The sequence below is a fragment of the Manduca sexta genome, chromosome 15 (genome assembly GCF_014839805.1).
Source record: "Manduca sexta isolate Smith_Timp_Sample1 chromosome 15, JHU_Msex_v1.0, whole genome shotgun sequence".
Taxonomy (NCBI): Eukaryota; Metazoa; Arthropoda; class Insecta; order Lepidoptera; family Sphingidae; genus Manduca; species Manduca sexta.
The window spans coordinates 12,186,517-12,330,695 of NC_051129.1; the positions used below are offsets into that span (position 1 = coordinate 12,186,517).

The 144,179-nt window shown below is 35.0% G+C and overlaps 1 protein-coding gene across 1 annotated transcript; it reads right to left on the minus strand.

Annotated features, from left to right (window-relative positions):
* Positions 1–13,122: 13,122 nt before the first annotated feature.
* LOC115448188 (knirps-related protein) lies at positions 13,123–79,377 on the minus strand. The gene is made up of 3 exons (XM_037438952.1): positions 78,928–79,377; positions 26,178–26,255; positions 13,123–14,517 (listed from the first exon to the last, which is right to left on the minus strand). The coding sequence occupies exons 2-3, from the start codon at positions 26,253–26,255 to the stop codon at positions 13,483–13,485; spliced, it is 1,113 nt and encodes a 370-aa protein (XP_037294849.1). The 5' UTR covers positions 78,928–79,377; the 3' UTR covers positions 13,123–13,482.
* Between the last annotated feature and the right edge of the window lie 64,802 nt (positions 79,378–144,179).

Consider the following 144,179-nt stretch of genomic DNA (forward strand, 5'->3'; position numbering starts at 1 on the left):
TTTTTATTAATCATAACAGCCAAGACTGCCTCTTTCTCTCCCAGTTTCTTCATTACAAACTTATTTTAAAAACGTGCAGAAATAACCTCGATTCCACGCAACAACTGGTCTACAAGTCGTAAATCACACAACACTCCAATAAGTCACAGCTGAACGGGTAATCTGGCGTTATCCCGCGCGGGCACAAGACGTGGTGCCACTAAATCAGTATTTCGAGCGATTATCACCTCCCAACATCGCCAACAGCTCGCCAACCTGTCGACATTCAATGCAGGACACAGGAAGGGACTTAGGGGTATTGAGGTAGGACAAAATCGAAGTTTGAGATAAATCGCTTTTCTTGCTCATGTATACATATATTTTTGAATAGAATGGTCATATTGCTGGTTCTAAATTTAAAGTATATTTTATTACTAGTTACAAGAATATTACACTAGAATAAGCTGAAAAGAAATTAAATGAAATATACTTGACAAAATTATATTAATTATGATAAATTCATGTAGTGGAACAGATTATTAAAAGTGTAACTTAATGTTATTTTTCACGCCAACACAATAAAGCAATTATTTAAAAGAGGACTAATACTGCTGGTATCTCTCATAGGGTCAGACCCAACTAAAATCACCTCGCTCCGTCCCAGTGCGTAACTAAATAATGATTATTTGAAGTCTGTGTGTAAGCCGGGTTCCATGGAATTCCCAGCGTTTAGCAAGCATTTAATCGATTGTAATCTAACTAAAACTTTCTAAGGCGCGAAATTTTCGTGCACGCTATATGTTTCTCGCGTTTTTCATGTATTGAGATCGTGGGCGTAACATTTGGACGTATCATTGGAACTGGTATATACTAACAAGAATATGTATATATGAACTAGCGGTCATTACACCTTGGACATCCTTTTCTGTGTAAATTAGAATTATATATAACTGTGACTAAATATACAATGAGCGTGTGATATGCGTATCTTCAAACCGTAATGTATATTTGCTTTAATATTATATAGTTGGTGGAATTTAGATGAGAAAGCGTGTTAAAATGTTAATGTAGAGAAAAAGCACTGTTATGTTCTGATTTGGATATCGACTTTGAAGCGAATATTCTCATACATATGATTACGCATTTATCCCTGAAGGGGTATGCAGAGGCGTCACCAGGTCACCCAGTTTTCGCCAAGTTTATTCCGTCCCATGATGTGATACGGGGCGAGCCTATCGCCATATCGGGCATAAATTTATAGGCACATAATTCTCATTACGGGTGATTTTCACTCTAGCCTGCTTCTGAATCGTAGATATCAGTTTTAACTATACACATGTATTTTGATATATCCTAAATAACAAAATATGATTCTAAAGTATATGTGTGTGTTATATTATGTTTGTATAATATTATGAAATTATTAAACTAGTCATGTATTTTCAAGAATCCTATTCATCATCATCATTATTATCAGCCTATATCTTTGTCCACTGCTGGACATAGGCCTCCTCTAATATGTGCCATTTTACCCTGTCTTCGGCTTGTCGCATCCAGTTCTTACCAGCGACCTTTCGCAGATCGTCACTATCCTATTCATAGTTAAGATTTATATGTAGACTTGTAATTTTGTTCTTTCGCTTCGGTGCATTATGTTTTGTCAAATCTTATAAACTGTTCAAGATGCTATGTGGATTGTACAAGAGGCGCTTATCACAGTGCTGACTCGTACATTTGCATTCACAAAATATATAAAATATTAATGCAGCTATTTTTATCTCTTCGTTCATAACACACTTAACACTCATTAATAAGTTTAAATTATGCGACGCGACTGAATATTAAATGCCATTTTGTATGAATGGAGTTCTGTGGATATTAAAGTGACACAAATTTATCATAATATTATGCTTGATTTAATTATAAAATTTGCAAGTGGACAAGATTTGACGACATTTTGACTTATTCGTGAAACATTAACAGATTGATTTGTTACCAAAGCGAAACATGGAGATGGGTTGAAGTTCTCTCTCTCTCCAGACCTCCATTCGGAGTTTCAGAATGAGTGTGTGTGTGCGATATCAGCCACCTTAACATTTAAAAAAAGAACAGGTGTATTATACTAATTGTTTTTTAATATTACTTACCGTCATTTTTAATAATCGATCCCAAAGGGTATTTGCAAGGACCAATTAGAGAAGAGTTTTTTTGACATGCTTATTCTAATTGGTTTTCGGGATCTGATCGAAATTTTAAATTGGAATAGTTTATTGAAAATGGTGGTAATGATTTATCACCCTAAGATATGATATAAATAACCTTATTATGTAGTATATAAGGTTATATTCCCGTGACACACGTAAATGTCATGTAGCTGTCATGTTTGCCGGCAAACATTCCGATGTTTTAATGGTTAATTATTATAAAGCCCAATAATTATGCTGGTTACACTGTCCTCGAAACAAGAGCGCCATGTTGCTAGATGGCAGAAATAGATGTTGCGATGGTACCTACAAAACCGGACTCTTGCCTACAAGACATCTAACACCAAGAAAATATTCACAAGATTGATAGTAGGTAAAAATTTAATATATTTTCGGTTCAAACGCGTCAGTTTCAATATAAAATATAAGAACCCGTTAACAAAACACAAAAATGTTATGATTGCAGCAATCAAATCGTTTAAAAATTTTATGTTATAAATGTTTCCAACCAGAAACAACTATTATGTTTATTGCGACACCTGTCCATAGACTAATGTATCGAAAGATCGCTCGCGTGATTTATAATCTATGCTCTTTGTATGAATAAAACATGAAGAGGTTAAATGTTGCTGTAGTTCGCTGCTTCGTTTGGATGAACCTTGTTAAAGTGACCTACACGTGATGGCAAGTGGAGTACGGTTCGGATAGTGTCGACTGACGGAAGAACACTCCTTACCAGTCGATATAATTATGCCGGCTTTTTTGTCTAATTAATTAGAGTCCTTATGGTACCTTTTATAGATAATGGTACGACCAGGGTTTTACCATGTACCATCTTCAAAAGCAGCTGGACTAAATTAAACCATTTAATTTTAGTTTTATTGAATACAAGACGATTATTGATGGAGACAAAAAAGTTTCAAGGCGATTTTCAATTTTGAATTTATTCACTTACCTTTTTGGCTGACTGTACTACTGTCTGGTAGAAGAACGTAAATAACAGTCTTTTATCTTGCATATCTTCATGTCTTTTGGACCGTGGTAGTAAACTACCAACAGGTAAGCAAGATATGTGTTTGCACGTTATTGTGTTTTTGGATGAGAAATGGAGGAAGTGAAGGTTCTATTGCGTCTTCTGGGATCATTCGAACAAAGCATCATCATCGCGTCATCACTTACTATCAAGTGACTGAATCGTCGCTTGTCAAAAACAGATTTTCACTGTGATTTTATGTACCACGATAATGGCGTCTGGCGCAACTAAAACTCCTTACAGCGGATTACCACCACGAAATATAAAAAGCAAATATTTACTTTGCATCCTCCTAATTAAAGTACATTTTCAACGTTCAGATGAGTTTGATGTATACGGATTAGACGAACAGGTTGTATGATGTCAGAGTTGAGGCGGTCAATGCGGACGCGTGACCTTGCTTCCTCGGAAGTGATTGTCCAAAAGTAACGGGCGACCATTGTGAACAGTATGCGCACGCTTCTATCTTCGCGATCTTTGCGGATCCACTCTGATGCATGTTTTAGCTTGTAGTTTTAATAGTAGATGTGTTTGGTTACGTATTGCAGTTATTTGGTATTTTTTTAATTCACAAGCGTGTAGGAATTTTGAATAACTTTATTACTGTTTCTTTTATTTTTAAGGTTTATTTAATATATTTTTCGTTTTTGTTTATCTCGACATTCTAAATGATATTAGCGACTTTCTTTCCTTACTTTACATTAGAGTATCTTTTTTATTTATTTGAGATAAAAATGAACAATATATTCTACAAAAGTAGGATTCCATAACTATCGGAGATAATTGTACAACTAAGTATATTGTTTAGTTTATACATTCGTATATATGAATATTGGGAGCACTTGTACCCAGTGACATAAGACTAGAGGTAAAGTCTAAAACAGTAGTACAGTAGTACTATAATTCCAAGTAAAGTCTAAAGCAGTAGTACAGTAATAACTATAATTTCAATTCGAAATTATATTAAGCTTAAATGGTCATGAGACGGATTGGGATGTGGGTCGTTCGAAAAGTGAACGTTACAATATCTACCGTATTTAACAATTTAATAATTCAAAAAAAGTGTTATACTTTAAAAATAGATTATGAAGGCTGCAAAGGCCTCGAAAGTCGGGATAAAATTATAATATAAAAAACCTATTCTAACAGAAAACGATTTTATTTCGATGTCTAACATTCGCGTGAACACAAGTAATCATTGAGCATTAGTAATGTCATAAAATAACTGTATTAAAACCCACCGTATTATCTCACGTAAGTGCATCTTATTCCAGGATCAACTCGTGTATATCCGGTGCAAACAGCCCGGCATAATTGTTGTGACTGATGAGAGATAATCGATCCCCGGCAGTCGTAAACCTATCTGAATCCCAGCCCACTGCACTTAGCATCAGATGCAGTAAGTTTACTTGGCCTAAATCGTATAAAAATATCATCTCAACTTTTACTTTTCCTTGCATCAGAATGTTCTCTCGATGTTTACGATTTTCCCTGTCCGCTCTATAACGGCGAAGGCGTGATGCACAAAATATATTGAATACACATAGTAGTAAATAATATTAGCTGACCTTACATTTTATAGGAAGGCGCGCTTCCCAGATGCGCCGTTTCGCTCACGAACAAAACTCAAAGGGACGTATTTGTGCATTTGTTATGGGGGTTAATTCAAGCCTTAAATTTACTATGCGAAATCAGTATTTACATCAAATAAGCCTTAATTAGATTATTAAAGGATTTATTAATATAAATTATTTTAATACTGTCGTAAATTTTTATATCAATTGTGAATTAAAAACAGTAATGTAGAGAGATCTAAGAACAGCGCTGGCTAGCAGGTACAGAGGAAACTGACAAGGGAGTCGTGGTTGGGTCAGGGAAGAAATGTGATTAACCAGGAACAACATAATAAATGCTTCACGGCTTTTCTTAGCCCTGATATAGATTAAATAACCTTTACCAGCTTATCACTAGCTCTTTAACCGATGATGACTCAGAATGAAGGTAGAATGAAACTGCGACAATTTTATGTCACCGTTTTTTAATATAAATTCAAATTTCATTATAGTATTGTACGTATATATTAATTTCGAGTGTTAGATTAATTCATCCAAACCGGTCATTAAAAATTGTTGCTCTATGTGAATATTATCACTCTATTTTTTTTTTATATATGGGAATTCTAATAACCAATATATTTTATGATATTGGCGATAAGTACTAGAAAATGTTAAAATCTTTATAATATATCGTTTTATTGCCCTCTATAGTGCAGAGATGGTCAATTATCGATAATAAATAACATTTTATACTGTTCATATTACCGAAATTCTATAAACTACATTGTAAAATAATACATATTTTATATTAGTTACGTTGCAATGTTCATTATGCTAATTTTAAAATTTACAATATTATAGAATAGCGATTTTACGACAAAGCTCCCAGATTACGCAAATTCTTATATATTAAATTTGTTTTATTTAAAATATATTATAATAAAAAAAATATGGTTTCTGTACTAAAATCTATGTTGAGGTTACGTGTAGACAGCAGTTGCATATTATAAAATACACTTGAGATAATAAATGTACGGCATAGTACATACAATATTTGGTTACTATGGTTGACGTCTATTTGGTTACTATGGTTTCTACTTCGAATATAAATAACGAGGGTGTCGGAGCCCCTCATGCCTCCTCTTACTCCGTCCCCTCATGCAGCAAGGTAAAGTCATGAATAAGTCATTAAAACTTATCGGAGTATGATGAACCGATGACCTATGTCTCCATTGAATACAATCAAACGTAAGCTAATCATTCTTGTACATGGACGTTTTATAGCATTTTTACCTTGTTTTTGCTTGTGTGTACTATTTTTGAGAACGAAATATGACAAAGTAGGTCTTCATTTTTCTTAGGTATGAATCTAGTGTCTAATAGTTCGTCGAAGTAGGTGGAATTTTATATCTTTAATTTGATTTAAGAATTTATCTGTAATTTGATAACTGCACTTAGATGGTTTTTTGGATGGATGGTTGATGGATGATTTAATCAAAATGTGTCGGTAATTTTATATATTTTTATACAACTGAATGAAGAAATTAGCAATCCACTTGAAAGCTTTACTTGTCACTGAATCGCACTCGCACGTTATCACCCGTCACCAGAAAAAATAATTCTATATTGACTATTATATACGAAAAAAACTATTTGTTCCACTTTGCCATAAACCTATTTTAGTCTTTTTAGTTCAACGTTTTTCATCTTTCCCATATGGAATCTGATCGGAAATGCATTTTTATTATAAATCTATTAAAATATTCAGTATTCATAACGACCTTGTTCTAAAACACGAAACATTACAAACACATAAAACTGCATGAATATCTTTTTGATGTAATTCGATATTAATCTCCCTAGTTTAACAACTTTGTCCAATATAATTTGGAATTATAATCTGGCAACTAGATTAAGCCGGAATTTGATCTGATTTACTAATATATAAAGTTTAAAATTAGTATAACCGTTATGTTTAAGTTAATGTATTGATTTCGATATAGTTTACTCATGGTAGGTCTTTCATATGTGAGAGTCTACCCGGGTAGGTATCACCGTAATGTTATTTCTGCCGCCAAGCAGCAGTGTGTAGTCACTGTTGTGTTCCGGTTTGAAGGACATTGTAGTGTGTATAATAATAATGTAATAATATCAGCTCTGTATTATATACTGTCCCACTATTGGGCACGGGCCTCCTCAACTACTGAGAGGGATTAGGCCTTAGTCCACCACGCTGGCCTAGTGCGGATTGGTAGACTTCACACACCCTCGAAATTCCTATCGAGAACTTATCAGGTATGCAGGTTTCCTCACGATGTTTTCCTTCACCGTTAAAGCAAGCGATAATTCACAAAGAATACACATATAATTTTTTAGAAAAATCAGAGGTGTGTGCCCTTGGGATTTGAACCTGCGGATATTCGTCTCGGCAGTCCGTTCCAGAACCAACTAGGCTATCGCCGCTACACCTACATTACTGGATACAATATGATTTAATTTCTCATGTCTCAGGATGGCGAGCGCAGAGGAATACCAAACAATACCTTGTAATTCAAGGTGTTGGATGGTGTTTCTACTGTTTATGGGCGGTCGTATCACTTATCATCAGGTAAATGGCAAGCTAATCTCGTCATTCAAAGGAATTAATAATTTATATATCATCAATTAATTTTATTAATCAGCGCTTTAACTGATAACTATTTTGTACCTTTTGGATTGAAATATTTACTAGATTTAAAATTGCTTAAGTTTCATATCAGAGCTTTGACAGGAACCAACTCCAATGCCAGGGGCAACTACCTCTCTTAACGTCTTTAATCTTAACTAGCCCCACAATTTCCACAATCGTATTTTCTATTTCATGTTTTTTATACGTCCATGGCAACATCACTGCACTGTAACTGATGCTAAGCGGAGCAGTTTTCAGATAGTAAGTGGCTGATAATCAATAGTCATCCTTCGATAGTCGAAACCATTATGCCGGCCCGTTTGAATCCGGATTTCCTCATTCCACAACGTGGTAGAGAGCGCTGCCGGTACGTGCGACACGAATTCAAATTTCAAGTAACGTGTATTTTTAAATAAAAACCTTCATACACATTTAAATTCAGGTATACAATTGCACAATAAGATAAATCGGAGGTGTTAACTCGAGTGGACACTGGCCGTGTGTGCTCGCTCGTAATCTATGATATTTATTGCACCGCGTGCCACATCCAGCGGTCCGCTGTTGCATAACTTCGTGTTACTGTTTAGCGGTTGGGAAACGTCTTTGTCCTAGAAGGGGTAGGCAGTACTTCACAGTTTGCTGAGATTATGTTACGTGATTTTATGAGCCTTGGTGAAGTTAATTCGAAACTCGTGCTTTTTTCGATTAAATATGGAACCCTGAAAAGTATAAGGTCAAGTATCTTCAGGTAGGACATACTCTCGGTAATTTATGTGTTATTTAGAATAAGAATTTTAAGAATGTTATACTATGTTAATTTTAAGAATGTACACTTAAAATCTTGAGCAGTTTCAATAAGGTTAGACAATCTAAATTTATCATTGATTCACAAAATAAATGAGAAAATCGCTAAAACCGGTGATATTGGCGCAGTGTTCCTGCTTGCTCCACCGAGCTGTAGCGTGAATGTCTATATAATTACAGTCTTGTATTGAAACATGTAATCGGAGAGGTGTAAATTTGAAGTCAGTATATGTTTTCCAAGGTTTACAGATGTTTTATTGCTCTGTTCAAACCGTCGAAATTATTTAGTTGGAATTATTGTTAATTAAATATTTGTACGTAACTTGGTATACTTTATTTATAGATTGTTGTAATGTTGTAAAATTAGATGTTTTGTAGTATCATCTCCTTGGTCTCTTTATTTATAAGCAATTCATCATTCAATGGATTTACGTAAAGGCGGTAGAAAATTATAATATAAAAAAAGCGATAAAATTTGCAAAATTATTTCAATATTCAATGTAAAAATGCGCTGACTTCATTTAAGTCTTCATGCATCGGTGGGTATGCCTCGTTGTTCTGACAATATTATAGTCGGAGTAATTATATTTAAAATTAGGTTCGATTGTTATAAAGACGAGGGACTGCGCTTGTTTTACTTATCTAATTAATGTCACAGAGGGTATGAATGCTAACCCATCTTGGCTTTCTTTGTAACAATTTTTTTCGGACTTGCTCTTTACGGACAGCGGACATTCTAGCTTTTTTTTATAAGTAATTATTCCACGTCCATTAAAAATGTGATTTATAACTATAAAACATTTCCAGAACATATTTTTGCAAAATATGATGTTAAAAAGTGAATTAAAGCAGACGTCGCGGCGGGCGTTTATTTATCGCACGCGCATAGATAACGCGGTGGGCAGTGAGATATTGGGCTTTTATGTGTTTTTGTTCGGTGGTTGGATGAGAGGGGTTGGAAATGAGATGGTTGAGGTTTGATGTTACATTAGCTGTTTATTACTAATGTTTTGTCATTTAAAGTTCGGTTTGTTGAGCTTATTTTGTTATGTTATATTATGTATTAATTAAAGGGTTTGCTACGACAATCTTTTAACCTCGGGCCAGTTAGTTGTATAATGAACATAAAAAATTACCAAAAAAAAATTCTGTTTTGAATTGAACTCAGGAACTACGGAATATGGGTGTCATTGTAAGCTACTGTGAGATCAAAGCGGCAATAGGTAAATAATCGTCTATTTTACGACTTATTTAGAAAATTCAATCTCTGCGCTTTTTTTCTAAATAAAATATACATATCTAAATGTTCAACTGTTAAATGTAGAAAAAACTTAATAATCGTTAGTAGTCGTTTAAATACGTAATCGGCGGTTAAGTTTTTCGGAACGTCTTAATAAAATAATTCTACACAGCTGTGAGCCATAAAGTCTTAACATTTAACCTTCGATCGGCGAATTTAATAAATATTGAAAGTGATATTTGTAAAAAATAAAGCCTTTTATTATGAAAACACAGACAATCTCTATACACTTTAAAGTGTTATTGTCTATAGTTTACACCGAAAGACGACTTCGAAATTCAAACGTTAAATATTTTGAAAATCGAATAAATTATGCAAAATATTTTGAAAATCGAATACATTTAGCCGTTTCGTATGAATAAATAAAGAAACTTGCATACGAGCCAGAGGATTCGAGCGTCTGCAGTGGGGTCACTCAGTCTTCTAATTACGTATTCAACTATACAAAATGACCTATAACACGACGATTATTGTGAGTCTTTACTACTGTTACACAAGTGGATACCACTTACGGAGGTATACTTCGGTATGTCGATGTACAGCCGCTGGATGTGCGGTGTAACTGCATTGAGAGTCTTTAGAAGAACGATATTTTGAAGTGCATGATAACTTTGTTGGGAGTGGAACGATCAGCTGAGACTGATATCCCCAGATTGAAAACCCAATACATATATTTCCAACTTTTCGAAGTTATTCATGAATTGTTAATTAATTATTGTTCACTTTAATGGTGACGGAAAACATTATAAGAAAACTTTTTCAAAAACAAAAATTAATGGTCCATTAAGTTTGCTAACTCACACTAGGCCAGTGTGGTGTGTATCTGCGTAGGCTTTCTCAATATCTTTTGTGTAATTAGATAAACTAATAGATTTTCAGACCTATTCTATATTGTTGCATCATTCTAAAATCGACGGGACAGAACTTATATTCTTATGTATTAATTAAAGTAAATCGGAGTTAGTATTGCCTTTTTAAGCCATATCTAGCGATCCTACATACGTGTTTGCGGAGATGTGCCTGTGCTCATGTCTCCGGGTCAAGGATCGGCCGCTCACACACGACTATATTAACTATTAAACATAACTACGCCATAACTCCGCTTCCAACGCAACATCAAAATCCATATTGTTTTATATTGAGAACGGACAGGTGCGAGTTTTTGCATCGCGCGTTTTGATAGCCAGTGACATCTCTCCATTATAATTAGTGTGCTATGATCTTTTATTGTTTATTTTGTCAAAATTAAAGTGTTTTTATTTGTGACCTAAGATCTACAATTGAATGTTTTTCATATATCGTAGCTATTTTCGATATTTATTTTGCTGTGTACTGTAAATTGTAGTGTTGGTTATTCAGTTAATTAAGTATTTTTATGGAAATATGAACAAAATAACAAACTAGATATACTTTACTGTTCCATCTTGTAAATTACTTTCTATATCCACATTGTTTTACAGATTGTAAATATGAACACTGTACCGGTCAATAACAAGCAATTATACGAGATAAAAAACAACGAATTACAGATCTTCGTTAGCGTCATTTATCTTTTAAATTCGGGTCAAATTTTGTATAATTTATTTGCGTGACCTTATGAAGACATAAAGAACCGCAATTATTTGTTTTCATTATAAATCGCAAAATGGTTTGATTTTTAATGTTTTGTATTGTTCTAACTCTAATAAGTAGTAGTTTGTATTCTTCTGCTTCTATACTATGTCTTATAAGCTTAAAAAAGGTTAATTTTATGGATAGTTTAAGTTTTTTATTTTTCTGAATCACGCCTATGTCTCGAATAGGGTAGGCACAAAGTGGTCAGCTCAGGTGGAGTGATGTCATTAAAAATAAGCGTTCCGTTAGATCTGACAGAATTAACCATTCACTGATGAATCATATCAAGATATTAATACGTTAAATGTTATTATGACTCGCTAATTATAGTTATTTAAACTTTATGATCCAACTGTAACGTTTTCTTATTTTCCTTAATACGAGGAAATGAAAAGGGACGTTCGCCGACGACATGCTTAGAACTAAACTTAGAAGTTTTTAGAACTAAGAATTTTTATTAAGTTAATGGTTTCGAAATATTATTATTAAAGATAGAAATTAATTATTACAACTTTATTCCGCCATATTAGAAGTATAATTATTTGTTTATACCTATTCCAGGTAAACAAATTATGTTCTATATGGCCATACTTAGCGGGAGCCGATGCTTTTAACTCACTTTACCTTTTTTACTTCTTTTGTAACTATTTGCGACACATTTTCTCGTTTCCACTTCGTTAAGTTAGGAGTGAGTGCCTAAGATTACACACCGCTTTCAAATTAATATATTGGATCATTTAGTAAGGCATTTTATACGGGTAGATAGATAAAAAAGGGTAAAAGTTATAACTACCCTCCTTTGACCGGGGAGTTTTCAAATAAAAGAAACATAATTCGAGTGCATGAATATTTTATTTTGTACGCTTCCGTGGAATGTATATTACATACATTTGTTTAATTAAAAATCTCTACTTATATTTACAAACGATAAAACATCACATCGCAAAATATCCACATGAGTATAAAATCGTGACTAATTTGATATTGAGTAATTGTAGGCCATAGGAAACAATCTGGGCTTATTATGTTATACATTCACTGGACAACATTGTCGCGCAACATGATCAGCAACATTGACGTGATCACAAATTGATGCACGAACAACACGCGTAACCGTAGTCTAGTGAATACGGAGCTTAAGAAAAAATTTCAATATATAAATTAGCTATGGTTTTTCGAAAAATTTTGGCCGCAGATTAATCTTCTATTCCTTAGAGGTATAGATATATTATTGAGCAATATAGGAATGTTTGACGGTATGAGTATATACGATATGGTTGTGTACCATTTTTGTATTAATTTCACCAAAGAAATAGCACCAAAGGAGATCCTCATTTTTATCTACATTAAATATACAAAATCTGATTTTAAATTTAACAACAATGTTATACAGGTGTTATTTCTTGAGCGAATATAATAATTAGACTACAGCAAAGTCGGCAAAGTAATTTGCGTTTTAAATTTCAAAGTCGTTAACGTCTTGTCCGCTTTGATTTTAATTACAGTCGTTTCTCTATTCGGCTTTGACGTAGTCGACATTTATTTCTGAATTATTGTGCAGTCTTTCAGTTACTTTACGAATATAATGTGATTGAAATGAAAAATGGACAAAGGGGTGTGATGAGTGTAAAAAATATACTATAATGTGATAAAATGTTTTAAAAATACTGGCACAGTTTCTAAATTTTGTTTTTCTTTCTATTTTGAAGGCAAGATGATATGCATTTTTTATATAACTTGAAATTATTCGGTGCCTTAAAACTAATGAGACGTATTCCAATCATTAAATCATTATTGTAGAACCGAGAATAGATCCAGTAAATAATAGATGCGTAGTACGATATAAAGTAGCACACAATGTTACAATGCACCCGAACTTCACGTTTTATCCGCATAACAACACTTCAAATTCTACTAAATTGAATAAATTATATTGGAAATATACAAAAATAATAATAAAAATATATATTTTTATTTATTTATTTAACTGATTTTCAGCAAACGGAATGTCACAACACCCGGCATCTACTCAAACAAAAATTGCTAACTAAACCTAACCTAACTTAATCTATACACGGAAAAAATTAAAAAAAAGAATAATTTATTATTTACAAATTCGTTTTTGTACAAAACCATCAACCGGGCACAATACCAATTAAAATTTTCAATCTTAAACTACTTATTACATAATATTTTTTGGATATAATCTTTCATGACGTCACACGAGCTTGATTGTCTTTGCCTACTTAATTTAAATCACAATCCCACGTTACTGGCCACGTTACACGTACACTGATATACTGTCTGGTCAACTGACGCTGGTGTCACACCTTGGTCGTGAGGTCCAGTGGGTGGAGTTTGATCCTCTTGATCTGCGAGTAGGACACGTCCTCCTCCTCGCTGGCGGAGGCGCCTGCGCTCGCCGATTCCGCGTCCTCATTATCCGGGATTATCACTTCGCTGTCATCGGACCTCCGCCGCGCTGAGCTCGACCTGCCATCCGACTTCACTGACAGATCCATGGGATTCTCCTGCAGGGGAGATTCTGACGTCCTCCGCTCAGCTGGCGGCGTAGGAACGAATTCTGCCTCGGGTATTACCTCCTCCTGAGTGATAGGCTGCGTAGCCCTCTGTTGTTGTTTTAAGATTTCGTCCAAGAAGAATCGCTTTGATGAATCAGCGTTGTGGTCGTCAATTCTCACATCATTATTATTTTCGGCAGCATGTCGCAGCGCCGGGTGGTCTAGCAAATGTCTAGAGTATATAGGATGGAGACTAGGGGGGAATAGCAAGTGATGGCTTCCAGGGAACGGACTAAACGGCGGGGGCGGTAAGAACGGGGAGTGTGGAAAGTGAGGCAAAGAAGCTATATTAGCTAAGGGCAGTGGGAACAGGGCGTCTCGTGGCGGCGTCAGCGGTCTATCCGGCGGCCGAGAGAGTCTGGTCTTCTCATCTAATTTAGGAGACGACCCGCTTCGGTGCGAGTCAGGGGATCCTGAACACGGCGGCTTGTACTCATCTAAGCCCAGCAGGGCTAGTTCTTCTTTCGTTCTCGGTCTCGCGAGACCAGGGAACAAATGTGGAGGGAAAGGCGGTGCTAAGTGATGTGGAGAGGAAGGTACTCGTGGCGGAGACTGGGACTGGACGGCTTGCTGTTGCTCCTGGAGCAGGCAGTGGATCTTGAACCAATTGGAGCGGCGGCCGTATCGGGAGCCGGACTTGGACATGCCCACCATGAGGCACTTGCGCAGTCGACACGCTTTGCAGGCAGTCCGGTTCTTCTTGTTGATGACGCATTCGCCGTTGTTCTTGCATTCCGTGATGGAGTTCAGGTTGTTGTAGGACCGGCCGAAGAATGACTGTAAAGAAAGAGAAAATTACATTAATCTTTGTACGTAGGTATTAAAGTTATTTTGGCACGATAGTAAACGAAGTATATCTTTTTACAAAAATAAAACTCGTTCGTTGGCTTTTAATTTTTATATTTTTCGATTCCGAAATTGTTAACAATAGCTGTATTTTATATTAATACAATGGGACTAATAAAACTAATAAACTAAAGGTAACCGTATAATGATAACAACATTTTTAAATAGACCAATATCAAGAACACTATAACGTAGTACTTCAAGCTATGCTAGCTCTAATTAAACATAAATAGTATTCACTTAAATACTTAAATCCATTATATAAACCACTCTATTCCCTGCTTGTAACCATATTAATTATGATAATTGCATTTGTTTATATTAAACACAAGAATACAATTATCGTTGTGTAATTTGCGACCAGTGTTTAACAGTAGGGCGTCTGCGACCGGTTGGGTCGCGAGTTCAGTCCAGGTTTTACAGTAAGGTGTCTGTAAGGGTAATTGTTATTAGTAATTTATAGGCTGTATGGACTTGCTCTTACGGGTAATTTTTCCGTGCAGTTATGCGATTAATGGGTGTTAATATTTATTATTATAATTTGATATTTTAAAAAATATGAGAATCACTAGATGTAAGGGTCATTTCACACATCTTACGTATCGGGAAGTATGACTACGAAATTCAACTCTACTACAATTGCATTTTGGTACAATTTTGTATCTTTTATCAAAGAAGCTAATCGAGCAATTCATTTATTTGGTAGTGTGAGCCAGCAGTATTTGTTATTACCACATCAGAGGATTTGACTGAGTTATTAACCTTTGACGAATTAGGCTCTTTATCCTCTGATTTTCAATTTATCGCCCCAAATGGCCCAACAATGGTTACGAGACAATTGTAAAGAGTCGTTTACACGGGCCGCTGGCGCCCGCTCGACCGCGTGAAGCCGATAGTGAAACGGCGTGACTTTTCACAGCGTCACATCCGCGCGGTCGCGGCTTCGGTTCCGGTCTGCTACACACGATTTTGGTTTCATTGGACCTTGATTTTTTCGCGTTGCGTAATGCATTGTCTTAAATTTTTTTGGCTAATCGTGTCTAGATTGTAATGATGGATTTGTTTGGGCTTTGTATGCAAAGCAAGGTCATAGATTATTCCGAAGTCGAAAGAAAAACATAAGAGATTTGCATGCTTGACAGTCTTAAAGATTTCGGATGTATGCGAAATATAGCTATCTTCGTTGGGTTCGCACGTTATATAGTCCAAAGGTGGGACACTATAATGAGCTGATAATATTAGTATTTATGTTGTAAAACACAGAGCTTTCCAAAAATCAAATAAACGCCAATCTAACCTTGTAAACTTAACACGCCAAAACGTCCTTTACTCGTCCTAATTTAAGGTCACATTTCGCGTGTGCCTTTAGTACCCTACTTAATTCCTATCACGCGTGCCTATCGCCTAAAAATGTCATTGTTACAGTGTTGAATTCTTCATCTATGACGTGATGTTCGTTGGTGATTCTGCGCGTGCGCATGTCACAAGCTGGCGCAACGTCGGACACGCGTACGGGCTTGTTTAAATTAAGTCAACGTATAATGGTGATAAGTGTTGGGTTATAAAGTGACTTTGTGTTCGCAGTTGATACCATGCGTATGAAGTTTTTTGTTAAATTTTCGTTATAGAACTGGCAGTCAGATGTAGTCAAAATGTAACATATATTTATAAAATAATATTTGATTGATGTAAGACTCCAACTACAAATACCCTTCATAAGGTAAAAGGTCCTAGGTAATACAACATCTAAATACATAGTGCAGTTAAAATTTATAGTCGGCCATCGAGAGAAATTTGCATCGCTTTTATAACATCCTTAAGTTACATGATTTTCTTGTTCTATTAACATTCTAAGGAAATAAGACATACGTTACACGTTAATTGAATTTTAAAGCAAATGTTTTGATGCCCCATTAATAAATGCAACCTGTTAATGTTACAAAATCAAGGGAATTCATCCTTAAATGAATCGGGTATCCATTAAAGATAAGCGCAATTAATATATGCAATTATTTTGTACTAGCTCATGTTAGCAACTTCTCTGCCTGTATATATATTTATTAATTGGTAACAAACAATTCGAATGTATAATATTTATTGACATACATAAACTTGATTATTAATGATTTCTTATGTTTACGCGAATGTTAGACATCGAAATGTAAATATTCTTCGGATTTTTTCGTTTTTTTATGTTTTAATTTTCTCTCGACGTTTCGAAGACTTTGCAGACTTCATAGTCATGTAGTGGACTGAGGTGTTGGTCATTGGAAAAGGTAAAGTTACAATAGCGTCCTATATTTCACAATGACACATTTTTTAAAGTTTAGTTGTTGACGGTCCGTCCTACTAGAGTACTACTATCTTAGTTATATACCGACTGATTGCCAAAAGCCAGGAACCAATCAGGGGCATTAGAAAAACCCACTTAAAGTTAAAGACCACTCCGTCTATGGCCAGTATAGCACTACCAAGGAGTCCATAATCATTTTATTAATATGGAAGATGATATTATAATTAATGGTGCAGATAAACGGCGGCGACCGCTGCTCTATCCAAGGTAATTGCGTCGCTTCTTCGCATAAGTACTGTAGTGTAGACAAGTGATATTGTTAATTCCTTTAACTTAGGCTGTAGTTAATTGATCGGATTTTCCAAGGTTGAAAATTAAACGTTTGAAAAGTGCTAAGTGACCTATTGGATATTATGTTGCTCATGTGTCTGTTTCTGTTGTGTGTTTTCACTCGATAAAGAATGTTGAAGCCAGTCTATCACTGGGAGCTTTAATAACTAACTACATGTATTGTGGTAATTTGGATTTTCGACCAAACTTTTTCGTGTTTAGAGTCGCGGCACCTATCATCAGGCGTTTGACTCACGCGTCCCATCATTCAGCGGACATAACTGTAATGCAAGGCATTCTGCCACAATCAGCGTCCAATCCCAACACATTCGAGTCAAATGGTGCAGGTATTTACTCGCCGATTGTATTGAACGTGTGGCAAGAGGTGTTGCGACCACGCGACCTCTCACCTCATACCTCTCACACCATTTCTCATTGTCACGTGACATCTCAAAGTGTTTTTATCGCCTCATTAGCCGGTGGCACTTGAGGATTGAATTTTCGGTCCCACAATACAAACGAAAATTTGTTTTCGACCGTTCGGCAGTCTCTTAGTAGGTCATGATTGGACTACACTACATGGAAGTATTTTCTCAAAGTTGTGTAATCTCCAAATATTGTAGTTTTGAATCAAACAAAGACTTTTCTTTGTTAGCTTGTTTATTTTATTACAGAGGTACGACTACTTGTTAAACAGCTAAAGATGTTTTGAGACGGTTTTATATGAGTATAGCTCTACATTTTGCAGTCTTTTTCTTGTATATCGATTTTAAGCGCAGCAGAAATTCTATAAAACTTTATTTTTATATCAAAACCTATAATCCACCATAAAATATCCTTATAAACAAACTAGCGGTCGTAAAAGCGAAGGATGCGCCTGCGCCGGTGCCGGTGAGAGGTTGCTATTAAAAAATACATAAATCAGCTGCGGAGGACGTACGTGACGCTTACTATAGCCTTGTGCGGATAGATGGCGTTGCTTGTCGTATTTATTTACTAAAATAAAGATTTTGTTAGATATTGTGAAATATTAGCGAAAAATCTGATACATTATATTGGTTTTATTAGAAAATAGTATCTTGAGCTGCACATTTGACAACAAAACACTATTTTTTATCCAGACCTGCTAAGTCTCTTGTACGTAAAAGATTGTTTGGTACCAACTATTTGTTTATTACTCCTAAGCTATATAAACTGCTTTGAAGTTTACCACTGTAGTCAATAGCCAGGGTAAATATTTTAAATAAATCAGAATAATAAACTCAAAGCGCTCTCTTTCAGTATGTAATTTAAAGTTCTGACCGGTGTTACTATTTATGGTTAGGTTTGACGATAAGAGGTTAAAAAAGTTTAAAAGACGCGACGGCTTCATAGAATCTTCAATGATTCATGAATAAACTCTCCTATGGTCTATGATTAACGAAAACGCACGTACATTATACCTACTTTATTTTACTATAGTTTTACCTAAGAGTATACGACTCGTAGTTAGATTTACGAGCCTAGGCCATTATGAGTGTACACTGTTGTTACTAGATGGCACTGCTTTGTGTTTAATGGATAAATAAACCACGATTTTATTACCATATATTATCGCTGTCTTACGTCCGCGGTTGTGCTCGCTGAAACGTCTTTAATTTTACTCCACGTTATGTTTTACAATTTATCATGTTATGGTCCTTTAATTCAGGTATTAATGAATTATTTAAATCGAACAGTACGTAAATTATGTTTTAATTACAAACACTGATAATTAAATAGTCATGGGTTCATAGTAGATCATGGTAGGATATATTTTGTATCCGCCCGGATAGCGACCACCACAAGGTGTTAAAACACGCCATAGTGGCCTACGTAAGTGTGTCGCGTTCCGGGATCAGCCTGTGTATATCCAGTTCCAACAGGCCGGCATAATTGTGTCTACTGTCAAGGGGTAATCATCTCATCAGTCGACATTCTATTTACCATGTACTATCTACTTACCATCAGGTGCCGTGGAGTTACTCTGCCGTATCAGTATCAAAAAAGATAAACAAAATGTTTGCACTTGCAGACTTATTGTACTAGTACATTCGAATTAGTGTACCAGTTTGAACGTTCCTAATGAGTAATATATAACGAATGTACATAACGTATGTCCGTTTGTAAAATATTGTGATTTACCTTGTAATTACAATCAACATTACGAACTTACAAATTACAGATACTCCGTAATAAATTACAAACACAATTACATTATGAATTGTTGCATATATTTCTGTATTATTTTTATGACTCAACTATTATTAATAGACAATAAACAGCGCAAGGATTTAATGTTTCAGTAAATATGTTCTATTACAAATATAGTGTATTATTTGATTTAACATTGTTTTCATAATGGCGAAGTGGGTCATGTGATGGTATAATTGAACATTGGTTCGATTGTTTCAAACCTATATATGGTAAAGTTGTAGGAAGTATTGATACAAGAAATTATGGTGTCGCGCAAACTTGCTGCAGAGAAACACTTTACTACTATGAAACGGAGCTGCTTCAATAACTTTAAAATATGTATCTGTCACTATTTTTCAGGACCTGAGCACTAAAGTATACCTTCATGTTCTGTGAAGTAATTTTTCAGTCCCAATACAAAAACTAATTAAACTCTAATTCTTTATACATAAGAGTCAATCGAAGAGTTGGCGTAATTATTATCGTTATTATAATCAAAATAATGTATCATCAAGACATTTTGCTACACCAAGATACATCTTTGGGTCCTCTTTTTTGTCCAAGATTAAAAAAAATAACCCAATGCCCTTCATAAATAGTTAACGTAGAATTTACTCGTTTGCACACATCTCCTCCGACGTTTACAGTGTAAACACATTCAGTTTTATCTTTATTAGAAGGACCTGCAACATTGTACCGAACGTAAACTAGGTCCAGGCGTTCGCTGTCCCACAATTAAGACTCTATAAAACTCCGTATAAAATGTTATGGTGAACATATTTATGGTGATTTGCCTTGGTTTCCACCTACCGCAGTTTTTGTTTGGATTCTTTATGGCTTTGTTGTTTGGTTGATTTAAATCTTGTTAGGATGATTCTAAGACTGTTTTGCGTTGCGGAAATTACGATATTGAATTTTTATATCCATAGATATATAGATCTAAGGTGTTTATTCTGAGACTAGATGTTAATCTCTATTTTTTTAAACCTGAATCATAATAGTGGTTGTGCTGGTTGTATTTATGAGGCAACAGTAAAAGTAAATATATGTAATTATAATTTTATCATCATATCTTGTTTAACTGACACGTGGTAATGATCTATTCCTAGCAATGTTAAGTTGTATATAAAATGCCCTGGACCAAGGAATCGTTTGGTTACAGCCAGGTGCCACTGTTTAATTCCGTGATCGCCCACCATTTTATTCCGTCAACGCTATCTCATAACTGTTGATTGTAAACACGTAAACGGGAGGGAAAGTGAGGGGCGTGGCCGTGCTTTCCCTCTTCTCTTTCAGAAAAACAGAAGGATGATAAACAATTTTCATTAAATACGTTCTGAATTTCTCCTCATGAATAAATCATTCAATATTTTGACAAGAGCGTTTAACAATCGATTCTCACGAATCACACGCCGTAACGATATTAATGCTATTTTTATATCGATAAGTGTGACAAATCGAGTTTATCTCGCGTGTGGACTTTCCCAATCGAACCGACGGACGATCACGCACGCGAAACGGGCGTGAGAACTGGCCAGATAATGCGATCTTTAATTTTTGACCTCTCTCCTAGGTAGTTCAACAAACTTGTATTTACCGCTCTGTTGCAACTAAACGAGAACGATTTATGCGTAAGGTTTATTTTTAGAACGGCATAAGTTCGTTTCGGAAAGGCGAGCGCGTGTCGTCCCAAGTTTGCGTTCGGAAGCACTGACCTGGACGCGGCGAGTCGATGTTTTGATTAACTCTGACATTCGAACAATCGATTATTCATTTAATGTGAATCGATGCGGACTGCGATAACAAATCGATTGCCGTGTGGTATTTGAAATTGGAACTTCATTTTTAATTTTCCGTGCTGTATGGGAAGATGATGTCATTTCGTTATTCATTACGGTCAGATTTATTTGCAAATCATGATATAATAAGTTGTGGTAAAAACTAAACGTTAATGATGATTAGTGCTACTCGGTTACCTCAAGGAATAGGTCTGGCGAAGCGTTCAGAGAAATTGAACAATTAAATGGTACCTAATTGACAGTAGATATAAAGTTTAACCTCTCTTGCACCTGCACGCGAATGCTTATTAGCGAAGCAAGCGTCGATAATGGCAATAAAGTATACAGCGTTAACTCAGTAATGATTAAGGAATGGCATTTTTGTAAGACTAGGTTGTGAAATTGTGATTCGTCACTAAGATTTGAGAGACGAGGCGTCTGATGTTTCTTCGCACTTACACTAATATGCAGCTGTTAACCTTCTACGATTCTTATTACTCACTACAATAAGATTACACAGTTGTTAACCACAATTCGCATCCTATTACTGACCTAACACCGAATTTCGGACAACATTGACTTGCTGATCCTTGAACCCGACACAAATCTTATAAATTATGCAATAAACTAATAGTACAACATGTCGGTCGGACGCCACCGCCGCCGCCGTGACACGAATAAAAATCATTTCTATGCTCCAATAAGTACGAGTGTTTGCCAACAGTTGCGTCCGATGACAATTTCAACAACGTCCTTTGTAAACAATGACATTAATCGATCGATTGTCGACTTATAATTAAAGAATTAAAATTCAAAATCGAAAGAATCGATAGTGCGGAATCGGTTTGTTATTGAGACGGGACTAATCGATTGCGACCCGTGAATTATATTGCAAACGATACGCGAGTGAACGCAGCGCCGTTGCGACAAATTGTTTTGTTTTTGATCTAATTTTTTAATTGTTACTTGGCGCAAGGCCGTTTAGAGAAAAGAGTTAGCTCTCGTGGGCTGTTGGTAAATGTCGTAGGTGTTGAAAATAAAACAAGGATATGAATACCTTTGTTGTGACCACATGAACTATAAATGTCGTGCATCAGGTTTGTGTGTCATTAGCTAGATGAGTCTAAATATGGGAATAACAAACTTTACTAATCAGTTTATGATAATATTAAATGAATTAATTAGTGCTCATCGCATATTCATAATTCAGAGCGAGCATTAGCATATGTCCGCGCGGACATTTTGTCTCAACTCTACCGCCGCTCATTCATACAAATTGTGCAAATTCGTTCATTAATTTGACGAATGGAACGTATACATCGAATGCTCGCTATTAATAGAGTAATTTTGAATTTAATTAGCTTGGAATGAATAAACGGAGCCGCGACCCGTCCTTGCTAATTGCAAAACGATCAGTCCGCTAAACGGCGACACTTGCCTCGCCAATTACGTTTAAAATAAAATTCCAATTAATTCAAGTAACCATTAATGGTCTCTTTTGTATTTCTTAAAGAGCGGGTTGACAAATTACGAACGCGGGCGGTTCCTTTCATGCGAGTTTCCGCAGGCGGCCGTACAATGGCGGCGCGGCGCCACCGTTGCCAATTGTCCCTCACAATGCCCGATTACACATACAGATAATTCCGGTAAACCTTTAAAAGCAAATTAGTAGCGATGATTTATTACCCGCCACTTACGAAACAAAACGTCTCGGTGATGTTTTTAAGTTTCTTCGCGTGCGTTACCGCAATTTAAATGTGCTCCAAATTTGAAAATAATTTGTGTGGAGACGATCGGTCGTGCGAACGCTCGCTTATCTCGCTGCGATTGTGTAAATTAGAACTTTAGAACAAATCGATCGGAATCAAAAAATGTATGCAGTACATTCACCGTTTAGCACAAATAAAAAATTAAGAGATATTAATAATGAAAAGTAAGAGTGTAATTATTTAGAAATAGAAAACTAACAGGAGGTCATCTGATGGTAAATCATCATACCCATTTATAGACACTGCAATAGGCATTATAGAAGACAGTTTTTGACAGTGAGGTTTTACCAAAGGAGAGTTTTCTCAATAAAAAGATAAAAATTGCTGGCTGAATGGAATTTGCCATCATTTTAAAATCTAACCTCAAAATACAATCGCGTGACCAAAACAGTTAATGTTAATGCCACGTCATAAAGATTTAACATACGTAACAATATTTAAAATAGACATATCAATGTTTAAAAAGATAATATCTTAATCACTGCAGTGAGCAAGATTGATGTGTTCGAGGCAAAAACGTGTGAATGGAAGGAAATACGCTCCGTTTACTGTGATAAGAGATGCTAGACCTCGAGTTAGGTCGTTATAAGACTTATTCTAGATGTATAAGAATCGACAGGAGATATGAAGTAACGTATTGGCTCTGTTACAAATTAATAACAGTAGATATCGAACTTTATGTAAAGTAAATTATAAAATCTATAGCATTATATCAAAATTAATATTTACATAACATAACATCACGCATTTATCCCCGAAGGGGTATGCAGAGGCGCAACTAGGGCACCCACTTTTCGCCAAGTATGTTCCGTCCCATGATGTGATAGGGGGCGAGCCTATCGCCATGAAAGTGTTGAATTTTTAATTCAACACTTTCATTGTTTTTTTTTATTTTAATACCTATTTAGATCACAGTGCACAAGTAGGTACCATCAAAGTAACGTAATCGCAATTCATCCGATATAGTATTTCGATAGGACGGTGATTTTCCGGCGCGTGCGCAGCTTGCCTCACAACTCAAACACCATGACGCGCCATCGGTTATCTCGTCTAGTTAACTCCACTCCCAAATTGGATTAGAATACAGATTGTTTTATATGAACTTAGTCTTAACTAAGTTTTGAATTTGCCGACAAATCTAAGGTAAATTCGTTCATTGGGGTCTACTAATTGTCTTCTATTTTTATTAATAAGCAATAGTATTTCAGCTCTGTGTTACTGTTTGAGGGACAGTTCAAATAAGAATATGAGGGTAAGTTTAAATTTAAGGATGAATGTTGTAATAAGGTCTAGATGATTATGCTAAAGTAAGTTTACTATCCGGTGAAGTGCCAGCTCATCACATTTAGTTAGCCAAAACATAACTTAAGTACATATTATTAAAACGCAATTTGAAATAATTCAGCGTATCTCCAGTGTACCAGGCACTCATACAAAATGACATATCGCAAGCGGGTCAATGTCGCAGCGCGTTGTGGCAAATCGGCCGAATCACCAAACGACCGGACAAGACATCCTGCGAACATTTACAATAAAAACCCTTGCGCAAGGCATTGTCGTCGTGTTCCAATTGCATTGATAAACGTGGCTTTACGTAACGCGCGGACGTTTTGTGAAAACTTTATTTGTATTTGTCAAGCGTCACATGAACTTGGTATTTTTGACATACATAGTATATGATTGACTGTAATATGACAGTGTATTTGTTTGGCAAGAGTTTCTCTATTTTTGTTTAAATAGTTAGTATTCTGAGGCTGTATCGGAAAGGAAACGAACAGGATGAAACACAATAGAAATCGAACTGAATTCCGGACATAATTAGTTCGTATTTTATGCAAATATTTTAATTACATCATAAACAACTCATTTTCTAAATTGTTATTCGCACATAATAAATTATTCGTATACTTTAGATATCTATAAAAAAATTGCAATCGAATTCCGGCGGCAAACAGTTGCATTGTAAATAAACACGCAACGGATATCTTACGTTCGCTCCAATTCCTTGTAATCGATAAAAAAATCGAAACGTAATATCGCTAATTGCTGATCGAATTATTGACGCGGGCATCCCGGACACTCGTGCCTATTCATCAAACAAACATAAGCTTTAATTTATTATTAGTAAGGTTCAATTTATTTATATCAATCTGTATGTAGTGCTCGGGATGTCTTTATCGGAATTACGTATAATTATCGATATTATTAAGTCAATCATGATATCGCTCGGCGCGTTCGACCACTGGCGTTAAAAAACCCTTATTAATTATGTAACTTATTTTAATTTTGCGTGATCAATGGATATAATTTTATTTTAAATTCCGAAGCGTGCGCTTGTCACGAGATTGTGACGTAAATAAATGGTTTAGTTTATGCAGTAATTATCAAGTTTGGGCTTCCAATTAGGTCAATACTGATTGCATGAACTGTTGATATTATAGTAAATAGTAATATAGAGTCTTTCGAGGGATCTTTCGCTTAAATGTCTTACTTCTTTTATCGTCACCATCAACCATGACTGTTGACACTTACTTTTGTTTATAAATTTTTAGATGCAATTTCGAGCGTTTTTATTAACGTTCAATTACATAACAGCGTTTAAAACCCGCCAATGCACATTAAGCAATAATCCTTGATACGATTGTTGAAATTTACAATTCCGGTTTTCTGTTTTCATTTCCTAATATTAATTTAAATAACACATCATTATGCTGCGTTTAGTTAGATTATTGTAATTTATTTACGAAGGGCTATTAATTGGGCAGTTATTGGAAAATTGATGGATTAGCGTGACCACACGTCAGGCTTGATGGTACTAAATCAGCCAGATATTAAATAATATTTATATTCGTAAAATATTATTTATAGTCAAAATAATAAATATAGTTTTGATCAGTTTATTTATTGATCAAACTATACTACTTTAAAGGCTGTAGGTATAAAAAAGAGAAGTCGTTTAGTTATTTGACCCTGCCTTTAGTCGCCTTTTTATTTCTGTTAATTTTGTGGATTAGCTTCAGAAGCTTCTAGACTAGTTTAAAAATATTTAGGAAAATCATAGTGACACCTATTTTAGACGAGTGTCCTTATTGAAGATATTAATGGATTATTTTTCCAGCACATCCGCAGGTCAGCACTTAGAAAAATTGAGAATTAATTTGACATTATAAATATATAAATAATTTTAATATGATAACATTGTCTTACCTTGCATCCCTCGCATGTGAAAGCACCGAAGTGAAACCCGGCCGCCGGCTCTCCGCACACTTTGCACTTTTGGTTCATCTGAAACAAACAAATAGTATATTAATATGTTTACTAAATGATGACACAAATAGTTATTTTTGCAGATGGTAAGCCTGCCATGAAAAATAGCATCACCAAACCTTGACTTACACCATGTGTTTGTTACCTGACATGATGTTAATTCTCACAATTTATTTAGCTATAATAAGGATAAATAATGCCTAGTAATCATATTGGTTGTGACTATAGTTCAATCACTTAAAATTATTCAGTCGCAGATTGGAGTCAGAAAGTTGGTGGTGTGATACCCCCGTGCCTTGGGAAGCACGTTACGCCGTTGTCCTGCGCTTGATCTCTCTCCGGTCATGTCGGATTGCCGTCTCACCTAATTATGAGAGTTAAGGAACAGAGTGCACTTGTGTATTGCACACACACTTGTGAACTATATTATCTCCTGTGTTCTTGGCTGATCTCCATTGAGATTTGCCATTCTGGTCGAAACACGGTAACGAAGGAATCAATCAAATCAAGTTCAACCACAACAGGGCGTATTACTGTCTAGTCGTGGAAGTAGTTAATGCAGAAAGTTTACTAAAGTTAATGGCTATTTTAAACAGAAATTTTCTTACAGTAGGATTATTGTAACTAGTAAGCCCATGAAGGTTCTTGTGTGACGTACCTTCTATGAATGTTACAATGTTTTTAATAGGTTAGACGATACGGGAACGTAATGCGAGTTATGTAAGAGTAGAAGTCTGCATTAATATAATATATAATATAACAGAATTGGTCCCTATGGCGCTAAATGGGGGAGGCCTATGTCCAGCAGTGGACGATTCCCGGCTGAAATGATGATGATGATATAATATAACAGCCTTTATATACTATTTTTACTGTTGGGCACTGGCCCTCTCTATACAAAGTGGTTTTAAGCCTTAGTCTACACTTCACACACCTTCGAAATTACGAAAATTCTCAGGTAGGTTTCCTCACTTCCTTGACCGATCAAATGCCTATTGACAGTTAAAATACTCACATTATTCCAAATAAATGTTTTCTAAAACAACACCACTATAATGTCGCTTATCGCGCAGCTGAAAATTCGCTTCAGAAACCCAATTCGTTGTTAATACGCCGTGACCGCGTTCGGACTGTGCAATACCTCATTTAGTTGTTAATTTTCGCTGGCACAGTGCATGTTATTGGTTGCACACTACCGATAAATCGGATTGCTCTTTCTGTAACAATTAAACGATATTTAATCGATTCGAGATGTTATTGTTTGTCGTTGATTATTGATTTTTGTTTTGGTTGTGGGTATAATTATTTTGTTGTTAGCTAGGTTTAGGCGTAGGCTTTTTAGTTTAGTATTACGTAGTGTAAAACGGAAAATATTGTTTAAGTCAATCATAATATTACGCTTTATTTAATATTTATAATGATGAATATACCGTTAGAGGATGAACCTTGTTCGCAATTTGTGATCCATGGGTGTAATAACATAGGAAAAATAAATGCAATAATTTTAACTTTATCAAGTAGAAAGTAACACACACTTAATTTTATCTCCGAAGGAGTAGGCAGAGGCGAAACTGGTGCACACACTTTCCGTCGTGTGTATTCCGTTCCATGGTGTGATAGGGGGCGAGCCTATCGCCATTTCGGGGCTGATACTTAAAAAAAATACCGGATATCACTGCTCCACCCGGGGATCGTACCCGAGACCTCAGCTCTGCAGTCGTACCGTAAAACAACTACGCCACCGAGGTAGTCGAGGCTGAAGAAAGCAACTTTGCATCCAAATACCGAAAGCCATACGCCACATTCATTCGCCACGTTTGTAAATAACACACGGACAGATTTGTAGTCTCGTTATAAATATAAACAGAACATTAATTTTAATGTCCGCTCAACCTTTAAACACATTAAAATCATAATGTTATTTTTAATACATTGTCATGAATAAGAAAAATCGTCTGATTTACATGAATGAGCGGATCGTGTAGGGTTGCCAGTTCATTTATTAAAAATGCTGGATGTGTTATTATTTAGTAAAATCAAAGGCATGCTATAACACGCGTGATAAGTGTATTTATGTATGACAGGTCATTAAGAGGAATCTATGATATATGTACTTCATTGGTAAAGTATTTAAGTCTGATATTAAAACAACACACATCTATTTTCGGCAGGGGGCGAAGGAAACTAAGTTCGAACCGCGGAACTTAAAAACGTAAATGTATATTTGAATTGTGTTCAAAAAAGAGTTAATAATCATTTTGAAGATCATGAAGGATTAAATTAATATGCGTTGACAGCCCTATTAAACGCGCCTTTAACGGGGCTCGACTTTTGTCATTAAGAAATGAATTAAAAAATTTAAATAATGGCGAAGTGTCGTACCGATTGTGATCTCCGTTAGTAATGTAAAACAAATTATGAAGAAAGTACTGTCGGTTAACAAGACAGCGATTATCGTTTGTTGTAAAGGATTTTGTAATTATGCGGTTAATTTTTTATCAAAACGGCTGGGAGATAATGAATCTCATGGCCTATTTGTTAGTGACTGTTTTCGACTGCCTGATGATGATGGCTACTATGTTATTAATGAAAAGGTTACGTTTCTCAATTATTGCCAGAATTCCGGTCTGTAACAAATACTGCGCCGAATAAATATAGGGTAGTTCAGAATTACTGATAACGCCATCTAGCGACATATTTCTCTAACAACGCAGCCTGTTTTAGTCTTATCAAGCGTTATTAGATTATTTATAATCATTCAAATCAATCAATAATGCATTTGTGTCGGAATCGGACCCACGGCTGTCTTACGGTTTATCACCCACAAGGCATCAAGTCTGAATGTTTCTCTTCTAAATTACATATAAAGCATACACGTATATTGTCAATACATATATAATTGGTTATATATTAGTTTTATGAGCTAGATATCAAATTCATTGATTTATGTCCACGAAAACATAACTGCTTTCCAATATTAATATGCATGTCTGTCTGTTTCAACGGAATGTATGATTAGTGTTATATTTATCATCTGATTATGAATCGATGAGATAGGTGGGAACGTAGACGATGTAATATGTAGCGCGAATATGCTTCTCTTACTTGGAAATAATGGCTCATTTTTTCTCTTATAGTAAGAAGAGTTTACGTCGCTTATGACGGTCAATAGATGTTCTTTCAATGATTGCCTTAATTATGCCCGCTTTACAGTGACAAAGGATAACATTTTCCGAAACCCTACACAACTTATAGGTACTAATAATATACCTAGATGGAAACCGATCTAATTATAATTAGATGTTACATAACAGTAGCGAAGAGTGAATTTTTTCAAAAGGTAACCCGAGGCAGAAAATAAATTGCCTTAGTTAACATATATCGGCCAATTTAACCGAAAATAAAAACTTAGACAAACGTAAATAAACCTAAAAGGGAAGCCGGTAGGAATCGGGTTGTGTGGACGCTTCGACACTGCTGCCCTAGTACTGATCATGTAATTTTTAAGTATTTGAGATCATATATCTTTGAGTCTTGTAGCGCCATCTCAAACAATATCATGGATTAAGAAGGCTACTTTAAATTATCCATCCAATCCTTACTGCCTGATCCTTTTAATGAAGTCCCACACGTTCGTTTATTTGTATTATCATTTTTATACGGTAATTATGTAACTTCAAACACCTTGGTCACACGTTGTAGAAACAAATATTTATACATATTTTAATAATTTACGCATGATAGTAATGAATGAGTGACGCAACGCATTCCGTAGAGATAACTGTCAGTGACTTAAAATAATACGGGGTTTATGAAGATATATTAGCAAGGTTGATAATATACTTCCAAATGTGTTTACACTAGCAGCAATATTTTAATAATTCTATACACATACGATTAGTCTTAAATCATCCAAGTTTCAAGATTTCAAAGCTTGTAATTGTTAACTCGGTAAAAATTGCTTGTGGAAGTTAAGTTTTGTTAGTTTTCTTGTTAATCTAAGTCTTGCTTAAAGGTTTAGTAAAATATAATGCGCTTTTAATTATAGATTTTATAGCTTGAGTCTAAGTACGTCTTATGCTTGAATGATATAATTCATTGAAATATGAAAGGATATCTGCAGACGTTCCTAGTGCATCTAACATTTGCAGAAGCTACTGTCGTCTTCTGATTTGACGGCTTCAACATCAGTACAGATATCATACTAGCATTTTTAATCCGAAAACACATATAAAGAATATTTCCAAAAACAAAAAAACTGCTACATTTTCTTTTCCAGACATGATAAATGCAAAATAATTCTAGGCTAGGTCAAGGTAATCAGCATGTGTGACCGCGCGTTAAGACTATTTCCTAATGCATGACAATACATATTCAAACACATAAATAATAAACAAAAATTTGTCCAATCTGAACATACACGATGTATCATCATAAATTAATGGAACATAAATAACCCACAATTAATTTTAATTTGAAAATGAATAAATTTTACATAACGGTGTTGGATTGTGTTATAATCAGATTGTTAATTATGGAATAAACTTAAGTGATGTGATAGAAGTGTTTTTAACATCATTTTTAGATATATATATCATGTGTTTTCTAATTAAGGGTTATTTCAAATTTTAATTGTATATTTGTTTTGAAATATTTTTTTAATTTGGATATGTGTTGTATCTATGTTTATTGCAGGTTTGTTTGGTGGGTTTATTATTCCATGCCTATTTTTCGCGGGGAAAATACACATTTTCGCTACCATTTGGTGAGTCGAACGGTTATGTCGGTTTGCGTAGATCTACCGTCATTTTTTGCAGTTAATTTTCTGTAGTTTTTTACACGTAATCAATTTCACAATTATAATAATTAAAATCTATGGAGGACGAGCGCTCTGATTTGCAACTCTTTATCATGCGAGCGACTTTGTGTGCCATCATTAAAAAAAGCTATTATTACCCGTCATATCACTTTAAACTTTACTGTTATAACTATAAAATAAAATATCACCCATAAGAAGTAAATCACGCAGCATGAGTCCTGTGCTTATCGCTCCGCTCATCGCGGCCGCTTTTAAATTGAAACAGGTTGAGATTCGATGTCGGCTGATGATTTGTTTCACTTACATTGTAATGACATTTCGCTTTTCGATATTTACAATTTTTGAGGAGAGAATTCGGTAAGTGGGTTATGGGTAAATTAATATTCTCTTCTCATGACTTCTGAAAGTTTTTAATATGACCAAATATAGCTTGATCAGGGAAACAAATTTCGCCATGTGTAAGGTGTATAACATATGGAACTAATTTCATGTGCTGACAAAGTTAACTTTAAAACGAAATAACTAAATCGGCGTCCTTAAAGTAGGTTTTTTATTTTGACTAAAAAAAGAAAAAACAAAATCGGCGGTCAAAAAGGTCAGATTTTTTTTATTTTCCTGTCAGGCTAAAAAAATCACATTATCTGTGCCCCAAATTTATAGTAACTAAGATTACACTCATAAGTTGTCCAATATGTTTCCTGGGGCACAATTACTTGAACAATGTGAAATAGGTAACAAGGTAAAGAAATATCCATGTTTATAGGAAAGGTATGACAACCGATATCCGGCGAGCGTGATGGACTAAGGCCTCAATCCTCTCAGTCAGAGAGGAGGACTGTGCTCAGCAGTGGGCAGTACTATACAGGGCTTGGAAATGATTGAGTATTATATGAATATTGCTGCGGATGTTATGCTAAAAAAATTTTCTACAACGAGGCTCTTCTATTTGGTACGGTTATAAAATATTCAGGTAAGATCGGTTGTCACTTTATTATAGTTGAAATAACTTGTAGTCGGCAGTAGCTTTATAAAACCAAAGGTTATAAGATCAATTTAAAAAGTTTTGTACGATAAATGTAGGTATATATGTCAGTTTATTTTAATTTATAGTTTACTTAACAATTATATTTATTGAATTAGGTTTCAAGATATAATATTAGAATACAATAAAAATATATTAAAATTAAACCATCATTTATAGGTATTTTAAATGTAACCAGTGTCATCCTTAATGTATGAATGTATTTCTCAGCCGTCGCGCCGATGTCACTGAACTTTTTCGTACAATCAGTCGGTCCGTCGGTCAGCATATGCATTTACGTTTATTCGGCCGCATAATGCATTACAACAGACCGATTACCTTAGCTCATGATTCAATTAAATCTCACATTCTTTTTGTGCCTGTCTGTCATTGCAACCTTTGAGATTTTTGTGTATTCTTTGGCTGTACGTTCTTGTGCTTTGTGCATAACGTGGACTGGAAGTATTTGTCAGGTAACTAATTAGTAAACATATTTCTTTCATTACAGAAGGTAGGTAAGGGTAGGAAGAATTAACAAGTTGGTCGGTACGGTATTATGCCTACAAATATCTTAAACGATATTTAACTAATCTAAAAAGTTTTAAATAAATTATTAAATGACAATCTTTTTCACCGTTTTGATACCTAGGTATTCTAATACAACTAAGATTAGCAACAAAAAATCGGTATCATAAAAATTCATAAATTCGAATATTGATTATCATCTTTAAGCAGTCACAGAAATAACGATAAGTTGTACATATTTAGTATTTAGCCGAGCGCATATATTCTTGCCAAACGTATCGGCGAATGAATTACATGGAGATCTCGATTGTCGCTTTAATTTTAAGATGTTATCGCTGATGTGATCTGAACTGCGATTATCACGTCACTGGCCGTACAGTTCGCTAATGTTATTAAAAATATTCGGAGGGTATCTCTTTCGCAAACGTCAACCAGGTCGGCATAACATAATTCCTTTGCCAAAAAAAAAAATATCACAGCTTCCTAATATTATACAGTTCTAGATGGTGTTTATATATTGGGCGATGATGTCGCATACTTCCAGATAAGACGATGAACAGACTGGTATAAAATAACGCGCTGAACATTAGTTTGACGTGTCAAAATAAAAGAGCAATAAGGTCACAGCCAGGCACGTATAAGTGTCGGATTCAATAAGTTTTATTACAAATAGGCGTTATAGTTATGAGACGCGGCGTGTGAAAGTGGCCGCTCTGTCATTTCCCCGACATTACCGCGCGTGGGAACCGAACCGTAATCAATGGCAGGGTTACGCGGCAGGGTTCATGTCTAGATGGGTTTAGACTGAGCTGTAGACGAACTGTGCTCATGTGGGTTTCGTGATTTAGTCATGGAAACTGTGTTATAGGATGGGCTTTATATCTTGAAAAAGATATAGGCATGACTCCTCTTCCTAAACTAAATTATATTGTTGTAATACTTTTTTATAATTGACCATAAAATGTTATGCGAGTTAACATGACATGTTTCAGGCTGACAAGCGGGTCTATAAGCAATTCTTTAGCTTATCATCATTTGTATTAAACAAAGAAAAATCGTTAAAAAGCAATTGAAAAAAGTGTCAATAAGAGCGTAGATCCTCGGTGTCAATCAGAGCAATTCAAAGCGCATATATCGCGGCTGATCCGGTAATAGCAACGTCATGGCGTCAGGGGAATTCTCACCGCCATCGTGTGGTTGTAAGTGAGCGAGGCGAATGCGTAATGGGCCGGGAATCGAACCGCCACGCCGCGGTGGGATACTGGCGGCAGAATCACCCGTTATAGTATATTAGAGCTGGTGCAAATTAATTAGATCGGTTGGGAATTTGCTCATTATGTAACAGGGTTAAAATTTGTACTAATTCCACATTGGAGTGGGATAGAAAAAGGAAAGGTCATATAACATCGGGCTCACTTGCTCAAGTAAAAGATCTGGTCCGCCTAGAAATAATTAAAATATAAAAGGATGCCTTGTCTTTGAAGGAAATTAATGGAGATTTAGAATGTTTGGGGGATTATTAGGCTTACATATACCTCACTGTACGAAACCCAACTGCAAGCTATGGCTTCAACTCGGTTTTCTTTAAGACATGGCCATCCCAGACGATTCCATTTAGACATATTTGCAGTGTGCCTCTACCATTATAAAGTGGTGAACGCCATCAGTTTGACAGAATTACAATTTTTCTTTGTTATATAATTCGCAAAACTCATGTTCAATCATGCATACAATTAAAAGGCATGAAACAGTGCAATCAGTTTGTTTACATCTACTAGATATGAATCCGACAAGCACTAGGTATCCGTGAGATACTTAAATAATATAAAATTATTAAAATAAAACTTGTTTTTTGTATTATAATTTACTCCCGTTTCGATGATTGTATCTTTCGAAGTCATAGGGCGGACTCACCGCTGAGTCCACAAAATAGTTTTAATGTCTAACATTCGCGTAAACATAAGAAATTATAATATTAAATATTTATTATAAAAGTTGATTATTACTAGTTACCGTGCTATATTCGCCTGCTGTCCGTACATTGAAGCTTGATTTAGTTTTGATCGGTGTTAATTTGTTATGCTCTCGCGGTTTACGCGTGTTATCCGTACCGAATGTAATAAATCGCAATATATTACGTACAAACAGGACGGTTTTATGTAAATATGTCAAAATACCAACCAGTGGATGGTAGACGAAATAATCTTCCTATTAGGCTTGTGTTGTATCTAGCAGTAAGATAGTATGTAAGGTTGATATTAGGTTGGATTTTTAAAATAGCTTAGTAGATAGAGATAAATATTAAACATATATATATATTTTTGAGGTTATGTAGAAGTATATTCTTAAGAGTTTATAAGACTGACACTATTTGGAACAATATCCAATAATGAAGATTTCTTAGTTTTTGCTTCAACCTACAATAAACAAGTCATTAAGACTTTACAATATGGAGTTGTGTATTACTATAAAATTATAATTAGGTTATGTTTTTTTAACTACAAGCTAGCTAGTACAAATAATGCATCTGATTGCCTCGAATTCCGCAAGATTAGTTCTTAATGAGAGCTAATTTTACGCTTACTAGATGTCGCTACGAGCGAAATGGGATGATCATAAGCTAACGTTATATGTTTTCATGAATGCCAGTAACATTATTCAAATAAGGAACATTACTCGTTAAAAGAGTATCAAAATATAAAAATTATATCTTCCAGTATTAAAAGGTGCAAAGAATTTTTTTATGGCCCTTATTGATATAATTTAAAAATTAATTTCGATTTCTACCCTCTTCTTATTTTATCTTTAAGGCAATACATCCAAGATTATTCAGCCATGATTTACTACCTGGAAACCCGCATATGTTATAAAACAAAAGAATGAACGAGCAAATCCATACGTAAAGCTTGTATTATATTTGAACAAGTGCGATTGGTTGCGGTGCGTTTTTCGTGCTCTGGCATCGCTTTTAGCGTTAACAAGGTAATCACGTCGTTTGTGCACTATGCGTATGCGCATTCGATGACACTTTTTATTCCATCTTGCGCTTGTTTTAATGTATTTTTTAGTTGAGAAATGATTGTAAGTTATGGCCTGGTTACACATAATGGTTAGGAAATGTTAAAATTACTTTCCGCTGGAATAATGCAAAGTTAAACGCATAGGACAACAGGTAGAGTCAAATGTATTTAAATTTATTTATTTAAAAAATATTTTTCAATAATTTAATTGAAATATAATAGCAAATCTGAAGAATAGAATATGTGACTAAATTAACAGCTACCCTAAACCGATCTGAATGGCACGTTACATCTCTACCCATCCCTCGCGTGAAGGCAGGTGAGGTCGCAGGGTCACGGCGGTTCTCACAGTAATGACTGCTGATGATGCTTCGGCGGCCGCGCGAGGTCACGGGCCTTGGAACACACATGCTCTGTCCTAGTTTTTGCGAGCATTTCTATGTTTAAGATTTTGCTTTTATGAAAATTGATTGACGCGGTTTATTGAAATAAAATTACTTAACTAATATTTTCGCGATAATATTATTTTTTGATTCCCTTTTAGAAGGATTTGCAGCCCTCATGGTTATGAGGCTGACTGAGGTCTAAGTAAGAATTAAACAACGTGAAAGCAACCGTTAAGTAGTTTTATAAATATGCCGAATATTAGCGTAAACATAAGGAATCATCACATGGTTTATTTAAGATGTATTAAAGTAAAGAGACCGCAATGCAATCGTGATCCTAAATATAGTCTCCTTGCTACAGTTAGTAACGTTTGCGAACAAGAGGACTTACTAGTCTCATTTCGTCATGCAGATGTTTAAAAATTCAATAGTGATACGCTGGCATTTACTTATATACAATTATCCGTTTTTAATTGTATAGTTCGCATTAACGGTATCGCGCCCGCACCTGACAGGTTATTGGATGAAAGGCTTATCACAGAAGGTCGAACACATAAATAAACCAAATGACAATACAAATCGAACTAATTTAAAAACAGTAACCAACTGTGGCCATTACAAGTACCATCAGTTTATTTGCTATGAGTTAACTAGAAATTCTTCCCCAACGTATATTAATGTTCAATTATAATAATGAATTCAAGCACGGGCTAAGTTAAAAGCGTTCGGCGTTTATGTCCTGTAATTAACTAGTAATTACGTTTAACTGGATTGATTACATGCAATTTTTTAATTACAACCCGTTTGTCGTTGAAATGTGCGTTTGTGATGTTTTGGTAGACTATTTTAGTTTACTTTTATTTAAAATAGGTTTTTAGTGAATTATGAGTTGTTATTGGTGTAGTTTCGATGTTTGCGACATTTAATTATTCCGGACCTCGTGTGGATCTAATCAGATCTATTATCGTTAATGATAAACAACATCAATAATATTTCTTTCATCAATTCCTGACACTGATTTCTAACACAGAGAGGAGGTTGGGTTACGTCTATTCCCCAAGATATCCTTATATGGGCTGGTTTAATGTACATACCATCGGAATTCCTAAGAAAACTGAAGTAAACAGGTTTACTCACGACTTAAGTGATTACTATATACACATAAATTTGAAAAATCTAAGCTGCATTTCCAGTAGATATCAAACCCGCGACGTCCGTCCGCCAGTCCGCCGTCCGTTTCATTTCCACAAAATACTTATTCAAAATTAATTATATGAATTCCGTCGCGTGAATCATTTAACATGGAGACTTTGTAACATGCAAATGTATAAATTATAGAAGATTGTTATGAATGAACTAAGGTTTCGTTTATTCAAATTGCAAAAAGTTGCGGGAGTAGTGGTTTGACCTGATCGAAGTCCAGACTTCATAACAGGGTATGTGCAGTTTAATGTCTAGATTGCTATATTACTTATTGTGGGAAGATTTGAAAGTATTTTCTATAAAAAAGGCGCAATCGTTACGTTATAAGACAGTAATTTTATTTGCCCTAACAAAGTATCGACTATTAAAATTTATGTTATATTCACCCTAGTTTTTACCAATGCATCGATTAATCGGCACCTTAATCGATACAATACTATCTTTCAAACCAATAATCGTTTTTGGATTAACATATATATTTTTCATTTACAATTACAATCCCCTGTCTCCCCTAGCAGGTGTTGATGCGTTTAAATGAAATAACGCCACACTAATGAGCAGCGTAGCGCGGTAGCCGCCGGCGGCGCACGTTTCTTGCTCAATTTAACACCGGTCCTACTTGCCCGCACTCACTCTCGGCCGCGACGTCGTGGGTAATAAACCTTATTGTTTGATTAAACTTTTTTGAATTAAGATTTACGGATAGTATTTGTAATTGTTTATGTTTTTATTGTTATGGTATGGGCATTAGGTAAATTAAGATAAATAGATTAAAAAAGGGTTTTAGTGAAGTAAAGCTGTTAACATTAAAAATATACACACTCACGCTTTATCCCTCAGGGGTAGGTAGACAACTGGTACACTTATTTTCCGGCGTATGTATTTCGTCCCATGATGTGATAGGGGGCGAACATTAAAATATATCTGATAAGTATATTATATTTATGATCCGTTTTTAATAGCATTATGGCGTGGGGAAGTATGTAATAGCTATAATAATAATTGACTTGAACTAAACCTTTCCGCATTTACATCAAAGTTACAAATCAGCCCATTAAAGATGTCTACATATTCAGTAAATGTAGATAGACTATTAACTTGTAATGTAACTTATAATCGATTCAGAATAATAAATTTCATATTGTAGTTACATTTTACGACAACAATTAAATAACTGTGACTATAAATACATCCCAATCCATACACAATAAAAAACGCCATGCGCCTTTTTACATTTCATTCGATTTGTCACAAGAAAGGGCTCGACACTAAAGATTCCGTTACTTGATCGATTATCGATAACAAATGATTTATTGTGCCTAATTGATATAATTCATACGGGCCGGCCCGCGGGACGTCCCGAAATTAAGGCACACGTCATCCTGACTCGCGGCTTTTTGACAGCCCGTGACAAATTGTTGTGACAAAACATTTCAACAGTTGCATCAATTCCATAAACCCCCAGAATCATTTAGAATCACGTATTTATGGCAACACTGTAACGTCTTTATGGTGTTACGACAGAGTATAAAATTGCACAGATTACAAACGTCATAACGTAAGGAACGAATGACTGTGCTTTTTATTTTTGAATTTGGAATTTGCGTTCGAATGAAGAAATTGTTAGAAACACGATATGTTAGGTGACTGGCTGATTCCACGCAGATGCTTTTAGCGACAATAAATTATAAAAGTTTGTGAATTAATTTTGCTTATCAGATTTGCATGCATCTGCCCGTGTAAATCTAGCCGGGGTCGTATCGTTCAGTTTAATTGCGCCAGAGTTAATCAATGTCAGTTGTAATCTAATGCGACTATTTCTCACTTTGTCTGTTCATTCTGATTATATATTGCAGTCTTCACACACTCTTGTATTGATTTATGTATAAAGATCTGTTAATATTTCACCACAATAGATTAATAAACAAAATTGTTTAAATTTAAATAAAACTTATTTTAACAACAATACATTATAGTTGGCTATGGCGTAAAGATTCCTTTAAAGGCATTCGAGCTCGGATCCATTTTATCTTATAAGGTATTAAATATAGGGCGTAACAGTATTGTTCCATACATTAAGCACAAAATTCCAATCATTGACAACGAATCAATTTTGTAACAAAACGTTGAATACCCCTTGATTACAATTATATTATTTAATTCATTAAATGTTCTTTATAGTGTCTTTAAAAGACAAGCGAAATCCTCTGGACATTAGCCACGGGTAAAGAATAGCTTTCTCGTCCATTGTGGATCGTAGCGACCTCTGAACTAAAATCAAACTGTCGATGACTGGACGATAGTTTCTATAATAGTATTATGATATATAAAGTGGTAACGCGAGTCGTTTTTTTGTGTATAATACGCCTATTGTTTGTTGTTAACCATACTTTGCACTCAATTCGGTTAAGGTTGAGTTCTATGCCGGCGATTGCGTTTTGAAAATTCATATTTGAATTAAGAATGTTTCATCATTAATCATATGAATTATAATGTAGAAATTGGTGTTGTATTGTTGTCAATTGTGTAATTAACCAGCTTTCTAAAATATCTTATTATAATCGGTATAATCGAATTTATTATTAAAACTTACTTATTTAGTATTTGCAGCAAATCTTTACTTTTGTGTAAGAGTTTGTAATTATAGTAATAGAAAGTTAAGTCCATAAACGCTCACTTTGGCAAATGAACGATGTCTTCGATGTCAAACAGTTTCCCTGTAAATCATAAAACCATATTATGGAGGCCATAAAATATCTGCATGGAATTGTGATTGCACAAACCAAAGTTAATTGCACTCATCTGTTACTTGAAAATACCGTTTAAGTTTAACACGAATAGTTCTAAATTGAAATTGTTATGTCAAAGGAATACGCGTCTTCCGTCCTAAGAATAAAGGAGTCTTTATTTCATATTGTCTATGTCACTCCAAATTGATGTAAATCAAATGTTCATTCAGTATTTAAATTAATCGAGCTCGCAGTTAGCGGCTTTGAAGAGTTGACAGTTTATCTTTGCTTTAATGAAAATAAACTATAAATCTGTTAGTAAATCAATTGTTTTAATTATAAGCGATTGATATAGACAGAAGTATTAATTTTGATTTAATTTATTATGAATGTGTAGTTAGAAAACTTCACTGAATATTAAATGGTTAAGGAATATTATTTTGCCATATTGTACTTTGTGAATTTATCGTTCGCTTTAACGGAGAAGGAAAACATCGAGAGGAAATCTGCACATCGGAGAAGTTCTCTATAAGAATTTCGAAGGTGTGTGAAGTCTACCAATCCGCACTAGGCCGGCGTGGTGGACTAAGGCCTAAACCCTCTCAGTAGTAAAGGAGGCCCGTGTTCAGCAGTGCGCAAGTATATAATACAGGGCTGATATTATTATTATTATTATATTGTACAAATGTGTTAAACATGTACCATAGCAAATAAACCTCATGTACCAGAGGCATACCCACTAGTCTCGTGAAAAAACAGATTGCAGTCGTATAATCAAAACCGCACCTTAACCGCCCGAGTAATGCTCAGTCATCTCACCCATTTCCCATGACAATTGCTGACCTGTGTCGCTCTGGCTGATCTTTGTGTAACATCGAGCCGGACATTAACACCGATTCGATTGCTCGTAATGGAGTCCACACCGCGCGTGTAGTGTCAAGTTGGTGTAATTTGATGGGTTTATGTTGAACTAGCTTTTGTTCGCGGCTCCACATGGTTTGACAAATATAAGTAGCCCGTATCCTTTCTTTCAGTTTGGGTGTACTTTGTACCAAATTTTATCAAAATTATTTCAGAACTTTAAGCGTGAATGCGTTACGACATAAAGAGTCAAGTACTTTAGAATTTGAAATATTTAATAAGATTCCAATATCATTTTGCTCGACTCAGGGATCGAACCCGAGACCTCTGCACTGTAGTCGCCACCAAGGCAGTCAGTAGGTACCTGCCCGGAGTTTGGAATTAGTGCTCGATATGGCGAATGTTCGCCCTCTATCACGTCAAGGGACGGAATACACAAGGCAGAAAGTGGGTGCAGCTGTTGCGCCTCTGCTTACTCTTTCAGGAATTAAAGGCGTCAGTGTGTTACTACAATTCCGAGAGATACACATGGAAGGAATAATACACGCGTGCAAAATTAGTCATTCAAGCACCTGAGTTTATTTATGCAATGTATTGAAGCAAATCTTTCCTTATAATACCGGGACTTTTAGAAGTAATAATTGTACTGCCTTTTTCCTGCACAGTCATATTAAAATATAGAGGAAGAGTGCGTACCTTCTTTGTTTGAACGAGCTCTGGAACTAATGAATCGATTTTTAAAAATTGTTTCTAATCTAACTAAACCAATTCTCTCGCAGTTGAATCATGGATATTTCGGCCTTTAAAATTTAATATGACGAAATTTTAAAGGCAGAAATATCCATGATTATTAATTATTTTACATTTTTTCTTTCAACTGCGAGAACTAATCACTAACTAGACGTGAATTTAAATTCTTTACTTGCCAATACTTGTTTAGTTATTAAAGCCGACCAGGGAACCCAAATGAGTTTTGAGTGTTACAGGCTTTTTATCCCGGGAAAATATTAAACGGGACTTTTATCCTAAAAAAAATTATCACGCGACTGGAGCTGCGGGCAAAACTTAGTAACAAACATATCAATAGCTTGGTGCATGTTGAGTTAACAGACAAATTTGATTCTATTTTAGGTAAAAATTTTGGCTTTTATTGTTACAAATTCAAGTCAAGTAAAAATTCTGTTAGTTCTAATCATAGACATATGAATTATATTCCTGTTTCGAGTTTATAGTCTACTAGCTTTTGCTCGCAGCTTCGTCCGCGTGAAGGTATTTTCCGGGATAATTTTTTTCCAACTTACTTGATATGTGTCGTTATAGTATGATTTATAAATTGTAGCCTATATGTTTTTCCGATATTACTGTAAAGTTTCATCCAAATCCGTTCAGTAGTTTTTTCGTGAAGGAGGAACAAACATACATATGAATGTACATTGTACATACATCCACCCTCACAAACTTTCGCATTTATAATATTAGTAGGATTATAATTTCTGTCGTAGGTAACGCGAGCAACATTGCATATTCCATGTCATGTAGCACACAATGACTCCTGTTGCATCCATTTATCGATAACAATAGCGATTTAAAACGTTATTGAGTTCAACAATATGTAGATTTTCTTTTCGGGTGTGACTAATTATAGCTTTGTCTTTCGGCCCTGTATAAAGAAAAAGGCGAAAGGAAACATTTATGCTCTAACATTTGCGACGTCATTTGATTTTTACAAATAAAATATAGAGAAATAACAAATTACAATTTTGTGTAGTGTGGTGATATGGTATACTTTTATATTTCATTGGATTATTATATATTTGTTTGGATATTTATCTGATAATTGATATTGTTCGTGGCTACAAAGGCTATATGTACAGCATTGTGATATTGCACTTTGTGATAAAGCTGTTACAATTCATAATTTGTTATATTTTTACTAATAGTACAATATCGGTTATAACACTAAGTTAAAAAGTTCTTTTTTATATCTGTCGGATTAGCGTCTATACACAATTGCAAACATATTAAGAGTTTGCATTTTCAACTCATTGTCCCAATTATACAACCTTTTTAAGTTTTGTTACATTTTTGCATACGTAACTGTTATCTGCTGTCGGTACCTTCTAAGTCCCCAATAAAACCCTAGCATAGGTTTACAGCTCCCAACGCGCAATAAAAAATTGCGAATAGTTAAACAATTTGCACTAAAAAAGGCCAACGACTGTAAAAAGAGGAGATCGTTCGGTCGGCGGATGAAAGGGGCATAAAGCGCGCCGACCTGGCCCCCTCCGCCCCTGTCCGCTCGCCCCGCGCACCCCGCCCTCCCCGCCGCGCCCAACAAAAGCGATCGTAAAGCGGAATCTATTCTAAGAAAAGAAATTTTGCGCAAGTTACGCTCCGAGCGCGTATTGTTGTGTGGACGCACGTTTATGTCAAAACATTTAACTTATTAGCGATATTTTTTTAATTACGGTTTTTTTAGATCATGAGTTTAGTTTTATTATTGTTTATGAGGATGTACGTGTATCTATCACTAAGAATAGTGGGTAAATACAACAAATTGTTTCTTATTATTTATAGTTTTTGAGTATTGGTGACTTAGCATTTGGTTCTAGAATAATATATGGGGATGGTACCATCTGTATTGTATCACTAAGACAAGGTGTTTAACATAGCTCGTCTCAAAATTTCCTCAATAACATCTACGTGGCCAGTGTGACAATTCCGAATTGAGTGAGCGCAAAAAACGTTGTGTAAAAAATCCGCTGCGATCGATAGGTTGCGTGCGGCGCGCGCGCAGCGCTGGATTGGCCGCGCACGCCCCGCCTTGCGTTACGTAAGCTAACACCTTGTTGATGCATTTGGGCTTGATTGATGCTTGGACCCTGAATATTTGGGGGTTTTGCAATTCAATTAGACCCTGAGTTTCAACAGATATTTTAAATGAATTGTTCGATTTTGACTGTTTGATTTTGGGGTAATTTAATAATAATCACACAAGTGTGTTTAGGGCCGGGGCCCGGCTGAAAATGTTGGTTTGGCGGAATGTTAATTTTCTATTATCAAATTTATACCTAAGTATACCTACAACTTACATTTACATTAGATTGCGTAGGCACATTAGATTCGTCTTGAAATAAACTAAAAAACCGATCATATTATCTTCAAACAGTATACAATCTGTTTAATGTAACATCAATACAATTCATATAATTTTCCCACAGCAAATCTAAAATACAATTTCAGAGCTTCCGTTCGAAAATTTTAAAATTCATAAGACATTGTGAAGCGCAATCTGGATCAAGTGGGTGTCGATTCAATACCCGGTCCGGATCAGGGGATCAGCGGGTGGATCGTTGTATCGGTGGATCAATATGGATGAGAGGCGCCGGCGCATTCACCTGTCAGCGCCGTGTGCGCATGCGCAGATTTGAATCCCTTATTGCTTCATATTGATGCCTTCGCGTCGGTTTATTTCCGGTGAGATCACGTTTATTTTTTAATTTATGTGACGTGTGGGTTATTTTAGGCTACTGTATTTAAAAAATAGGTGTAAAACTGAAAAACATTTCAATCTACATTAATAATCTTAATATTCCATCATATAATCCGATTCTTGCTGTCTAACCTTTCGTAATTCATGTGAAATCTAACTATCATTAGAATGATTTGCATATCAGTACCTGTATGTTGTGGCGGGTTGCCTTTCGGAAAATTGTATCCTTCGCCATTGATATTCCATTGACCTATAACTATCTATAAGAAGTATACTTGCAGACGTAAGTTTTGTCCCCCAAAATTAAGCGATGTTTAAATTAGTGTCGTAATACGAGTTTGATGAGATATGCTGTGAAGGTCGCCTTTACAAGTGGTTGTTAAGTTTTTGTCGTGACCTCACGAGACACTGTGGATTACCTGTGTAATTGAATTGTAAATGACGAAAATTCAAATCGTAAGTTTGAAAATCAATCTTAAATATTATTACATAGATACGTAATTGCATTGGTCGTTAGTTCTTTTATTATTCAACTATTGCTTACTTGTATTTACATTTATAAAGAACTGTCCAATTAAATTATATCAAAATTAAGGTTTATCAGACAAAGCCAATACTAAACTTGTTATATTGCAAAGCGTCAAACAGCCTGGGATTAACCGTCTCAACTGACAGAGATCTAAGTAATTAAATAAATTTTATGACATTATGTAATATAATACTAAAAACTTATTCAGGTATTTTATTTAAAAACGAATAATTAATTTCATTTGTTGTTTGAAAACTACTGCACCAAGTATGAAAATTTTATATTAGGGACATATATATATACTTGACGATCAACCGCTCGCGGCTTTGTTGGCGTTCGTTGCTCCCATCAGAATAAAATATACCCTATATGTTAATCCAGGATAAGGTCTACTCGTGTGCCAAATTTCATTCAAATCTGTTCAGCTGTTATCGCGTTTACTACTAACAAACATCCAAACATTTTCATAAACTTTCGCATTTTAAATATTTTTAAGATGACATAACATTAATTAGGATTAACATAAACTCTTTCATTTTGATTTGCCTACTTTTATTCTAAACACGGCAAGCAGAGTCGCGAGCCAAACTAATCTAGTCATAACGAAAACATGAATATTGTTTCCATTGCGAAATATTCGACAGCATGTCATCGGAAGCTGGTGGAAGCATCCTCGTCCGGGATGTGATGATGGCAGCCTTTGATTGTCGTTTACTATTCGCAAACAGGCTGATCAAACTGTTCTACATATTAGAAACAACATTATGTTGCTATAAATAGAGACTATTTTCTGTAAAGTTACGAGGTCGTCTGTTTTACCCATATCTTATATATCTTTATCTTTATCAATAATGTTATAGGTAGACGGATTATGTTGTAATCCGTCTACATATAACATTAATTAATTATGTATTACAATTATCAATGTTTCAACCACCTACGTAAACCTTCCCCAAACATTTTCAGAGCGACCTGATGAAATGTTATTTTATACGATGTAGAAAACTCACAGCTAATAAAGATTTGTTTAAAATTATAAAAGTGCCAGCAATTAAACGTGTTTTCTAATAGTTTATACTTAATGGCTTAGTATTTTAAATATCGGCTCATAGAACATAACGCTCCAGATTTCATATTAAATTAGCTATTTTTCAAATACAGTACACCCTGTATAATGTCACGGCGGCTGGTCGCGGAAGTGTGGCAAGCGGTCGCGACCACCGCTGGGGACGGCGCATCTGGGCCAATGACGAGCGTTACGCTGATTGCTGTCACATCCTCACCTTGGCGCCGTCATTAGACTAATACCGGGCTGGCCTGGGAGATCAACTTATACAGGTTATTTGAGCTGATGTGGCTATTTTGATATAGGGTTATTAGGTAGAATAGTTTCTGGTAGCTAAGTCGATGAGGAATGAAACATATAGGGCCATATTTATAAATCAATCTCATCTTCGAGTAGGATCAGGATCTCAAGTAGACATTTCATGTATTGAATTATTTAAAAAAGCTTACGTTATTTAAGAGGTTATCGATAGCTGAGTTATCGTTGTTTAATAAACAAAACTCTGTTCTCAAAATTCGTTAAATCCCGACTTAAGATAACACTTGAGATGTTGTTATATGTTTCATAAATAGAAATGTGTCAGTTGATATCGTGCTTTCGGAGTTGCACTTATTATACAACCCTTACATACAAAGGTTGACTTGAAATTTATTAAAAAGAAGCAATCATGGGCACCTTATCTAAATAAAGTAGATTTATTCAAATTATAGTCGAGTCCAAGTTGATTAGGATGTTATAACCCTGGCAATTCTAAAAGCCAACAGGGCTCCTTATGACTCGATATTCATGAAGTTTAAATTATGATCCACAAGTGTAGGCTTCGAGACCGAAGTGTCTTAAAGAGTTTTGAGCTCTTGTTATGTGTCAAATCCAGGTATTTCAGAGAACTTTGTACTTGATCTCTTTTAAAAGACTCAGCTTTAGGAGTTTGTTTCACAAAAAACCAAGAATTAGCATGAATTCAGGACCACGTGATGAATCGTATACTTACAGTTATGTATTTCCTTCAATAATGAATTATTCCAACAATTAAGCCGGTGAAAGGACGCTGCACCTTTTAATTCCAAATCAAAATTACTATTACTTATTCAACTAGATCCAGAGGTTAGGTGTCGCACTTTCTAACATAACCTTGCAAGACCGACCGGTCCTTATTGCTAGTGTAATAAAATTTAAATTTCTCCGACACTATGATGCTCTTTTAACCTCATTAATTGATATTAAACTTTATCCTCTCAACATTAAGGTGTACTTTCGATCGGTGTGGCGTTTTCAAGGGCCTAACTTGGTAAATGATAGCGAGGCGCACTTTCTGCAGGGGTCACGGGATGCGCTAGACCTTTTGCTAGGGACGTTCCACAGTGGGCGAGGTATAACGTATGGTCGACCTATAACGTTAATGTCGGTATTTCTACACGTTAGTGCTTAGTGGAATTTGGAACGGCTAAATAATTGTTTCAGAATTGTTAACATGGGATAATCTATGGTTTTCTTGATTATACTAATTTGATGTTGATGAGATCGACTTATAAATTTCTCTAAAGCTGTAGAAGTTATCTAACATTCCAAAAACTTAAAAACATTTGCTCGGTATTTGCTTATACATGACTTCATATAAAATCATTCTTCAAAATATAAAAAAATATGTTTGAATGTGAGTGTGTCTATATTTGCATAAAGAACCTGTTTTTTGTTATGTACTGTCGGTGTAGGATATAATTATTATTGAAGCATTAATTCTGCGAACAGTGTGGACGGTCCACGTCGGTTGGCATTCACATTTCCCCGCTTCGTACTTGTGTTTATTGATACGATGCTACACCTACCGAGCTGGCTGTGCCCGATCGAGCCTTCACGGCGTGCCCTTCGCGGAGTCGGCTGCGACGTAGCGACATTTCTTCACATGCGTTTGTATTCATTTAAATTACGATTCTTAAATACTTTAGTTCTTAATCGAGTCTTGGTGTAGATTTTCAGTCTGTTATGAATATGAAATCGTTTTTTATTGAATCTACGTTTCGCTGGCTCACTATTATAATGTGTTATATTTTTTGCATAAATTCAATTATATATATCAAATGATTCTATGTCTATTTCAACAAAAAAAAAAATCTTAAAGATAATGGGCAACCATGAATTATTCTCTAATTGTTATCAACATGAAAATATGAATAAAATTTTTGCAAAATTAAAAATTAACATAAGACCTGATAATGTAAGCCAGCAATTTATCGTCGTTTTTCAGGTCATTTCAAAATAGAGATAGTTGCATTAAAATTTGAGAAAAGCAACGTTGATATTAAATTTATCTATAGCACTAATGATTATTATTGCCGATCGATACAATCATCTTTAAATTGATTAACTCAATTATCACAACACTTTTACCATACATAGAACTACTGAACCCTCAACTAAAACGCCGTGGTATACCACCGTGCAGTAATGTATGCAAATTAACCGGCCGAGTTGAGAACCCCGCGATATGTTCCCTCGCATTTACATGTGCGAGTAATTTCATCTTGGTTGCTTTATGATCGGGATATATGACCGGGTCGCGGGCAGTTAATATAAATCTTTGGGCCAATTATAAAACGAATTATGGCGTGTATGATATATCAGAGGAACAGGTGTACGCATTCTTTGTTAGACAATGAGGGCAAATTGTATCTTACCGTGTCGCTAGGAGCATGGCCATTGATTGGTATGAAAGATTTTGTCGGTTTTTGTGTTCTTATCCCCTTGAAATAGATTCTATTATTGGACGTTATGCTATCACTGTTGGTAAATGTCAATCTGGATACGTACCATAGTTCAGTTTATTTCTATGACCAAGCATAAGCAAGCATTGATTTCTTGCAGTTTAAAGTATAAACAGTCTATTTAACATATTCTATAACTAACGATCAGGTTCAACAAAGGATAAGCACATTAACTGTGCTACTACGTAAAAAACAATTTGGAAAGGTAATTAATGAGTTGGACCGTTAGAAGTTACTTAGAGTGACCGTTTAGGCGGTGCTTTGTGACACCAGTGTAGTATGCAAGTTAGGGCGTATAAGATGGCGTGTTTTATACGCGCAGACTACGCGCGTTATCAATGCGCGTTTCTGGGCATTCTCGGTGCGCCCATATAAAAAAAGTAAAGGGCTTTATCGCGGTGAAAGCGCGACATCTCCATAGCTTCTAATAACAAAGCGTTCAGGCGAATCAATTTGAAGAAAATATCATATTAATATTTATTTAAAATTTTCTATTGATTATGAAATAGTTTCTAACTTGCACCACACCACTAACAACGCTAATCGCTTTTAACTTACACCACACTGTCGGCTTTTAACAAATGTAACGTTCGACCAATAGCGTCGCCTAGACAGATTGTGATGGTGATTGTCAAGTGTAATGGTAGCACCGTGGCTTGACCTATTTGACATGACCTTAAGGTCACTTTGGGGGCTTTAAAAGCTCGGGACTATGGACTGTGATTGAATGATGTTTAATATTATTGGCAAGGGAAAGATTATTCTGAACAGGGACAGCAAAAAAATAAATAAATCGATAATGAATTTATAGATTAATGCAGTTATAGATGTGAAAATGTTTAAAACGTTTCGATAAGTTATAATAAGCCTTTAGTTACCCACAAATGTACTAGCTGTTAGTTTTCCAAAAATTGAAAAATAAAATAAAATAAAATATTATAGAAAAAGCTTCACAAAATAGCAAAACATACGTTTAAAACAAAACTTATTATTTAAAGTCATATATCATATTATTGTATGCAATTGAATAATCCAAAACGTAATTTACTGAATCGGTAACCAGCTGACACATCCGGCCGACTAACATCCAGCAAGGTCGCAGGAAACCTCGAGGTCGTCCTAAATCAAAACCAATGACAGAACTCAATAAACAAGCTGTCGAGATTCGGTACAAAAAGGCACATGAAAAAATGGTACAACACCCAAAAAAAGTACCGAATCTGAACCAACCGCTAATGCCTCGGCTCGTCGGATCAATTGTTTTTATTTATTTCAAATTTCATCGCGATATTATTAAGTTTATTGCGATTACGATCTTGGGAATTCATTTTTGACGTTTTTATACGAATTTATGCGCTGCATCGTCGCTCTACCAACTTAATATTACACCCCATTTCATAAACAACGTCTTTATGTCGCATATCTAAGGTTTATAATCCAACATAGCTACCTTGTTCAGGTGTAAATAAATTCCTGCAAACAGCGTCTCCATGTGACTTCTCTAAGATTTTATTATTTAAAAAATTGATATTTTATTTTTTGAATTGTATTGCTAACGCTCCCAGCGGGTGGTGGTTGTCGCGCAAACGACTTTACACTTTATAACTGTGTTTTTAAGATTTATTTTTATTGTTGTTATAAATCTGCCCTCGAAGGATCTTCACGGAATGGAGTCTGGAATCCACTTTTGCGTTTATTTAGGGTTCAGTTGGAATTTTCGATGTAATCTGAGCGAGCTTGCATATTAGCTGCATGCTGGGTATCATCACGGTTGGTCTTAGAGTGTGGACAGATGGATACTTTCCATCAATTTGAAATTAATGAATAATTAAACCAAGGCAGGTAAGATATTCAACTATCAGTTGTAATTAAACCGTTCGATATGTGTGGTACAGAATGCCCAAAGAGTAAGACGATAGGCAGCTGGTCTAAAAAGAAAAAAAATCCAACAAAACTGAAAAAGTATGAAGCCCCAGTCCACATACTAGTTAATTTACAACATTATGAATTTAGTAAAAAAACTTTAAAAAAATAGGCACTAGTACAATAATTGTAGGTAGAAGAAGATTTTAGAACTAGCTATATATACTTATCTATTCAAGATTTTTATATATAGATCCTCATTACGTTTTAATTTTAATTGCAGGTATAACCGCACGAAAAATCTTAGTGCAAATATTTAAAAAGATTGATGAATTATTACCGTAAAGATATTCACGCCAAAAAAAGAAAAATACAAAAGATCAAACGTTTTACGAGTTGTTAATAGTGCGCGCGACATTTTTATTGCATTTAAATTATTTGCGGTGTAATTTTGCTTTAATACGCCATGTTGGTTATGAATTCATGAAGTTAAGATTTTAGCTGTTTTTATTAGCTGTATAAAGTCTTATATCTAATGTACGTAACGATGTACTTATATTGTCTGCATTCTTGCAGTTAAATATTTTTTAAGCTTTAAATTACTTTCTCAGGCGATCTATAGTATAAAGTATGTTATGGTGCGCTGAATATATCTTCGTCTCAAGAAACAAGGGAATCTCCGTTCCCAATCCTAAATAAAAATCCCAAATAATTTAGACACCTTTCCCGATTCAAGTCTCTGAGTAAGCTCTCGCTAGACCGATGAGGCGATAGTTGTTTTATAAGGTATTATAATTTATGACAAAACGGTTCACGGGTGATATATCAATATTAATATGACAAATACATTTCTATTTCATAAAAATACTCGAAGTTTCTCGTGGATTCTCTACACGAAACTAGCTGAGCATATTCATGTGACAAAATTAGCCTGAGTCACTTTGAAATTTTTACGTCTAAAAATAGTGTCCATAAATGGCTCTTACGCTGCATGAAAAACAAACGAACAATCGCATCTATAAAATATCGATGTCATAACCTATAAAAATATTTAAATACAAATATCATAATTCAAACATAATTCGATAAATAACAAACCGTTAAGGCGTCTACATATAAAGTTACCCTATTCGAAGATATGTATCGCGCGACATCGTTTTATACCGTGTAAACTAGTCATAAAATTAAAAACATCGATAGCCATCGGGCAACATCGGCAATCTTCGGTAGAGATCGGCGGCCGATCAAATAATATCAAATGTTTACGTACTGATCATATCTGTTGGGACATTGTCGTACTGATGGCTAGCGACGTGGATTATTTATAGTATTTGTGAGCTAGCTTGCATAATTTTGGCTGTCGACTTATGCTCGTTAAAATCACTTTTTAAAAAATGGAAAGTAATACATATTTTTTTAATAATAATTTTGGTATTTTATTTTTCGCTGGTCGGACGCCACCTTCTAACTTATTTGTATCCGTTTAGATATTATATACAAAAATAGGCAAAGTAAAATACACTTGTCAATTTACTTCGCTTACTAAGGGTTAGTCATTATAAAGAAAAGCCAGCATAATCCATAGGAAACAATATCGCTCACAGTATTTGAACTTCAAATTATTTTCCCTCGCAGTATTTGGTACCATACTAGCAAAACCCATACTTTGCGACGCAAAACAAGCTATCCTAACAATCTTCCACTACGACAGCGCCCTTAAACGCATGCTCACGCGTCTCTCATCCTCGCTTATGACTCGTCGTTAACGCAAACCGCCAGGTTTCAGTTATCTATGCCACTTTATTCCTCGTATGATCTTCCTCATATGTTCGTTAAATAAACTCAGTTTTATGAACACTGTTTATTTGTTTTCTCTTCGTGAGAATTGGATCGTGTTCTTAATTCACTTGGGATTATGTTGTTTTTATTGAAGATTATTGATAAGAAACCTGCGCTGTAAACGCTGCAGCTGCCCTTATGTTTTTTATTTGCTGTATGTATATCTATTCTAAATTGTAATGTAAACTGCTATGCCTTTTAAATGGGATTTTGAAGATATGTCTTAATATATATAAGGCTTCTATTTAAATCTAAGATACGATGATACTATCTCGAAAACTATTTTATTAAGTCAGGGAGTCCTATTCCGTCTAGAGGGGCAAATCCGTCTATTTGCAATTACAAGCATTCTATTCGAACGCCAGCTTCAATAACCGTATAGGTAAGAGTGTTAAAAATCTCCTATTTACCTATTCGGTTATCAAAGCTGTCTTTTGATTAGAATGCCCGTGATAGCAAAAAGACGGATATACCCGCGTAGACAGAATAGGGCCTCCTGATACTGACCTGATCCCTCATATAAATTAGCGTGGTAATACCAAATTACTTTCACAAAACACTGCTTTATAAATAAATGATTTAAAACTATCATTGAAAAAAAATCATAATTATAAACCACATATTTAATAAAATATCGCATGCCCGCACATAATTATGTAATTACCTTTTGATATGACGAGATAAATTGATTTAAAACTTAATTAAACATTGAAAAATATAGTTTAAGTATAATTGAACGGGAAACCACATTAATTTATCTATATTTTAATCCTGGTAACTCCTAGAATCGTATCCTGCAGATTTTAATTACAGCCTCACGTACCGAGTGGCGTGGTATCACTACTATTTATATCTTTATAGTGTTTATCTTGAAAAATCATCAGTCTCCGCGTATTATAATTCCTGGGTTTATGGAAGGTAACAGGACTAGCTTCCTGGAGTTACGAATTCTTTAACGTGGAATATGATAATTATAATTTCTGATGTCTTGATATTTATGTAGTTTTAGTGTGGTATAAAATTCTTTAAGCGATGTCGGTCTTTGACTAGATCTTATGAGTTAAATGACGAGTATTTAAACAGAATTTGACATAATTTAAACCTAGTAATGTATATAACCCTAGTAATGTAATCTTTCTCGTTTTTATATGCATCCCATGGGTCCCCCCTATTATAGTCTCTCTTACTCCAGTAAATCCCAGCAAACAACAGTTACGTGGAATCAATAGCAACACCTAAGTACCACCAGAAGTCACAATTACGTATGCGTTCCCATAACAGTTTGCGAGATCGTGTGGTATTATGGACGGTGGCCACGAATTGCTCGGAGCGGGTGCGGGCCGCTTTCCCAGATACGTGTACGTGTATTGTTAAGGCTAGATCGGTGTTTGTTTATGATATATGTCGTGTTAGGGACGTCTAGAGACGTCTCGAATACCACTGTTGCTGTCCTGACGTACAGTAACGATATTAATGCAAATGTTGCTGCTTGTTTGTACGTCGTTGTTGCTGCTGTGGTCTTATTAAAAAAATTGAAAATGAAAAAAAATAATATAAGAAATGGATAGAAAATATTTGCCAGAGATTCTCAAATTAGGCTTAGCTTGTGTCTTGAGGAACAAGTTAATATACTATGTAATAATTTGTAGATCGCGAGTTAAAAAGCGTCTATCTTTTTTATTGGTGTGTGTTCTTTAATTACTAATATGACGCCAATATTAAATAAGAATGAATGATGATAATTACATTAAGATTACTCTATAATCCGATTTTTGCTAAGCTTTTTTTGGTAAGAGAGATATTTAAAAGTCGATTTTTGTCATTGTAATTTTAACATAATCCTTCTTACGCTATAATTACTGTTCAACACGTTTAAGTGTAAATTCACCATTAGAGTTACTTAAGTTTTTTGTCTGGTCCTGATATTAGTGTCTATATTTCGCTTAATGATCTATTCGAAATAAGTAATACCTTTGAACTTAAGCAATAGAAATAGATTTGACGACAGATTGTATTCTAGAACTAAATGGGCGATTCTTATGAATTTTGCGATAAATAATTTATCAGCACAAAACACCTCATCAATGCAACAATATTGTGTCATTAAATACAACAAGCTGTTATTAAATAATTAGATCTGACAATAACAGATCATGTTGATTGATTGTTTACTGCGCCTGGTCACGCTCTGATCGTCTGCTGACAGTGGATTGTCATCATTCCTATTGAATAGGGGAAAGAAGAAGTTACTGGTATGTTTGTTTGTTTAAGTATAGGAGAGAGAGAGGTTACTAGTTTGTAAGGACAGCTTTAGTAGATATTGGAGTATGATTCGCAGACACATCACGCCTTTATTCCCGTCGAGGTAAGCAGAGGAGCAACCAGGGTACACATTTTTCGTCATATGCGTTCAGTCTTTGATGAGGAAGGATTCAGTTTGATATTTTGGCCCTAAACGCGTTCTGAGGGATGACAGAATTGTAACATTTAATATTATAATTAATGAACATGAATATAACATATCCGCGCAGTGTGCCGCTATTTTTCAGGTCCTGCTCGGTGACGTTTGGGATGCTCAGCTTATATTATATAGAAGAAAAGTTTGTTTATTGATTGCCATCTTTGATACTATTGCAACCGAAATATTATACATAAATAGAAATAGATTAAGATAGAAAGCTGATCTGTCCATATCGTTAAATATTTGTTATTCTGTGAAGATTATGATAAAGGTAGTGCCGCGTGCAAAAACTATTGTTAACCCTCACTCTGAACCAACAAAGTATAATTGTACTATTTATACTCTGTTTATATGAAAAATAACGACAATATTCATTTGTAGCGTAATCTCTGTATTTTAGGATCATAGGTCAATCTGCAAAAATGACAATGCCTTAACATGAGAGAGCGGGATAGAGATATACTTTATCTCGGGTCAGAGAGAGACAGAGCACGCGTCCTAAGAAACGCCCGGGGCGCCGCTATCTCGTAATGTGTTCTTTAGATGCATGTTTGAAATATTAAGGGATTTCATGATATGCCAATACGGACTTTGAGATTAAGAGATGAGGGTTGCTTATTGAGTTGGGTTTATCAGTTGTGGGCCGCACTTAGGCATCGACTTATTACGTGTTGAAGGGAATGGTGTCGTTTAGTGTATTGTTATTATATGAGACCGTATTAAAGTCTAGATTTTGATAGATAATGCTGTTATCTTGTTTTTGTACATCGCATTAGTTACATCGTATAAACAATGGTTTATTTTATTTAAAACTTAAGGCCACTGTTACGATTTCTTTAATACATAAATTAATAAAAATAAAAGCATTAATAACTCCTTATTATATCTAGTATTATTAGAAATTAGTGAAACGTTAACAAAGGCTAAACAGTACAAATATCTGACCCCGAAGCTAACCATTTACGACGAATCATTAATTGTTTGGTATTTCAACATTACGATCGATATAAACTATTGATTAAACGGAACAGTGTTTTCATAAGGCCGTAATGTGTTATTGGACCATCAAATGTGCATCGAGAGGGTAGGCCATATTCGATATCAAACGTGTCTCGGACACTTCACACTTCGTTCCTTCGCAATAAAACATCGATATGCGAGCGTTAAACTTTAAATGATCGATAAAAACTGCAACGCTGTATCATACGTTTCGCACGGAACCTCTCCAGTTAGCGAGATTTATTGATGAGATTTAAGTAACTTTCAGTGTCAGAAATAAGATTTTAAAAACGAATGTAGTAACATTTTTGTTTTGATTATGTTTTGTTATAATATAGATTACAAATAAAAAAAGATAATCGATTTCATAAATTAGGAACAAGAACGACAAACAAAGCGGTCGTTCCAATTTCAAATATGATTGTGACATTGTCTATGAACAATATAATGTGCTCTCAATAAAAGGTATTCGGATACGATTCTTGAATTTAAAAAAAGAACGATAGCCGGTGTGAACGTTAAACAATTGAAGCATAATTCTAGGCGAGCGAGCGACCCGCGTGACCCGAGCTAACCCGATCTTAGCCGAGCGTAGCCGACCGATATCCGCCCACCCCTATTAGGTATGGAGAGTTAATAACTGTTTTTAAATCTTTAATGAGAAATTAGTTCGCCGCATTAAATTTTCTTTCATACTGAGAGATAAATTGGATATCCAAGGCTGTATGTATTGCGATGAGAAATATTTGTTAGTGCATTTGTCTTAAATATGTGGTTTGTTATTTATTACTTATAGGCTTAGTCATTTGTAATAATAAAAAACAAGCTCATAAAATAAATAAAAATTTACCCATGTTACTCAGGACATGGAAAAAACAGGAACATACCTGAAAATGAAAAAATACATAAGTATATTATGTACTACAAAATATATTTTTTTTAACTCGTAAGAATTTTTAGTTTCCTAATACAATTACGATATATCTGGGCGTAAACCACATACCTAAGCCATAATAAAACCATTCAATATACTGGACATTATTTAAAAAAGTTTAAATACTGATAAAAAGTAACAATTTTAAAATCTATCATTCCATTCAATTTCCGAATAACTGTTAACACCCCAACAATAGCTGTAGTCAACCCTACACAGTGGGGTTGCGGTCACTCCGACCACTGATGGATTTACGATATTTACAAACATTGAAAGGGTAGCAATGATCAGATTACACATAAATTAACACGAAAGGATTTGCATTTCTTTAGACCTTAGGGATTTTTGTTTGTATTATTTTGTGATTTTAAGAGGATTGTAAAATGTGGTTTGGATTATATTTTCTTGTTTAGAGTTGGATGTCTTACATAAGCTCACGTTTTAAGGTTTAGTTGAGGTGTAAGCCATTGTCCGCCATATTTATTTCTGTCTCATGGTGTGATGGTAAATAAATCTGTCGCCATATTCGGAATTTATAGAGTTGTTAGTCAGCCCAGTTTAGATAAATTAATAGATTGAAAGTGTTTTTTTTAATTAAAGCATACACTACATAGTTGGAAAATGGAGCTATTATTTCGTTCAAATATTTGAATTTTAATTGATAGGTGGACCATTCTCTTAAAATATGTCTTAAGACAATTTTTAATTATAGGAAAACTTTCTTAAACCTAGACTTTTTCAAAATATCACATCTTCCTCAAAATGTATTATTATCTATTTATACACTTTATAAACATAGAAGTATATAGGCGGACTTAATGACTTAATTATTATTAAGTAAATAGCTGCTAATTTTTATTTATATCATTAAAATGTATTTGCATTACATTCAAAAGACGAATAATTAACTTTCATTCCCCACCCAAAATCCTGGATCAACATGGATCAACATTCGGGACACCCACACGGGAATATTATCAGCATTCTAACAAGTTAAGTGCAGTGTTAATACACACGCACAAAGCTGTAGCGCAATCAAACATCGTTAGCACCAACATACAAGAGTGTTTCGAGTTATGGACGCGTTAATAGATCAGGCGAGTGGTGGCATCTCTTACTAATGGCTACGTACGTTCTAGAATGTTGTTTTTATTATAAGACGAGAAACAGTAGTACATCATCTAGAACTTTGAAGTAAGAAGCCCTGTATGGCATGATGATGTTTATCCTGGGTTATTGGATTCTAGTTATTCAAATTCGAACTGTGCTTGCGTAATTGCTTGGCGGTAGTAAAAGGCATAGCGGTTGTAACTATGCAGCTGGAGAGATTATAGTAGTTTGGAAACCGACAAAAGAAACTTATGAATTCAAAAGTTTGAATGTTAAATGTAGATCGAATATATGTTTAATAAATTACTTATAAATCATAAGCTATCGTTTTTCGATATGCTAGCTGATATATCTATCAAACTGTAAAATATTGATGATTTTTATTCGAGCATTGATTTAAATTTCGAACGACTTACAATCTCAAACTCTGTTATCTAAAACTATTTATCAAATATCCGAGTTAAATAAATGTTATAATAATTTATATATTTTATTCATGATTAATCGATCATCCGTGAAATTCCATATTTACGTGAAAGTAAGCGAGAGAATGTTGAACCAATATACTCGGACAGGTGTGAGTCCATAAAACGAAGGCATTTTTTACCGTGGGCGGCGTCGGGCACGGGAAGTCGTGTTTTATACTAATTCTTGTGTTCACGCTTTTTATTGCTGTTCGTCTTGTGTGGAAAACAATTAAATGTTTTGTTAGTAATTAGTTAATTGTTTCCGATGTTCAGAATAACCCATGACTTGTGAATGATTCGTATTTTGGTGAATGGAATCGAATTTCTCTCGATATTGTGCTAATGTGACATGTGACCGGAGGATATTCAAAGAAAGTGATATCACTAATAGACTGAGTGACTCAGTGGGCTGCCACTTGTGAAAGACAGGCAAGTGGGGTACACTACAGGGAAATATTTGTATGGTTTATGATGTGCAAATATTTGTTTCAGATTTGGGTCAAATGTTTGTTTAGTTACTGATATGTACAAACATATTTTAGTATAGGTTGTGTAATGAGTCAATATAATAGGTACTAAAACTTATTTTATAGTTTTAAAGTTATGCAAATTTGCTTTTTATTACCTCCGAACACAGACGAGATTCATTCACAAAACATCAACCGAATAAACTATAACGTAACCAATTTTAAAAGTAAAAGTAAAGCCATTTAGTGACAAATGTTGTGCAAACATTTTAACAAATAGAGCGGTTATCGCCGCTCGCTGATAAAGATCGCAAACAGTGGGCGAAAGTCTTGGAGTTTCCAAATTAACACGTCCGATGGTGGCTGGTGGACGAATTAGCGGCCATTGTTGACCCAACGCGCCACACGCACGCTGCGGTGGCCACGGGTTGAGAGGTATGGGGACAATTTATAAATGAGGCGACTAGTTTCAAAATCGGCAATCTGACTTTTTAAAAAATGTTGGTAAATAAAAAAAAAACATCTTATTTTCTTAGTATTATCCTTGTCATTAAGCGGCAATAGCCTAGTTGGGTGTGGAACGGTCTGCCAAGACGAATGTCCGCAGGTTCAAATCCCAAGGGCACACACCTCTGACTTTTCTAAAAAATCACGTGTGCATTCTTTGTGAATTTATCGTTCGCTTTAACGGTGAAGGAAAACATCGTGAGGAAACCAGCACATGCGAGAAGTTCTCTATAGGAATTTCGAAGGAGTGTGAAGTCTACCAATCCGCACTAGGCCAGCGTGGTGGACTAAGGCCTAATCCCTCTCAGTAGTAGAAGAGGCCCGTGCTCAGCAGTGGGCAAGTATATAATACAGGGCTGATATTATTATATTATATTATTTATCCTTGTCATTACAAAACTAATTTATATAGCATCTTAGATAAATAATAGATCTAGTAAACCCTATTTTAGCATAATTTATTCGCAAGAGTCACAAAATCAGTTTTAATTTTACAGATTGCCTACCTTGATATCAAATTTTACAGAATGCTGTTTTTGAAACTCAAATGTACTCACTTCCTACCAGTGGCGGATGGTGAGATTTACCGAAAGGGAACCCGCCACAACACATAGCTACTTATATGCGTAAATACGGACTGCAAATCGTTCTGATGATAATTAGATTCTATAGAAATCCGGTATACAAAAAGTCGGTAGGAATCGGGTTATATTGACCCTCCGCCACTACTTCCTACCTAGTAAGATCCTGCGCTTCTGGGAGTTGGGCTGGCTAGACGTATAGCTGGCATACAATACAGCTCGACTTGCTACGGGCTAAGTGCGGAAAAAGGAGCCCCACAACTTCCTACTAGATGGCGTAGTTGTAACACGGTATGACTGTAGTAATGAGGTCTAGGGTTTGGTTCCTGTGTTAGGCAAAGCGATATTGGGATTTTATACTTAATAGCTTGGAGTCAATTTGTGCCTGATAATGCGTTAGGCTCGCCCCCTATGACATCATGAGACGGTATACGCAAGGCGAATAGGGGCTGCAACAATTGCGCCTTTGCCTATCCCTTCTGAGATAGGAGGCGTTAGTGTGTGTGTTTATTTTGCACTTCTAAGATTTTTTATAATAGGTAAATCTCATTAGGTTTAAAAGTAATTTTTTTATTTTTTGTACTGGATCAATCAATAAGGTTGACTAGATTAAAAACCTGAGGCTAGAATGTGAAAAAATATCGGATATGCTATAATTTACTAGAGCTCTTACTTGTTTTGCGAAATATAAATGTAAAATTTATACATTGTTTTTTTTTACTGTTGTAAACAAAGTATATTAAATAATTGTGTTATCAGATATGTTGAACCTTATTTTATCGTGGTCACAGTAGCGGCTATTTAGCCTGTATTACAAGCGGTTCCGGCATCACTCCCCAACACCCACTACCACGATACACACACTCTCACATACCCACGCACACACAAACCGTACCTTAATTCAATACGTTCTATTTCAAGAAGTTGTTTACTTAACGTTTTTATTTTGCTTTTTTATAACTGAATCACTTCGATACATAGTATTCTTTTTAATTTTGCCATATTAAGTTTATTATTTGACCCTTAAAGTACCAAATATAGCTACTTTTTAAATACCCTTTTAACACCTTTTGATGTATCGAAAATGCATTTATTTATAAGTATCGCGTTCCAAGATCAGCCTGTGCATCATCATCATCATATCAGCCACAGGAAGTCCACTGCTGAACATAGGCCTCCCCCAAGGATCTCCACGTCGACCTGTTGGAAGCGGCCTGCATCCAGCGACTTCCTGCGACCCTAGCCAGGTCGTCCGTCCACCTTGTAGGCGGGCGTCCGACCTTTCGTTGGCATGTACGTGGTTTCTCCACTCTAGAACCTTTCGACCCCAACGGTCATCGGTTCTTCGAGCTATGTGTCCGGCCCACTGCCACTTCAACTTGCTAATCCTATGGGCTATGTCGGTAACCTTTGTTCTCCTACGGATCTCCTCATTTCTGATTCGATCTCGTAGGGAAATACCGAGCATAGCCCTCTCCATAGCTCGTTGAGTGACCTTGAGCCTCCTAATGAGGCCCACAGTGAGAGGCCACGTCTCGGTGCCGTATGTTATCACTGGTAACACACAACTATCGAAGACTTTCTTTGACTGTGCATATCCGTTTCCAATAGGCCGGCATAATTGTGTCGACTGTCGAGGAGTCTCTCGTCAGTGGACGTTCTATTGGACGTTGTCGTGCCAATATAAAAAAAATACTTTAATAATACCAGACAATGCCCATAAATTGGCTATTGATGAATAAATCTGCTTTGGCAATATTACAATAAGGTCAAAGTTGCAACGACTAATAGAAATTAAGACGCAAACGATCATAGATTGCCGTTTAAAACGGAGTACGGATTAAATTATAGCTCATGTAACATACGAGCGATGTTTTTATGATAAATGTTTGAGATATGAACACGGGTCGCCTTATGTAAACACTTACGCAATTTTTATGAAAGGTCGCTACAACAAGCGGTGACCTATGATGGGAATTAATTTAGCAACCATTTTGAATGTTGTTTGTACCCGGATTTACTTGTACAATATACTGTGAATCTCTGTGCAAGATGAAATAATATTGAATTTTATAATAATAGCTTGGCATGTATTATCGAAATCGACTTACTAAGATCGGGATAAAATTTTTGTATGATTCAAAATTAGATTCTCGTTATAAGTAAACAATATATAATTTTTTATATATTGTTTTTTCAATCCAGCGCTTATTCTTTATTTTGGCTTAACTGTTCTACTTTATTGTGGAAATTTTGCTGCTTAATGTTATAATATTATTGATATATTTTAAGGCTAAAAAAATCTTTTTGTTTCCCAAACATTAATAAAGTAAATAAAATATTCTGTACATTACCCATAATAATTTATTATATATTATTTTTACTGACTTAATAAGAAGGTTGCTACTTAATTAGTCATTTTTTTATATTTTTTTTAGTAATGCGCGCTGTGGCTTGAATAACAAATGTTTCTGGACAAAGTTAGTGTAGTAACGAACAAGCTTGAGTAACCGAGTACTTTACGTGTGTTGTGAAGCTTGGTTTACGAGTGTACTAGGGTTGAATTTAAATCATTGTTTTCGAGAGACGTATGTACTTACGAATTTTTGTCGGCTATTATCGATGGGTTAAGATTTTCCTCAAAGCAAAGAATTTAACGAAATTCATTAATATTTATTACAATTTATTTGAATACGTAATCCGTAGAGCAGGGGAAGAGAATATAAATCAATTACGATTAATAAATGAATTGTAAACTTAGGACAGGAAAATTTATTTTATTTTATTACAGCAAAGGACTTATCAGACTGTGGTAAATATTAATTATGATTAATATAGTTAATCACGTAATATTGGTTTGTATGTTTTTATACAGGTAGATACGTTATTTGTAAAAAAAAATCTTCCATCGGATCTTATTAATAACGAAATAAACTATTATAATTTTAATGACATTATAAATATGAATCAAACAATAACTAACTTTTCTTTTAGTACTGTTTCAATTTCAATGATATGATAGGGGGCGAGCCTATCGCCATATCGGGCACAAATTCCAGACTCCGGGCTGATACTGAGCAGAAAAACCCAAATATCACTTTGCCCGACCCGGGATTCGAACCCAGGACCTCAGAGCGCTATTGTATCGGACGTGCAATACAACTACGCCACCGAGGCAGTCGTGGTAAATTATTTACCTATAGCATAACTTAACAATATGATTACCTATAAATTTGTAATCATCAAAATTTATTGTCATGTTTAACTCGTCGTTTAGTGTAACTAACCGTTACACTAAAGTTCAAACATATAGTTTACAAACCACAATCCGTGACATTTATAAACATACGATTCAATTTTGTAATCGATTACAGAATCGAAAATCAAACCGATTGTTTGTAATCGATGTGTCGGTAAAACACACAACGATTATGAAACCGGACAATTAACGTTCGAAATTTGAATTTTTTACGGTTTTAACACAAAATGGTACGATTTTTTATGGTGTCCGTGCACGCGATCAGTTGATACGGAATATCACGCTATGGACGGTATAATTGTTTAGGTGTTTCTAAATACACTTTAAGGATGGATAGAGGTTAATTATATGTGATAAGTTGTGTTTTGTAGGTTGCTGTTATTTATCCTTGTTTTGATTGTCACAGTATAACGTGATGGACTTCACAAAGGTAGGTTCTTTGAAGTAATTACCGATGCAACACTTTAAAGTGCGACGAGTTATTGCGCGGAAAACAATCGGAATAATAAACAATACCTTATGATCAAACGCTTATTTTTCCCCATAAGGTCAATAAAATAAAAGCGTATATTAATAATAAATAAATTAACAAATAAATTTTAAATAAAAAAAGCAATGTTTGCATAAAAATATCTTTATAACAACGGATAAACAAATGCAATAGGTAATAAATTAATTACAAAAAAAATAAACGCAATAAATTTTCGCATAAAAATTATCCCGTTATAAATGCGTATAAACAAATGCAATAGATAATGAAGTTGAAGGAGCATCTCTGTCAACATCGTGTAGCGGGTTGGTACTAATTACGTAGATTCGACGGTGTTTAACGTTCGTTTAACACCATAGTGGCTATCTGTGAGACGTTTAAATTTCGGTGTTATATGTATTTTTGTGATTATTGGGTAAATTAAGAGTTCTTAGGTGATTGGGTAAGGTCTCGGTTAGAATAGGATTTCAATACAGATGTGTTAATATAGAAAACGTTAAACTGTTTTATAACTGTAAATGTATAGTAATAAAATAATTTTGTCAGAAAATATATTAATGTTTTTTTTTTGCTTTTTGCACAGCTAGTGTTTTTGTCGGAGGCTTAATGAAATACAGTAATTTATTTGAACTGTTGTTTGGTTGATGAAATTAATTAATTTATTTGAACCTGTAAAATGTTATGCATTATTTAGATTGCGTCAATATTAACTCTACAACCAGTTCGGAAAACAGTTCTCACCAGAGAAGGCAAGAGATACTAGTGTTGTTTTTTTCAGTGCATTTTAAGGAATAACGTCCGTACATGGTACAGAGAAAAAAAAGTGTTTTTATTGTTGTTTAGAGCAGTGCATTAATATATTCGTAAAATAGATAATACATTTTTTTAAATTCGCATACGAGTGCACAACCTAAGGGAAAATAAATTTCCTCTTCGCAATTTTTACTCCTCCTTAGACAATAAGTTGTTATATTAGAAGGTATGGTGAAATACCATAATTCAAACCTTAATTACTATTAAAAAGACTCAATTTCAAACGCCCTTTATATCAGTTACTAGAATCGAACTATTAATTGACACTGTTTGTTCTACCAATACATACGATTAACAAATTTCATACGCGTGTTTATTTCAACATGTTTGGTTTACCGGTTAGTAATGTTTAAGGTTAAATGAATGTTATCTTTAGGGTGGTTTTTCTGGGTGGTTTCTTAACCGTCTTAATTGAATTACGAGATTATGAATCAGTTCCGTGTTTTGCTTGATTATGTAGTTAGGGCAACAGGTAGGATGAAGTTGTGTTAGACAATTATTGAAGAATTTGAGAAGTGTACGGGTTTGTTGGGAATGTGGAGTGGGAACATTTGCATTATGCAATGTTATTGGTTCATATATACACACTCATGCTTTTATTCCTGAAGGGGTAGGCAGAGGCGCAATAGATGTACCCACTTTACACCCTGTGTATTCAATATCATGATGTGATATGGGACGAGTCTATCGCCATATCGGGCACAAATTCCAGACTCCGGTTTGATACTAAGTAAAAAAACCCAATATCGCTTTGCCCGTCTCGTGGATTGAACCCTAGACCTCACTGCGTCGTAACGTAATACAACAACACCACCTAAGCAGTCAGTTTTATTAAAACCCTATTTATATATAATCGAATGAGAATTATTGTTATTAATGTCCCGTAACTTTAATGCCTACAATGTGAGTAAATCGATAGTAATGTCATCTACATCGACAAATCTGAAGGCATTCTAATCCGTAACAAATAACTCAAACACAAAGCGAACATAGTTAACATTAATAACTCTAATGTAATGAATTGTAACAAGTCATAACAGCCGCGGCGACTCGGGCGGAACGGTTGTGGGTAAAAGTGAATAAAAAAACGCGCTCCAGTTCCCACGGGCGGTCGCGTGGACGATACAGTTCGCGGCTGCGTGGGCCGAGTTATAGCAGGTGGCGATCGTGGGCTATGAACTACACGTGGCGATTTTGCGACACTACCGCACGTGATGGTAAGGCAAATTGTGACAGAATATTGACGGTCGTCAGCCGCTATAATTATGCCAGGCTATTTGTGAACCAAGAGTGGTTTGGGATGTGTTATTTACAGCTGAAGTTAATAAACGAAACGATATTTGCAGAGTTTTTACGACACTGGCAATCTTGGCATCTTAAATCGCTTAGTGTTTCATTGTCATCTAGCATCCTTATTGCATTCAATAAGACTTTAAGAACACTATTTTACTGTTGAGTTTGTCGCTTTCCGCTCCTGCTATCGCCTCCGCTATTGCTCATCCCCTGCACCTCAACACAACCTTGATCTTGCTACCGGCGCGTAATTAGGCGCGCCAGTTTACGCCGCGGCTGTTACGGCGCGCGTGCGCACTGACGTCACTACTCTTTATTCATTGCTCACTTTTTATTACCACTCTATGTATTTTATTGCGCCCGCGCAGACTTTTGTTCTTGGAATGTCGTGAGATTTAATGGATCAAATGTTAAGTACTGACTGGTAGGTAAAAACAAAAAAATATTTTTGTTTAAACTGAAGTAAAGATTAAAATAGTTTTTTTAAATTGTCTGTTAAACGACTACATCAGCTCCTTGACAATTAAATACTCTCTTCACTTTATGTAGTATTGTACTGCAAGTATTATGAAGACGTGTAATTACTAGGTATTCCAAGCAACCATTGTTAGTTGGATTTAGTTTCTCCTTCATTGGTCGGTCTAATACAAGGTATTGCACCTCTAGATTTACATTTGATGTTCAATGATACACGTAGAATAACGCCTTATACTACATTGTAATTAAATTTTAATTTAGTAACTTTACGACCAGTCGCCTTTAAAATATTTAGTAGAGACACTATGTACGGGTCCATATTTTTCCATCAAATAGTCAGAGGTCATCGCGAAGTCGTGGAACAAATGGCCTCTGTCCTTCTAAAGGTCACAGACTTTATCGAGGGGCTCACGACATGGTTGGCCTGATGCCAAAGACTGATGTACTTGTAATGTTCAATGTCGAAGTTTTATGGCCTACAATTGTAACCAAGGTATAGTGAAGGTTTTGAGGGAGTAAAGCTGCAGAACCACGTAAGGATTTCGGTCTAGAAGAATTTAATTATAAAAACTATTAATTCTGACTTTAAAAATCTTTCATTTAGCCAAAGAATAAGGTTATTAGGGATGAGGCACTTCATGATATGAATTGTATAGCAAATCTTTACTGTACGACTTTTTGTGTATCCCCGAAGTTGTATGCATAGGCGCCACCAGAGCACTCACTTTTCGTCAAGTGTGTTCCGTCCCATGATATGACAGGATCAGGTACTTTACTGTGGTACTTTGTGGTATATTACCACAAATAAAGATGACCCACAGGTATTTTCACCTAACTCTACCACATAACACTCCACTTGTATCGAATTATAGAGATCAATTACTATAAACTTAACAATTTAAAATCAGCAAATTGAGGATGCAACCAATCACTAATAAATTAAAAATCGCCAAAGCACACGCAGCAAATAACAGACAGACAGGACAATGCTGCTCACAATTTATAGGCGTACGTCAGTCATAAGGCTGCAACGTCGGCCGTAAAGCCGCGTTTCAATTGTGTCTTGTCATTGTGCATGCTACTTAATACGTGGCTTGGTTACATGCGAAGGGGACGATACGATTTTAATTATGATACGATTTTGGACATGTCGGAGACGGGACTCAGGAATAAATTAGGTGAGGACGTTCAACTGAGTCGATTCTATTGCATATTAATTTGTATTACACTACATTGGACGTGTCGTTTATGTATAATTTTGAACTATTAGATTGATTGGAATTGCAATAATTTATTTCGGATCAAATATTAATATGAATAAAAAAAAAAGTTTTAATTAATACCAATTATTAATCTTATCTCTTAGCGAGCGGATATAATAATATTTCAAAACAGAACGTATTGAATCAAATACTCCTATTATGCGTAAGGTAAAAGACAAAATGTCGTCGAGTGTAAACGGGTTTCCGTAGTGAGAAAATTCATAGCGTCCATAGTAGTCTGAACTGTTTTTTTCTGGAATTTTTAATTTTATAAAACCCATAGTAAACTACTGAACAGTAGCACCACCAAAACTTTTAATTACTGCTCAGAATTGCGGTTAACCAGTCTCATAATATACGATAATTAGGCTGTCACATCGCTTTGTATAAATTAATAGAAAACGAAATTTGATTCCAAAGAATAAGAGTTATAAGAATGAATATTTTTTATCAAACAGCCGCATACATAAATAGATATAACAAACTCATTAGAAAAACCCAACCCGCCTAACACCAATCTCGGTACACTTTCGACTCGCCAACGGGCCGTAATAACTATGCTGTCAAGTATAACATTGACAAATTAAAAAGTCAGAACAATTTTATCAAACAACAACGCAAGTGAAATTCAACCTTATGTCCAAGTTATAAGAGGTAGTGAGTTGTAATATTTCATTTGTGATGTGAAGACAGGTTACGTCAAATTTTTGCCACGGTGTAATTAGAGTGGTCAGTGCAAGGGGTCATGCGAACGGAATTATAGAAATCATCTACGAGAGTGTGGTGCGAGCGAGAGGATGTAGCGAATCATTAATCATTTGCGCCATAAATGGCTGTCAATGCGTCATTAAATACCCTTGATTGTTTTGTATAATAGCAAATTAATTTTGAAATGTGTGAAACTGATCGATGAAAAGCTTTCTAACACGTCATTTCAAGATAAGCTTTAATTCGTAAAGATTGTAATTAGTTTTTTTCATCGCTGCTTATTATGATAACAGCACATTTTTTTAAAATATTTTTATTGTAATAGAAGCCTCTGCTTAACAATTTCGAATTCGAAATTCGAATATTTATTATAATATCATATTTTCTTCCCATCGTATATTGAGATTGAAACAATCACTAAATAAACATAAAGCCTAAAATCATTTACATTTAACAAAAAGTTTTTCCACAGAATATCACCAAACAACACTTATGACATAAAATCGCCACCGCTTATAAACTCGCTCCCCGCCTTAACCGCAAACCTTGCCCAATAAGTTTCTTTAACAGTTAATTAAAATTAATAGCATTTAACTGACCATCTCATTGTGAATTAATGATTTATAAACCATCAGCTACCTGTGCAATGTGTGACCGCATGGGCCACAAAATATTGGACAATAGGACGGAAAATTGTAAAAATTTAATGAAATTGACCCCTACTACTTGTTAGAAGACAAAATGATTCGAGATTGGTCGTTTAGACATAGACTTTTGATTGAGCTATAATTTCAATAAAAACGTATGTTAGAGGAAATTAAGTTACTAGTAAATACATAGTATTCATTATATTTGATTAAGATTGCCTCTTTACCATTGTTTTTAACTACGTTCAAATATTTTATTTAAAAAAAACCAGGCATAAGTTTTACAATTCAAATTAAAATTGATATTATTAAATATGAAATTAAATAAGGTTTAATATCAAGTAAACTTGAATAGTTTCAATTAACTTAACGACAGTTAAAACTATAACTTTAGAACGGACCTTTATAAGTTTTACACTTTACTAAATTGAATTTCGAAACCAGTAGTGCCGCGTTTATTAATTTGAATTATTAACTAAACTTCACTCACACCTTTTGTTAGATAAATGATGTTCCTTATTGATTTTTTATTGTTTCTCTGATAGATATCGTTGTCTGCTTCGGTTATTACTGTTCCGCTATTTAGTGATTTGATGGGTTTGTGACGTAATATTAAATGAGAATTAATAATCGAATAAATGTGTGTTATCGAGAATAATGAGTTGGGGAATTTTAATAACATATTATTCTCTTTAATAAATACTTTTATGGGTGTAGTGTGTTTGTGAGTATGTATGTATGTATGTAGTATATTTATGAGATTTTATGTATTTAGAAAGGTTATAGGTATATAAATATATACCTATAATATGACCTAATGATACGTACTAAAATCTATAAAATACATACATATGTATTTTATAGATTTTAGTACGTATCATTCGTATATTTGTGGTGTTAGAATTATGTGTGTTGTTAAATGAATTTACTTTTAAATTTATATCATACGAAAGTTTTAAATAATTAGGAAATTCAACACACTAAAAACCCAGTATTAACAAAAACAAAACATATCATTTATGAACCGTTAAATAAACTAAAAATAGCTCTGAAATAAATGTGTTAATAAAGAGCAATCGTAGTCACGACGCATGCGCCATCGCCGAGACTTTGACATTCTCGTTAAGGTAACACAAAATCGACACAAATCCGTACATTGCTGTTACATCACGAAATACCAATAAAATATCCCTTCCTACACATAAACAAGGACATCGGCCCGTGTTGCATCCCTAGTGAACTGGGCCCCGACATACGGCAATACAGTAATGTACTGAAATATATTTTGATCAATTTATACAGTGTAGGTCGTGCAGTGATATTCGGTTTTTCTGCTCAGCATAGTTGCGTTTGATGTGGCGATGGGCTCGCTTACAGTATATTATAGGACGAAACACATGGCGAAAAAAGGAAGCCATTTCCTCTGCCTACCCCTTCGTGGATATATATGATGTAGTTGTTTAGAACAAAACCTTTTATATAAATAATATTCATATTTTTTAGTCTTTCAGGCCAGCGGGGTAAGAAGCTTTTCAGTTTTGAGGTTAGCATGTAGCTAGGTAATAAGCTTTCCATCAGGCCTGATTGAGAATTATGTAGCGATATTTGTAAGAACTTTGAATTCCACAGCATTAAACGTGGCTGTATTACACTCATTATCTTGTCACATTAGATGTAGGTATGTTAATGTCCAGCTATTTTACTTGCTACAATGAAAACTGAATCACAATAGAGTTTACAGTCCTTCGCAACATTATATCAGAACTAATATAATAGGCATTTTTCTACCAATTTGATCTTTTTGATATTTGTAGATGGTAAACACTGAATGGATTTGGATGAAATTTTGCAAATAAATCATATCTTGGATTAACGTTATTTACATAATAACTTTCCTTCCTTTGAAACTCAGTCGAGGAACCTTAACGAAAGCAAAGGCATAAGCAAATCAACTAATATGATAAATGATGAGGTGGTGATACTGTTCCTCTGTATCTGACGACGCGCGGAGCCCTAATGCGGGCGTGCGCGGTAATGTAGTACACCATTGCTCACGAGCGCTCGCCTTCCCAACAGATGAAGTTGTGTGCACTTTTGCTAGTTTTCTTGTGTCCTCCGCCTGTTTGTTGGCTAACGGAACGTTTTGTATGCCATTAGAGTTATGGGCCGGTTTATTTTGTGTAGTTTTGTTTGTTGAAATCTTTGTTTCTACAGCAATAACATTTTAAGTAATGTCCATTCTGACACTTTTTCTTAGGACATTTAATTTGACATTCAAAGATGTTAGGGTAGTAGTGGAAGTAAATCCTCGCATAAGAGCGTACTGATTCAAATTTGGAAAATATTGGCGTCAAACAGTCGCCTGATCGTAAAACTGAGGTCCAAATGTCAGCAGAATAAGCTTGTAAAGTAAATTAGTAGGCTCGACTTACGATGACTACGTACATAATTCATATCGCACATAAATTCGAGTTCGTAATGAATAATTTTGCATTAATTTAATTTTATTAATGTCTTTATGATATAAAAATATTTTTTTGTCGTTAACGCACGCCCTGAATGTTTTAATGGGAACTGTGTCACGAGACTTTTTACAAGTAATAATATGTCTAAGCATAAAGATTTAGCTGTTAATGAAGTCTTGAAGAATTGTATGGATTTTATGAATTGCACTTGGTCACCACAAAATCGCGCATTGGGGCCAACGTTGGTTTAATCAAAAATATTTGCTCAAACATTTGTATTTTCCATCTTTTCTACTTCGAAATATTTGTATAAATATTGGACAGTCCTATATTGCAATTGTTGGCATTCATCGTATCATGTCCACTGAACTAATGTAATAACATTCTCATGCCATAATGAAGACGAAAAGTGAACCGCACGCGATTCATAAACTGCTGTGTCGTTCCTATAGCGGACCTTGTACATTAAATAAACGCTAACTCTCAACACAAGGTTTGATAAGGCAGAGTTAATGACGAGAAGAGTAAATCGCTCGCCTAATAGTAAGCGCCATGAACTTTCGCTGCACTTATCACTTTAAGGCATGTGTTAAGTCTCATTATAACATTATAAAGTAAACACATCACGCCTTTATCCCCAAAGGGGTAGACAAAGGTGCAACCAGGCACGAACTTTTCGTCAAATGTGTTCCATCCCACGATGTGATAGAAAGCGAGCGTACCGCCATATCGATGACAATTTTTAGACTCCGGGCTGATAGCTGAAAATCCTAATATTACCGACCCGGGAGTCGAACCCGGGACCACGGAATGATGTCATACCATGCACGCCATAGAACATTACATTTCCTTCCAACTGCAACACACTTAGTGGAACCACGCGGTTTATAGTTCAAAACAGTAAAAAATATTGGAAAATGCACGATATTAACTGAATTTTAATTCAGATAAAACATATGTATAACTATAGCGTATTAAACCATAACATAATCCGATTGAAACATAACAGTACGCGGTGGATGTGCACGATGCAGTATGTCGGTGACGTCAGACGCCATTAGATATCATTACGCGAACGTGAGAAAAGCACTGGTTGTGGGAAGGCCACGGTTTCCTCGGGCCTATGACGGGATTTTACATAAACCTTTTTGAGTCAAGGTTTTTCATAAATATGGGTTCCTTCTTACATATATTTACGCCTTAGTAATCTGAAGGGGTAGGCAGGGGCGCAACTAATAGTTGTAAGGACGAGCCTTATCTCATCACGTAATTCTACTCCAGGCTGACATTGAGCTCAAAAACAAATATCATTTTACACGCACCTGTAACGTGTATTGGGTCTTTAATTTGGAAGTATCAAAATAGCTCAGTTGAATAATAATATGATTAGGTAGACTTTAAGGAAAATCTATTAGTTACAAGTCGAAAATGCGATAATTTCTCTACCATGGTAGGTGTTAATAAATAACGTCCTCTTACCTTTAGAAAACTGTTTACAAATAAGCATGATATTACGGAATATAGGCCAATAATAATTTAATCAAAATTTATTTAGATACGCCTTAAATAAAGGAAGCGAAGTACTTAACATTTTACTTTACAATTTAATATAAATTATATAAACTTTACGATGCAAATTGCGTTTGAAGTTTAACATTAACTTGTAGATTAGGTTTAATGGCCCAATAGACATATGTGTCGGCCAAATGTGTCAATAAGCAATTTCCATGAAAGAACTTTTATAACATAAAGCTCTTGCAATTGTAATAAACCTGAAGGTTTTATTTGAAGATTATTAGTTTTGTAAGCAGTCCTATAAAACCAGTTGGATAAATGACAAGTAGTAGCTCTCCCCTTTGCGAAGGTCCGGTTGGATCTTTTTAGTCAGTCTCTCGATTTGCTATGGAGGGATGTGGACAATCAATATTTCTAACTTTAATATCTTTCTGATTCATTTTGATTCATTTTTTTTTTGTAGGATAAGGGCAGATTAGTGTTCTTTTACACTTGGCAAGCTTCACCACTCGGTGTCGTGTGTGTTGCTGCTGATCTTTGCTTACAGAAGTTGTGGTGAAGGGTGCGAGGTAGGAAAAGTCTGAACCTACTCAGCCATATTGCCGTCAATACCACAGAGTACTACCACGATGTTATAGTATATATAACTATAAGATAATCATTACGCACATATTTTTTATTGCTTTATATGAGTGCATCATGTTAATGTAATATATGTGTCAATTTATTAATAACCTAACCCCACGCCAGGAGAAAGGACCTTCTCATTACTGTTTTGAAAACACAAAATCTTCACGTATCAGGAGAAAGGAACCCATACGCTATTCATGTTCCTAACGCACGTAGGTGTTGCTCGTGGGAAGTGGAGTGCGGGCCGAAGGTCACAGGGCGGTCGGCTGCGTGGATATCAGCCGGATGGGCGTGCAGAATCGACTGCATACTCAGTTCCTGATGCACCGATTTCTAGCGTGGAATGAGCGTTATACGATCAGGGTTTGATAATGTACTTAATGCCTAAAATTTGTTTTAAAATGTTACTATTAAGTTGAAATTTCTCATGTTGTGTAATTGTTACACAGCGTTGTCTATTTCTGCTTCTGATTATAGTAACTGTTGTTTTGGGGTTAAAGACTATAGCTAATACAATTATTGAGCGACTTCATTAATATTTTAGAGTGATGAGTGCTTTGCAGTGTCATAGTCTTTTAATTTGATATTCTAGATAATGTTACCTGTAGCCAGTCGCTTATCAGGTGAGTAACTAACTGTCAAGTCATTAGAAGTAAAAAAAGATTAATCTAGATTATTGCCTAACTTAAATTGCGACAGTTAGCGCAATATTCGGATATAGTTGCGCAGGCGGCTATAATTCGACAATTAACGCCTTGGGCAGTTTCCGGTTCGCTAGTGCGAGACGTTGTCGAAACCGTTCAGGGATGGGCAGAGGTCTTACAATTTGCTTTATGACATTTGACATCTTACTTTTAAATGTATAATATGTCTAAAGACATGAATTCATAAATATTAGGTACTATGAGATTGAAAAGTCTCAGGATAATGAAAAATGCCTTCTATCTACCCTAATTACACTCCAATATAGTTTCAACACAACATACTTTTTCAAACATGGAACAGAAAGAATTTTATTTACTATAGTTTTGACCGCTCGCTTGTCCACGTCAACAACCTCTGAGCTCTAATATATCCAATTTAACTAAAACAATTTGCTCGTTATTAATGTACTCATCTCATTATTCAACTACATAATAATCATGCTAATGTCAATAAAATGACGAAACCCGCATGCGGCAACTAGTATTACGATCACCTAATTCACGGTAAAGTCAGATGGATCGTGCGTACAAAGACAATTGTTATTGTTCATTGTCACACACTATTGTAGTTATTACGTGTGCTAAAGGTAACCCTATCTTTGTTCGGACATTTAGGCGTTGTGCACATGGTTACTTAGAACTAATGAACTGTGTTGTTCTTATAATGATTTCTTATGTTTACGCGAATGTGGGTTAAATAAAACTATTTTGGGGATTTTATTGCGGTTTTATATTATACCAGTCCGCTTCGTGATTATGAAGGCTGCAAAGTCTTGGAAGCTTCAGGAGAAAATTATAATATAAAAACCGCGATAAAATCTGTAAAATAGTTTTATTTGAATGAGAGGTGCTTTTTTTAAAAAAAAATGTTGTTCGCGACTACGCCCGTGAAAAGCTTTCCTGCTACAAAAGTTCCTAAGTCACTAGCGGTTATTAGTACTATTTATTTATATAATCTGATTATTTATATTGTATGATTTGGCAATTTATATGAAAGTGTGTAGAAATTAAATGCATTGTTTCATAACAGGAGAATTGATTAACTACATACAAACTGCATACATTGATTGACACGCTCCCCGACGGATTCAAGATTATACACAACGTTTTTTTACAGAAGAGTGATAATCTAGCAAAGTGTTTACGCTTGCTGAGAAATATCAAATATATTAGAGAAATAGTAAATATTACGGAAAAAAGCTGTTTAATTTAAAACGTTTTTTGATTTTTTAAATGCGTAGCTTATGGAGCTACATTGTTTAAAAACTAAATCTTACAATAAGAGGCATTTTACGCATGAAAAAATATTTTAATAACATAATTTATTAATAATACATAATTTGGTAATTTTAATTACTCCATAATATTTTTATTAGTTTACTAGTTTTTTTTATTATCGAAATGTCCTTGGTTTTAATAACTTTGAATACTAATTGATAGTTTATTACGCTATATTTATCGTTCGATAGTGGAATGCAACGAAATGTTGCACAAATTAAGATCCTAATGTAATTTACGACAGCAAAATTAATTAGCACTTATAAAGTACTAAAATAGATAAACAGTATTTAATGTGAAGCGTATAAAATATTTTTTTACAATGTTATAAAAAATGATATATTTTTAAATAGGCTATAAACCATGCATGTACATAAATGTCAAAATTAACACATTTTACATGTTTTTATGACATACATTTAAATTCGATGTCCAGGCCTATGTTTTTCATAGTATTTTTTTTAATAGTCTTAGACGTATCAATTTTAACAAACTGTCCACTGCGCCTGTGTGCTCGCAGCCTTATGTGCCGTGGGATAGTTTCCCACGGGTGACCTTATTGTTTTACGTATTTAATGCCTTTTTATCTGTTGTTTTTTTAATAACAACTTATTATGGCCATAATGGCCGATTGTTCAATTGAATTTCGATACAAGCGGGGTCAACGTGATTGATGCTTGACTTTTTGCGCATTATTATTAGTTATTGTTTTGAATTGTTTCGGTTATTATAAAGATATGAGTCTTAATAATATGACTTATCTAATAATTAATTTTATTTCTTTTTTTAATTACGAACCTACGAATTTGAATTAAGAATGTAATTGCACCTCGTTCGAGTTTACAATTTAAACCGATTTTTCGTTTAATTTTAATTTAATATAAAACTATTTGTTATAAAATGTAGGTTTTCAATTTGTAAACAGCAGATTTACTTTGTGCCGGTTTTAGTAACATTGTACTTGGAATGAATATTTTTTAGTTTCATAAATTTAAATCTATTAAATCAAGAGTATCATGAAAAATAGTGTATTTTCTTAGCTCAATCATTACATGTCAAGGCATAACGTTATTAATTACCCATAATATCTTTAAAACCGACACAGTCTGTCACGCATAAGCAGCAATAGACAGAGCAGTGGCACTTGAGTCTAGATCGGAAGACTGGAGCGTGCCTCAAAGTAAATAATGAAATGAATATTTCCATTGAAACAATTCCAGTGATGGTAATGATTCATTAACATCAATGAATGTAATACGCGAACGATCGCGTGCCGCATGAATTTGTATGAAAACTGATAAAAGCGTTAGAACTCAATTGTTTTTTGCTTTCAATGGTGTTATATATAATCCTTAAGTTCTTTAAGAAGAATATTTCATGTAATTAACAATTGTGTAGATCTTTTTAAAAGCGTATATGGTATGGTATTTATCGCAAGAAAGATAATACTTTACTGTTATTAGGACTTCGATTTATTTCAAGTTAATAATGATCTTTAATCGCTAAGTAATTTAGGTAGCTTTTCGCCTAACTCCCGAATTAGACATAAGGAAGATATTAACAAAACGGTAGGAAGTTAAATTATTCGTCATTCAATTTTAGTAAGCTTTGCAGATTGTGATAATGCCGGCGGAAGTTTCATTTTTGATATTCTTTACACTAAAATATTGATATATTATTAAGTCCTTTGGGTTTTCGTATCATAGAGTAATAAAGAATATTTTGATTTTGAAATTAATCGGTTGTTACACAATTTATTTTAGCGAACTAAATTGTTAGTAAGTAATAGTAAGTAGCTTCCAATACTAATAGTAAGCTTAAACCCGAGAAAAGCTTAAGTAGAACTACCTTAGTATTTGTCAAGTTCACGACATGCTACCTGTTATTATTCCGAACGCTTTTATTTCGAGAAACTCTTTTTAAATCGAAAAGCTCACCAATTGTCCATCTCTCAAAGCACCTTCGGTTTTTACCAGTATGCATCTCCGCGACTATTAAGGCGAAGTCATTTCTATCTAAGCTATATTAAATACTTTTTTCAATGACATATTGTGCTGTTGAAAAATCTTCGTTTTTTATTTTTTTGCATTGTTAATTGATACGTTAAAGGTTACTCAGTTTTTTTCTTTTATGTTACCACTTATGTTATTTGGATAGACTACTATCAAACTAATATATTGATTTTATTTTTAATATACTTTTTCAATGTCATGTTTCGAAAAAAAAGTTGATTACTGAACAATTTTCATATTACTCAGAAGTGATATAAGAACAGAAACCTTTCTTACGCTATGTAGACTCAACATATTATATAGAAGGTATTTATGTATAACATAATAATATAGGTTTAAATGTTTTCACAATAAAGTGCGATATTTCACAGTATCAGTGTTTCAGACGTTATTCAGAAGGTCATTAAATTGCGAAAATGTTACTAATATAGAAATGCCTTTAAATAGTCCAGATATAGCGCTAACAGGCTATCTATTATGAATTATCGCTTTTTTGTCTGCGCATGCGACTCGGCAATACATATGTAAAATTAATGCGTTACATTTATATTTTTAGATATCGTCTTCGATTTCTCTCATATTCCGATGATAAATATGTTTGAAAAAATATATATTTTTGACACGTACTTAATTATTTTTAATAAATGTATGTTTGTAACGGTTAAGGAAATAAGCTTGATATATGTGGTCTCAAAGCGCGACGCGACGCGAGCTTTCAGATCATGTTGAAATTTTAATCTCAGTTAATTTTGTCGTGTTATTTAAAGTTTATCCATTCCTTTTGTTTGAATGAGATTTTGTTAATGCGGTTTTAATCTGGCAGATTAACTGTCAGTGATTTAATCTTCGGTTGGGGATCGCTCCTTTGGATTAAATTTAATCGTAATCTTATTTAAATTTATCAGAAATATTTTGTTGCGATTAACCGTTACGATTATCTTGGATTTTTTGAGTAATAGATATTTAAAAGGCTGTTCTAAAAAGGAATTTTTACACAGAAAAACCAGGAAACCAAATATCTAAATCGGATTACGGACATTTAACATTACACCTAATTTTATTTTCAGTTGCGGTAATTTTAGCGTTCGGTAAAGTATAGTAATTAATTAAAAAAGTAATTTATTTATAAATTATAAAAGTGTTTAAACCAATAAATATTATATTCATTATAACATTATAAGTGCCATGATATAAGGTTTTGTTTAGTGCGATATTAAGTAAATTTGCGCTTGGGCACCCGTTGATGTCTTTTACAGGGAGACATTTCAGTCTGCCGTTACATGTGGCTACGGGGTGTTTATAACTTTAATTTTATAAGATAACAACTTTATATATATCTTGAGAGTATTTTCAGTTAAATGTACTGTCAATTTAGCGCGTTTTATATTTTATGGTTCGTTTATTTGTTCCATTAGTGTGTCATAGAGTTCGGCTTCGGTTCAATATTTACACGAGTCAAAATAGAGCTAAAATATCAAAAGCAAACACTTGTTACCTTTAAATCTTTGGTGTCACTCGGTGTTAACAGCGCACGTGCGACGACAAATCCCACATTCACTTCACAATAGAATGAAAATTCCAAATATTTTCAAGTCTCCAATTTCACTGAAGACGACCCGCATACGTGCTGACTCAATTAACAATACTATCGATTTCAAATGTCACCAGTCCCTGTCACTTTCGATGGTAAAACATAGTATGTGTCGCGTCCAATTCACGCGTTACATGTAACTGAAAAAGCAAACTGAAATCGATGCATCGGACGACACTGTTACGTTTATTGACACATCATTTTAACAGTCCTATTGTTTTAGAATGGGTCTGAACGCTAAGTCACTGGCGTCCGAGGCGGGATATAAATCGCGTAGTTTCCATTTTTCGGTAAACTCGACGGGAACGATCGCGTGCGTCTGGGTCGGCGCGCGCGCACGAATGCGCTCGGAGGTGGACTCGTCGCACGGATCGGCACTGGGGCGTGGCTAGCGTCTAACGCAACATCTATCTCGCTTGCTGTCCTACTCTCGCATGAACAGATGTCGTATACGTGCGTCTCTGTCTCTAACATCGGTGCGTTACCGTGCGGTGGGATAACGTGAACTTTGCCACCGCTGGCCTGCGCCCGCGCACCGATTAATACGACGATACGCGACGTTACAGATCGCCCGATAATCACAACTTCGCACGGACGCGACGCGTTTTTTTAATTCATAATACGTTTTTATGCGTTATTGTATTGTAAGTACTTGTGTTTTGGATGTGGCCATGGTTATTTTAGTATTCGGCGGTAATATGTTATGTTCCAAAGGAATTCGTTAAGACATAATTTTGTGTATACTTTTATTCGTTCGAATAAATTATTTTTAATTTTTCGCATAAATATTCAGACTTGAACGGAACAATTAATGATTAATGTTTTATTAACTTTTAATTATGATAATTTTAGAACTCTATTAAGCTAATAAAATATATTGTTAAAAAAATATACAGGAAATAGGAAGTAAAAGAACAACGCTAACATTAATTTTATATTGCTATTATACATTCTGAAAGGTTTCTCAAAGGTATTGGATGATTCTTTCCTGTTATATCGTTATTAAATTATGTAGAGACGTACGAAAGATCACAAATCTATAATTATTGCATAGCACAAACTATTATGATTTTATCAATTAAAATTTCAGTAAAAATAAGGTTGTATTTTGCATGATGCAATAGGTTAACTAGTCCAATAGAAGGACGTTATTAAAGTGAATTTCGGAATAATTTCAAATTGACCACACTGACCATTCTGCACCGGAAAAGCGCAATAAAGTGCAAGTAAATTGATTCTAAAGTAGAGGTGAGTCGCTCATCTAAAGAGATGTCATCAAACGTTGCCTAACACTGATTGCGCCGAGCCTGAAGATAAATATGGTAATGTGCTGAACTTTCAATACCATTGCTTCACTTGAGATATTGATTGACTTTTTATATGTAGAGTTGTGTGTATGTGAAGTGGTACATCTCCTGATATATACGTTTTTCTTGAGTTGACTCTACAATGAAACGTTTATGTGTCTGTAGATAGAGGTCGCCAGCTCTATTTGTCTGTGAGAGACATTGAAGCTGAAGGTTTTGAGACTGCATCTGATGTCAGGGTAGCGACATTGCAGTGTCATGAAATGTCTTATAATTGGAGGTTTTGGGTGATGTTGCCACTGTTTACGGCTTATTATGGTAATACTAGGCATCATGTTATTTATTGATTTAAAAATAATAAAATAAAATAAATTCATCGAATTTCGAATTATACATAATCCCAACTTAATCTTTTATATTAGGCTGAAGAGTTTATGTTATATTTGAGTGTACTAATCTTTATCTCTAACTTGCTAATTTAAAAAAATATTTTATTAATAGATATTATCTCTGAATACCTAGCTTTTTATTCTAGTTTCAAATGTGTCCTTCCGAATCCTCGCGCAAAAACTAGTATTTAATGAGGCAAATTAAGAATCAATTGCTGTCCGCATTGGATACGTACAACAGTTAACTCGTTGCCATGATGGGTGTTTTCTTACAGTAATACCATTTACAACATAAATCTAAATACTCTAATGAAGGAAAAGACAAGGAAATAAACGTATTATAATAATAAAATCATTAGATGTTGCCGTGAATAATATGCATACATGTTTTGCGGGTTGTCATGAGAAAATATATTTGCTCGATGTTAATGTACTAGTATATACCATTAGTGCGTAGTGGGCTCATATGTCTAGTGGCGGGACGGGTTGAGAAACCTATGGTGCACTAAAATTGATTAGGCACTAGTTTTTGCATGCGGCTTCGTTCGATTGAAAATCCTTCCCCGGAATACCAACCGTATATTTTCTGGCGTAATAGAATTTAGTATTAATCTGGAAATGAACCCACTTACTATTAGGTGCAGTTGGGTCACTTAGCCGAAATAGTATAAAAAAGTAGAGTGTAGTGACATAATAACTTAGGGTTTAAACCACCGCTGTTAATATGCGACAATTGTTAAGTCACTATAAATACAAAATAAATAAATAAGCAAAAAAAAAAAAAATTACATGCTTTCCGGCGAACTTTCACCCGCTCTTCAGAACATAGAACGTAATCGCTTGAAAAGATTTTAGCGAGATATTTTTTTTAATTACAGTTATTTTAATTATTCTAGTTATATACAAAATGTTACTCCTATTTTTTTTTTTATAATTATATACAAAATGTTGTCTTGGGAATTTTAACCAGTACTGTCTTTTGATACATCCAGGGGTGAATAAAAAAAGTACATAAAAAATTGTTCCAAGTTTAACGACCAAACCGTTAATGAATAACTGCGCAATAATTAGGTGATTACAAGCACCCTAATGAAACTATCTCCGGTCTGACCTAACGGTGCACCATAAACCAAAACAATACAAAGGAATATTTTTATTCGCTTCAAGTTGTAAAATTTGCGAAACGTTGCGTTCGATATATAAAAGATTTTATTGCTTTAAAAAACTAAACGTGTACTTGTAAACTTCTTTTTTTATGTCGACCTTTTAGTTAACTCTATAATAATTAAAAGTTAAACGTATATTTGTCAGAAATGAACACATATGTTTATGAATAGTATGTATGAAATTTGGGACGCAGAATTAGTTTTGGATTAATTAAAATATTTTATTGGCATTGCACATTACTTGATTCCCAAAAAGATTTTAAGCGCTCAAAACTGTAGGCAAAAGCTTCTTCTTGGTGGTAACATTTTTGAGTATGTAGAGTGTCAAACATGTAGAGTTTTTCGGAGGGGATGCGCCTCGCGATATCTCGGGCAAAAGATAACATATTTAATTTTTTATATATTTTTTTAAGTTTACATATTTAACTCAATATTTTACTACCAGGTTGTATATATCAAACCAACTTTACCTAACCCAAACGTATTTTATATGTCCTCATTTTAAATTACATTTCTATCTGGAAAAAGCATAAATTTTATAGACATAAAAATACCATATCAGTTTCTTTACATAAAAATTCTAGTTAATTAATATCAGTTCACAAATGCGTAAAATCAGCAATCATATTATCAGTGAAAAATATCTCGTCTTCTACCGCAGTGATGGCGTCATCCGGATCTTCTAAACATGTTTTGCTCAACGACAGAACATAAGTCATAACACGTTTAACTCAAAAATGATAGGGTTATGATATCACTGGTATCATTTTTTGCTAATAATTTACAAATCGTTTATTGATCTCTAAGAAAGTAGAGTCGTTTTAATTGCCAGGTAGATACGGAAATTAATAAGACAAGTGATGTTTGTAATATTTTTCTTATTACTCTATTGATATGAATGGTTATATAAGGCGTAACAAAAAATAAAATCGGAACAACATTTTTCATTCCTCATGAGTGTAGTAATTATAATTTTATTACCATTCTATTGATATAAACGCTTATATAAGGTGTAACAAATAAATTTAATGAATCGAAATAACATTTTTCGTTTAAAATTTAAGCGATTTACATAATAATTGCAAATTGCATCTATAAAGTCTATAACCGTTAATTTATTGCAAAAAAATAACCGTTGCCAAATTGCAATAATAAAATTAAAACTGATGCAGATTGAAAAAAATTGGCAAAAGCGCACCGCCACATTCGTAGAAAAGAAATTTTGCGCAAACAAAAAACGATAACAAACTGTTTAAAACAGTTAAGATACGATGGACCGTAGTTTTTTTGTCACCACTAAGGGTTGTTCGTTTCGGCCCGTTACCTGTGACGTCACGCGTTTTTTATAGTTTTTGACTTTCTTGTTTTATTTCTTTTGATTTAACTGTTTAATTTGCGAGAGTATGGTGAGATAAGAAAGAAATATATCATTTGTAAATTTTAGGCGCAAATGTGGTAATACTACTATTTTCTAAATTTAAGATACTAGAAGTTATAAGAAGGCTTTGATAATCAAGTAGCACTAGATTAGCGCGGTTTATGGTATAAATCTTAAATAATGAGAATATCAAAGGAATTTTTGGCCCTCTGGAAATAATGTAGGTAAGTAATAGTAGATGGAGTTATATTTCGTCTCCAATAAGCTCTAAAATTTAAAACCAATAAAGACTTCACTAATGAATTCTATTTACTAAATATGCTGAAAAGATACAAATCATTACTCACCTATTTGACATCCACTTCTGAATGACACTCTTCCCCAGTGAGCACCAATCATTCCAGGCTCGGGTAGGCTGCCCTCACATCCGGTGTCCTCTTTCTGTTGTCGCTTCATCTTGCAGGGTGTTTGTAGTGCCTGATTAAGTAAGTTCATCATTAGGAGATTACTGATTAAAAAATAAATCCGTAATAAGACAGAGAGAAGGAAGATAAGTTAGCTAGTAAAGTTAATTACAGAACCAAAGCTCAGCCACAAGGATATTCTGAAGATAGACAGACAATGGTTTCCACACTTTAGGTTGGTGGGGTTAAGGGTCATTCCACATGTCGGTTTACTGCTCGCTTGGATGATGCTATACTCCCGAGCTGCGACATCTAGCCGTATGATTTTCGATACCTACATAACTGTTCCAACGCTTTAGTGGCGGTAAAAAAGGTTGTTCCACGTGTACTTTTCCGCGATAAAAAGTAGCATCGGTGTTTAAAGTTTCGTACGTATAATATTAGTAACATTGATTTAATTATTAGACTATCTCGAGGTGAGATTGCAGTGCTAAAGTCTCAGGTTCGATTCCCGGATTGGGCAAAATGTTATTCGGTTTTCTGTTCAGTATCAGTCTGGAATTTCTGTCCGATATGGCGATAGGCTCGCCCCTATTATATTATGGGACGGAATACACACGATGGAAAGTGGAAGCACCAGTCCGCCTCTGCCTATCCCTTCACGGATTAAGGCGTGAATGTGTGTAGTACCAATAATCTCAAGAGGTAAGCAACGAAACATTACAATAACAACGATTAAATAATAAAATTACAAACCATTTAAAGTAAATTAGAATCATGTGCCGTTTCTGCCATATGGGATGATTTTGCCTTACTACAATGATGATCTAATCAATCGGATGGTAAGGATAACTCGTCTGCTTGCTGTTTACATGTTCCATGCAAAGTTCTAAAATGAGTTGAATTGCAGAATGTCCAAATTTTTTTAGGGCACCACAAATTATTAATTAACGAAAAGAAAAATAGTGTATGTACTGCCATTACTGAACACATATTTGACAAAAAAACAAACAGAAATACAATGTCATAAAATTAAGATATATTGATTAATATTCCTGGTGTTCAAGCATTCATTACTAAATTCATATAACTTGATAGTTTTTACTATGTACTATTGTCATTCATGAAGTAACAGTCTTTTACGCGCATTTAGTATTATTTAATGTAAATATAACCTCTGATCTACATAGTATGTTATTTATTACGTGTTGTGTCCGTCATTTTATGCAGGACCCATAAAAAATGTAACTCTACATTTACATATAGACAAAAGTTCTGACTGCACTCAGGGCTGATGTTGAGTAGAAAACCCCAATACCCCTTTACCTGACCCGGGAATCGAACCCGAAACCTCAGCACTGCAATTATAGTCATAATCTTTGAAAAATTACTAAATAGATAGCAAACTAATTTGTTTATTTCAATATAGTAATATATAACAAAGGAACTAATACCGACTCTAGAAAAATAAACGACCAGTCATTATAGTATTATCGTAGTAAACAATATTTCCTTATTTTCAAAGACGCCTTGATCAGGTATGTTAAATGGCAGACGGCCAACGTATGAACAATGAGGTTGATACATGTTAAGACACGTGTTATATTATATCAGTTATATTGTCTCTATATCACAGGTTGATTGGTAAAGAATGCCTATGGTATTATGGTATGTGTAAGTGAAGTATGTATAAAGTTTATATAAATATACTTAGGGTGTGTTTTACAATGTTCAAGTAAATTTTCTTTGAGAACTAGTGAGGTCAGACGTTGTCCTGTCTCGGACCACATTTTATGTAAACTACTTTTCATCTTATATATTTATTTAAATCGGTTAGGTGTTTTCGGATATAAGAGTGTGTGAAGAACAATTTTCATACAAAAATATCACCCAAATCTCCAACGATTCCCGTCTTTTCCCGTTGTTTATTCAAAATAATTTGATACTTACTTTATCCTGATAATTAGGAACACAACAAAAATTAATCACTCAATCCGGTCTAGTCGTTCTCAAGTGACGCTTCTATATACATGTGCCAACTGATTTTTAGTTATATAGATTTTCGAATTAGATTAGTATCGTACACCAACAAGATGGACCGACCAAATTAAAGACACATCGCCCTTCAAATTCTACACAACCGTAAGAGACGCGCTGGATAGAAACCGGTGGAGGCACACCGTCTGCTCCAGATGCAACCTTGATGCTGACCACGATCCTCAGATATGAGGGACCGACCAGAGAGAGAGAGATTAGATTAGAGTGTGACATTTGTATATACAAAGCCTACGAAAGGCTTATTCATTTTTGTGACGAGTCGTATTTACTCTGAAGTCGCGAAACAGGCCCATAGAGTGATATAAAACTGGCAAATTTTAAAAAGAAATTAAATGGTAGAGAAATGTCCTTACGTCCTCATGTCCTCACCAAATAAGATTCATTTCTCTAGACTATGGTTAACGTGCATCCATATATTAAAATAATATAATATATGTGGCAGTTGTCAGGTGTAAAAAAGGGTCTCAGGAAGGGCACTGAATTAAATTCGTTTCTCCACGCCAAAGAACGTTCATCCAATTACAAACTCATTATCAATGTCACCTTACTATCTCTATTCGAAAACTTAATAAAAAAATAAATCTATTTTGGACAATAAATCACAGCGCCGAGATTAGATCTTGTACCTACATCTCAATTTCACAAATTTATTGGAGCCACGTAACGCAGGATTTATCTCGGTGAGTGTACTTAAATACGTCGTTATGCGATAATAGATGCCGACTGTACTTGAATAACGGTTGTGTTTATTTATTGTGGGTTGTTTTGTTTATTTTGGGGTGCCGTAGGTTTTTGGCATTTAGTTGAGTGTAGGAAAGGTAAAGTGTTTGTTGTTTAATTGACTGCGAAATATGGGTTATGTGTTTTATGAATGCGAAGATACCTTCATAAATAGGTAAAACTTTCTTGTGTGAGTCGCAGCTTGTATAATTAAGTTATAGCTATCCATAGGCATTAAGGGTTAGTAACTTTGTGCTCCGTTTCGCAAACTTTAGATAAATGTTGCGGTTTTTTTTTGTATTTTCATCAAGCTTTCGCATTCATATCATCTCATTAGTTAAGTAATATGATATGTACGATCGTCATGTCGAGCACTATTGAAAAAGATGCGAGAAATTTGAATTCTTATCGTATAGATATGTATTCTGTGGTACGTTGAAAATTAACCGAGGCAATGATTCCACTCCATGCCTTAAAACCCAGCTCACATTTAATATTAACTGACACGTTTTCTCACAACTTTTAGTATCAAATCTAGCACAAAACAGTGGTTTTACCAACCACCCACCGGTCTCCAAAACTGTAACATTCCCGGTCAGTATTAACACGTACAGATAGGCTCGCCGGCGCGACGTTTAGTGGCTGTTAATCTGATACCGATGCATTGGGAGCCGGCGCGATTTATGGTCACCAGCTTTTTTGATTAATCGTCTTATATTGGATTTTGTTTCTTTTCAACATCAGTGAGAGAGATGCGGTAAAGTAGGTTGGTAGTACTTGGATAAGTTGAGATATCGCTGGCTCAATATTAGAAGATTCTGTATTATATTTTTGCATAAATTGAACTATGTATCACATCATTCTATGTCTTTATTAATAAAAGTTTCCAATAATCCCGAAACATAAATAAAAGAGGAACCATGAATATTGTTTTTTTCAAATAGTTACTAAAACAACTAAAATTAACATAGGACCTTGTAATGGTGAGCAGTAATTTAGGGGTTATGAATAAGCGTTTATATTGTGTGACTCGGAACTTATGAATGATTTTTTAAAGGAGCAGTTATTACGAATTTCTTTTGCTCTGAGATTATGTGAAAGAGTAAAATTTATTAATAAAGAAGTTTGTGTTGTGGACAATTAGTGTTAATTAATTGCACACATTTGTACATGTACAACCTGGCAGACTAAGCTTGAAAAAACTAAGGATCTTTGTAGTATTTTTATCTCGATAAAAAATGCTGACAAAGATAATAAACATTTTTTTTGTCATTGCCTTACTGTTCTTCATTGCACATCGTAATTTCGGTTACCAGTTCTGAATGAGAGTGGTATAAATTGTTTCAAACATTTTATTTGTACTTTCCCGTGGTTTCTTATACGCCAGTCTTGTTTACTTAATACCGTTTTTAATGGCGTATATGCTTCTTGTTATTGTCAATTTATTGTACGACCTGTTGTTTTGGAATTTTATTACGAAATTTAAATATGTGGTTTTATAGCCATTTGTATATGTAAACATATAAATTTTTATCTACAGAGGGGTAGGCAGGTGTAGAAGTAGTGCATCCAGTATTCACCGAGTATATTTTTTCCCATGAGTATGTATATCTCTATAATCTAATTGGGAGAGTTTTCCTCATGGAGAGTTTCATAGGTTGTTTTGTAGCGAATCTCATGCTTCAATAAATCTGAAGGATTCTTCCATTTCTATTACTTATATTTGTATGGTCAGTTATGCAGGAACAATTTATGTGGTAGTTCATCAGGTCTATTTCCTTGCTATCAGATATAGGGTGTTCGTTTTCACATGCTATTTAGTTACTATATTTTTTTACTAATTACAGCCTAATTGGTCTAACACTGAGGGTAGCCTGATTACGAAATTATTATATTTCTCAACATAAGCAACAAATAAATATACTTATCTACTGAAAAATTATCACCAAGCCATGCCATTTGGAGTAACTATTTGTAAGATGGAAATGACCTACAGGTGACTGACCCACGAAAGTCCTAACCAAACGAAAGTGGTTATCGTCGTTATGCTAAATGTTAAAAATAACGTTTTTATTTATATAAAACTTACTAACTGGTGCTAGTGAATAGGTGTTTAGTACGAAGATCTCTCGTACCTGAGATTTTTACTCTAGAATTACTATATTGGGACTTCACCCACGATACTTTAAAAAAAGAACACACATTTATAATTTTGTATCAAATAAATAGCGAAATATTAATTGTGTTAATTTCTATAATATTTTTTTTTATGGGACATTAAATAGAAAAAAGGAACGGTAAATTATTTGATGTGAGCCTTGCACTGTTCCTTACAGTTTACTACTATGATCGTTGACTGTTTCTAATGTTGTAATATTTTTTTATATATTAATGTGTTATGCTAGGTTATGCTATTGAACGCCGTTACAAATATAAATAAAAGAAAAAGAAAAAAGGTTCGGGCGCCAGGCGACAATAAGCAAAAGAATTACCTGGATAAGCTAGGAAGATTCTGGAACTTTTAATCTTCAGGGGGGTGGTCTAAATGAAAGTCTCCAACCAGTAAAGTTGTTCCGTATATTTTCCGAGGAGTTCACAAATTTGGAAATTATAGTTATTTTAGAACATAAAAATACCTTTGGTCATTATTGCATCCTTATTGGAATTAAGTTAGAAATACATACCAGAGTAATGAAATAACTAAAGTTAGCTAAGTATAATTAATGAAGACCACAGAACACTCTTCACCACTGGTCCCATAAAGCAGGTCCTCGCGGAGAGGTCGTGGTCCAGAAAATTGCAGCAAATGTAGGTTTACACATTTAAACAGGATACATTATGAAATTGATCCATAAAAAACATGATCGGTACCAAAAACTGGTTCCATAAAAAAAATTGTTCCATGAAAAAAAATTTGGAAAAATAATAGGGAACATCAATAAGACGCCCATCGCAAGGTTAAAAGGGAAAAATCCCAAGATAAATTATTACTGTTGATTGTTTACATTAAATTTTGACAAAATATTAGGGCATACTGCCCATAATTATGAAAGATTAAATTGGATTATTTAGTTTGTTATCCTTCAAGAACCGTCTAAGAAAGTGACTTGCTGTGTCTGTGACAGCCGTCATTCATAATCGTAGAGATGGGAAAATCCATAGACCGACGTAGAGATGTCCCTCAGACAATCTACTAAAAGACATCAAAACGACCATTGACCCTATCGAATGTGACTAGTGCAGGAAATCCTACTTCCACAATTTTATTTATTTTTTATGTGGAAATGTTGGCAATCATTTGTCAAACTAAGTAAAGCTTCCAGAGCCGTAATAAATAAACTAAAAAAAATTTGTCAAACTAACCATGTAACGTGATCAAAAAATTACGTTACAATGTCTAGCGAATAATGAGAGATATAGATAGGTTTTGTAATTTGAAGTGCAACTATTGGGGCCTTATTCTTTATGCCAAACGTTATTTTGACAGTGCGTAATAAGCATGTAACGCACCACATCACGTTTAACCCGGCGAGCGTGTGGCGGGGTATATCATACCCCCCATGTTAATTACTGGCGTATATTTTTTGTGCCTGACTTTCAAACTTATAGTCTCTTTGAGTAGCTGGAGTTACAGGGTTGTGGAAGGTAATAGTGGCGTGATCACAGTGTCGCGGCAACCTGCATTCGAGTTACACGATTGCAAACTGAGTTCGGGTACGTGATACCCCGCCACATAGCTGGTGTGACAAAAACTAACATTGCTTTTTCTGCTATTTTAACTTATTTTCTTTGTTTAATTGTAGATTTTAATAGAAAATGGATGTTGAAAATAAAAAAAAACAACTTTGGTCCATGATAGAAGATGTACTTACTAGAACAGGGTTTCGCAAACTTTTATTTAGTGCGGACCGCTAATGCCACCTTATGCGACCTTTTTTGCGACCAAAGTCGTAATGTTTGGGTTAATGTTGTTCAGTTGGATTCTTAAATCTGTTTTTACTAGCAGTTTACTTCTGTATTTATTTTTTAGATATACAAGAGTGCAAAAGCGTGCACTTTATAGTTTTTCTTTTAATTTTTATTTTACTTGCGGATCCCCTGAGAGGGGCCACGGGCCCCCAGGGGTCCTATGTTTCGTGAAAATCAGGGCAAAGACACTAAATGGACCGATTTCATCCGTAACTTAGGCTTGGCTTTAGTTTACGAACACCTGAAGATGTGAAATGACAAAAAATATATATTCCGATTTATATACGCCAGAGAATTTCTTCCCAGATCAACGAATCACTTTCATCGACTCAAAATGTTCCTGGTCATTTTATTAGATGTAGAGATTGCCCCAACAAAAAGAATCATAAGACAAAATACTCATGAACAAGCTGATGAAATGCTATTAGTGTGGAGCATGCAACGTTTTTTTGCAAAAACTGCACAGATTTTATCTCCAGTTCCTAAGATGTTCCTAAAATTTTTTGTAATTTTTTTTAGTTTATAAAGAAAATTATTTCATATTCTATCATACGATTAAGTTTTTTTATCATATTACTGGTTTTACTTTAGTTCCTTTTAGTTTTTAAGAGACTGAAAGTGTTTGTTTGAAATTCAAAGTGACTTATTTCCATCGAGGTAAAAAAATATTTTTTTTAAAATGGCGCGATTGTTTTATTTCCAATGCGTTATGATGGTATTGTCTTATTATACCAAAAAATAAATAGTATAATACGTCTTCAGAAACAAGTTTTATAGCTAATTTTTTAAGGGGTATGTCATACCCCGCCACATACCTCCTTGTTACATTTTTTTCACCTCACGCTCGCCGGGTTAAGACAATGGAAATTGGCTTACAGAATACCATTTTACGAAGATAACTAGACACGGCCGCGTTACGCGTTTACAGTTTCATATAGAATAAGGACCGTGATTATAGGCAAGCGTGACGTTCTCCGTGACAGCAATTTGCTTGTGCCCTAATAAGTTATTTAAACATTTAACACGTGTTTCTGTGTACCTGCAATATTAGTAAATCCCTTTTTGTTAAAAAGATGGATTAAGGTTATTTTGTCCACTATCCTTTTATTAATCTATCTTTATTTTTTAATGGAAGTTCTAATTCTAATATATAGCGATTGTTATCTAGTGACAGTAAATATACTTCGGATCGGTATTATACTGAGCATTATACTAGAAGGTGTGGGTGTGATTTCATTAGCGAGAGATATATTTGCAAGTTGCACTAATATTTGTTTAAGCGCAGGTATTATGTGATTCACTTCGTTGCTCTGTCTACTCCTGTAAGGAAAAAAGGCGTGATGATGCCATAATTGAAAAAAATATGTTAAGTGTCACATTGTTATATGAAGTCAACAAACTACACACTCACGTTTTTTATTTCCAAAGGGATGGGCAGAGGTGTAACAAGGCAGCCATTTTCCTCTCTGGTGTTCCTAATGCGACAGGGTCCCGAGTCTATCGCAATATCAGGCAAACATTCTAGACTTCACGCTGATACTGACCAGTAAAACTCAACATCACTGCCCGACTCGGAATTAAAACCCGGGACCTCAGAGCGATGTCGTACTGGGTACGCAATACAATTACGAAATGGAGGCAATCGATAAATACATTAAATGAACCGTCCATCCACACTTACAATCCATATCGGGATCTAAAACTAATGTCATCCTGCAGAATGTTGTCTTACCACTTAACAGAATTTCGTATGTAAAGAGGCCCGACCCCTGATCATTGCACAATCTGTAAATATATATCTATAAATATAATGTATTATGTAAATCTATTTTATCATCGGTTTACTGGTGTAGGGGCACTTGTTTTGTCACGGGAATGTAAACTATTAGGTATTATGTTCAGGATAGGAATTTATTTAAAACAACAAATAACTGCCATACGCCAATCATGATAATACGTACACACACTGACAAACTTTCGCCTTTTATCCTCTAAGAGGTAAGCTTCATTGGCTCCACAATACCCCATTTGTATTTCTTCTTATGTGACAGGAGGCGAGTACATAGCCATACTTAACAAACATAGTCACGCTTTGTATCTCCGAAGGGGTAGGCAGAGGCGTAAATAGTTCACCAACTTTCCGCCGTGTTAATTCCTTAGCAAAGATACTGTAGGGGGCAAGCCTATCGCCATAATGGGTACAAATTCCAGACGCCGGGCTGATAGTAAGCAGAAAAACCCAAAATAACTTTGGCTGACTCGGGCATTAAACCTGAGACCTCAGAACTGTCGTTGTACCACAATACAACTACGCCATCAACCAGTCAGCTATATAGAAATCGTGATAATAATTCGTGATAGTAATCGTTTGAAGAACTAAATTAACGATTACGAAGAGTGAACAAGATCTATAACTATTTGAAATTAAAAAATAAACTATAAAAATAAGTAATTTGATATTTTAAAACTAGTATTTAACCACTCTAGCTACTATTATTTCTAGCAATATTGATCCGCCTAACCGCTATTTACAATAAACGATCCCAATTTCTTTGTTCTATCTGAAAAATAGACCAATCAGAACAAAGTTTTTGTGACATGTTTACAAATTCATTATGATTGGTTCATTCTCTGAATCGGATTGAAGATTCAGATTGGGATCATTTTTGAAAGACGGCTGTTAATGAGGCTTTAGCGTTCTCTATCCCTAATTCCCGGATCGCCCAAGTCAAAGTATTGAATCCGGCGATGGTAACGAGCAGTGTATAGACTATTAACGTATCTCTGCGTGTACGCCGCGCAAATTATTCATTTAGATAATAAGTACCGTTGCGTTTATTCAATTTCACACGCGCGCTTCGGCGGGCCGAATGTATTGTTTGGTTGTAGACGGGCGTTTTTTAAATTAGTTTTATAAACGTGTTAATAATTGATTGTTTATAAGATCGTTAGTTTAATGTAAATTTGGTTTAAAATCGATTGTTCTAGATTCGTTAGCCAGACTGACAGTTATAAAAAATTGTTTCATTTATTCTTAGAATGTTTTTAAATTCCGCATAATCTCCCCGAGATAAGTTGTAATGGTTACTTCAGAAAGAAAAGATTCTTTATCCGGTCAGCTTATATAATTTGATCTACAATTCTCGATACTAGATATTGTAATATTTTAATCCGATACCGTTTATCTGATTAGTAAACCTAGTTTACGTCCCGAAGAGTTAAAATTGGGATTTAAAGTTTTTTTTGTTTTCTAATACATATAAACTAATTTACCAGTTGCTGTGTTTCTTGATGTTTAATTTGATATATCTATATAGGTTCTTACGTTTATGAAAAAATGTTTTCCTTTCTATAACGTTTATGTCTCCACCGTTACAGCTGTGATTTTGTCAATGTTAAAACATGTAGATATTAAAAGTACTCAAAAGCAAGACTTAATTTTAGCGCCCTATACGCTTACAACTACCAAAGCGTCGTATTAAACTTAGAAATTTTATGTATACAGAAGATATTAAATTAAATAATAGCATATAAGTCAGAAAGATATTGATTGCATTTTTTATTGACGAGGAAGATCGATAATCTGAAGGCCCAATGGTCTTAACACTGTCACCCATAAGGATTGTATACATTATTTATTTTTCTTCGAATATGGAGACGAGTTTGCCGTTTGTCTGATGGTAAGCGATACGACCGCCCATAAACAGTAGAAACACCAACACCTTGAATTACAAAGTATTTTTGGTAGTCTACTATGCTCGCCTTTTTGAGACATGAGATAATAAGTCTTATTATGTCCAGTAGTTACACTGGATATAATAAGACTAGTAGTTAATATAAGGCATTGCCATCGTAAAATAAATAATATGTGAATCGCTTACACAATATAAGATGTAACATGATACAATCTATATTACTTCGGCATTTATATAACATAAAATAAATGTTTATCGTGCATTATTTAAATAGTATATATTATTTCATACGCATAAAGAGCGGTGACATTTTGTGGACTATTTCAATCCCGATTTAGAAGTTTACGATCATATAACTGCTGGCTTAACTATAAAATTGTTATGAAGTGCAATTATTATTGTTGCTTCGAATCGTAGCAGACTCAACATAATATTTAAGATAAAATTGCGTAGGTTATTCAGTTTATTTTTATTAAGATGTCCTACATTCGGGTCATCGTTTAAAATTATGATTATGTTGCTTGTTTTAATAATTATTATTCAGATTAGCGAATAAATTTGTTTCCACGTTTTCTGTAAAGTTAATGATTTTTGGGGGTTAAAATTAACTGTCTAAAAGATGGTCAAACATTAGTATACAGATATATAGTATTCAATCTAATTTAGTTTATGGTATTTTTTATATTATTAGTAGTTTTAATTTCTATATCTTTGTTTACCAAAACAATTTTGGCCGTACTTAATAATTATAGAATATTGTTCTATAAATCTACATGTAATGATAACTTAAATTCATAGTTGTTCTCAATTTAATATTTTTTCCTACTCGATAAATTACATTTTCTGCTCAGTATCAGCCCGGAGTCTGGAATTTGTGCCTTATATGGACATTAGCTCGCCCCCTACCACATCATGTGACGGAACATACTTGGCGAAAAGTGGGTGCCTTAGTTGCGCCTCTGCATACCCCTTCAGGGATAAATGCCTGATGTGTATGTGTGTGTGTGTACTAAAACGCAGCGTTTCCCCGCCCGTGTGCGCGGGGCGCGGCACCGGCTTACGTCTAATCCCAACATTACCAAGCTGACACTTATCCCGCAGATCGACTAAATATTTTGATACAATCGGCCTCAGATAAATGTTGCCTATTTATCACACGTTAGCCACGATAATTCCCGTTTGCCACTATATATCTTTAGATTATCAGTGACGTCTTTATTTGATATCTTTTTTCCTTTTTTACGGATTCCGGAATGTGATATCTTTATAGGGGTTAATGGTGTTACTTTTTGTTTGTTTTTAAGGGTCGATTTAAGTGTATTAAAAGATTTCAATTTGTGTCAAGGGAAAATACTTATTATTTATTTATTAATAAATTCCAATATGGCGATACTCAGGTTTTATCATATAAAGATTTGTTGCTTATGATAAAACTTGGGCGTAATCTTTGTTCCTTCTATTCCTTCGAAGATAGAGATCTCATTACAATATCCTATTTCTAATTGATATACTTATACATATATTCTAATATATTCTATTCGCATAGGTTCGTTAGATGAAGATCTGCATCAAATATTTCTTTATACGCATTATTTTTTTAGTTTTTAGCAACCGCTGGAAAAAGATTATAAGGTTTAAGGTCGGGATGGGGGATGAAAATATTTCTTTAGCTGCCCCCAATATAACGATGTTCGAGTCAAAATATATCTATGTACTTATAATATATATAAAGGACAAATAAACATATTTTGTTATTTACTTTTAACTTTTTGTATCGGGGGTTATTTAAAATTTTAATTAATTTTTTGTCTATATTTTATAACAGCAAAGTTCTAGAACATCGTATAGCAAAACTTGTTTAGATATTCGTCTTTACGTGGAATAAAAATTAACAAATAGACTACGGATTATCAGTCTTACTTATAAAAATTTCGCAAAGCTACGCTTAGTTAAAACACAAATTTACTCGATCAGCTGTAAGTCAACACCCGCCACCCTACCTCTTAATAAGGTTTAAACTAGGAACCGGTGATTTTTTGACAGCTATTTAAGCAATTCATAACCACCTCATACCGCTAAATAAGTTTATGAGTAAGACTGTGTTTTTTTATTTATTAAGTCTTCCAGCAGAATTAACACTACGACAACAACAATTTAAATATTATAACTTATAGCTATGTATGTATAGACAATCTCACGCTCATGTGAATATTTTTATTCGACATATTTTTAAACGGTTTAGACCTTCATGCGAGTTAATGCGTTCCGATTTATCAGTGCCTCGCTTCGTCCTATTATGTCTATTGATAAAACGCCTCTGCGAATCATTGTTAATGTTGTTATAAATGTGTCGTATCTATTTTAGCATTAAATGGCATTTTATCTCGATCGGATTAACTGTTATACTTTAATGAGTCATTAACGACTTATCTTTTATTTATTATCAATCTCAAACGTCAAAAGATATCTATCTTCAAAGATCGGATTATATCTCAGTGTCTCGCGCACCAGAAAAATGGCTCCAGTATTCCCTTTCTTTGAAATTTGGGCGTAATTTCATTGATATCATCTGGGATTGTATGGGATGGTATTTACTACATAATTTATTTATTTTATTTATTTAAATATGTACATCGAAAGTACATATTCAACCAATATACTTTATTTAGTCTTAATAAATATATGCACTAATTAATGATGTACACGACAATACTCAAGAAAACTACATACTTAACCGCAGGTAACACAGGTATACGATGTAAATATTATAAATTGAGATTAAAAGGAACTTCTACATTTGTTTTTAAATTAAGGGATTCAACAAATATATATACGTATGCGGCACGTTGGCATAGACTCCATTGTCGGAAATGGAAATACTACATCTGGGCAAATGATATCAAATATTTGTACGGATTTGTGGTAGGTGGAAAAGAATTTAAAGTTAAAGTAGGGCCATCGGAACAGCTAAGACAAAATTAGAGGTTTAGAAATTGGTATAGTCAAGGTAATCTATTTGACATCATGGTTTTGGAGCCAAAGCTCCAAGCCAAAGTTAGCTTTGCAACCTTGCAGGTTACAAGTGCTGCTGCAAAAATCTATAAGCTTTAGTGGTTATAAGATTTCACGATATAAATTGATTTTATTATAATCCTTATATCTTATACATATTATATAACAAAGTTTCCTGTCGCGTCTATTTGTCTGTCAATGTGAACGCGTTAACTCAAAAACGGACAAAAGGATTTCGATGAAATTTAGTAAAGAGATAGTTTGAAATCCCTGAAAATAATATTAGCTAATATCTATCCCGGAAAAATACTTTCAAAATCTAGTAATATACTAAAATGATCATATTTTAAAAGCGCTGTCAGCCATTATTAAGTAGAAGACAGCCACAAAATATCCTTAACTACCCAACAAGCACATATCAATTACAACATTTGTCCATTGTGGCGCGTAATGACAAAACAATCAAGCCAGTCATCGCGTTATAAAACGTCCTACAATGGCGCGTATGCCGCTTGATTGTGCGGCGCTGTGTGAACGAGGGCTTCCCTTGACCGGCGCGCACAATGGATATTCTTTCGCTCCAGCATTATGCTCGTAGGAAATCCGCGCTGTTTTTATCATATTTTTGGTTTATGTAATGGTTAATGCGTTAGTTCAATTGTTTGTGAATTTGGAGATTAATTGAAGTTAGGTGTTGTTTGTACGAGCATTATGTTAATTGTTGTCTTTCTAACACGAGTTTGACTAAAGATCAGGTAAAGATAAAAGCGTGTTAGGCCCGCAGATTGGTTCAAAGTGATCAGAAAAGGTTGTCGACTTGTAGCTATTTTACTTTCTGTTCTTACACTAGTTTATTTAGAATGTATACTCATATGTGATATCAAGCGTGATTACCGTCAAGTGAGCGAACGTATCTCACACACGTAACGTCACGCCTTTTTCCTTGTCAGGGGTAGACAGAGATGTCGTACCAACATTCCTCTAGTTATATTAGGACTATTGCTATTTCTCGGGCACAATTCCAGATTCCCCGATATTTAGCAGAAACGATTTTAGCATATATACGGCGGAGAAAACGCGGCAATCGCAAGCCATTTAGCGAGTAGTCAATAATTTAGATACAGAAGCATCTTAAAGCTCCAGGTTACCCCACCCGAGGATTGAACCCGCGACCTAGCAGTCGTAACATCGAAGCATAAAAACTTTCATATTATACCACGAGTTATGCGAAACGCACACTGTCATGTGTAAATGGCCATCGCTAGCCCGATAACTAATTGATCCGCTCCACGGCCACCTCTAAGGGGTTTTGTGCGTATATCCACTAACTTATGAGACGGTGATAAATAAACGGTTTTGCGTACGGGTGGTCGGACTTTGTTATATTTGTATGCGTTTTGCATTGTTAACGTGGGATTTTATTGGAATCCTTTTGTTTTTATAAATAATTTAATAATATAATATAATAATAATATCAGTCCTGTGTTATATACTGACTCGCTGCTGGGCGCGGGCCTGCTTTACTATCGAGAGGGATAACGGATAACCGAATTTTGGCCACGGCGGCCAATCTCAACGGAAATCATCCAACTATGCAGGACATATTACAGTGCCCAAGTGTGGCTTCGTCTGCGTGAAGGAGTTTTCCGGGAACATTTCTTTTCCGACTTTATGATATGTATCGTCATATTATAACCAAATTACACAAAATCATTATAAATTGTAGCCTGTGTGTTATTCTGATGTATAACCAATATTACTGTAAAGTTTCATTCAAATCCGTTTAGCAGTTTTTTCGTGATAGAGGAACAAACATACAGACATACAACCATCCTCACAAACTTTCGCATTTATATTAGTAGGACTAGTAGGATTAATACAGCTGATTTTAAAACCACAATTTAACCTAACATCTCGAAACAAAATCTAATTCATCTGAGTAACCTTAGCCGGTATAATTCAGTCCAGCGAGGACGATATGACGGCAGTAGTTCTGTATCTATAGTGAAGATCAACAAACAAACTAATATGTTATGTTATTTATCAGCAGCGCGTGGTCGCCTCTCATAACATCCACGCTTTTATGTCATATGTGTTTTAGAGATGTTATTGATGAGGTATCGATATTTTTTTATTACAGTATCGATTATGGAGGTCGGAGATATGGTCTTGGTAAACGGTGATTTTTATTAAATATTTGTAAAAATAAATTTATAACATTTTATTTCTGTTTTTGTTCTAGGTAACAAAAACAGGCAAAAAATGTTATATTTTTTTCTATAAAAACAGATTTTTTGTGTTGAAGTGTATTTTTGAAATATATAATATAAAGCTTAATGTTTAAAAAAGACTTTTATGAATTTAAGGAAATTAGTACATTCATATATTCTTGAATTTCGTCTGATTACCATTCTTGAAACGTATCTACAAAAATAACAATAGGAGAAACTTGTCAATAAATATATAGTCTTCCTTCTCTATCCATCTTTAAAGCATATATCGATAAATTCCTACCGTGTCCCATCTCTATGGTAATTAATAGAGCAATAGAAAAGGCCCCAGGACTGAGATCAGTACTGCGCGGCCATATTGGCGTCTCATAATTAGGATGCGCGCGCACTCGTTTCCTTGAATGTACTGTGCAATAAACCTTTAAGATGTAGCGTCCTGAAGAAAAGTGTTAAAATAAACTATTTTTGATTCGTTTAGGGACTGATTTTTAATCGTTACATATTTTTTATCGGTTGAATAATTTAACATATTTGCTAAAGAAAATATTATAAACTAGCTTCCGCCCGCAGCTTCGCCCGCGTGGATTTCGGACTTCAAAAATGGAGCCGGTCGCGAACGTTCGAGAGTGTTCGTTTTACGAAGCTACTCGCTAGGTGATTCGCTAGCCTCTAGGTGCCAAGCAAGCCGCCTGCCTGTGAGTTCGCGACCTTATATATATACAAAAATAATCCTTATAGCTGCCTCGGTGGCGTAGTTGTACTGCATGCGCGGTACGGCAGCGCTCTGAGGTCCTGGGTTCGAATCCTGGGTGGGGCAAAGTGATATTTGGGTTTTTCTACTCAGTATCAGCCCGGAGTCTGGAATTTGTGCCCGATATGACCGATAGGCTCGCCCCCTATCACATCATGGGACCGAACACACTTGGCGAAAAGTGGGTGCCAAGGTTGCGCCTCTGCATACCCCTTCGGGGATAAAATGCGTGATGTTGTGTTTAATCCTTATAGCATGATTCAGTATTCACGCATGATGGCTTATTATTAGCGTATTTCATGTATAACTTTGGTGTTTCTATACCGATTTCTATGATTCTTTTTTATGGAATATTTAATAATGTTAACTTTTTTATGATGACTGAGAGTGTTATAAACGTAAGAGTAGACAAATATAATGAGAAAGCTTCGAACTGCTAAGCTATTGGAAGTTACACGTGTTATTGTGAGTCAACCATAAAAGATAGACATATGCTGTCGTGGGATATTTTTTACATAATTTTAAGGAGAACATTTCCGTCATACATGATTTCTGTGTAGCTTTAACCATTAAGGTTGCACACGCGACAGACAGACGGACAGACAAACAGACAGACAAAAATTTTACTAATTGCATTTTTGGCATCAGTATCGATCCCTAATCACCCCCTGATAGTTATTTTGGAAATATATTTCATGTACAGAATTGACCTCTCTACAGATTTATTATAAGTATAGATAACATAAATGTTTTAATTAAACCTTTTCGAAAGCATTTATTTGGTCGGATTAAAGCATAAACTTGATGTAAGCTTTTGAAATTGGTACGTTTTCTAGTATATATTATTTGCGTGACCTTTTCATTTACGAAAATGTTGAATGAATCAGAAAATTAAATGGCGCCTTTGAAAGTCACATCTATGATTAGCAAATAACCCCCAGCCTGAACCTCAAAGATATTCAGACATGTTCAGAATTATTCAATATTATGAAAGTGATCTAACCCCTTTGACCGCGAGTGTACTTGCTCATCATTTTTGCGTGTACACATAATGCCAACGAGTTCAACATTCTAACCTCGGTCTCGGGTTACAGCAATCGATATGACGATGTTTAAATCGATTATTTATTCCCCGACGCGGCCTACAACCACATTACGCCCACGGCGTATCTCTACCATCTCGTTCCATCCCTCGCGATTTCACAAGTGCTTATTGTGGTAGAGTGGCCCGCGACTTTGCTTTTGGGTATTTTAATTGTCGCGTCACTAGCACATCGGATCGTACTATTTGAATTGTTGAAGAGTACATGTAATATTTACAATAATATTTAAGATTTGTTGATAAAAACATATTAGTATATATTTTTAATGGTTTGAATGACGAGACCAGCCTGCCGTTGGCTTGATAACCACCCATAAAATAGAAATACTATCCGACATCTTTAATAACAAAGTTTTATTTGGTATTCCATAGTGCTCGCCATCCTGAGACATAGGATGCTAAGTCTTATTATGTCCAGTAGTTACACTGGCTACAGTGCTACAATGTATGCTACAAAACATATGTTCTATTTATGTATATTTATATACATGAAATAATTTTTCAGGGTGTTGTCAGTTCCTTTGGTTGCTCTTGTGATACGGAAGTATATTTCAATTTGCTGCAGAAACCTGCTTTTCAATGAATATTTCATCGTAGATCTTTGCATAAATGTGCAAATGACGAAAAACCAAAAATTAGTAACCAGCTATGATTACTTATTTTCACTAGACCTTCACCTTTATCTTAATCCTGTGCGGTGTAGTTATATTCATACTGATTCGTAGAAAAGACAAGCCGATGGTACCTATTCAGATGCCTAATACAGCATATAAGCCATTTGAATTATTATCCCACGAAGTCGTTTTTAATGACACACAAAAATGACCGTTTTTCCTGTATTTTTATATACATATTCTCAAGTCCCGAGGTTTACCGTATTTAACGGGTTATACTGGGCTACTGAATGTCGCTTCATAATAGGGTTAGTTAGTACTTAAACATTATTGGTGTTGCGCAAAGTTCCAGTATTTGGATGGGTCAACTTATAATGGTTCATTTATTAACTCAAATTATGTGAATATCTTTGACATTATGATAATATGTTCGTAACATAATATATTTCTATATAATCTAGCAGCTTCATTCTCGGATAGGTTAGACATATTAGGAATATGAATATTAGATACATTAATACAATAAGAAAGGCATTGCGTGTTGTTAAATGGGAAAAGAAAAAATATGTAACGTGTTGATCATTATTACGTAAGAATTAGGCTGGAATTCTATATATTTCGTATATGAAAGATTGTAAATAGTTGTTATTAGAATCGTATTTTTGGATAATCGCATGCGTTAAGGCCGGCGTAATTATGATGAGCGTTGAGAGGCGCAATTGTTTTATTGATCATAATGTATTTTCTATCAGATAAATGTAGTTATTGCTAGGGAAAATATTGGCGAAGTACAGATTCACTTATTTAAATATAATCATATGAACCACTTCATTATGAATCGATTGAAAAAATGTATTTTAAACATAAAATTATGTAAAATATAAAATTCCATTGAAAAATAGATGAAGGGAATATAACGAATGCAGTTCAAAATCAATTTTGTTTAATTTATAAATATTTACTAGCTATAAATGAACCATTATAGCTTTGAATTATGGTTTACATGAATAATCGATATGTAATTTGATAGGTAAACATGAACGTATTTACATATTTAGTTGCCACGCAGACGCCAACTGATGCATCCGACAAATTACACTGAATACTTCCCGATAATGACTAAACAGGCAGTAACCCTTAATTTTGTATTTGACTACTAGAATAAGTAACAAAAAAATGAAGGTTTCTTTGATTCGAATGAATGCATTTGAGTTATATATAAGGTTTGGAATTTGTACTCCAAATGGTAATAGATTCATCCCTTATTTCACGAGAGATTTATTTATTTATATAGCACTTTATATACAAAAGTATACAGGCGGACTTAATGCCATAGGCATTCTCTATCAGTCAATCTTAAGGTGGAGTAGAGATAATCAAGGTAGGTGGATTAGAAGAAGGTAAAAAAAACAAAATATTCGTAAATCAAATATTAATAAATAAATATAGATATTAACTCATACTAAAGCATTTTCGCTTAGATTTATCGAATAAAACCGCGAGCTAGTAAGTCAAGACGCTACCACGCGTACAAAAATTACCTAAAATCCTTACGCAGTTTTTCCACACGGCGCGACCTTGTCCGCTCCACAGTCCCTTCACCGCTGCAGGGACAGTAAAAACGGCACAATGGTCGGCCCTCATGCACTCAGCCGACACAATCGATTACACACCACAACCGTTATTGATTGACGACTTGGGAAAGATTTTTTTTTAAAAATCATCATAGTATGTATCTTCAGGATGTAGGCTTTCCCGCCCTATCACCTCATTATACCTCCTGTAAGCCAGGAATTGACACCGAGCGGTAAAACTCGCCTAGTCTCAGGGAAACCAAATCTTTCTTTAGCCCGTAACGAAATGAGTGGTTTTATAAAAGGTTGGTCTAAAATTTTTTGGGGGAGTCTTGTTTAGCTGTGATCTAGTGACTGACAATAATGATAAACCGGTTACTTCTGGGTGTCATTCTTGAAAGTAATGTGAATATGTTTATTGTCTATATGTTGTAATGTGAATTATGATTTTTTATGTTTACGGGCATGTTCGACATTTAAATAAAACTACTTTCCCTTTTTTATCGAGATTTTTATACTCTAATTTTCTCCCACAGCTTCGAAAACATAGCAGCCTTCGTTGCTAAGGCAACTAGGAAAGCAAAATAGTTTCATTTCAATGTGAATTGACAGAATGCTATTAGGTTTGCTAAATACCAATTCCTGTTCATTCTACTTGAATCATTATTGTGGTTTAAAGACTGATAATCCTATATATTCGATGAGCTTGTAATTATTAAAAGTTGTCTATACTGGCATACAGGAGTTTCAGTGATGAATAAGACGATGAGCTAAGCGTGGTTAGCTAGATTTAAACATCTATTTTCTAAATATTTATATGCTCCAAAAGCAGATGTCGGGGAACTCTATCGGTATTATTTAAGACCAATGTACCTAAAAAATGATTTTGAATATAATATTATTATTGAGTGAGTTTTCTTTACCCGATATCATAAATAAAAATTTTGAATTTAAATATATCATTATTGAATGCGGTTTCAGTAAACCAAACAACTACCTCCATTCCTAATTTATTTTATATCAAGAACTAAAATATGTCTTTGTCTAATTGCATTGTGACATATACTAAGGTAGCGTCCGACTGTTCTTCAATTTATTTTGAGTTCCAAACGCATAACTCGATGCTCAGATGAAAATTAGAATTTATAAACAATAACTGTCTATTAAATGTATTCAATGGTTTTAATGATAAGCAGGTTTTCAATATTTTATGTGTTGGACATTGTTTCTCGTTTTCAACATGTAATATAGGTTTAATAGAAAAGTTTTTTTAATGAATAACCAGACTAGTAGTTTGTCTTAACGTAGCGCCGATGTGGTTTATTATTTATTGTAAACTTTATTTACACTATTGCATAGAATTGGATTTAATATCAGAGGCATTTTCAATAATATATTTCGGTATTATGTATAAAGCAAGAATTGACAAGTTACTATATCGATGGCTCCTAAGTAAACTATCGCATCTGAAAAAAATTGGGACTAAAAAAGTGAATAAATTAAGATTTTTTTTAATGAGTTTGGTAATACTTAGATAACGAAAAGCTAACAAAGTGAAAATCGCTATTTTTCAGATACGATGTTTTACTTCGAAGGCGATCGATATTACGTTATATAGGCGATATTGACACGGACGAAGCTCTAAATTGATTATAATCTCACGCAATGTGTGATATTAACTGCCGGGTATTACTCTGTCAATCAATTTTTTTTTATACTGCCGAGTACTGTTCTATCCTTTTGTTTTGCAAAATATATAAGCATGTCGTTTTTACATACCCATGTGATGCTCAACGCGGGTATACTTTTCCCACCACTCACTAATAATTCTTTATGACAGATTTCCATCGCATATGACGTCACAAACCTACGACCTCTGACCTCTGTCCCCGAGTTCAATAGTCATCGCTTCATCTCAACAGATATCATAAAATTAATATCGTCCCGGAGAACGAGGAAGTCCATAATTGGTGCTAAATCAAACAGCCGCTAAAATTCTGCGTGAATGGAATCTGCGGATCGGAGATGCGCGAGGGTTACGGCGCGCCCGATGTTATCGCGGGCGCCCTGCGCTCGCGCCGATGCGGGAAGTGGAGGAGGCGACAACCCTGGAAATTGAGAGTTAGTTTATTATTGAAGGTGATGCTTTTAGATTATAGTTATTATTTTATACCTAATAAGGGATATATGCTGTCAAAACGCAAAATTAATGTTAGAGAAGTTTAAAATATATGTTCTAAAATATCTATCAGGTAGAATTGCTCATAATCAACACCTTAATTACAAATCGCCACTGGACTACTCGCAGCCTACTTGAGCTGCTAAAAGCATTTTGAATTTTAGATTTTTATATTTGATATTCAGACAGACGGCCAATCATAAAAAATGAGCTGAATCCTTTCTGCAATGTGTGTGATTATGTTGATCTCTCAGTGTGGAATACGGATAGATTCATTGGAATAGGACGAAGGCAGTGAAAGATATTCTTCATTTCCACATCACGCATACTCCTCCAAGATCCTCTTGCCCTCTCCATGATATTCTACAATCCAGGGCCGGTACAGAGGAATTTAACGCCAAATCGCCACAGTCGGAGCGTACTGTAATTGTGGCTTATCTAAGCATTGTTCGTGTAAGGGGCACAAGGCCTCGCGAGCGTTGACGTGTGAGTCGACGATATTGTGCGCCGACGATTGTTTGGAATTAGATTTTTTAGCTGCTTAAATCCATATGGGTTAAGTGGTGACGATTTAGAAACCTCTGTTGGATAACTAAGAAAGTGTCAGTTTAGTGTTGTTCTTTATAAGTTTCTACATAGAGGTAACGATCGTCCTACCGATGCATACTGTAATTAACAGTTAAAATTTAGTTCGAATTAACAGTGAATTGACCATCGCATCGACAGGTCTTATGATGGTTAACTTATGCTACCGTCATAAGCATGTCGGCAGGTTATAACAGTAGTTCACTTATGTCTGGACAAATGTCTCATATTTATTGCGTTTTATAAGATTACCGGAGGCCTAATGCTTTCTTCTTTTCCAAAATCATCTATTTAATATTGGATATTGGTATATGTGTAATCAGTCGGTTTATATCTAGTGATATGGGTCGGTATAGTTTTGGCTAACGCTGTGGAAGGACGTGACGAGTAAATAAAATAAACTCATCATCGGAAGTGCAAATAACATGAATGAGAAATCAGTACAATGTTGGTATGCTGTTTACAATTATCAACACGATAAATTACTTAAGTACAAATAAATATGCACCTAATTAACATACAGAATGTATAAATAACAACAAAAAGTTATTTAAACATGATAGTAAAAAATCGAAAGTACGGCAAGACGCAGCGTGAAGCCGCGTTGTAAAAAAACTGAAAAATAAACTGGCCTTAATAAATTATTGCGAGAAAAACTTTAATGCCGCATTAAGCATTTGCATACGGTTTTTGCATTGAATTTTTTTTCTCGTTTATGCGCGATTTCCCTGCTCTCTAAAGTATTGTGGGAACTTGCTTGCAAATCTAATTGCTTTTTATTGACGTCATTCGGAGGTTGTGTTTGTTCTATTTTGATCGGGTGATGAGACTCAGTTTAGTAGTGCATAGTTACGTAAGTGAGTTTAAAAATTATCATGGGTATTGAAAATTAATTATTGAACTTATGATAGCATTTAAAATATGCTCTACATAGTGAACATTGTTTTTTTATTTTGCAAATGAATATAATGTTTTTACTATGTTATTGTATTTTTAAACCTGAGAGGTTATATTTATGGAAGGTTATGTTCTTCATTAACAATGTTCGAAATCGTGGTAGTTATTTAATAATTTTTTAGCTATATCAAAAATCTCTCACTGCTGAAAATCTTTGAAATGTCATAATTACTTGACTAATATCATATCATACTTATTTAATTATACCATGTCATCACATTCTTGTTTTTACAGAAGTAGTGCTTTTAAGGCTTAATTTGACAAAATTTTACTCGACTGTCCAAAAAGGAGGGTAATGTTTTTTTTTAATAGCAAAATAGCATTTTTTCATGGATTACACGACAAGCTTTTAAATATAAAATCGTCAATATTTTACGCGACTGCCCAATAAGGAGGGTAATGATTTTTTTAAAAATACAACAAACATTTTAACAATTTTTTTTACACAGAAAATAAACTTCACAGTTTTTACCCTTAAATTGAAGACCAACGAAGCACATAAGCTCAGGTCGAACACGCCATAGATAACATCGTTGGCCACTTTGCGCACAATTATGAAAATGTTATCGTATTGAATTAATTATTCACATATATATCTTATGATAATAACGGGATTACTTAAGAAAAGAACTTAGCAGACTTCGACACTATGAGGCAATAGGGGCGAAATGTTTACCCAAATTGGTATTGTTAATTAATTTTTAAATTACTTTGTTTTAGCGTCAATACAATGTACAAATTACATTGCAATAAAGGCCTACATACTCACTATATAGTACTAAATATGTACATCAATGAACAACGCGCATAACACTTGAATAGAATATTTTGATAAAAAAGTAGAATATTATATACTTTTATAGAAGAATCGAATAGAGGACTAATGAGTCTGTTTTATCAGATGGTAATGATTATTATCATTCATAGACATCAACACTGCTAATGTGTTTTTATTTAGGGTTAGTGCTTAGTGCCGTTTTGTATATTTATTCCACCAAGTGGCAGTGTGTACATTCTATGCAAGTTTTATTGAAATATATAATAAATATCAAAGAAGGGTCACATGCATAAAAGGGTTAAGTTCAAATGTACGGGAGTCATCCTCGGTTCATATAAGTACAAGGCACTTCCCTTCGAAGTTCTATTGTTCTTAATACGTATTAAATCCAATTTATATTGCTTAAATAGCAAACTTTGACTTTTAAATCCTGTTTGATTTAAACATCCAAGAATCAACTCTACATGTACGCGTTTAAATCTAATATTAAACAGTGGCTCACCAACCCTTTGACGTCTCAATTCAGAGGTCTGATTGTTAAAGGATTATGTTTTTTGGTGTCTCTGTGATAATATCTTAATGTGATTGTAACAACGGGGCTGTAATCTGTAACTGTCGTGTCGTTTTGTCATTTTTGGTGGCGGTTCGCACCTTTTGGGGTGTTATTCTGGTAACTTTTTAACCTGATAAGATTGGATGTGCCGCGTTATTTTGGAATCCTCTGATCCGATTGTAGAAACCTTTAACTAGTTGACGGCTATTTAATCTTTGAGTGATTTAGGCTACATATACCCAGGATGTAGAATGAAATGTGGGCGGAACGAGGGAAAACTATTAAACTGTATATTGGAAATTTGAATACAGACTTGTTGTAGGTATATTTAAAATACTTAAACATCCTCTATATCTCAATACGAATGATGAAGTAGCTATTCGATTTATCTGGATACTTATAGTCCACTAATTATATAAAATCAGGACTTAATGAACTTTTTAAAATACAAAAATATACTTTGATTCTTGTAGACTATCAAGTCTGCAAATATATTCCCAGAATAAGTCTCCTGACAAGAAAAACTTTTATACGAGTTGATATAAAATTATGCGCGCACACGCATGCGCTTTGTGCCGAGATAGGGATCGTATACGGGTTCGAGCCCGCGCATCCCCGTCAGATGACGTGTAACGGTCTGATATTGTTTTTTTAAACGGAAATATGGTGGATACGAACGGCTTGATTTTTATCTTTGTTTCTTTGAAGACAGATGTGTTAGATGAAATGTGAAGAATCCGCGAAAGTTGTATTTTTATAGATGATAGCGAGAATTTGTTTTTGGATTACTATAATACGTGTAGAGGAGACAATTACGGAGCAGACGTATCAGTTAGTGTAATTACAGCATTATGCGATTTACAACCTATGTCTCAATGTTGAGGTGAAATGAAAGCATTAGTTATTATATTAGACAGCCAATGTAAATAGTACTTACGTGCTCATTTGATTACCGTTTATATTGGTTAAATTGACAGTAAGACATTTTTTTATACGGGAAGGTACAGTGAAGTCACTGCACCTGATGGTAAGTGGAGTTGGTCCAATAGAATGTTGACTAACAAGAGATGATTACCCCTCGACAGTCGATACAATTATGCCGGCCTGTTGGAAACGGATATACACAGACTGATCCCGGAACGCGACACTTTTAAGTGGGTCACTATGGCGAGTTTTAACACCTTGTGTACGGTGGTCGCTCTGCGGGCGGATATAAAATATATCCTACCACCAGCATTTTAGTAACCTCTTCACCCATTTGGAACAAAACAAAACTAGTTTTTGGGATTTATCGCGGTTTTTAGTATTTTATTTTTCTCCCTACATTTCGAAGATTGCAGATTTCATGGGCACGGGGCGAACTCGCAATAACCACGATACAATCTGAAAACTAGTTTTATTTCGATGTCTAACATTTGCGTCAACATAAGAAATCACTCGCATGCTAGACACACAGTCACAAAGTCTCCTTTGATATATTTACCTTTTTTATTGCTTTGAATGACGAGACGAGCTTGTCGTTCGCCTAATGTTAAGTGCTGCGACCGCCCATAAACAGTGGAAAACACCATCCAACACCTTGAATTACAAAGTATTGTTTGCTATTCCACTAAACTCGCCATCCTGAGACATGAGATGTTAAGTCTTATTATGTCCAGTAGTTATTCTAGCTACAATGTCCTTCAAACCGGAACACAATAGTGACTACACACTGCTGCTTAGTGGCAGAAATAGACATTGCGGTAGTACCTACCCAGGCGGACTCTCACATATAAGGGACCAGTAATAAACTTAAAAACGACACGCAAGTTACACACTACTAATAGAATTCAACGCCTCAAAGTGATCCCATGGAAGTCAACCGACGATGAACTGGTATTTAGCATCTTTATTCAACAGGGACGGTGTGGGAGGGTTAGTTAATTACGAGGGATAATATTTGAATAGCGGCTACCGTGCCCCCGCCGCCTGCTGAACTAGTTTTGACTGTTGTTCAGGATGCTAGAATGTGTGACGATATTAGTTTTATATGTAAAAATGTCTTTTAATATCTAGTACTGTTTTTTGTACTTTTCCTTTCTTTAATCTCAATCGAGATTTTTATACATTATTTTCGGTCATTGAAAATATATTTACTAGTAATATAAGATTACAGATTTATGTCCTAAATCCTTTTAGTAGTGGAGAAGGTTTGAACAGTCTTACTGGAGTCTTTAACCCGAACCCTTATAAAAATATCAAAAACTTAAGTACTTATCCCTATACCCTTCCATAGATGCGTATGCGCATCATAACGAATGAGCTTAGTCTTTCAACGTACCGCATTCATCACATTACACCAAGAGCTCAATATATCACTATGACGATTCAATTTTATACCAGAACCAGGCTGACGACAAAAAATGGGGTACCCGTAGTACACAATTATAAATAACCATTTTATGTTGATCTTCTGTGCCATTCAATTTGCAACTACGTAAGGGTCACGTTAAATTGGATTTTTCAGTTTATACAGAGCCGTGCCTGTATTGATAATATAGGGAAGGATGGCTCAATTAATGCTGGTGTGTATGATGTATGAGATAATTCCTATTTGATATGAACCAATTAGCGATGCTTACGCGCGAACCTTTTAGTTGTATTTTTGTACTGCGCTTTTTGTATGGAAACGTAACGCGATTAGTTTTGGGTACACACGGGCGGGTTTTGTGAGCGGGCGCGCCGCGTCACGGTTGTTATGGGTTATGTATTTAGATATCAATTAGGATTAGAGGAATTTATTCTATTATTGCTATAGAAATGTTTGATTTTTTCTGGGAAAAATTTGGCGGGATTGTTATGTGGTTTTATGTCTAGTTTACTGCTGCTTGGTCTCTTATATGTGAGAGTCCGCCTGGGGAGGTACCACCGCAATGTCTATTACTGTAGCCAAGTAGCAGTGTATAGCCAAAGTTGTGTTGCGGTTTGAAGAACATTGTAGACAGTATAACTGTAGGACATAATAAGACTCAACATCTCATGTCTCACGACGGTGAGCGCTGTGGAATATCAAACAAAACTTTGAAATTCAAGTTGTTGGATGGTGTTTCTACTGTTTACGGGCGATCGAATTGCTTACCACCAGGCGAACGGGAAGCTCATATCATCGTTCAAATCAATAAAAAAAAGCATTTATTATTATATACAAAGATTTTTTTAGTTATAAATCCTAGCGGAAACCGTCAGTAATTTCGCGCTGTATATTGTCCAAGTGAAATGTCGAAACAGTTAATTACTGGACGGTTTGTGTATTGTGTTTGCAGTGCTCAGCACCCGGTCATTATAATTAGATAGTTGAAAGCGTCCGTAATAGAGACGAGCCGTAATCAATTACAGATCAAACCAATCATCCGGCAGCTTGGATATCGTTTTTTGTTTATTCAATGCTTGTAGAATGTGCGATATAATTTTTATTTATTGTATAAGATGTATGGGAAAATGATAGATTAGGCGTTGTTACTTTGATTTGTAAAGGAAAAGGCTTCTAATACCGTATAAGTGAGTACATTTCAGTTTTGGGATACAGACAAAACATTCATGTCACTAGCCTAATTTGTGGATGTTTGATTCCTCATTTTTTAGCATGGACATTCAGAATTATCGTGATTTATGGAACAATTTAGGTTTATTCTTTTCCCTTTATCTTATCTACTAGGTCCCGTTGGAGAGGATTGAAACACCGTTTTCTGTAAAAAATATACTTTGTCCAATTCTGGATCAAGTAAGTCCTTAGAATTTTTTCATTGTTTTAAGTGGCAATTATTTTTCGATAGAAATACTTTACCTAACAGTTCACAAAAAAAAAATACTCACATAAAAGAAACCGTGATTTATTCCCGTAATTTTCTGGTTCTCATGGAACTTCGATTCTGGAAAATTACTATGTAGAGTCGCGAGCAGTTCAAAAAATATATCTATATTTCCACACGCCGATTATCGCTGTCATTTTTATTCACAGCGTTTTTATAATCGCTTTAGTCTCGGCACTGTGATCAATCAAGCTATATCCGATACACGTGATGGGATATTTGTTTTGTACGTTTGTTCGTCGATTCGATATAGATTAGCGAATTTGTTAGCTATATGGAACTAGTTTTTTTAGCAGGGTAAAAAAACTTGTGTGATTATTTTTAATTAATGATGTTTAAAAAATTGTTTTCCGTCTTTCTTTGTATGAATTAGTAATTTTTACATAAGGTTTTTGAGATATTTTTTCTAAAAAGAATTTTGTTCAGTCTTTTACGTAAGCAATATAAAGAAAGAAAAATATTTATTGTCGCATGTGGTGCATGGAATTCATAACAATAATGTAAGTTACAAAATATCTAAAAGATATTTTTTTTCTTAAGGCAGCGTTGCCCGCCTGCGATGTGTCAATGAGTTGGACACCTCAGTTTAATGCTATGTTGCGATGATATACATAAATGATATTTATTGTGGTACATGGGTAGGATTATGGTGTTACACATTTATAATTAAAAAAATATACCTATATATAAATATAATTAAATTTGGTGTTTTATGTTTTGTTGTATATCAGTCTTACATATAAAAATTTCGCAAAGCTATGCTTAGTTAAAACACAAATTTACTTGATCAGCTGTAAGTCAAAATCCACCATCTTGCCTCTTGATAAGGTTTAAACTAGGAACCGGTGATGTTTTGAGAGTAATTAAAGCAATTCTTAACCACCTCTTAGCGCTAAAACAAGTTTATACGTAAGAATGTATATATTAAGGTATATAAATTTTTATAAAAATAATTTATATTACAATGTGTAATAATCCGAAATTTCTTAATTTAAATAGCTATAACATATCTAAAGTCGTAAAAGGATGTCGATTAGAACAAGTGTTCCACGAAGGCATTTACGATAGATCTCAATTCAGCTGGAACCCACTTCCTCCGCGGAATTGAGTCGCAGCCCGTAAACGACTTGTAAAATATAATGTTGGGCCAGTAAATAAGTTTACTGCGAGCCCTTATGAGTTTTGTGAACTTTATGTTTCAGCTTAAACTGTGGACTTTGCGATTTAGTTTTAAATTCTTGCGGCGATGGGTGCTCGTTGTTGTTACCTACCCTCCATGTACCATCTGTTTTTTAACTTTGCTGTAAAACTAGCAATTATTATTTTATTTTTATTTTATTATAGTACAAGAAACGAACATAAATAAATTATTACCAATTACTTAATACATGATACCAATAAAGTTTCCAACATCTAAAAATATTGGTTATAAGTTTCGTCGGCAAAAAGAAGTCCTATTTTATCGCAAGATATCAACACAAATAAATTATTAGAGTTAAACAGTCAACCGCATTGAGTAAGTTTTAAATTAATTTGCTAAATAAATTTGATCTCTATTGACACTTTTTTGATTCAATAACTATACACGCGAACCGACACGTTGATTTTCAGGTAAGCGAACTGCTTAATAAAATAGTATAATAATTGTGTAAAATAATATTTTTGTTGAGCAACAATATAAATTCTCAAATGAATCAATCGCTATAATTAACCTTTTTTGGATCAATTAATATTTTGCTGATGTAACGAGTTTCTTAGTGTAGGGACTTTACTTGTAGATAAAAAAGTGAGCTTTTTGCATCATCAATAAAAACGTTTATAGATTGAGGAAAATTTAAAATAATACTGTTTAGAAATATTAGCCATACTGGGTTACGACTTAATTATAACTTGGGTTTTTGACATCGCTCTTTTGTTGAGAGTATATTTAGTTTTTCTTTATTACAAAAAAGGGCGAATAGATTAGTGGGTTATTTAATGGTCAATACTGGCATAAGTAGATCCAAAATTTTCTAGGAACAGACGTTGCAGTGCAAATATGGTAAGATTAACTCCAGCATGTAACAAATCGATGCTCGGAGCTCTGTGAAAATATTTCGTGTAAGAAATCCTACCGGAGCATATTATTAGAATAAAATGTACAATTTCACTGAAATTAATTCAAAGGTTAATAACAAACATAAATTCTAATTACCACAAACTTTTACGTTCATGTTAGTACAAAATAGTTTTTTTGGCTATCCAGTTGGGAGCTAAAATTACCTGAACAGTTTCAACATACGCATTGGGACGTGAGGGTTATATGTTATCTCTTATCTTATCTTCCTTCTTACTGAGACTATAAATGTAAAAGTTTCTGAAAATGATTGGATGTTTGTAAAAAGAAAACGCGAAAACACCTCAATGGATTTAAATGAAATTTACCACATCGAGAGATCATGTCCTTGATCAGCACATAGGCTACTTTTTATCCCGGTACTTTACCCCCACAGGAAATAATAGCTTTTTTTAATCTGATCTTCAAACAGATGGTGCTAGCATCGCATGTGTGGCGCTAAAGTGATTTAGCGACTGTTATACCGGAAAGGCTTTTCACGCAGGCGAAGCCGCGATCAACATCTAGTATATATTAAATAGTCGGATAGATCCATGTTGCTCGAAGAGCGTCGGTGTCTTAGGGCATAACAATTAGTCTATTACATTAATTATTCCGGTCTGGCTGCCACGTGCCTTTTCGATGACATGCCTGACCATCTCAACGTTACTTATTAAGGTTACCGCGTTCTACGCAAGGAGAGATCGCTATCTGTTATCGACTTACTTTAATTATCGTTAAGATTTATTTGTGTTAGGTATTTTTTCAGAAAATTGTAGTTTAATAGTTCAGTTCGTATTAATGTTACAGTTGATACTGCTTTTTTTGAGTAAACCTAAAACTAAATGAAACTTATTAAAATTAATACGCAGATTTATCAAGCTTTTGATTGATAAGTATAAGCTTTCTTTTATTGCCTAAATTGTGCAATGTCACATGAGTGGATACGCGAAGAGTGCTTCCTATAGATAGTAGAAAAGAAAATGTTGTTCAAGGTTTTCAAATTCCTGTTACCGAGTCAATCCAAATAGCCCATGTTCACAGTGTGCCCAGTGGCTTTAGCTCGAAAGGCCGTAAAGTGGGCGCAGTGTGGATGGGACAGTCACATTGTGCGCTGAATGTAGACCCGCTTCCTGGATCGAATGGTTCCACAATAACGGGGCTTGGCGTCTAATGTGAAGCTTTTGTGTACCTTTGAAAACTATGTAGAGTTAAAACTATAAGTTACGTAATTTTTTCATACAAGGCAAAAAAAATTAATTTAATGTTTTAAAAATTATTCAAAAGACAATAAAATATAAATAAATAAATATATAACTATATAAAAGTGCACACACACTCACGCATACATACACGCTTCTCTAAAAATACTCTCTAATTTTTGATTGCCTGTTATTTAACTGTATAAACAAAATGTTATTGCCTTTAAAATATGTCTATCAGATTGTACGACTTTATTATAAAGGGCTGTGGATATGAATAAATAGTTCAGCCACTTATTTATTAATATAAGTGATCAGATGTCATAATATATGTATCTCATACCACTCAAGTCGAAAATGACGTGTGGAAACTTTATAACATTTTTAAATATATTCAATTACTCGGTAAAGACTCTGGACTAATACTAAAAAAAAATATATGATTTCTTATGTTGACGCGAATGATAGACATTAAAATCGTGGTCATGGAGTCACTCTCGTGAACCCGAAGGCTGCAAAGTCTAAGCGTCGGGAGAAAATTAAAATATTCAAAAGCGCGATAAAATCCGAAAAAAAAGTAAAAAAAATACTATACTCGATCTAGGATCAAGCCTGATATTACGCCGACGCAGTCTAAAAGTAAACTAACTCCCTTATTCATAGACGTTTTTTTATCTAAGGACGGAGTAATGCTGTAATAACAAGTCTGTTTCTCATTATTGAGCAATATTAGCCAATCACAACGGCCCTATGCCTACACACTGCGAAGGCTGCCGTGCCGTCAGCACTGGAAAACAGACTTGTTATCACAGCTTTGCTCCGTCCTTAGATAAAAAACGTCTATGAATAGGGGAGTAAATGTATAAAATTTATGTAACGTCCCGTTTCCAACGTCAAACTTTATAAAGGCAATCCCAAAAAACACTGACGTCAAAAATAAAGTTATAATTTTCCTACATCGCCTGAATCATAATGTAAATGCATAACGCTTGAATAAAAAACACGTTCTAATCTGAGGCAGTTACTGCAATGTCATCCGTCACGCTCCGTGTGGTGGACTGTTGGGGAAAGCTGGCTTAAAGGGTTTTTATAATATTTATTGCTATGTGTCGTCCTTGCAGCAGTGTGAAGTCACTGTTGTCTTCCGGTTTGAAGGACATTATAGCCAGTGTAACTACTGGGAAGCGCAGTAGAATACCAAACAATACTTTGTAATTCAAGGTATTGGATGTTGTTTCTACTGTTTATGGGCGGTCGTATGGCTTACCCTTCGGCAAACGGCAAGCTCGTCTCTCCAATCAATGTAATAAAAATAAAAACAAAAATAAAATATGTATGAAATTAATATTATAGTAATTTTTATTATGACTCGATAGTGCTTTTTAATGAAAAAAAAAACACAACACACACACACACACATCACACATTTATTCCTGAAGGGGTAGACAAAAGTGGAAGCAGGGTATCCACTTTTCACCTTGGTATGCCGTCCCACAATGTGAGAGGCGAGCCTATCACCATATCGGATACAAATTTCAGACTATGGGGATATTTTGAGTAGAAAAACCTAATATCACTTTGTCCAACCTGGGATTCGAATCCAAGACCTTCGCACGCATTACAACTACGTTACCGAAGCAGTTGAAGTAGAAAGTAAAGAATCACAGAGGTATAAATATTATTAATATTTTACTATAGGTAATAACATCCTTATGAACTGCCTAATCAAACCGAACGAATACTGCTAAAATAAAAACAAAATAAATAACCCCTTCTCCTCAAAGTCGGTTAATAAAATCAACTTCCCCAAACATACCGACGTGAAGAACACCAACAGCAAATGATCGAGATGTATGTAGTGCAAGGTCACACACACGCACACACACACGGAATCATCTCAAACACTCGCACTGTAATTAAGCATCATTGTTCTGTCATTGTTGTGATCTTGAATTGTCGAAATGATTTTCATTTACCCATTTACGTTGTTTTGGTACATTATATTTATAATTGGCATGTAGTACTGGGAAGTAATTTAGGATGTTTGTAACCTTACTCTGTTATTTGGACTGATCTACACATATCTTCACGCCATTATCTAATTGGTTAGGTAGAGTTGCAACCGCACTTATTAAATATATTACTTAAATAAAAAGATGAATAAACTGCTCGACTGAGCGAAAGACAGACCATGTCGTGAGACTCATTGTAGGCTATCTACTTCATTCCGGGCAATATCTGTATCAAAACTTACCCGTGGTGTTTAACAACTAGCATTTCTTGTGGTAAAGGTCCTTATACTTGAGATTATGCCTTCTCAGTTCATTATTTTGTCTCCCATTTTGCTTTGCTGGAGGGAAGTGGACAAATGATCACCGCCTGAACCAATGGGTTCGCTAACTCTTTTGTGTGCCGCACAATGGAGCGTCTAAAAAAGAGTTAGCAAACTGGTGGTGCAGATAGGTCTTCAACTTACGTATTTGACTTCATTTGTCGTACACGCGAGGGTATGATTCATCGGAGATCCTTTCGAATGGCATTTTGACCTAAAAAAATAATTTAAAAGGTCTTAACTTCGGTTTCCACACCAGGAAACACTTTGTATGGGTTTTTTATTATTTATTTCTGACTCGTTTCTTTAAAGCCTAATGAGGCTTGGAATAGTATGGCTGGGCACGGGTTCCCTCCTTCGTATAATCTTGGGTCCTTCCGCCGAAGCGTGAAGAAGCATCTTAATGTGTTAGACGGCATTGCGTTTACCATCAGGTGCAGTGCAGTTACTACGTCGCACCGGAATAAAAAATATATTTCCAACTCCTCCCTATCTATTTGATTTATTTCGTCACGGGAAGGAGACAGATTTGTGTTCCTTGAGGTTCGCCGAACCCCACCGCTCGGTGTCATAAACTGCGAGCTGCCGATCCTAGCTTACAGAAGGTGCAGTGGTGGGTGCAAGGGGGAAAATTATGACTTTTGCCTGGGATAGTCTTTAGCGATACTAAATACTGTGTATTTGATATTATTTTAATTTTTACATAGTATTATTATTGCATAGGAATCTTTAACAGTAGTTTTGATATAATTTAGCATTTAATTAGTCTATTGTATTGAATGTTATACTCGACTACGGAGATGACTAGGATGCGAATAATCATTGAGTTTTTTTCCGCTTTAATTACAGAAATAATTCGCGTTATTAAACCAAGGTTTTGTTGAAAATTCGGGTATTTGGGTCGTTAATGTAGACGTTTTTGTATATTTAATAATCGTGAGAGCGGTCGCGCTCCGTCAATTCGATGGTTTCTTGATTTTTGTATATGACTTTTTTTAATGTGTGTAATAATTTATTTGATCTTGCATTTATAAATTATAATATATGTTATGTAATATAATTTATCGTTTGCTTTATCGGCGAAGGAAAACAATGCCAGGAAACCTATACGAGAATTCTCAATAAATAGTATCTAAGGTATGTAACGTCTGCCAATCCGCACTAGGCCAGCGTGGTGGACTAAGGCCTAACTCCTCTCAGTAGTAGAGGAGGCCCGTGCCTAGCAATAGCGTAGTATAAAATACAGGGTTGGTGTTATATTTAATTTTTATTACACACGTGATTTCGTCCTAAAGTAGATAGAGACAAAACTTGTGAGATGAACTCCGGTTGCATACCTTTTATTTATGCAAAGTGTGTATAAATAAATACATGTAAAAAGAATCCCATTGTTGGCTACAAATTACAAGCATCGTAAAAGATACATATATTTTATATCCGCCGTGATAGCGACCAGCGTACACAAGGTGTTAAAACCCGCCATAGTGGCTCACGTAAATGTGTAGCGTTCCGGGATCAGCCTGTATATATCTAATTCCAACAGGCCGGCATAATTGTGTCGACTGCTGAGGGGTAATCATCTTTTGTCAGTCGACATTCTATTGGACCCCAATCCACTTACCATAAGGTGCAGTGTTAGATAGTTAGTTTACAAAAAATAGAAGATTCGGATTTTTGACTATCAATATTCCCCTCAAGTGACGCAATGTCTGGCTAGTCAATATTATATACAACGTGTTTGCTATTAGATTTAATATAGTTTTTGCTAATATAATATGTTTTTGCTAATATAAATATGCAATTGTTGTTTACCCAAATGACGCATATAAGTATTTTAATTAGTGTTTTGTCTAGATTTTTCATCTCATTGTAACTATTCGAAACTAGATTATCATTTCAATGTGTAACCCTGATCTAAAAATACAATACGTTTGTATTTTTTTAAGTTTATGAATATTATAATGATTGTACTGTCAAAATAACCGGCTCGCTAATTTAAATATTTAAATAAAATCTAATAATTATTTAACTTATCAATTCAGTTTTAACGTGTCTATTTATTAGGAAACTCCATTACGTAAGGCAAATATACGTAAAATATTTTATATGTGCCAAAGACGCACGTGTACTTTTACAAAGAAATGAGCGCGCTGAAAAGGTGCAGAGATCGCATGTCAAAAAAGCATCGGCGCATATGAAAGCGCCTTTTGTACTTAAATATTCTTCATATTTGGTTGCATTCATAGTTACAATATTTATGAAAAAAATATTTATTTTCAGTACAATATCACACTACTTTTAGACTTTAATTCACCTACTTTCGTAAGCTCTAAAAGCTCTCTCATGATTCAGTTGAAATTCACATCTGTGTCACGAGCCACAATATTGCACTGAAAATTGGCCATTTAGGATTCGTAATTCAGTTAAAATTCCGCACACAATGACCCACATTTTGTATAACCTCTGTCGTGGGCGACATTTGGACATGACCCGGTTAGGGAACCTTGCACTGAATTAACATTACGTCTAATTATGATAGCATTATGTCAGCGACAATGTTTCTCACGGCGTGCGCTTTGTGCGAAAGCCTTGGCAACGGTTGAATGCTGCTTTATTTTTGAAGATATATATATTTTTTAAATGTTAGATCAGCGGCATAGATTTGTCTTTAGCATGTTGGGGTGGCCTTAGAGGGCTTCTGAGCCCCCCCCCCCATAGGAGACGGGCCGCAAGGCGGCACCGCGCAGGGGCGGCTGCGGTCGCAGACTAGACACTTCAACGTCAGAGGAAGCCCGCGGCCGTCCCTAATGCGCCGAAGAGGGCCACCGCGGAGTTTTAGCTGGTAGGCCGTGCATAGGTTAAGTTGTATATAGGGTTAGGGACTCGGTCCGGCGGTCGCCCGAAGGTCACCATCAAATCCGGGCGGCTCAACGCCGAGCCGTAAGGCACGGTTACCCCAGCATAACCACTCAGTCGCCCCCCACGAAGGCTGGGCGGTAGTAATAAGGCACTTTCTCCGCGAAACCAAAAAAAAAAAAAAAAAAAGTTGTGGTAGTGCTACATGAAGTCTTGACGTTCTATTTTCGGAAAAAGTCATTTTTTAATTCAGCCATAATATAGAGTATGCATTCATAATTTCGGTGTACACGAAAATCAGTGTTTGCTATTCTGATCATTAAAAAACAATCAGATTACGCTTTTATTCCTAGGGTAGGCAGAGATGAAACTAGCGCACTTAGATTATGTTATGAGTGTTTCGTATCATGATTCGATTGGAAACGGGTCTATCTTTGTATCGGGAAGAAATTCAAGACTCCGGGCTGACACTGGGCAAAAAAACGTAATTTCACTCTACCTATGGATTATGTTGCGTTGATAGATCGTAGCAATCCATCTAGCCGAATCCCAATATCACCGCGACACCCTAACATTTAGTGAGGACGGGCATATCAGGTGGAACGTAATAGAACTCAAAACTCGAAGAAATTTATATGTAGACTACAGTCAAAACACTTATGTGAAGCCAACCTATTGCAATATGCAACTTCCAGGCTCCGGGCTGACTTCTGGTCATTCAGTTCTATATAACAAACAAACACACATAACGCATTTATCTTCGAGGGCTTAGCAGAAGTGCAACAAGGACACCCTCTTTTCCCCAAGTGTATTTCATTCTATGGTGTGATAGGGGGCGAGCCTATCGCCATATCGGGTACACTCCGGACTCCGCAGAGAACTGAGCAGAAAACTGGGATTTGACACCAGGACCTTAGAGTGCTGCCGTACCGCGCATGCAGTAAAACTACATCATTGAGGCAGACGATACAACAAAAGATCGGGAAAAATCGATTATCGTACACACAATCGATATGCAAAACTAATGTCATGCAATGAAAACTTTCCTTATCTTTGTGCATTAGAAAAACATATAAAATGAATATCTATCCAATCTAGTTCCATCGTATCGCATTTCGAAAGCTCATTTATTTAACGCCCTGATCTTTAACCTTCCGAGATAATAGTTATAGTTAAGTTTATTTAAAAAACAAACATTCAAAACACACGGATATTAATATTTTAATGGCATCAGTTATGAGTGCGATGTTTCTCTGCCCACTATTAAAACAACATGTCGTTATGTAGTTTGTATGTTTTAATTTCATCGTTAATTATTTTTTTTTATGAAACAAGCTTGCTATTCGCCTGATGGTAAGCGATATGACCGCCGATAAACAGTAGATACACCATCCAATAACTTGGATTACAAAGTATTGTTTGGTATTTTACTGCGCTCGCTATCCTAAAACATGAGATGTTAAGTCTTAATGTGTCCAGTAGCTACACTGGCTATAATTTTCTTCAAACCGGAACACAAGAGTGACTACACACTGCTGCTTGGCGGCAGAAATAGACATTGCGGTGGTACCTACCCAGGCGGACTCTCACGTATGAGAGACCTACCACCAGTTTGACTTCGTCCTTACATACTAGTATGACGTATTTTAAATACGCATAAGATTTCTGTATACTTAAAGGCATGGCAGGTGTTTTGCTGGTGGTAGGATATATTTTATATCCGCCCGAAAAGCGGCAGCCGTACACAAGCTGTTAAAAGCCGTCATAATGCTCCATGTAAGTGTGTCGCGTTCCTGTGTATATTCGGTTACAGGCCGGCGTAATTGTGTCGATTGCTCAGGGATAATCATCTCTCGTCAGTCTATGACCAATTGGACCCCACTCCACTTACCATTAGGTGCAGAAGGGTCACTTTGCCGTGCTTCAAGACATTTTTCGAATCGATAACAAATTTTAATCAGCCAAAGTAAATATCAATTAGAGCTTTATTGATTTTACATTCAATTATGACCAGAAACCTTATTGACTTTGTCCTAATACAAATCTCTCGAGAAAGCATTTCGAACGAGGTAGGTCAAAAATAACAAAAAAATCATAATTAACAAAGCAAAGTCACGGTACATAATTAGTGTATCCAAATATTGTTATGAATAATGTAAAGAGAAGCGATTCTCCCACGTCGGAAGTGGGGGGACTGTGGGGGAACAATTAATGTTCACTGTAAGGTGAAACGTTTACCACAATTATGTGGAATTAATACGAGAATATTTTAACACGTGGGCGTGATTGTGTGTTTGTTTCCATTGTTACACTTATGTCACATAATAAATACTATTAAATAATACTACTAACTACTTTTAATAATTAAGAAGTTTTATTGATAGATATAAAAGAAAATGTAAATATAGCACATAATAAGATTAAGGTTTGCACAACGTCTCACAAAATATGATTAACGCTAAATATGTTTTAATCATAGTGCTGTCTTCGTTCAACTCTTAACAATTGACAGTGACAGCACGATGTTTTAAACATGTTTAGTAAGTCATTGTGCAAGCCAGCCTTAAAGTTAAATAAATTAATTAGAAGTAACATGTGTCAAACTTTGTATGAGAGACTATAATCACGTATTGTTTGTGGTATTTGTAGACTGATTCGATGTAGGAACTTAAAAAAAAATCTTATGGGAGTTTTAATGCATCGTTTATATTAATTGTTAACCCCTCTTACTTCATATTGGGTAGCCACCGGCTTTTAAGAGACAAAATAAATATTTTTTACCCTCGCTTCAGTGTTCAATTAATCTCTTGTATTGCTACTAATTATGTGTAGTCGATACGATAATCTTTGGGCGAGTATCTTGCTCGTCTAATAACATATTTATATAAAACTGTAAAAATAAAAATACAAAGTTATACACTTTTGTTCAGTGTGATTTAGAATATTCATAAGTTCGTCTCATTGGTAAAATTTTAATCTATGTCTTCTGACTGTGAAGTTTGGGATTACGCACTATTATAATATGAACGTTACAGTAATCAGAATTGTAGTCTTCTTACTATGTTTATTTTACTGATTCAAATAAATATGAAAAAAAATAACAATTTCATTTCATTTCAATATTATATGTTACATTATGATGATTTTAATTGGCATGTATTTTGTTAAAGTATTGATGTATACAAGCGGTGATGAATAAATAAATAAAAAAAGTCGGGTCGAATGTATGTTCTGCAAAATTCAGATGCACTATTTCTGGTTTTGCATACTTTTCAAGTTTAGAGGAGTATCTATTGATTGACTTTCATTTTGTGACGTCATCCGTCAATCTCGTAGGTCAATGCACACGCACTCCGATCGCTAACCCTGTCTCCCTTAACGCGTTCAATTAAGTGGTCCAATTAGCCCAGCGCGGGTACTCGGGTTCGAAGCCGCGGCCGAAAGTGGCGCCCCCCGTCGCGCCGATATTTCACACTAATTATACTATAGATACATCGGTTTTATGTAAATTTTCTTTCTTGTGTTTTAATGTCTAATTAGTTTTTGTATGGAAAGTTATCGAAGGTATGTATTATGTATGTGTTTTTATGGCTTAAGGTAAACAAAGTCGTTCGATGTTGAGTGTTTTAGCACCAATATCACACTTAGATCTTTTATACCCGAGAGGGTACGTAGAGGCATAACTAGTGTATTCATTTGTGGGTCGATATTCCCCACATTAAATATTGGTGCTACATGCAGTTGCACCAATATTTAATTACAAAATATGACAAAATTTGACTGCCTCGATGGCGTAGTTGTTGGTACGATTGCAGAGCGAAGGTCTCGGGTTCGACTCCGAGTTGCGTAAAGTAATATTGGGTTTGTCTACTCAGTAAGCTGGTAGTCTGACTTGTGTCCGATACAGCGATAGGCTCGCCCCTATCACATCATGGAACGGAATATGTACGGTGAAAAGTGGGTGCACCAGTTGCGCCTCTGCCTACCCACTAGGGCATAAAAGGCTTGGCAACAACTACGCCATCGAAGGCAGTCAAATTTTGTTATATTTTGTATTTAACAAAATATTAAAAATCCTAAAAAAATTTTCGTCAAATAAAGATATTATATTGCCATAAATAATTAAATTAAATTGCTATTTTTAAAATGTATTAATAACTATAATAGTGTAAAAATTACCTGTACTGATTGCATTTCCTTAAACGATTTAGATAGTAATCTGAATCAAACAGAGAAATGGATTTCTAAAGGTCGCCGACCCGACGATCGCGCATGAACTATACTGTTATGAGGTAGGCTTTTACCCAGGGGTTACTTGCACCATATAAATTATTGTTATTCATTAAAATAATATGTAAATTAATTAGGTCGATAAATGCTCTTTTCATGCAATCATTTAATAAGTACTTAAAACACCTGAGAATAAAATACAAATTCAGAGGATAATTTGGTATTTTTCATGCTGTCTTATTTTAATCTAAAAAGAGGCTTAATAATATAAATTTAACTCTTGCTTCTAACTAAGGCATCGTTGTTTCCAAACATATCTTTTTTATAGTACTTTGTCAGTTAAATCAATACTTATATTATTTTCTATTGAAAAGTTGTAGTATACTACACAACTGATTATGATTTTTTTATCTACTAGAAAGCTACATTACTCTCGAATGCTATCAGTTACTTTTATCCCAAGAAAATATTCAATCCGAAAAACCTTTATCACGAGCTAGTCTATTATACAAACAAATAAACCCATAACGTAAGACGGATCAACAAGATTACATTTAGGTATCGAATGATCGCCCGTTTACGTTTAGTTAATATTTAGTCGTTTTTTCCTGTAACCGCCCCTTTCTTGTCGCGCGACCGACGGCCACCATATTTCATAAAACATATTGTAATATTCATTGTAATTTGAGAGCTATTTTGAGCTTTGATTCTGTCAAAGAGTAAAGATGTAGAAGCGATATTTAAACTGTCATAGATATTTAATGTGTTGTCTTCAATGTGATAGGTAATTTGAATAGGTAAGTAACACTTTGTCTATTTCTGCCTCCAAGCAGTGTGCAAACACTGTTGCGTTCAAGTTTTAACAAAATTCATTGACATGCATTTTTATTCATTTATTTATTTTATTTATTTATTGAAATTACTGAGTGCATTTGAGAGTATGAATAATGTGTATGGTCTTATATTTGCCATGAAGCATTCAGTTTGATATAGGCCTGAAACTTTGCAAATACATTATACCAATGAAGTAATTTTAGCTACATTAGTCCTATTGCAAAGCAATACGTAGCGGTCTCCTGAACGTAGGCACAATTAAATCGCGCTGCGCCCCGCCTATCTACAACCACTTCTAATCACATAATAAGAGTGTTTAACACCGCCTAGTTTATGTGTAGTTTCATTAAAACAGTCACCCGTTGTCTACGTGTGGTCCGCTTTATTAATGTTTGTTTCTTTGTTTTCTTACAAATATGCTTTACTATTTGTATCGTTATTTATATAAATTTATAGTTTAAGGTTGCTTGATGTAACAGTATCGCGGTATTTATCAAAATTGTGAGAAGCAATAACTTTAAATATATTTTCATATAACAGGATCAATTCCCAAGTACTTGCTTAATAAATTCGAAGATTATCGTGGTACCTAGCCAAATGGATCCTCGCATACCAGAGATATACCGTTAGTACCATCTTATTTTCTAAAATAGAATGAGAAAGGAGCTAAGCACTCATAATACTAGAGGAGGTCACGTGTTTCCGGACTATCGACTTTCTTGAAGGTACCTTAATAGTAACGGTCCCAACTCTCAATCGACGTACTTCCAAAAACAAGTCGATTAAATCAGCTCGAATCTGTTTAAAAAAACTAACACACCAAAAACACGTCTCAAATTGATTCAAATCCAATATATTGTTAACAATTTGTCTGTCTGTACATCTTTTGCTGCGACGATTAATCTGAACTGATTTCTTAAATCTAAACCAATTTGTTTTTTCACTTATAATTTAGTTTCATAACCCTTATTTGTATAAGGATAAGGGTTATTATGTTGTTATATAAGATGAAATTTACGTTGGTACAGTTGTCGTCAGTGTATTTTTCAACATTACGTTTGGATTTTGGTTTTAATGCGCCTTGTTTCGACACAACACTAATGATTATAATCAATTGTCTCTCTCTGACTGTACCTGAGACGTTCCCAAATTAGTTTCTCGCGTTTTGTGATAACGCACTTGTGTTGTTATTTATTCATAATGTTATACTTGTCAGTTCTCCCGGTGGTAAGTGATCAGGACTACGAACGCCTACAATGTTGGAAATCTTAGGCGTGTTCATCATCATCATCGGGTACATAAAACGCACTGCTCAACATAGGGCTCCCACAAAGATTTCAAGACGGACCTGTAGAAAGCGGCCTGCATCCAACGTGTTTCTGCGACCTTTTTCAATTTGTCTGTCCACCTTGCAGATGGAAGTCCAACGCTGCGCTTGTCAGTACTCAGGTGTGTTCGTAAATTCCTAATCCCACAGAAATCTAAGTTATTGCGACACGTGGGATTCCTAAAAAAATATACTGACTATTCTGATCTCACAGTTCTTTTATACTGTATATATTTAAACAACACGGACTTTATTCGTGCCAATTTTATTTAAACCGTAGTTTATGTAAAACTACTATTCTAACAGTTGTGCCAGCTATGAAGAAGACGGTGAGTGTACATAATAAGACCTACAGCACTCAGGGCTAATGTTTTGTATTAGTGAAAAATATTTCAGAATCCAAGCAGTAGGTATAAAGATTCGATTTCGAACGAACGACGAATAATCCACTTAGTTTTATAAAATTAAGATTACATAGATGTTTCAGGATGACGCAGTTTTGTAAGTTTACGAGCAGTCGTGATGCTAACGTTAGCCAAGCCATTTACTCGTCTTTAAATGTTAATAATATAAACCCATTTAATTCCAGATTTGACAGATAAGAGTACAAGATGCAGGCTAGACTATAAATTCGTCTACAATTAGGCCTAGGTCTCATGTAGAGACATCGGCGGCGATACCATCTCGTGATTTACGCACAAGCGCGGACCGCGTCGCGGGGCGATGTTATCTCATACACGATGCGCATGCGCAGCGCTACTTGCTTTTTGGGTAATGAGCTTTACTTGCTAGTGTTCGGAGTAGGTTTAATTAGAGCCCATGAAGTTCGGCTAGATTTTGTTAAGGTATTAAATGAAGAGCGTAAATAAGGGTAACATTTTAGAAATGCATACATTTAAGTATGAGTATGTATGTATGTAGATTGTAGATACCATAATTTTTTGTTTCAAGTTTTGAATTATTTAAAGTGTATTGGAAAATGAAGTTATATAAAAATACGTTTTAGATACAACTACTATGTCTATCCCAGTAACCAAGCAACGGTACGCAAGAATTTATTGTATTCCCAAATCTGTGGTTGTCGCAACACAGTACAAACAACAGTTAAAATGTATCATCGTAGCGTTACTAGATAAACCCGCGTGCACCACGCGCTATCTTATCACACGTACAATAATTCGTAAAAACGCGCCGCTGTTTCACTATCATAAAATATTGTTCACACCATCTATCGAATCAATATATTACATTTTCATATTTATAAGTCTCTGGGCGAGTGTCAATTTGGGACAGGGTTCTGTAGTTATACAATTTGGTACCGAATTTAAAAGAATTTTCCGGAAGTAAATAAGAAAAGAAGTTAATTTTGTTTGTTACTAAACGATTTTTCTTTTTCTTCCTTTTAAATGACGAGACGAGCTTGCCGTTCGCCTGATGGTTAATGGTACTATCACCCATAAATAGTAGAAACACCATCCAACACCTCGAATTACAAAGTATTGTTTGGAATTCCACTGCGCTCGCCATCCTGAGACATGAGATGTTAAGTTTTATTATAAGTTGTCCAGTAGTTACACTGGCTATAAACGATGTACACTTATAAAGGAAATAAATAAAATTGAGGGCTCACTTACGGCATTTATGGCATATCAGAGGTTTCTTCAGGAATAAATGTAAATTTTAAAATCGCTGAATTATAATTGTGACTTGTCCTACACTATTAAATTTAGTTATAAATTCAAACTTAAATTCAATAAACGTTATTTTAAAACAAGAGTCTAATGTTATTTTCGACAGTGGACCCCTAAATCTCAAAAAACGGTATCCACAAATGTGAACCTTTTGTCACAGATTATATAAAAATTGAGGTTGCGAACAGCTACACGGGAAATAAAACGATATGGCGCGAAAATAGAAAGCGATATACGCTATATCGTGTTAATAAGTTATGGTGCCATATCTCGACTTTAAAATCATTGTCTATATTGTAAAATATTTTGTGGTGTGACACTTTATAGGCTTGTGTTGGAGGCGGTTCCGCCCAAATCTTTGACTGAATAAAATTTAGTTTTCCCGGGTCAATTCCGTTCTAGGATCAGCCTGTGTACATCCGGTTCCAACGGGCTGGCATAATTTTGTTGACTGCCAGTAATCATCCCTTGTCAGTCGACAATTGGACCCTACTCCATTTACCTTGAGGTGCAGTGGTGGTACTTTGCTGAGCTAGTATAGAAATATTAATAATAGCAGCGTTTTAACTAGGTCTTGGGATATCTTTGTGGAAAATTAGATTTACATTATTTCAGTAGTTTTTGCGTTTACTCTAAAGATATCCGAACGTCTTTACAAATTTTTGGCATATACCTATATAATATTAATATTACAAACGCACTATATTTTATGGTAAGTACAAAGCTCTAAATATAATATAGACTAACCCCTTGCATGCTTCGACGGTCGCTAAAATTATGCCGGCTTATTCAACACTGATCTTCGGAAGTAGCTCATTGGGACGAGCCACTATGGCGGAATTTTAGATTTAACCAATAGGTTCATAGGTAGGTCCACCAATTAATTACTCATGGCCGGTCCACTATCAAATATAATGTTGCATTTCAGAAAATTATCACAGTCACCACAAAGTAATGTACGTATAAAAACAATAACTGCACTCAACCTTATCTAGAAGCGATTAAGCGATAACTTACAAATACACTGGGTTTTTTGGTATTGTCCGCACCGCAACATGACTAATCCAATAAAAACTATATGCAAGTAACAAAGGCACGAAAATAAAGTGTTAAAATTCAATGCATACACTTTCGATTTCAACGTAAAAACTCTTTGTTTTGAGGTGATTGGCACCGAGGATGCGCGTCTCATTGTCGTGTCATATAAATGACATTTGTAAACCAATAAGTCAGTGTTGAACGCTTACGGTGTGGACTTGGGACATTTTTGAGTTTGGTGGTTTTTGTTGTGCAAATTTTTTAAGGTCTAAGAGACTTGCGATTTTTTATGTGGCTAAAGTAATTATTGTTGGAAGATAATCGTCATCGTAAATTATAATATTTACGAACCGATTTTTGAAATATTACTATTTAACAATTAGTCTTTCCGGATGACGAGGGAACCCAGTGCAACACGATGTTTTGAAATTCGAAGTGTAGAATGTTACTATCGTTTAGGGACTGTTGCGAAGCATTTTCTATGAATGACCGTTACACGTCTTTTCATTCGTAGCACACCTTTTAAGGACATGTACTTTTTATAATGCATTTCTATTTTTATATCCAGTTCGTGCATATTACTCACCCCTTACATCCCCGAAGGGATCGGCAAAGGCGTAATTAGTGCACACACTTTCGCCATATTATATTTTATCAATTCAGTTCAATATTATTTAATTAATCTCAAGATAAAGGGTATTGGCCCAGTCACTGCTTTATCAAGCTAAGGTTCAGAGTCCGTTGCCACTAATCTGAACAAAGACATTCAATTACAATTAACATAGTACAACTTACAAGCGCGCCATAAACGGCCCATCGTAACCTTGGCGCAGACCCTGGCATCAGCCGCCTTTCCTTGACGAGGCCGTAGAAAACAATGGCCGCCGATCTGCCCATCCTGGCACTTTTAATGCTAAAACTAATTGGCATATTTGCTGGACTCACTCATTTAGCTATACAACGGAAATTACACCTTCTGGTATGGTAGTAAAGTTGGAAGTCGATAAGCACAGATGTTGGATATAAGCCGTTTTGACGGTTAATAAAAATTCAAATGTGGAATTTGGAGGTCACGAGTGTACGTAGTCCTAACAATATTGGATTTGTTCCAAGCTGCAGCGGACAATGCATCTTTGTTGAGGCCGCGGTACACCTTCGCCTTGACTGTACGTTCCGATATTGGCTACCGGCTCTTTGGTTCCATGGTGGATTAGTGGGTTAAATTAGTTTTGGATGAATTTAATTAATTTAATGCGGGGTGAAATATTTTATACAGCTTCATGGATTTCGCGACAAAATGTTGAAATCGGGAAACATTTGAAATACTAGGTTTGATAAATAGGAATTTTGGTACGATAAGGAAGGACATTGTTATGGTTGTTGGTTTTATGTTTGGTGTTAATCAAATTTTTCAAAAAGGAGATATAATTTTTTCAGAGGGTACGCTTTCCAAATTTTTTTTTGACGTCGCGATGTTTTTAGATAGGTTGTATCACTCAGTTACAACGCTTTTTTCTTATAGACAGCACAAGATTTAGCTTCGTAGGAAAGATGTTTTTGATAACAAGAACATAGAAATTTTTACTCTATATAGCGAAAATTTGCATTTAGTAATCATCGTGGTAATAACTGATCTTAAAACAGCATGCAGAGACATAATTCAAATTCGAAACGACAATTCCAAATCATCGAACCCAATTTAAAAACCACCGCACCTCATTAATCATTCGAAATTAAAAACAAACCGATAATCAACAATCGAATTCGAAATTCAAACGGACAGGTGGTGACGTGGACAAAAAAAGAACATTAATCGCAATAAACGCGGGTGACAGCGCATAAATACCGTCGCGGCGCAGCGTATCGCGCACGCGTCGTCCGGCGATCAAACTTGGCTGTAACAATAAGTAAAACGCTATCGCCAATCGCCGCGAGCGTCTCTAAATCACAATGTGCGCATGCGCATACGTATTGGACCGCGTTCGACTTTTGAATGTGCGTGTCTTTGGATTGTAAGTTTATGCATAACCTTAATGGGTTGTTTATGGGATTTTTAAAGAATTGTCTTGTATTTATTTCTTTGTGGGTAGTATAAGGTTGCTAGGGACGGTGCATCTCTCGACCATTGCCAGAATTATGCCGGCATGTCTTACTTGTTTTACTGGCTTAATGAAGACTCTGCAACTTCGGCAGCTTTGTTGTTACGTTTACCATTCATTTATGCACAAAGTACTATTGCACACTTACCACCAACTCTTTTTAAATCGTTTTCAAAATGGATATGGCTATTTCGCGAACGAATCTATATGCATGATCTCAGACGAAAATCATTAAAATTTAAACTCGTGGGAAACGGAACGGTCAGCATTCCATTTTGTAACATAGTTTAGAACATAAACCAATCCGCTACATGTTTAAAGTAGAACATTTCGGATCGATTCCGTACGGTTCAGATATATTCACACAGATTCAAATCGGTTTCAATTCGGTTCAGTGGTTTTGCTAGTAGGTGTAAATGTATTCTTTATTAATTCATACCAATTGGAACTAGTACGCACTGGTTTGAGAAAACGCGATTTTTTATACAAAAATTATTAGTGTACATTCTAATGGGAAGTCGGAAAAAACAAGTGTTATCGATGGAGCTACCTTTTCGTTAAAGTGACATGTTGTTCGAGTATCGTCTTCCTTAATATATTTCTTTTAATTACATAAATTAGTCTAATAATTAGTAAATTTCGCGAAATATTATCAGAATTTGGAAAAAAGAATATTTATACATAACATACACGTAGCTTTTTACAAGTACGGTGCGAAGAAATGGAAAATATCTCAATCGATGCTCTGTTATCGAGTGTAACTAAAGTGATGCGCACATTCCGATCTTTATTGTAGCGATTAAAATGTTAGCGCTCTTTGTTGATAGAAGGAAGTCTAGTTTATTTCCTTAATTTTAGTTTTATTTGTTTTTATTTTATGCATTTGTTGAAAAAATTGCGGTATAACGAGTTGAGTACAGTATATCTACTGAAAATCAGTTACACTCCATTCTAGAGGTGTATGAAAATAACTGTAGTACTTTATTGTGTAACATCGTTCTCAGATATTTCCAGGATTTTATGGCGACCTAGAGAAACATTTACCACAGCAAAATATTTACTATTTAATTGTGATATTTTATCACCATGTTTTATGAAGTGAAAACTTGACATAGACTATTTGTTTTATTGCATCGTTGTTACATTTTAATTTGTTAAAGATGTTATAATTCTATGTAATAAAATAAATAAAATATACAAACAAATAATAATAATAACATCAGCCCTTTATTACATACTGTCTCACTGTTGGGCACGAGCCTCCTCTACTACTGAGAGGGTTTAGGCCTTAGTTCACCACGCTGGCCCAGTGCGGATTGGTAGACTTTACATATCCTCGAAAATTCCTATAGAGAATTTCTCAGGTATGCAGGTTTCCTCACGATGTTTTCCTTCACCGTTAAAGCAAACGGTAATTCACAAATAATAAACACATATTTTTTTAGAAAAGTCACAGGTGTGTGCCCTTGCGATTTGTTCCACAACCAACTAGGCTATCGCCGTTTCAAACAAATGATTACGAAAAATTAAGCAAAAAAATCAACCATCACTCATAACAACTATTTTATCAAACCCCGCACGTTAATTTAGTGATGTGCCAACGCCGCGATCCCGGGACGATAAGCGGGCGACAACGCGCGCTACGTGTCCGTGCCCCGTGCAGATCGCGCGACCGGGCAAATCGCCCGGGAACCTCGCTAATTGATTTTATCTATGCAACTGAGCATTGGACGTGCAAAAAATTCTCTTTGGGTGATAAAGTCAACGCTCTTATTTTGGATATTTGAGAACATCACGCCTTTTCTCGAAAGGTAGGCAGGGATCTAACTAGTGATTTACTTCGTTGAACCTATCTGATCTATTGCAGAATGTGTCATTTGAGAACATCACGCCTTTTCTCGAAGGGTGGGTAGAGGTATAACTAGTGCTTTACTTCGTTGAACTTACTATCGCAGTATGTGTTAAGAGACGAGCCTGTCACCATATCGACGTCAAATTTCAATCCAAATTCAAATATGTATATAGCCTGGCTAGGAAACAAGCCCTTTTTGCAAATCTTGTTATAATACCATTTGACTATTGATAACACTGTAGTTGATTGAGATAAGGAAATGAAAAAGAAAGAGAAGAAAATATTATGTACAGACTAGAATAATCATCAATATCTGTAAATTTCACTCCTAAGGAGACTTATTATGATAATTATAATGGCGTAAACATAAAATATTAAAAATGATTAAATTATGACATATAATGCAAACTTCCGAGACGATGGTTTGCAAGTTTAAAATCCAAGGTACACAACAAGACTGATTTTGATCAGAAAATTTAAATATTACTGTAGTCAACCAAGGCATCGAACGTGAAACCACATTATGGCAGCCCTACCACGCAAAACAACTACTAGGCAGTATCAAAGTCATATATATTGAATTTATTGGAAATATATGTGTCTATTGTAACATAAAACATAAAAGAATAAGCCATTATTCATAATAAAAAACGTCTCCTTCATACATTCAATCATACGAAACAGAGAGCTACTATCGATGTATGTAAACATGTCTTGTACGGATTCTAACAAGTTATTCAGCTATTCTCACATAAATAGCTTCACGCTGTGTTTCTCGCGGGACCGACAGAACATCGTGTACATCCGTCGTTATTCTATCGTTTGTCAGGGTTATGATATGGTAATTATAGGTTTTTCATGTTAAGTAACATAATGTATGCCAAATTTGACTAAATTGATAGTGTTATCAGTAAGTTTATGTTGATTTAAATATGATTTGCAAGCAATCAATCTTATAAGGCAACTGTACTAAGTGCTCATAATCGGTAATATCCTATAATCTTATTGAGGACGATACCTTAAAATCCCCGTAATTTTACTGATACTGTTTAACTCAAAATCGGCGATAGTTCAGTTGGGAGTGGAACAGACTGATGAGACGAATGTCCGCAGATTCCAAACCCAAGGGCACGCACCTCTGATACTTCTTAAGCTATGTATTCTTTGTGAATTATCATTTGGTTTAAAGGTGAAGAAAAGCATCGTGAAGAAACCTGCATATCTTGAACAAGCATTTTGAGGCTATGTGAAATCTGCCAATCCACCCTAGGCCAGCGTGGTAGCCTAAAGCCTAATTCCTATCAGTTGTAGAAAAGGCTCATGCTTAGCAGTGGGACAGTATATAATACAGGGATGATATTATTATATCATAAAGGCTTTCGGTGAGATAGCGACTAGTCTATGCTATAGAATAAATTGTTTACAGGGCAGCTTAGCTACTTAGGAATATCTTATTATGGCGATGTATGATGATAGCATGGCAATCAATTCTTACAAAGCAATTATCAGGTGTGCTAAACCCAAAATTTCAATATAATTTATTATAGCTTGCTTCTCAAAGGAAGTGCAATATTGCTAAAATAACAAGGACGAACGAACTAACAATTCCTAGCAACAAAACATAAACAAAATATAATCGGCTAATACGTAAACGGTATCTCTTGTAATCGGCGAGAAAATAGTCCGGGACCGGGCGTTGTTAACCCCGGGGTCGGCGCGGCACTATATTTATTTTAGTCATGTCATGTCGCCGATACGTTATCCCGGGCTACTGTGCCCGGGAGAGATCCCGCGATAACCGCCCAGCGGCCGCCAGCACTAATAATTTGTTGCGCATCGGGAATTAATGTTAGCTTATTGATTTTTTTATCACCTTCGTTTGGCTTTGAATGGCTTTGAAGGATCAGGAATCATATCCCGGATCAAGCAACAATATAAAATCGTGGTTTGATTCGAAAAGTAGATGCAATTGACTGATATATTTGTATTTGGCTTTCCAGTCATTCGAAGGAACGGGCATAATTTCAGTCAATTTTGTGTAATAAAAGTTGCAGCTCAACAATTTTTGCGGAGTGGTCACCTACATGTCACAGCGACGACGCGGCCTGCAGATTCCCTCATCTCTTTTTTTTGTTATTTATTTTAAATTGTCATTAGGAGTGTTCATCGTATATGTTGTAAGCTGTGACAAATAAATTTGTTTTCTTTTCCTTTCTTTTTTTCTTTCAACTCTCCCTACCCCTTAGGGCGTGCCGTGATGATATAATAGGTACAGATTTTACAAATTACATGTCTGTTTTAAACTATGGAAATTACACCTCCACTAAACATTTAATTTATGCATATTCAAACAATGCAAAACGATTTCAATAAAATCACGTTAGAGATCACCTGTCAATTTTTAAACACAAAAGACAACGAATTATATTTGACGCAAAAAAATGTATAATTTATGACCGAATACTGAGAATTAGTGTTATTTATCCAGCGTTAGACTCGCTTGCACTAAATCATCCAGTGCAAATACCATATATTCTATGGTTTGGATTTTATTGCTAATTCTTCTGTGGGTCCACAAAAATGTCAAAGATTTACGATATCGCCGCGCGCATGCGTCCGCACTCCACTCTAGTGTTGTACAGGTTATTTTTGTGTGAATTTTTATATATTTTGGCAGTAATAATAATAAAGCTTAATATTGTTTTTCGTGAGAATTACTCTTAATTAATGTTAAACATCTTTGAAATGTATAGCAATTTGTGGGAGTTAATTTCTTCTAATATAAATTCTCGTTGTAAAAAATTATAAGAACCAGAATGCGAAAACTTTTTAGTATCGGAGTAATATGCAGTTTATATTTTTTTTTATTAAAAAAGTAATATTCCGTACGGTCAGTTTGACTGTTTTTTTTATATATATTCAAAACCTTTTAAAATACAAGTAAATCCGGTAAAATACAAATAAAACAAAAAAAATATCAGCAGAGATATGTATTCAATTACGAAGTTATATAATACTTGCACAATGACACCATGGCGAATATAGTACGAAACTACAGAGACATAGCCGGGTATTCTCACTATAGCTAGTCTGGTCAATAACAAAAAAAAAATTGGCTTCATTTTACAACCGACTGACACAGATTTTAAAATAATCTTTGAATATTATATACCTATAAACCTTATATAATATGTAAATATAGCACACCACATTATAACCTACTAAATTAGCAACTCCCTCACTCCTTCCCTCTCAGTAGTAGAGGAGGCCCGTGCCCAACAGTGGAACAGTATATAGGGCTAATATAGGGCTGATATTATTATTATAAATTAGCAAATATTATTCGCTCACTAACATCACTAGCGTCCCGGAATCCCGGCGCAATATGGCGCGGCCGATCGGCGGATACGCGCCGCTCGTAATTTCGATCGGATATGGGCACTTTACTTTTCGTCCCTTTATTTATAACCGCGATATCCGATACTAATCGATATCACCAACCTTTCTAAATTATATTTCTCGCTCGCGATAACGCGGTGTGTGATTGCCTTTTTTTGTGAAATTAATCGCTACATTGCACGCGTTTGTGCGAGTAACTTTGTCATTAATACTAATGCTAAAGTTTGGATGTTTGTTACTCAATTTAGTCAAAACTGCTGAATGGATTTCGATGAAATTTGGTCCAGAGATAGATTATAGTTTGGAATAGCTCATAGACTACTTTCTATCCTGGGAATATATATAGCGCGGCTTTTATACGCGGGTGGAGTCGCGGGCAAAAGATATTCAATCTGGACTTCGCTCTACTTAACAACACAATGGGGATTTTTCTGTGCCTGTTAGATTGATTTAGAAGGAATAAGGAATTCAAATACATTGCCTTAAAGCGATTATTATTTGTTTAACCCAGAGCAAAACCCAGGTGTGCGCAATCCCGACCACACTCCTTCTACACTATTACACCATTAACAATTTTAAACACATCGCTTAACCAACAGTGGCGCCGTTCGTTTTACGACCGAACGTATGAATGAGCTAACGATCTAAAAAATGGGTTCAAATGTCGGTCGTAAATTAAAAAAATCGGTCGTCAACGTCGTACGGTCACTCTGACGGTCGGTTAGACAATAAAATTTGATTCATGCGGTACCGAATCGTAAATAAAACGGACGTTTTTAATACACACCTAATTTGAACTATTACTGCGGCATAAACTATATAATGTTTAATTTCGAGATAGTCGTAAATGTTTGGTATTGTTGGGGACTTTGTGGGTTTAAAGATATATTTTACTGGTGGTGGGTCTCTCATATGTGAGAGTCCGCCTGGGTAGGTACCACTACAATGTCTATTTCTGCAGCCAAGCAGCAGTGTGTAGTCAATGTTGTGTTCCGGTTTGAAGGACACTGTAGCCAGTGTATCTACTGGATATAATAAGACTTAACATCTCACGTCTCAGGATGGCGAGCGCAGTGTAATACCAAACAATACTTTGTAATTCAAGGTTTTGGATGGTGTTTCTAGTGTTTATGAGCGGTCGTATCGCTTACCATCAGGTGAACGGCAAGCTCGTCTCGTCATTCAAAGCAATAAAAAAAACAAGCACATATCACGCCATTATCCTAGAAAGGGTAAGTAGAGTTGCTACTAGAGCACCCACTTTTTGTCACGTGTATTCCGGCCCATGACGTGACTGGGCGAGTATCGTTATATCGAATCCAAATTTCGGACTCTGGGTTGTTGCTGAGTAAGAAAAACTCAATATCAGTTGGGGTTTCGGACCTAACACTTCAAGATGTGGTTGTAACGCACACGCTATACAACTACGCTACCGAATCTTTTTGAAAATTAATATACGTTACTTTACCTCGTCTAAATCCTTCACCTACTCGAAAGGTATGACCATAGACCATTAAACAGAAAGCATGTCTATCAATAAATCGCGGTTGTCGTTGATTCACGACATCGTATCGATGTGATCTCCTATCTTTATTTCGGTAGTAATAAAACGTGTGTGGCCGCGCGGTGGGCACGTGGTTGGGTAGTTACTTTTTTGATCCATTAAATATATGAAGAGAACATACATATATAAAAAGGAAAAACTACGTTATGCAATTAGCGTCATGATTATCCTTTTTTAAGGGTAGACAGAGCTGTGAAGTATTCACATTTTGCCAGTTGCGTAAGATCAAAATAAGAAAAGCATGTCATCTGTGTTTACCGAGCGCATTTCCAGACTCTGATTTAAGACTGAGCAGCAAAGCTGAATATTACTTTATCCGACCCACGAACCTGAAACCTTGTAACAACAGGCGTACCGCAATACCACTACGACCTCTGGGGACTCGAAACAGTTGTATGAAAAATAATAAAATGTTAAGACGTAATTTTGACACACATTGCATTACAGTTTTTGCCATTCCGAATTTAAATAGTTATATTTTATTCTTAAACTTGTAGCGGGTCATTTAAAAAGCGACACCGGAAGTAGAAGTTTGTGGAACCGATCCATCAAGCTTCGATTAATTGTTAACGTGTATGTCCCTTTTCTGTTTGGATGATCGATTGTGATCTGTTGCTACCGATTATATTGGGTACTAATAAGAGACAATTTGCGATGTTAAGGGGGAGAAATATTCGTGCCAAGATTAATAAGTATATTGGCATACAAGTTTGGAACTTTATGTGTTTTAATTTTTTTTTATCGATTAAATGTTGAACCCGTTGTGAAACGAGAAGCTTTGTGTGCGATAAAATTGGTAAGTCTTCTCTTACTAGTAATAAACGTCCTATTGTGCACTTTACAAGGTAAAGGAAGCTTTTTGGTTTTTAAAAACAAATAGATGAACTTTTGTGATTTGTATTTAGCTCTAAAATATGACACCTAACAAGATCAAAAGAATTAAATATTAACAGTAATAAGACGCAAAAAAAATATTTTTAAGTGAATTTTCGATTTCGGCCCCTTAAATATTATGATGACGATCATAGTTTGTAGTGTGACAAGTCGATGATGGATTTAGGGTACTGAGTCGATACAAAGAGGCCGAATACCCGTAGATATCAAAGAGTATTATTTGTACCAATTTGTCATTTGGAAAACACACTATGATGATACGTCTCTTCATATAATATAATGGCATCCATTATTTTTATCACATTACTAGTATGGGACAGACGATGGTCTGCTACAGACTGCATTTTATGTACACTACCTTTCATATTTCAGGTCTTAACAACAGAGCCATCTATCGGGTCCAAAGTTATCCAATGATCCAAGCTGGAAGTAACTAATCTTTTACAAAAAATAATAATTAAATCGGTAAGGTAATTTCGGAAATTTGCGTGTGCGAAAAATATTTTATCATGGAAAATTATCTCCAAAATGGAAATTTTTCCTGTCGTTACCTGTTGAATTTTCAAAATTATAATATAAACCTTGTCATGATAAGGTTAAAAATACAAGTTTAATTACACGGAAATACACAATAAATATAATAAACAAATAAAATATAAATATATAAACACAAATATTCATATATAAATGTAATTCATATGAATACATATACCTAAAATAATAGATAGACGATCATTGAGAACTATATATACTAATATTGTATTATTTAAAATATGGGACTGTCACATTATCCTTTAGTGCTGTATAGGCTATTTTTATTAACATTGCACTGTGACATCTACACTACGAAAGTACACCCAGTATTTGAAATCTAACTCTTGATTATTTACATCATTCGCCGTTGTTAAGGTAAATCAAACACATGCTTTAGAAATTAAACACAAAAAATCTACAAATCTCAGCTCAATATCAACTTTAAAATGTCAGTAAAACGACTAAACGAAACGATTTATTCAAATTTACCCAAATGTATTCGACGCGGCGCCCGTCCCGGCTCGGCCAGAAAAACAATATCTCGTGTTTGTGTGAAATTTTATGTCAATTTGTTGAATGCCATTGCGTTTGGGCGCATGAATATTCAAAGGCAAATATTGAACAATGCGAGGTGATAGGTGATCGTTGTGACATCGTTTCTTAAAATGTATTAGTTTTTAGTAAATGGATTATATTTGTATAGTTTTATATTTAATACGATTGTTATATTTTGTCTGTTGCTCTTTAATTATAATGGCTTCTGCTTTTTTTATTAGGCCATTGTTTAGTTCAGCGTTTCTGCATAAAGCCTATAATACAATAAATATTTGAAATTGTTAATTTTTTATCAAGTTAATTTCTTTATGTGAATGTGATAACGCCTCTGCCTACCTCCAAAACGGCAAATACATTATGATGTTTTTTAAGACTCTTTGTTGAAAAGTGGCCCGTCAGTTAGTTACGTCTTAACACATTAGTTAGCTTTAAGTTGAGGCAATTACAAGTGCAAAAGAATACGAACTCTATTCGAGTTTTAAGATATCAGGGCCCTTATTCTGTATGATAGTGTAAACTCGTAACGCGGCCGTGTCATGTTATCTTCGAGAAATGTGCGTGGAATGGTATTCTGTAAGCCAAATTTCTATAGTCCTAAACATGATGCGTTGTGTTACGTGCTTGTTACGCACTGTTAACATAACGTGCGGGATAGAGAATAAGGCCCCAGGGGCCTTACTGTCTATGTCATTTGCTGGTGGTAGGACATATTTTATATCCGCCCGGATAGCGACCACCATACACAAGGTGTTAGAACCCGCGATATTGTCCCATGTTAGTGTGTCGCGTTCTGGGATCAGGGCCCTTATTCTGTATGATAGTGTAAACGCGTAACGCGGCCGTGTCATGTTATCTTCGAGAAATGTGCGTGGAATGGTATTCTGTAAGCCAAATTTCTATAGTCCTAAACATGATGCGTTGTGTTACGTGCTTGTTACGCACTGTCAAAATAACGTGCGGGATAGAGAATAAGGCCCCAGCCTACATAGGCTGATACATATATCCGGTTCCAACAGGTCGGCATAATTGTTCAGCGGTAGTTATCTCGTCAGTCGTTATTCTATTGGACTCCACTGCACTTACCAACAGGTGCAGTAGGCTTAAGTTGCTGTGTCCATATAAAAAAATGGCAGAACTCGTAACACGACCGTGTTACGTTATCTTCGTGAAATTAGCGTGGAATATTCAGTATGCCAATTTATATTGCTTTAAACGTGACGTGATGCGTTATGTGCTTGTACAAACTGTCAAAATAACGTGTGGCATAGAGTCTCTGGTCTCTCATGCAAAAGATCTAAAAATATGAAACACGTTTTCTTTAATGGTGATAAATCAACCCAGTCAACAAGCCACGCCTCATTTTAGAAGCACCGGTTATAGTCTATTAATATAAATATATCGCATTATTTGTTGAGACGCTCCGCTTGTGATACTTTTACTGGTGGTAGGTGTCTCATATGTGAGAGTCCGCCTGGGTAGGTACCACCGCAATGTCTATTTCTGCCGCCACCAGCGGCGTGTAGTCACTGTTGTGTTCTGGTTTGAAAAACATTGTAGCCAGTGTAACTACTGGACGTAGTGAGACTTAACATCTCATGTTTTAGGATGGTGAGCGCAGTGAAATACCAAACAATATTTTGTAATACAAGGTGTTGGATGGTGTTTCTACTGTTTATAGGCGGTCGTTTCGCTTCCATCAGGCGAACGGGGTGCACGTCCCGCCATTCAATGCAATAAAAAAAATAGTCACACTAGGCCAGCGTGGTGCTAAGGTTTAAATTCTTTCAATAGTAGCAAAGGCCCTGCTGTGGTAGTATATTGAGTTGATATTATTACTATTATTAAAAAACACATGTTTTATATAATTTTATTAAAAAAAGTACAATTATAATATGTGACTTCACTTTCTGTAAGATATATTTTAAGTCAGAGATTCTACCTGACAAGTAGATGGGTTAGATATTATGAAACATCATGACATGAAAGATCCGCAAATACACAAGATGGTTAAACATACAACTAAAACAACCCATCTCTCAGACAGACAGTCATGACCAAGTACGTTAATAAGGTGATTTTCTTTTTTAAAACATTTAAATCACTATAAGCGTGTTAAAGAATAAACTTTGCCACAAGACAGGTCAGAGGTCTCTGCGACGGTACTGACGTGCCCAAGTTTCTATTTAGTAAAATTATGGAAATTTATCTCGTAACATTTAGAATACTTTAGAGAATGTATGTAATTTACGCGACGTTTATTATCATGTATTAGCTATTGTTAGCTTTATTGTATTTTAAACTATTTATTTTATAACTTTTGGAGTGGTTTAGGGTACTTAATTTGACTGCTTACAAATAGTATGAATATAGTAACAGTTTTAAAACGGCTGGATAATGATATATACAAAATGAATGTGAATGAATACACAAAAATAAAAACGCAGGGGTAAGCAGAGATGTAACTGAGTTTCAGTTTTTGCCAGTATGTTCCGTCCCAATATGTGATAAGAAGCGAGTCTATCACCATATGGGTCACAAAGATATAATAACAAGAATGCGGTATGAAAAAAAATGTGTAGCTAGTGTAATTACTGGCCATTATAAAACATAACGACTGCCTCAGTGGCGTAGACGTATCGCAGTACGACTGCAAGGTCCCCGGTTCGATTCCCGGGCTGAGTAAAGCGATATTGAGATTTGCTACTCAATATCAGCCCGGAGTCTAGAATGTATGCCTGACATGACAATAGGCTCAGCCCTTATCACATCATGGGCGGAAAGTTGGGTGCACCAGTTGTGCCTCTGCCTACCCCTTTGGGAATACAAGGCGTGAGTGTGTGTAAAAAACTTAAAATCTAATGTTTCAAGGCAACTCATAGTTTGAAGTAGACATATTGCTTACCACAAATCAACTAATATAAAAAAATAACATTAACCATGATAACTTATAAAGACAATGAGCTTTTTTAAAAAAATCCTAGCTCTAAAAACAATGAATTTCCAAAGGCAAAGAATATATTTTTGAATCCATTTGGTAAATAACTCCAATGTACACCTCCCGTCCAGCGCATTAGCAGGAGCATATTGCACCCAAGAGCATTGTATGCAAATATCAGTACGTGTACGATTGGAAAACAAAAAAATAAACGCAAAAAATAAACCTAAATCTCTCGTGGTATTATAAAAACCATAACACGAGTTTGTGGTATTTTTTGTCACGCTTCTGTTTTTTTGTGGATCATTGATATAAAATACTTGGCGATTTTACCTTTGAAAACTATAGACGTGCTGGCAGTTTAGTGTTACATCTGGTTTGAATGACGAATACCGTGCCAGTAGTTCCTGGTGGTGTTGATCTTGTTTACTGGTGGCTAGTTAACAATA

Coding starts and splice junctions, on each gene's coding strand:
- LOC115448188 (XM_037438952.1), bottom strand. CDS start 26,255: ATGAACCAAAAGTGCAAAGTGTGCGGAGAGCCGGCGGCCGGGTTTCAC. Junction 14,518..26,177: donor TCACATGCGAGGGATGCAAG/GTAAGACAATGT, acceptor CTTTCTTTACAG/TCATTCTTCGGCCGGTCCTA.